Source organism: Engystomops pustulosus, chromosome 4 (assembly GCF_040894005.1).
Source record: "Engystomops pustulosus chromosome 4, aEngPut4.maternal, whole genome shotgun sequence".
Taxonomy (NCBI): domain Eukaryota; kingdom Metazoa; phylum Chordata; class Amphibia; order Anura; family Leptodactylidae; genus Engystomops; species Engystomops pustulosus.
The window spans coordinates 85296506-85440684 of NC_092414.1; the positions used below are offsets into that span (position 1 = coordinate 85296506).

Sequence of the window (144179 nt, forward strand, 5' to 3'; positions counted from 1 at the left end):
CTGAGAAAAAAATGATAAATCTCCATTCTTAATGAATCTTTGCTGTATAAAACAGTAGAGACTAAGTGGTTATGGCTCCCATTCAGTTTCGGAGCAGGGATCATGTTTGATCATATATCATACATGTATGGCAATATGTATGAGACAGCACTCGAATAGATTCAATTTAGTCTTTTTATTCACCCCCAAATAAATACTTCCTACTGGCAGCATTTAATATTCTGTGCCATTTACTGGAAAGCTGGAAAAAAATTCCAAATGTGGTGGAATTTTAAAAAAACTATTTGTAAATGGCTTCTGCTAGGTGGCACAATTGACATTTTCCCCTTTTTTCTTTGGGCCAGTACAATCACATGATCACTGATTCTATATAGTTTGCTTAAGTCTTTTTACTGTTAAAAAATGGTATTTTAGGTAAATGCATTTTAGGGAAAGAGGGATTATTTGAATTCGTACTTGTTTTCATATTGCTTAAACCTTTTTTTAAATTTTCATTTAAATTATATCAGGCCCAAGTATTCTAAGGGTATCACTTGCCTTCTATTACAGTCTGACAATAATATATAGTCGTCAAATGACAGCTCTTAGAGTCTCCCAGGGTTCATGGAAATCAATTGTCTCCCTCTGATGATGTCGTGGGAGGCCAACATGACCATGTGCCTATGCTTTTTAGCTGCTGCAGTTGGGTTTGTCTGAAACACCTAACAGGTTAACTTCAGTGTTCAGTGCCAGCACAATTAACATGTATTTGCTGTAGAATACAGTGGACAACCACCCTGTATGGAGAGGACTTAGTCTGTAAGTCCTCAAACACCCCTTCACCTTTCTTGGTCGTACAGGGTTTGAAGTAAATAAAATAACAATTGCTGAAACATTAATGAAATTTTTTAGTTTTTTTTATATGTTACATACCAGTCATCACCTTCACCCTAAATGAATGCTGTTGCATGTTAATATTATTATTTCACATAATTATGAACTGATGGAAATACCTCAAAGAACTTTTGTACATTATGAAGTCTATCCCAATTACTTCAAAGATAATGGCCTGTGGGAGGGAGCCTGTCTCTCCATACTTTTACTGTCACTGTTTCTGTCAGTTGTGTCAGAAAAGTAGCCTGTAGCCTATGTCTATGTCTGTAAATTTCTGTGTAAATGATCAATATTTGCAAAGATCAGGCGCAATAAGTAGCTGTCACCTTGGGTAGATTCACTTTGCAATAGTCTTCCATAGCAAGCATGATGATGGGCCATAATATTACCAAGGTAAAGAAGAACAAGAAAAGTAAAAGTTGTGCATCACTTATAAGTACAAGCAGCAACTCCACTCATATGACTCCCCTTTATGAACTAAAGTAAAGAAAAGCGTGGAGTGTGATGTTTTAGGAAAACCCCAATATTGGCATTCGTGTAGATGTTACTTTGACACACACTACCTACATTGATGCAGAGCAGACCAGTATTCCATGAGCGGTGGTCTCTTCAAGCGGGACGTTGTGAGCTGCCACAGTGCAAATATTTTCATATTAAACAAATTGTAACTAATATGCATCCTATTCTTTACAACTCAGCAACATGGCAGAAGATAATGACTGTAGGCTACTGAAAATGCTTACCATATGGAAGACTGTGTAGTTTCTACACATTCTATCTGGTGATGGATTACTTCACACTATACACTTTATCAGATTGTATATAAAGAGTTTACTTTTTAAACTATTATGGGCAACATTTATCAAAAGTAGTGCACACTCCACTATGTGCAGTTTGCCTGTGGAGAGTGCAGAGTGTGGCAGATTAATTAAATGTGGTGCCCAGTCCATCTCCACACCGGAACGCTTGAACCTGGATTTGGCCATTCTTCCTCTGCCATTCTTCCTTGCAGATGTCTGCCAGTTCCCTCAGGTTGGATGATGAACATTGGTGGACAGCCATTTTCAGGTCTCTCCAGAGATGTTCAATTGGGCTTAGGTCAGGACTCTGGCTGGACCTGTCAAGAAATCTCACCTAGTTGTTTTGAAGCCACTGCCTTGTTATTTCAGCTGTTTGCTTAGGGTCATTGTCTTGTTGGAAGGTAAACCTTTGGCCCAGACTGAGGTTCGGAGCACTTTGGAAGAGGTTTTCACCCAGGATATCTCTGTACTTGGCCACATTCATCTCTCCTTCAACTGCAACCAGTTGCCCTGTCCCTGCAGCTGAAAAACTCCCCTATAGCATGATGCTGCCACCACCATGTTCCCCTTTTGGAATTGTATTTGGCAGGTGATGAGTAGTACCTGGTTTTCTTCACACATATCGCCTAGAATTAACACCTAAAGTTCTATTGTCATCTTATCAGACCAGAGAATGTTATTTCTCATAGTCTGGGAGTCCTTTTTTTGAAAACTCTATGCGCTTTTCATATGTCTTACACTGTGGAGAGGCTTGCGTCGGCACACTCTGCCATAAAGCCCTGACTGGTGTAAGGCTGCAGTAATAGTTTACTTTGTGGAACTTCTACCATCTTCCTACTGCATCTGTGGAGCTCAGCCACAATGATCTTGGGTTTCATCTCACCAAGGTTATTCTCCCACGATTGCTTAGTTTGGCTCGACGGCCAGGTCACGGAAAGGTTGTAGTTGTCCCAAACTGCTTCCATTTAAGATTTATGGAGGCCACTGTGCTCTGAGGAATATTGAGTCCTGCAGAAATACCTTATTAGCCTTGGCCAGATCTGTGCCTTGCCAGAATTCTATCTCCTTAGACAGTTCCTTAGACCTCATGATTCTCATATGCTGTTACATGCACTGTGAGCTGTGAGGCCTTATATATACAGGTTCCTCAAGGAGGTTCCTCAAGGAAGTGGACAGCATGTGAGTTAAATATGAGTGCAAAGGGTCTGAATACTTATGACTATGTGATATTTCAGTTTTTCTTGTTTATTAATGAGCAAAAATATCTACATTTATGTTTTTCTGTGAAGATGCAGAGTATACATTTAAATCTTTCCAATTGGTTGCAATGAAACAAGGAGTGAAAAATGTAAAGGGGTCTGAATATTTTCAATACCCGCTGCAGATACATGTGCTAGCAGTTTCCATGTTTTTTTTTTCAAGTCAGACAGAAAACTGACGCAAATACTTTAATAAATGTTGGCAATTGTGAATGTTCAAAGTTACCCTACATAACAGGCCCGAGTACCCTACCACAAGAAGACACCATTATTGCTCATGGAACAAAAGGGTAATGTCTGCTTGTAAACTGTTGTGGTTTGATTGGTAAATATATTGTATCAGTGGCGTAACTACCGCCGTAGCAGCCATAGCGGTTGCTGCGGGGCCCATGAGGTTAAGGGGCCCGGCGACGCACGGCTGAGTCATAATTTAAAGATACCGTGCCCCCGGGCACCTCCCTCTGTGTCCCTGCCGAGCTCATAGCCTTATGTGCCTGACCCGCCCATTGCGTCTCATCCGCTGGCCGACACAGAGGACGGACCACCTACCCACCGAGTGACTGACAAGCCTGCCCGTCCGCAAAACGAACCGCCCACCAAACTTCCCTTGCTCCTGCCCGCTCACAGCTTTTCCCGTGCGTGTCGACCGCCCACGGAACTTTCCGCCCGCCCACTGAACTTTCCGCCCGCCCACTGAACTTTCCGCCCGCGCGCGTCGACCGAACTTCCTGCGCACTCGCCCGCCCACTGAACTTGCCACCCAGCAGACCTCCTACCCACCGAATTTACCGTCCGCCCGCCCACCGATCTTACCGACCATCAAACTTACCACCCGTCTGATGGCTCCCCGGAACACCCGCCTTTACATGTTTCTGTGTACATACGTTTATATATATATATATATATATATATATATATATATATATATATATATGTTTGTGTGTATGATGCTGTATGTGTGTTTTTGTATATGGTGCATATGTGTATGTATATGCTGCATTTATTGTGTGTATATGCTATATATCCTGTGTATATGCTGTATATACTGTATGTGTGAATATGCAGCATATACTGTATACATATGTGTATATGCTGCATATACTTTATATACTGTATGTGTGTATATGCTGCCTATACTGTATATGTGTATATGCTGCCTATACTGTATATGTGTATATGCTGCCTATACTGTATATGTGTGTATGCTGCCTATACTGTATATGTGTGTATGCTGCATATACTGTATGTGTGTATGCCGTATATACTGTATGCATGTGTGTATGCTGCATATACTGTATGCATGTGTGTGTGTATGCTGCATATACTGTATGCATGTGTGTGTATATGCTGCATATACTGTATGCATGTGTGTATATGCTGCCTATACTGTATATGTGTGTATGCTGCCTATACTGTATATGTGTGTATGCTGCCTATACTGTATATGTGTGTATGCTGCATATACTGTATGTGTGTATGCCGTATATACTGTATGCATGTGTGTATGCTGCATATACTGTATGCATGTGTGTGTGTATGCTGTATATACTGTATGCATGTGTGTAGGCTGTATATACTGTATGTATGTGTATGTATGCATTTGCTATATGTGTGTTAATGCTGTATGTAAACGCGGGATGTGTGTATATGGTGTGTTTAAACTGTATACATAAGTGTGTGTGATATATATATATATATATATATATATATATACATATACACACACTATATGTATATAATGTGTATGTACTATACAGTATGTGTGCAAATTTGTGGTGTATATACGGTATGAATTTGTATATATTCAATATATTAGAGTATAAATGTACTTAAATGTGTGCGTATAAGTTTGTACATGTATGTATGTGGGTGTGAGTATAGAAAAGTGAATGCATGAGTGTAGAACTTTATATTTGTGTGTATATATGTCTGTACAGATTTGCATATATCTTTTAAAGGGGAAGGGGGGCCCCATGCAGAAATCTGCTATGGGGTTCGACCACTCCTAGTTACGCCTCTGTATTTTATAGTATAATGTACTAAGGGAGCAATGTATTTCATGTAAAGTCATGCACATATCTATACAGGTCTTTAAAAGACATATTCACAGTATGGCTCAAATATCTTTTCCTGCCTGAAGGCAAAGTCAAGATTCAAAGTTTACATGTCCAGGTGTAGTTGTCCTAAAGCTTTGCAGAAGGCATATTTTCTTGGTAATAACGATAAATATGATTTACAGACATCACACATCAATATGCCATAGTATATTACAATAGAAAAGTACACTGGTATGTTTCAACATTTAAACTGCACCGCCAGGTAAACTCTCCAGCCTTATCTTACATCTGGAATGGAGAGATACAAATATATGCTGGGAAGTAAGGAGGTAGAGAACTTTCCCAGAACATACTGTATGAAATGCCTCTGTTTATGCATCCATGGCAGCATAGTCTGTTAGGATTTTGCTGGAAAAGATAGCAGCAGTAACACTCCCTGTAAATCCTAATAACATCTTATATTCTGAGGTTAACAGTGATTGGAGGAAAGGAACATACATTTGCAAAGGATGTGGGTTTATTACAGGGCAATTCCACGATGTATATGTATAGGTTCTTGGCTTTCAAAAAGCAACAAGATGGGTCTAGACCACACATGAGATTGTTGAAAGATTTGAGCTCCCCTTCCCATCATTAAATAATGATGTAATTAGGCCCTCCGTTTATTCATTGAATTATTGTAAATTTTTTTATATAGTTATTTATGTAGGGATATTTAATATACTTAATACAGTATATTAGGTAGAACTGAGTTAAGTATATTAGTCTGGCCACTTAGTCTAATTCCTCTTGTGGCCTCATGGAAAAACTAATTGCCCATCCCTGGTCTAGACTGAGGCATTTCATGATGTTGATCATTCTGCTCGGAACCGTTTATCTTCTCTCTTCCATTTGAAGCCACGCTTCCCTGTTACCCGTGATCTAATTGAATTATATTATTGTTATTGGTTTTATAATATGAATGGGTGTCTGACTAGGGCACATGAATCCCAAAGAGCAATAACAGTAAAAGTGGCCATTTTAGCATCTACCTCAACTATTCATTATCTGGCACTGTTTATTGGATTCAGTGAAGAAAAAATTCAAAATGACTCCATAAAGAGATTGTTACAGATTCTTTCTTAAGAATGTCTTGGTACATTTGCCCATTCATTCTTCCTTTAGTTATATGGAGTTGGTCAGAGTGGCTTTCTGTAAAATAGCCCCACCACAAGATGTTCCCACCTTCAAACTTCACTGTTGGCATTGTGTTTTTGGTGTAATACACAGTATGGGAGATACATTATGCAAATCAATTTGGGCATGTTGGGGCAGAGAGCAAAAAGGGAGTCTGGAGGAAGCATTTACTACAATCTCTGCTGGAAAACTGGCAAAGACTATAGCAAAAAAATCTAGGCAAGTTAAGACTTGGTCTACAGGCTGGAGCTGGCGGATTGTGCGCCTGTATCCACTAAAAAGCAGGATACGCTTAATGGACACCAGTGTCAGACCACCAGCAGTGAAGGGGGGTTAAAGACTGGCATTCAAAGCTTATTTTAAGTTCTGAGAATTGAAACATTTCCAAAAATGGGAAATTTAAAATTTTACAGTTGCAGTTGAAGAGAAATGCAGAACTTATTGAGACACTGGCAAAACCAAGTTGCATGGGATCCATGCCTGGATCATCTTAATGAAAGTTACAATGTCAATATTGGCTGTAGAGATGCAAATCCTCTTGCCAGTGATGACACCACCAACTGTGCTGAATACATGCTCTGACTGCACACTGGCTGCAGGACAGCACTTGTAAAGCATAGAGGGCACGTTGTGGCCACTTTTCCAATTTCCCCACCCAGAAATTGAATAGGGTGGACTCATCCTTCAGTACTAGGAGATGTGTGGACAGATTGGGGCTTATTCACTAAGGGTCCGCGCCCGCACTTTCGTCGGTTTTTCCAACGTTTTCGGGATTTGAGCCGCTGGAAAAGGTATTTAACTGGGGATTGTGTCGCACGCGATGGGATTGTGGCTCAGCTGCGCTGGCTTTCATGTGACAGAAATTGGGGGGTGGGCCGTCAGACGATCCGACTGATTCGGACTGATTGTGTCGCAAGATCAAGCACTTACATGGACCAGAAACAAGAAGGTGAACTCTGTCTGACCTGAGCGGGGAAGCAACACATGCAGGATATCGGGCACACGATCTTAAGCAATCGCGGTACAGTGCATTCTCGTTGGACAATGCACTTTCGTGAATTCCGCAGGACCAAGTAAATTTGCCCCATTATCTACCATTTGAGTCAAATTCTGCTTCCATTTACTACATGCCACATCCTAGTGTAGTTGTCCTAAAGCTGGCGGATTGTGCGCCTGTATCCACTAAAAAGCAGGATACGCTTAATGGACACCAGCGTCAGACCACCAGCAGTGAAGGGGGGTTAAAGACTGGCATTCAAAACTTATTTTAAGTTCTGAGAATTGAAACATTTCCAAAAATGGGAAATTTAAAATTTTACAGTTGAAGTTGAAGAGAAATGCAGAACTTATTGAGATACTGGCAAAACCAAGTTGCATGGGATCCATGCCTGGATCATCTTAATGAAAGTTACAATGTCAATATTGGCTGTAGAGATGCAAATCCTCTTGCCAGTGATGACACCACCAACTGTGCTGAATACGTGCTCTGACTGCACACTGGCTGCAGGACAGCACTTGTAAAGCATGGAGGGCACGTTGTGGCCACTTTTCCAATTTCCCCACCCAGAAATTGAATAGGGTGGACTCATCCTTCAGTACTAGGATATGTGTGGACAGATTGGGGCTTATTCACTAAGGGTCCGCGTCCGCACTTTCGTTGGTTTTTCCAACGTTTTCGGGATTTGAGCCGCTGGAAAAGGTATTTAACTGGGGATTGTGTCGCACGCGATGGGATTGTGGCTCAGCTGCGCTGGCTTTCATGTGACAGAAATTGGGGGGTGGGCCGTCAGACGATCCGACTGATTCGGACTGATTGTGTCGCAAGATCAAGCACTTACATGGACCAGAAACAAGAAGGTGAACTCTGTCTGACCTGAGCGGGGAAGCAACAGTGCATTCTCGTTGGACAATGCACTTTTGTGAATTCCGCAGGACCAAGTAAATTTTCCCCATTATCTACCATTTGAGTCAGATTCTGCTTCCATTTACTACATGCCACATCCTATCGTGGTGGAGGTTGAGCAGGAGCGAACATGGCGTTCCACATTGTGACAATACTCACTCTTCCTTCCACAGCGGTGCTGGTGTTGAAGCTGTGTTGGTGGCTTCCTCCGCCTTCACCTCATGCTACCCCCGGACAGTGCAGTAGCAGACATCCAGTCCAGGAATCCACCCTGCAAGTCTTGTGTGAATCGTGAATTGGCCTGGCACCTGTTCCTCCTCTACTTCCTCGTCTGCCATCATTTCATCCTATGCCTGAAGAACTTTTTCAAGCTGCCGAAATATGGAGATGGTACATCTCACATGTGATATGGTCACATATAGTTTAAAGTGGGCCACACATCCGTAAAATATCACTGATTCAAAAACAAGAAACGGGAAGATGTGGAAATGCTTCAATAATAAGTGCTGGTCTATTGCAAAAATACAAATATAACTTTATTACAGTTTCATTGCAAAGACTAGAATAAAAACAATTAAAAACCCATATGATTGTGACTTCATGTAAAAATAGTATAGTAATGAAAATTAAATGTATACTACCTTAATCCTAAATGCTGATCTAGCCTGTACCTGGCTAGAAAAAGAAAAACTCTCACATACCAAGGCTTCTCTTTAGGTGGAGTCCTATAAGTGAGTGCTGCTCGGCATCTGGCGTGCAATGCAATCCATAAAGGACGTGAAGGAAAGCCGGGGCACATCAAGGTAAAATCCAAAAACTTGTCTTTATTGAAGATTCATGTAAAAATAGCACAAGGCAAGTGTGCCTGTGGTCGGTGTAGGTATAACACACCTATGCGTTTCGGCTTAGCTTGAAGCCATGGTGTAACAAATCTGACCTGGAGAACCATTTTAAAACAAAGCTAAACACCTGACCAATTGCCACCCCTCCCACACAGTCCGTGCCATCCCTTATGGAGAATTCCTCCGTGCCAGACATATTTGTTCTCATGACAATAGCTTCAAGGAACAGTCCAATATGATTTCAAATAAGTTGAAAAAAGAGGATATTCCCAACTGACTCTTGAAAATGCACGAAAAAGAGAGAAAAATTTTGAAAGAAAAAAATTACTCCAAAGAAAACAGACATCAGAAAGCGTAATACCATCTAGTAATGTTCCCACGTTTAGCACCCCCTATAGCCCACAATTCAATTAAATTAAAAACATAATTAAAAAATATATACCAGTCCTAAATCGGGACTCTATTCTATATGAGGTTATGAAAGAGAGTCACAGATACGTTGTCAAATGTGGTAAAACTTTAGGAAACATTTTATCCCCCAGTTTTTGTTTTGTTTTTTGTTTTTTTTATTATCATCAAATATCCCCCAGTTTATTCAATCCAAAGAAAAAAATAAATACTTGGTTATCTGTAAAAGGATTTTTCAATTGTGGGGGCTCTAGGTGCAATGTTTGCATTTTTGCGGATAATAAAACATTGGAGTTTAAAATCAAGGACAACAAGGTCAACACTATTAACACATTCATCAATTACGACACGCATCATGTTGTGTTCATTATTCGCTGCACATGTTGTACTAGCATATATGTTGGCTGTAGAATACAAAAATTAAAAACCCGCATTGCACAACATATTACAGGCATTAAAAATGGTGACGCATCCGGTGCGCATCAAGTTCATCGAACATCGAACCCTCTAAAAAAGATCTCTCATACATCTATTAATGTGTAGTTATTGTAACTTGACTACTCACGGTTATTTACCTCATGTTTGTTTGTCCGATGTATTAGCCATTCTCCTTAGTCACCGGAAGTGATGTATTGTATTGCTAATTGGTCAGGTGTTTAGCTTTGTTTTAAAATGGTTCTCCAGGTCAGATTTGTTACATCATGCCTAAGGCTTCCCTAAGGCTTCATGCTAAACCGAAACGCATAGGTGTGTTATACCTACACAGACCAGGCACACTTGCCTTGTGCTATTTTTAAATGTATCTTCAATAAAGACAAGTTTTTGGATTTTACCTTTATGTTTCCCCAGGCTTTCCTTCACGTCATTTATGGATTAGATTTAATGTCACTAACATTCACGTTCAAACATCACAGTGTAAAAATCAATATGAAAAAGTATAACCAGGTATACAGGAGAAGGGGTTAGCTTCCCCACGCGTTCCACCACATAGCTGCCTAGCTTCTTTAGGGTTACAAGTACAGTCTGTGCCGCAGCCAAGAAATATCTGCAGTGTGATCGCACATCTGTGGTCTACAGCTGTACGCCATGTTGCCTCCTCCATATGTGATTACTGTGAGAGTGCCGCGCATGTGTCCGCAAAGCAAATACAGAGCCAGCCCAAACCTTCAACTCTTGCTTGACTTAGGCACACATCACCAGGTGGACACACCTCTATCCCGCCCAAGGTAATTATTAAGGTGACAACAATAAGGGAAAGACAAAGATAAAAGGGATAAAATTGTCTTTCTACCCAATAATGTCCAAAGAGATTTACTGACCGGACATTCAGTATAATAAAGAATAAATATGGCCCACAATATCAAAGTAAGTCAGGCATGTATTTACCAGGCTGTAGATCTTTCTTCATAATAGTGATAAGGCTGAGATGAACTGTGTTAGATGATGACCATGTGTCATATCTAGAGATGAGCGAACACACTCGTCCGAGCTTGATGCTCGTTCGAGCATTAGCGTACTCGAAACTGCTCGTTGCTCGGACGAATACTTCGCCCGCTCGAGAAAATGGCATCTCCCGCCGTTTTGCTTTTTGGCGGCCAGAAACAGAGCCAATCACAAGCCAGAAGACTCTGCACTCCACCCAGCATGACGTGGTACCCCTACACGTCGATAGCAGTGGTTGGCTGGCCAGATCAGGTGACCCTGGAATAGACTAGCCCCTGCCTGCGCTGCTCACGTCATTCTCTGTCTGGATGCCGCTAGGGAGAGAGCTGCTGCTGGTCAGGGAAAGCATTAGGGTGTTCTATTAGAATAGTGTTAGGCAGGAGTGATTCTACAAGAACCCAACAGTCCTTCTTAGGGCTAGAATAACATTTTATTTTCCTTTTTTTTGGTTTGCTTGTGGCTGGGCTTGCTGCTATTAGTAGTGCAGCTAGTACCATATTGTGAATAATTTGCAGGGAGACTTGTGTTTAGCTCTTAGTGACACACAAATCCACCTCAATACAATACAATAGCGTTATATTTTCCTTTTCTTTTGGTTTGCTTGTGGCTGGGCTTGCAGGCATTAGTAGTGCAGCTAGTACCATATTGTGAGGAATTTGCAGGGAGACTTGTGTTTAGCTCTTAGTGACACACATATCCACCTCAATACAATACAATAGCGTTATATTTTCCTTTTTTTTTTGGTTTGCTTGTGGCTGGGCTTGCTGGCATTAGAAGTGCAGCTAGTACCATATTGTGAGGAATTTGCAGGGGGACTTGCGACCGTTGTGTTTAGCTCTTACTGACACACATTTCCACCTCAAACACCGAAGTGGGACAATTTATTAGGGGTTTGATTTGAATTACGCCGAGTCTGCTGATTTATTTATTTTTACGTTTATTTCTTTTTAGAACTCACATTAATCTGCCAAAGCAGTGTGCTTTGAGTGTGGGCTAGAAAATAGCCATAGCAGAACCCCAACGGCTTACTTAGGCCTACAATAGCGTTATATTTTCCTTTTTTTGGTTTGCTTGTGGCTGGGCTTGCTGGCATTAGTAGTGCAGCTAGTACCATATTGTGAGGAATTTGCAGGGAGACTTGCGACCGTTGTGTTTAGCTCTTAGTGACACACATATCCACCTCAAACACTGAAGTGGGACAATTTATTAGGGGTTTGATTTGAATTACGCCGAGTCTGCTGATATATTTTTTTTTACGTTTATTTCTTTTTAGAACTCACAGTAATCTGCCAAAGCAGTTTGCTTTGAGTGTGGGCTAGAAAATAGCCCCAACGGCTTACTTAGGCCTACAATAGCGTTATATTTTCCTTTTTTTTGGTTTGCTTGTGGCTGGGCTTGATTTAGGAGTCTGCTGATTTATTTATTTTTTTACGTTTATTTCTCTTATAACTCAAAGTCATCTGGCACAGCACAAAATCCAGTTGTGTGCTGTCAGTGTAGGTTAGAAACTAGCCATAGCAATAGGATAGCATCGTTTTGTTTAAAAAAAAACACAAAAAAACACACACAAAAAAAAATTGAAGTTTACACACTCTCCATACCCCAGACGCTGGAGCGCAAAAGGAAGTATAGCGCAACCCACCCACACGCCCAAGCCCTCAACGTCCACATCTCAAAGTTGCTTAGCCTGGAGATGCTGCCCTATAGGCTGGTAGAGACTGAGGCCTTTCGAAACCTCATGGCTGCGGCCGCCCCTCGGTATTCGGTCCCCAGCCGCCACTACTTTTCCCGATGCGCCGTCCCAGCCCTGCACAAGCACGTGTCAGAGAACATCATCCGTGCCCTGACCAACGCCGTTTCTGACAAGGTCCACCTGACCACGGACACGTGGACGAGTGCTGCCGAGCAGGGCCACTATATATCGCTGACGGCACATTGGGTTAACTTGGTGGAGGTTAACCGAGTCTGACCCTGGGGCTGGTCATATACTGCCGACGCCGAGGATTGCGGGGCCTACCTCGGTCCAGGTCTCAAAGGCCTACTATGCCTCCTCCTCCTCCCACCCCTCCTCCACCTCCTCTGAATTACCATCCGTGGGCATGGCGCCAGAAGTCGGTAGCTCTAGCCGAGCCTAGGCGATAAAAGGCACACCGCCCAAGAGCTATTACAGGGCATCACGGCGCAGACTGATCTGTGGCTGGCACCGCTGAACCTGAAGCCAGACATGGTTGTGTGTGACAACGGCCGTAACCTGGTGGCGGCTCTGCAACTCGGCAGACTGACACATGTGCCATGCCTGGTCCATGTGTTAAATCTCATAGTTCAGCGTTTCCTCAAGACATACCCCAATCTGTCTGATTTGCTCACGAAGGTGCGCCGCATCTGTGTGCATTTCAGGAAGTCCAGCACAGATGCTGCCACTCTCAGGGCAGCGCAGCGCCGCCTCCAACTGCCCGCTCATCGACTGTTGTGCGACGTGCCCACGAGGTGGAATTCAACATTAACCATGTTATCCAGAGTTTACCAGCAACGCAGAGCAATTGTAGACTGCCAGATGTCAATTTCACCAGAACTGGTAGTCAGGTCAGTCAGCTTCCTCAAGTCTACAATGAGGAGTGGACGTGAATGTCTGATATCTGTCAGGTGCTGAGTAACTTTGAGGAGTCAACACAGATGGTCAGTGGCGATGCCGCCATCATCAGCCTCACCATCCCGCTGCTTGGCCTGTTGAAAAACTCTCTGGTCAGCATGAAGTCAGAAGCTTTGCGCTCGTCACAAGAGACGGGGGAAGAAGATTCCCTTATTGATAGCCAAAGCACCCTTAGGTCTGTTTCTCAGCGCATATCGGAGGAGGTGGAGGAGGATGAGGAGGAAGAGGAGGAGAATGTTGGTGAGGCAGAAGAGGGGACCATTGTTCAGTCCTTCACTGTTCAGCGTGTATGAACAGAAGAAGAGGAGTTGGAGGAGTTGGAGGAGGAGGAAATGGGCAGTCAGGCCAGTGAGGGGAGTGAATTCTTGCGCGTTGGGACTCTGGCACATATGGCAGATTTCATGCTAGGCTGCCTATCCCGTGACCCTCGCGTTCAAAGAATTTATTCCAGCACCGATTACTGGGTATTCACTGTCCTGGACCCACGGTACAAGCAAAATCTTTCCACTCTCATCCCTGGAGAGGAAAGGAGTGTGAGAATGCATAAATACCAGCAGGCCCTGGTGCAACAAGCTGAAACAGTATTTCCCTTCTGACAGCGCTAGCGGCAGAGGGCGTACTTCTGCGGGACAAGTAGCAAGGGAGAGTAGGCGAGCAGGCAGCTTTTCCAGCACTGGCAGGGGTACGCTTTACAAGGCCTTTGCCAGTTTTATGTCACCCCAGCAAGACACTGTCACCTGTCCCCAGTCTCGGCAGAGTAGGGCTGATCTTTACAGAAAGATGGTTAGGGAGTACGTAGCTGACCATACCATCGTCCTAAATGATCACACAGCTCCCTACAACTAGTGGGTTTCAAAGCTGGACATGTGGCACGAACTGGCGCTGTACGCCTTGGAGGTTCTTGCCTGCCCTGCCGCTAGCGTGTTGTCCGAGCGGGTTTTCAGTGCAGCTGGTGGCATCATCACCGATAAGCGTACACGCCTGTCGACTGACTGCGCTGACAGGCTGACGCTTATAAAGATGAATAAAGCCTGGATTTCTCCGGATTTTCATTCTCCTCCAGGTGAAAGAAGCTCAAACTGAATAATGTATGCACTCCTCCTCCTCATTGTCCTCCTTCTCCTCCTCTTTGTACACTAAAGCATAGGAAACTGGCTATTTTTTGCCAGGGCCAACTGGCTCTAGCTATAGTACTCTATGTATTAATTTTTCTGGAGGGCCACCTACCCGGTCCTCTGTTTTAAGCAATTTTTGGGAGTGCCACATACAGGCACTCAATCTATTTAAGTTTCCGGGGGACCACCTACCTGCTCCTCTGGTTTGAAAACTTTTTTGGACTGCCACATACAGGCACTCAATTTATTTAATTTTTCTGGAGCACCACCTACCTGCTCGTCTGGTTTGAAAACTTTTTTGGACTGCCACATACAGGCACTATCCAAATTAAATTGTCTCCATAGCAGCCTCCACATGTCGTCTTTTTAGCTGGCTCCACACGTTGTCTCCATTGCTACCTCCACACGTCATCGCCATAGCTGCCTCCAAAAGTCGTCCATATAGCTGCCTCCATACATGGTCTCCTTATCAAACGAACTGTGTCAGGCAGAATTTTGGGTTGTTTGCATGGATTCCACATCAAACTTGTTAACTTTGTCGCCACCCTGCTGTGTAATCCACAAAATATACTGGCAAACTTTTATCATTTACCGATATTATTTCAGCGCTTCTTGCGCATCTGTTTACATTCCCCTCACCCGCCATATCCTAAACTTATAAGAACGCTACTACACTTGATCTTATACAAAAGGTTCTTAGAAGTGCTATTTGGGGAGTAGCATAGAGACAGGGGCTTGGATTGGCGAAAGCTCGCCTGGCAGTGGAGCGCCAGCTCCATCTCAAGATCCAGCTAACATAGTTTTAACTGCAGCACCTTTAATCTACTACTAGTTCACTGCCTCCATACATTGTCCCCTTATCAAACGAGCTAAGTCGGGCAGAATTTTGGGTTGTTTTCATGGCTTCCACATCAAACTTGTTAACTTTGTCGCCACCCTGCTGTGTAATCCACAAAATATACTGGCAAACTTTTATCATTTACCGATATTATTTCAGCACTTCTTGCGCATCTGTTTACATTCCCCTCACCCGCCATATCCTAAACTTATAAGAACGCTACTACACTTGATCTTTCACAAAAGGTTCTTAGAAGTGCTGTTTGGGGAGTAGCTGAGAGACAGGGGCTTGGATTGGCGAAAGCTCGCCTGGCAGTGGAGCGCCAGCTCCATCTCAAGATCCAACTAACATAGTTTTAACTGCAGCACCTTTAATCTACTACTAGTTCACTGCCTCCATACATTGTCCCCTTATCAAACGAGCTGTGTCGGGCAGAATTTTGGGTTGTTTTCATGGCTTCCACATCAAACTTGTTAACTTTGTCGCCACCCTGCTGTGTAATCCACAAAATATACTGGCAAACTTTTATCATTTACCGATATTATTTCAGCGCTTCTTGCGCATCTGTTTACATTCCCCTCACCCGCCATATCCTAAACTTATAAGAACGCTACTACACTTGATCTTATACAAAAGGTTCTTAGAAGTGCTGTTTGGGGAGTAGCCTAGAGACAGGGGCATGGATTGGCGAAAGCTCGCCTGGCAGCGGAGCCCCAGCTCCATCTCAAGATCCAACTAACATAGTTTTAACTGCAGCACCTTTAATCTACTACTAGTTCACTGCCTCCATACATCGTCCCCTTATCAAACGAGCTGTGTCAGGCAGAATTTTCAGGTGTTTCACCAGATACATAGTGGAACTCGGCCCATCTGTCGCCCCATGCTGGAGACCTGAAGTTGCAATCATAGCAGCGCAATATGAATGCCCCATACTGTCGCTCTTAATTATGGAAGTCGTCTCCATGGCTGCCTCCACATGTCATCCCCTTATCAAAAGAGCTGTGTCAGGCTCATTTTTCGGGTGTTTCACCAGATACGTTATGGAACTTGGTCACTATGTCGCCACCATGCTGTGTTATCGACTAAATATACCGTCAGCCTTTTGTTCAAATAGGAAATCATTTCAGCGCTTCTTGCTCACCTCCTTTGGTGAAGCCTGAGTCCATTTAGGGTATGTCGCCATGACACTCTCTAGCCTGCCGCTGCTGCCGCTGCCTCTGCATGCCGTCCCCTATAGTGTCAGGGTCAATTATTGCATGTTTTAGATGCCATCTAGCCTTATTCGGTCACTCTGTCATGGCCATGCTGTTGCCCATAATTTTGGCATAATGGTGCAATTAAGCAGCCTCAGAGGCATCCATGCATGCTGCCCCTGCTGTTTCCTGTCCATTTCCGTGGTGTTTCCATCCTTTTCTGAGGTTCCCAGGTGTTTGGCCAAGCTTCCCTGTGCAGAGCCTTGGTCCCCTTGAAAAATGCTCGAGTCTCCCATTGACTTCAATGGGGCTCATTATTTGAGACGAGCACTCGAGCATCGGGAAAAGTTTGTCTCGAATAACGAGTACCCGAGCATTTTAGTGCTCGCTCATCTCTAGTCATATCCTTCTTTAAGCGTCCAATCATACATCGACAAATCCCTATTAGTGACAATGAATACTGATGAAACCTGTGCCAAATTCATCTGTGTGTTTCATGTTCTTGCATGGAAACTCCTGTGAATCTACACCCACCAAGAATACCCAATATCTTCAATCTTTGTGACAATGTGTTGCAGAAACAAAATTGTGACTTATAAAGAAAAGAGAAAATTCATCAATTGATAGTGAGTAAGTATCTTGAAATGTAATGCTGGTAATATATGAAAATAATTTCTCCAGGTTGGCATAAGGAAAGCCACGCCTCTTTTAGCTACCTTGTAAGGCAGCTCCATTGACATCAAGCTTGACCTTAAGGAAACCTAATGACATGATGCAGGATTTAAACTTAACCAGTATATCTATCCCAGAAGGAACAAATTCCCAACTGTAGACAGCATTGTTTAGATGCGGTTGCCTCACTCCAGTACTGGTTTTGCTGAGTAAGCCATTTAAGGCTGCCCTATAGGCGTGTGGAGGTTAATTAATTAGCATGGCATTTGAAATCTTGAAGATTACTGCGATTTCTCTTTAGTCTTTTATCAGTATGGTATATTTTTCTTAAGATCGTAGGGATGAAAACTTTCAAAATGTAGAATGTTGCTGTTGCCGTTTTCTTCTGAAATAGTTATGTCATCATTTTGTTTTGTTTAACATACAGTTGCAAGTTCAAAAATTATACTGATGTGCTTGAAATGTGTGGACCCAGTTACCACCCTGACTAACAATGCCTGCCGGTAAAGGGTTACAGGTCTTTCCCATATTACCTCAAATTAGCTTCCAGTCAGGCACTGTAGTTTAACCCCTTAAGGACGCAGCCATTTTGTAGCTTAAGGCTCAGCCCGATTTTTTGGATTCTGACTTGCGTCTCTTTATACGGTTATAACTTTTGAACACTGTTACTTATCAAAGCGATTCTGAGATTGTTTTTTCCCCACATGTTGTACTTCATTTTAGTGGTAAATTTTGGCAGATAAGTTTTGCATTTATTTACAAAAAAAAAGAAAATATGATAAATTTTTGGAAAAATTTGCCATTTTCGAAATTCAAAATCATTGCGTTTTCAGGCAGATCGATTTACCACCTAAATAAGTTGCTGAATAACATTTCCCATTTGTCTACTTTACATTTTCATAATTTCTGAAATGTCTGGATAATTTATTTTGATGTCACGCGGCTTGCAAATAGAATATCGCTTTTCCGGATTTTCAGAATTGACTATTTTGGGGATAAATACAGTTTGGAATGAAATTTTACATATTTAGCATCAAAACCCCCTATATAACCAACCCATTTTCAAATCTGCACCCCTCAAGCTATCAGAAACAGCTTTTACGAAGATTGTTAACCCCTTGAGATCTTCATAGTAATTGAATCAAAATGGAGGTGAAATTTAGAATGGTCATATTGTTCCCTTATACGTTCATTTAGCCCTAAAATTTACACATTTCCAAAAGATAAAAAGAGAAAACCCACCATACAATTTGTTCTGCAATTTCTCCTGAGTACAAAGACCCCCCACATGTGGCTGTGACTTGTGTTATGGGGGCACAGCGAGGTGCAGAAGGGAAGGAGGGCGCTGCAGCTGCCAGGATTTTAGTTTCCTCATTGGCCCCTTTTGAAGGCTATAAAATTTTCGCTTTTTCGTTATTGGGGCCATGTGATGCCATTTTTTTTGCGGGATGAGATGCTTTTTCCGATGTTACCATTTTGGGGTTTGTATCACCTATTGTTGAAAATTTAGGAACGTTTTTTGAGGACAGGAGTAGAAAAGCATCAATTCTGTACTGGATTTTTTACTTCTTTTTTTTTTGGTGTTCACCGTATAGACTAATAATCATGTTATCTTTATTCTATGGGTTGATACGATTACGGGGATACCAAACATGAATATATTTTCTTACGTTTTACTAAATTTGTCAAACAAAACCCTAATGTGGGGAAAAATCTATCATTTATGTATTGCCATCTTTCAAGTGGCATAACTTTGTTCCTTTTTTGGCTACGGAGCTGGTTGATGGCTTGTTTTTTGCGGGACATGTTGTACATTGCACCAGTATCATGTCGCAGTACATATGGTTTTTTGATCACACTTTATAGCATTTTTTGTGGGATTGAAAAGGTAAAAATCATAATTTTTGGAGGGTTTATAACAGTTTTTTTTTACGGCGTTTATCGTGCGGGTTCAATAATGATTTACTTTTATTCTACGGGTTGTTACGGACGCGGTGATACTATATATGTGGGGTTTGTGTTATGATTTAGACTTTTTTTTGAGTTATATGTCTCTTTATATGTTTTGGGGGTTTGGGGCATTTTTATTGATTTATGACTTTATTTTTTTATTGAATAACTTTTTTTTTTTACTTTTTCACTTTTATACCATGGGACATGAAGAAGCAATCATCTGATTGCTTCTTCATGATAATATTCTGCAATACTCATGTATTGCAGAGTATTATCAGTGTCAGCCTATACACTTGCATAGGCTGGCACTGTGCCAGTAAGATGACGTCACAGACGCCATCTTACTGGCAATTCTTGCAGGTAACTCTGGGGTCCAGATCGGACCCCAGAGTTACTATAGCAACGATCGGCGCACCCCGAAAACGGTTCGGGGGGGCCGATCGTGGGGGAAAGATCCCCCAGATACATGTTAGATGCCGCGGTCGCGCTGACCGCGGCATTTAACGGGTTAAGCACCCGCGATCGGAGACAACTCCGATCGCGGGTGTTACACTGGGGTGCCGGCTATCAGTCACAGCCGGCACCCCGTCTTTCCCGATGCCGGTTCGGCTCAGATCTTGAGCTGAACCGGCATCAGCTCAGCGTCCGATATATCGGACGCTGAGCGCTAAGTCACTGCGCTCAGCGTCCGATATATCGGACGCTGAGCGTTAAGAGGTTAATTACAGTTGTTTTTCTGATTTGCAAATTTCTGACTTTCTGCTTTCTTCTCTTCTTCTCTCCTGGGCTGCCAGTGAACCACATGCCCTTATTTTGACTAACAGCTCTGCCTTGTGTTACATTCATGTCATGTATACCAGAGTAGGACCACCACTGCTATCTCAAAAGTGACATGAGAAGCTAGACATCTTGTTTCCTGCTTTGCATGGTTCTGTTTAAAGCATTCATGGGAGTCTCTGTCAACCATGGCATATTATAGCACTTGGTGAATTTTTCCATTGTCTCTTCACATTTTTTTTTATTATGTACTTTATATATCACTTTATATATTGGGCCATTATGTACTTTATATATCACTTTATATATTGGCCCAACAGTGGTATTTCACTATTTGATTGTTATATGATCAATCTCTCTCGACCTGCCGTTCTTATTATCCACCAACTATTTTTTGACAGTAAGGGCCTTGGGTGTTGTAAGGGGGACCTTTCTGAGGACATTATCTGGTGTTCTAGTTGCTTTTATAGTTGCTTGGGGCATTCATCATCCCTTTTACAATGTTTTTATTTGTCTGGTGTTTATTTTATGAATTGATTAAATAAAGTATTTTCCTTTTGCTACATGACATGTGTTTTTGGAGTGTTTAATACATTCATGTCATATAACCAGAGTGGCATTATCTGAGGTCCTTTAGCATCCTAACATTACTGTACTGTACCCGTACTGTACTGTATGTGTATGATGACATCACAGCAGCCTCCATGGAAGATGGAGAGGAGTAGAAATCCATGGAGTTTGCTGTGATTTTATGTGATCAGATACATGCATGAGGCACATTATGCAAATGTAAAGGGTACAGGACCTTTGAGGACATCACTATAGTCACATGACATGAAATGCTAGTAATGAGGCAAAAGGCATCGAGAGTAGTAGATGGGAGGGGCCGACATCTCTGATTCCAGGTAATATAAGATAAAATAGATTTATGGGGATGTGAAGGAAACAATTTTAGCTAAAAGAAAGGTGTAAGTCAGTTAAAAGGGCTCTATAGGAACCTACCACTAGCTGTATGTGAAAATGTTGGTGACAAGTTCTATTTAAGAGAATTATCTTTTAATTCTGATATATTCTAAATTCTAAACAATCCTGTTTCGTAACCTGCCAAAGAAAATATAATGAATGTATCAAAACCGTTTGATGACATTTAAACAATACCTTGGCAATAGATGCACGTGTGTCTCCTTTCACCAAACTAAAAATAGGTTGGAATAAGATGGGGCACAACGCGCACCCATTACCATTACAGATACTTTGTCAAATAGAAAATAGTTATGGCACAAAACAAATTGTGAGAGTTTCAGAATTGATGAATCATGTTTACAGTTTGAGTTTCCAAACTCCAAAAAATATATCACTCTGTCAGTAGAATGTCATGGGCTATATTAGTGTAGAGTTATTCCACATCTATGATGACTAATAAAGTTCCATTTTCAATCTCCATATCTTTCAATTGCTAAATAAGATGATCAAAGCTCTTACACATAATCCCCCTATGCTGACAATGTTTTTATTGGCACTGACCATATCGAAATGCTGCTGGTACTTTGACTCATCCGGGCGTTCTGGAGATGGAATTCCACAAATGCCTACTACTTTCCAGCATATGTAAAATGGAATTCCACCTATTTGGTACATCACATATGAGGCTGTGGGTGAGCCAACCAAAGTTTCTCTGCAGTGCAGATAGGCAAGCAGCATGGTGTGAAGGTGACAATGCAAACAAATGGCATGCACCAAAATCTGCAGTTCCGGCAGGTCTGTTTAGAGGGGCAGGAACCTTTGCACTACCAAGGACATGAACATGCGTCAATTTAGTTTGTTCCAAAGCTGCTACAAGGTTACTGCTGTTGTTGTACAACATCTTGCTGGGCTTGAGCTGGGCAGCAACCACTCATCTGTCTGCCCCTGAATCCCAGTCCACAGCTTCCGGCCATTTCCCCTTATTTTTGCTAAAAGTGGTGGTGTGGGCACTCCACTGAATGGATGAGTAAGAAGGAGAAGAGGAAGCAGGAGGCAACTGGAGGCAAGGAGTGATCTCTGGCAGTCCTGGATGGAGGCAGAATGTGAGCCAGAGTGAATATTGCTTCAGGACTAGATGCCACTACATTAACCCAGTGGTTAACAGAAAAGTAACATCCCTGCCCGGGCTAACTGGTCCACGCGTCAGTTGTGAGGTGTACCTTGGATTGGCTACTTTGAAAGGGGGTGAGGGGGAGCATTGCGAAATTGATCCTATGAAGGTTGAGGCACTGTCTACCATATAATTGACCAATGCTCAACTTCATGCATCCTATTTGCGCCTATGTGCACTAGAGGAACTTGGACAAGGTAAAAACAGAATATGCCAGCAGCAGCAATACCACAACAACATCCCTGTCCTCTAAATTCCTGTTCTACTCATTTTAAAAGACCTGCAGTACCAAACTACAAAGTGACAGCGTCTTGAAGATATAGGTAGAACTGCAAAGTATTCACTGACAGCGCCTTTGCAGTTCTACCTATATCCTACAGTATTCACTGACAGCACCTTTGATATATACATATTTTTTTGGAACTGTTATATTCCTAATATTCCTAATAAGTCTGGTCTTTCTAAGTATTGCTGTATAATCTTCTAAAAGCAGTAAAAATATTCCTGCACTATAGTACCCTTTCAGTTACTTATTGCAGTTCTCCAGTGTACCCTAAATTGGATTATTTTAGACTTTAGGTAAAAATGACCTAAGCAGTCCAAGTTAAGTAGTGGTGCAAGACAAAAAAAAGTTGAAGTAATAACAGTTTTTGAAAACACAGAAACATCCAATGGCATGATATATAACTTATTCTAAGTAGAAAACTAATATGTGACCAATGGGATTTTTGCAGTGGAGTGATAATGTGTTCTGTTCCTAATCAAAACTTTATCTTTCAGAAATTTGGACTTTAGATCATAGGATCTTTTGTTTTTTGTTTTTTTATTTATTACCAAAAAAGTTTCTAGTTTTCCATCAACAAATACCTTTAAGGTTTATACTTTGGGGACAGGTTGTATCATTGAAAGGCATAATTTTTGTAGCAAACTTGTAACACATTAATTTTACCATTTTCCTTTCTTGTAGTGTTTCTTTCATTTACCTCAATAGCATTCAGCATCTTGTGAGTAAAGTTGAGTGGAGCCATGCTTGTGGAACTCACAAAATTAGTATTGGAAACAACTGTTGGTTATTTTAAGCAAAATGAATGGATTGGTAATTTTCTAAGAAAAAATCTTCAGGCTGAATCTGCACTAAATGTTACTTGAAATCGATGGGAGATCAAAATCTATTTCCAAAAAGTATTTTTTTCTGCCTTTTTGTTTTATTGTGTTCTATAAAATGCTTCTTCTGTGAAAAATAAAAATAAAATATACAAATAACAATAAAATATACAAATAACAAAAAATGTGATAATAAATGTTTTAACTTATATTAAAATCAATATTTGAAATACTAACATAAAAATAGCTTAGCAAAAAAGAAAAAAACTATTTAAAATTGGTTAACCTGTAAGCTTGAGAAGACAGATTTTTATTGTTTATTATCCCCCTTACATATTATACTTTGATATATATTTTTCAGACCAAAGAAAATCTATACATTTTGTGGAAAAAGGACAAAATTGTAACTTTGTTACTTTGTCAAACCTTCAATAATTCTAAAAAAATATGCATTTACATGTTATGAGACTGATTATATTTTTAATGTGCACCTTTTTGGGGTAGTTATAGTTTATAATGTTTTTAAAATAATTTCTCTAGAATTTAATGGACCTTGTTAAAAGTTCATTCAACAGATGCAGCAGAAGATGATACACAGAAGCAACAATACAGATGTGAGCAGAGCCCCAAAGGAAATTGTGGTCAAGCTCAGGGGCTTTTCCTAACATATTGTAGACATTTGTACTTATTAAAATGTTCATTGCTTTGTCTCGACTGAATCTGATTTTGTTCTTTGCTCTAAGTCTGCATCACAGGTAAGGGCTACATTCCCATTTTGCATCCTGATGCCAGTTTTGCAGATTACAAATCCTATTCAGACACACAATCGGTTGTCGAAATTTCAGTTCTCTCTTTTTTTATTCATACCAATTCAGACCCAATGCATAAGTTGTTTTGTGAAAAAAAAACTGTACTCAACAAATATGTATATACTCAACATTATACACAAAAGCTTCTGGCTAGAAATAATAAAGTTACTTTTTGTACTAAACAAACAAAAATCTTTAGTACTTTCCCAGGATATACATAGAAACCTACAAGTGCCATATAGTATACATTTTAATGCTTTTTATTTCGCTATAGAAAACAAGAATTATGAAGCGGCCTAAAACATAAAATGAAGAGGTCCTTTACATGATTAGCAAACAATAAATGTCTATTTACACATTAAGAAAAGATTACTATTGAATCTTGTGTTACATGGTAATACCATTCTTTACTTTTTACAACCTATATTCTAACACCTTTTTTTTATTATAATAAAACCATTATATTTTGCTATTTTTCCGGTGCCCAGATTGAGCAATTAATGTTCTTTATTGAACAATTAAAATTTTCACAACAATTAGCAAAATCACAGTATTGCATTAAAAGATAAATGACTATAAATAGTTGTAAGAGGAGCAGAGCTTACAGGCCCTCCCGGAGCCTAAGAGTTCCCAAACAGTTCCTCTATCACATTTGAGGAGACCAGTACTATAAAAATGGTTGGGCATCCTGTCACAAATTCCACATTGATATCCAGGTGTTTCAAGTAATCTCTCTGCTGTCATATAGTATAAATGAACGGCTTTGTGAAACATAAACATTATAAAAAAGGTTTTATTGCTAACAAATTGAATAGTCCACACCGCAGATTACTTGCCACAATGCACAGTTTCTCTTTAACAGTTATTATAACATCACTTTCTTGGCAAAGAATGAATCAGAAATATATCTAGTCGGTAGGAAAATGACCAGCAACTAATACATGTCATCAATGTTTCTGCACTATATAAAGGGTGGCATTCAAAGTATTAACCTAAAGGACTATGACATCCTTATATGTGAGGAAACGTGCATTGACCTTCTAGCAAAATTATTTAAATTAAAAACTATTTTAAATGGCTAATTTGACATGAATTAATCAATGACGGAGCTTGGTTTGGGGACCGTATCTATATAGTAAGTGCTGAAACATTACACAAACTTTTACTGATGGAAGGCTCTCAATTGCCACACAGCCAGGGCTCATGGCAGACTCCACCCCTGTCTTGAATACATTGGTGTGCTAGAGACATAGTTAGGCTACATTCACACTGACCTGTGCTCGCCGAACCATAGCACGGCGGGCACAAGGCGACGCCAGGGAGCACAGGAGAGGGTGAGCACTGCCCCTCTCCATAGAGAAAAAAGGGAAACGCCGCCGTATTCTGAGAAAAGATAGGACATGTCCTATCTTTTCCTGGGGTACGGAACAGTATGGTGCCGCACTTGTGCTGCACCGCTCGTGTAGAGCGCCGTGCGCCAATTGCCTTCTATGGGGGACGTATATATGCTGTATATATGTCAGCCGTATATATGTTCCCCATACGGCAGCCTGTGAATGCAGCCTTAGAACAATAAAAATCCATTTAGATTTGTAAAAATTTTATAACTACAGCAATACAATTTGTTGTAAATAAGTAGTATCTTTTTGTAAAATGTGCTGCACAACAACATGTTTATCTGCATAGTAATTTTTACAATAATGGTCTAGTGGATCTTGTACCTTTACATTTGGACCTCATGTATAAAATCCAATGTAGATGGTTTCATTCATGAGGACCAGTATAGAATACAATCAATTTGTGAGCAATTGTCTATACTTTAACCTTAAAATATTATCAATATCCTGAATGATCTGTGTTTTCTGCCTTTTTGTGCATTTTATAAGGTGTTCTGATTTTATTACATGTCCGAAGTGTTCACAGATGCTACCTGCGGCATATGTTAGACTACGTTTTGTAACTTGAAAATGTTTTGCGTTTCTTACTAGACCACCATTAATATGCCATATATATATTTACATTAATATTCAGCATTTTCTCCCATCAAGGGTTAGTTTTTAATATTTTTATCTTTTTCCAAGTTTTGCTATACATTTATTAAAATATTGCATTAGCTAAAATTATATTTCTGCCTTATTTCCTAGATCTGTAGACTTGAATCACATGCATTAAACCTGATAAGATTGCTAAGGATTCATCTCTCACTATTTATAGATCTTAATGGATTTCTTTAACCTCAAAAAATTGTAAGAGAGAACGAATCATCAGCTTCGCAACCACCACTTTGACAAATGTTTTCTTCTTATAGCTCAATATCGGAAGCCATACGGAGACAGTTGTGAATTTCCTGAGGGATGTCAGCACGGGTTATATTGTTTCCATCCAAGCGCAGATGTCTAACTCGAGAGTACTCCAGTGGTCCAACAACCTTACAGAAGCTGCTCAGATCGAATTCTGCAACATAAGACATTGCATTAGATTCATAAGGATTCTTATTTAATTCTTAATAGTTGTCTAACAACATTTTAAGAGACTTTAGCTGTTTTGTGCGGTTAATAACTCTTCATAAACATAGACATGTAATGGGCAATGCAAAAAATTGCAAAAAATAACTATACAACTACTTCAGTTTAAAATGTTAATTTTTACATTGTTGTACATTATTGGAAGCATTTACTATGTTATTCCGATCTCCTTGCTAAAATAGTAATATATTATTTGAATAGACTTTTTGGTTATAAGTAGGAATAACCAAAGCAAAAAAAAAAATGTAGGCTTTGTATTGAGGGATCTGAAGAAACCAGAAGAAAACAGAAAGTTGAATCCAAATTTGGTTGCAGCTTCTGTTTCTCATTTCATTAGAGAAGTTGGTAAAAAATTATACATAAGGTAGTAAAAAACGAATATTGCAGAGCAAAAGAAATTATAATTGTATAACAGTATCAAACATCTATTCATGTTTGCTGCATCTTTAGCAATCCTTTCTTGCAACTTTAAGGCTCATCCACACGACTGTTATTTGGGGGGGGGGGCTTTTTCTATAGATAGCAAATGTCTCCATTCACTGTTATGGATTTGTGCACATGGCCGTGGATTCAATGGCCCCATGTATGGGCCAGCTGCATGGGCAGTCTTATTTTATTGTCATCAGCGTGTGAGCAGAGACCACTCACCGATGAAACGAGGGCTGAAAAAAATGGTCCATGGGAAACTACACATCCTATATGCAGGTACCCTAAATCAGTGGTGTAAATGTTACAGGTTTATCCACAGGATAGGGCCTAACCTGCCGATCAGTGGGGGTCTCGGTGCTGAGACCCCGCAGATCGCGAAAAGAGGGGTTCTATCGGGGTACAGGTTTACATATACTTTCATCTGGCTTCTGAACATGGTACTAATATCTGACACATAGAGAGATGAGACAGATCAGACATGAGAGATGATGAGATCCATGAGATGCATATTACACACAATGACATTCTTAGCTCTGCCAAATCTTAGCTACAAACACACACTATCAGTTTTTATGTGCTTCCCTCCCCCTCCCTGGTATAAAGATCTTATGTGTGTAGCTTGTAGCTCTCCTTGCAATGGAATGTGTTGTTTGCCGGCAGGAAGTCAGTGTGTGTGTATTAGTGTAAGCTCGTGCTGGAATGCAGGGGGATGGGCTAGAGGCAGAGAGCAGAGAACACTTTAGCTCCACAGTATCAGACAAGATGTCTGACAACCCTAAAGTCAGAAGATATAAGGTTGGAAACCAGGGGTAACTGAAATTGTGTATACAAGGACTGATTGAGACAGGTTGGAATTATGTCTGTGAAATTCTGTATTTTTGTTAATAACATTGAATTTGAGAATGTTTTATTTTGTTATCCTGAATATATTTAAGAAACTTCTGTTTGTGGAAATACCCCTTCAAGCCATAACCTTTTTTGTGTATACAATACTTTTTCAATACTTTTGCACTCAAATTAGGTAAGCAATGTGCCTAAAAATTGAAATGTTGGCATCCCTTTTTTTACAATGTTTGCTGTGTAGACTACAATTTGTATCTCTTTTATGGCATGGGGACTTTGTGGAAGCGCAGATGCTTTATCTTTTTTATATACATTTTTATAGGGTATGGTATTTTTGGGTGCTGCAGATGAGTAGTAAAAATACATTTTAAAAACTCCATATATTCATGGGGGGGTCACTATTTACTACTGCAATAAGGTTTATTATTGTGACTGTGGGTATCGCAGTACGAGGGCAGTCTTATGTTATAGCTAATGGCATCATTGCAGCTTCTATTTTCATAGCACAATACTATGACACTTCATATGCTATGGAGCCACACAATTTAAATGGATAGTTGTAGAGTCATATTTGTGTTAATGTGGTCATAGAAATTAAGATATTTGGATTTGATACAGGTAGAACACTTTATTTCTACTTGATGGCAATATTGCTAAATTTATGTACCTGAAAAAAAGTTTTATGAACTGGTGCTTGAGGTAAAAGTGTAAAGTTACACATTAATCAACCAAAGAGAAATAAGGACGTGTAGAAATTTACTTTAACTGTTAAAATGTTACGCTTAAGGTCAGAAATGGTTGCCACCTGAAGCAAAGTTTTCACCTTGTCACATAAATAGTTCACCCTTGGGTTAGAAACAGAAAGTAACTGTGTTCACATATTAGTCCTATGATAGAAGCTTGTTGTAACCTGCACAGTCTCTTACCCTAGAAGGAATGCAATATTTAACATTATCTCACTTTTACAATGTAGACAGTATTGTAAATGTCAATTATTTAGAAATAATATATCTTGTGTTCCCATAATAATATATCTTGTGTTTTTTACATACTAACATTGTGGGGATGGGATATTATCTTTTTCTTTTTCATATTGCATTCAAAATAATACCTACCTACACATTATTATCACTACTTACATTAGAAATACAATGGGACCGATGTATCATTTCTTATGAGTAACTTTCCTGGTGCACACCACACAAATTGTGCATTTGGCCCTTTAAACCCACATGTTTATAAAAGTGGGTATGGCAGGACTGGGAATAAGGTTGGACAGGGCAGGGAACTTTTTAGTATTGTCATACAATGGCTGTGCCAATGATTAAGCCTGTCTTACAATGCACCAGTTTTATAACATTGACCCAAATGTATGTTACAATGTTTGAACACTGGCTTTTGTCCATTTTACCATCAAAAAGTACACCAGCAGCAAAACCATTAAGTAACCATGACAATAAACAGGGTAAGAAAAATCTTTTCAGAAGTAAATTGCAAACTGAAATTGTAAATGACAAAGACAATTCTAAATAATAGAAGCAACTTCTTATGCAGTTAAACCTTCACATACATTTGTCTTAATAAGAATTAATAACTCACTTTTGATTTTGTTGACATGCAGGTAGAGGTTTTCCAGGCCTTCATTCACTGCTGGAATCTTTTCAAGTGAATTAAAAGACAGGTCCAGCTCAATAAGGGTTGAAATGTTAAAGGCATTGCCAGGCACCCCAGCATCTTTCAGATCATTGTGGGACAGACGGAGATACTGGAGAGCTTTGAAACCTTGAAAGTATTCGTCTGGAATATTGCCGATCTTATTGTTGTCAAAATAAAGGAAATTGATAGTTGGTGGAAGTCCAATGGGTAGTTTCGTAAGCTGATTATAGCTTAGGTCAAGGTACATGAGGGATTTTAGACCCTTAAATGCACCGGAAATGGAATCTTCTTTCAAAGCATTGTGCTGCAAATGTACAACAGTAAGGTTTTCCAGACCTTCTAAAATGTTGGGAGTAATCTTGGAAATTTTATTGTTGCTTGCATACAAGTCAGTCATTGTCTTTGGCAGTGGTCCCACAAGCTCAGTAAGGTTGTTAAAACTTATATACAATCTCTGCAGCTCTTTCAACTTAGAAAATGCACCTTTCTTTATGTTAGCATTGCTTAAGTGATTATGGTCTAAAATAAGCCATTTCAAATTTGTTACATTTTGGAATGTGTCATCAGCTATACCCTCAATCATGTTGTTCTGAAGATACAAGTACTGAATTCCAGGAGGAATCATTGGGATTTGTTTTAATTTAAGGTTATCGCAATACATAGCAGAAGGATAATTATATGGACAGTTGCATTCTGGTGCACAATTAGGAGAGGAGGGTCCAAACTGTAAGTTGGAGGGGTAGTCATCTGGAACACCATAGTCGTAATCATACTGGGGGTACACACTACCACATATTAGCAATAGAAAGAAAGGAATAATTTGCCGATGCATTGCTGCAATTTATTTTGTACCTGAATAAGGAATAACAAATGGTTAGTTGAATGATTCTATTGAATAAATCATTTTAAGAAAAATGCAATATTTAATACTGTCCTACACACTGGAGCCAATGTATCATTCCTTGTTTTCTGGCAAGCAATACATGAAAAAGTTTCAATTTATGGCATATACCATTGAAATTGGGACATATTGTCCCTTTTTTGTGCTACTGTTTAAAAAAATGGGAACGGTGGAGAACAAGGTGAACAATGGGACGAGGATGCCTTGACCAGACAAATATACTATAACCCGCACTAGAAAATTAGCATTGGCCATGATTGAAATCTATTTCAGCCTGATAGTGCTACATAAGAGGTTGTAACCTCTTAATAATTCTTGCTTTTCATACAATGGCTGTGCTAATTATTAAAGGGAACCTGTTGTCAAAAATTGGCCTAATAAACCACTACTAGAATATTGTCAAGCGGGGTAACACCTTCTAGTTTTTGTTTCTTTCATGGTCTGGTGTGGTGGCATCATCAAGAAAATCAACTTTGAAGTGAGATGTAAATTGGTTGTATAAAACCAAGGAGTAGGAGAGTTTAACACTGAAAGTGGGAAGCCTCCTCCATGACATCATGCATCAGACTTCAAGAGATCTGGTTAGTGATGTCTCTGGATGCAGTACCATCAATTATAGTGAAGGGGATTTTCTGAGGAAAAATTATTTCAGTGTTAAAATCTCCGCCTCCTTGACTTAATACAATTTACATCTCAGTTCAAAGCAGATTTTCTGGATGATGCCACCATACTGGGTCATGAAAGAAACATGATAATGAAGGTTTTCAGCTACTTGACAAAATACTGGTAGTGGTTTATTAGATAAATTTTGCTGACAGGTTCCCTTTAAGACTGGACCCCAAACCATCGGTTCTATAGGTTTGTTCTTATGTTGAACTTGTACAACAGAACAGGTATATTTGGTTAGTGTAAGTCCAAATAAAATTTTGACAACTCGATTTTTAAAATTTTGGGTTGTCCTAGGAACAAATAAATAATGAGTTCAACAGACAAAAGTGTGGAATAGACCTTATTTATATATGAAACGTAACTTTTACTTCCCTACATAACTATTTTTTTTTTTAAATATGAATTATCAACATGTAAATGCTAGACAATCAGCTGAATCACATTCCCAGCTGTAGACCAATCTTTTCTCTGTGGAGACACCTCACAGAAGGATGATGGAAAACATGTTGCACCAACTATAGGCAATAATTAAAACTAGGCCCCATGTGGGAGGTCTTACCGACTCTTGATTCAAAGAATGGTTAGGTGTTGGTCCAATGAGGTCTGCTTGATGCAAATCCGGTCCCCATGTTTTGACCTGGGGTCAGAATCGGTAGCCTTCAAGGTTCACAAGGAGGTGGTGGGGGGAGGGTTGATGGGTACATGTAGGGTGGGTTTAGTAAAGATTAGCGGGTTAAAACACTGTGAAAACCAGCAGAGTATTGTTTATTGAAATCTGTGACTACATTTCAGTGTCCTAATCTGTAAAAATGAACCCTTCATGGTACCAGCTCCCCTGAAGATCCAAACAGTTTCAATGATGTAACATGGGGACTGGATATGGATCAAGCAAACTTCATTAGACAAACACCTAAGCACATCAGGGTTGTGACTGCGTCAAGGCCCTGTAAGCCCCCCCCCCCCCCTTCCTCATGGTGCCTGGTTTTAATTATTGCCTAAAGCTGGGGTAACATGTTTTTCCATCATCCTTCCGTGAGGTGTCTCCACAGAGATGATATTGGTCTGCAGATAGGACTGTGATCCAGCTGGTTGTCTAGCATTTACATTTAGTAAAAGTTATGCTTTATATATAAATTACGTCTATTCCAGACTTTTATTGTTTTTCAGGGGAACAAGTATTAACAATAAAGCTTTATTTACTGCCAGTATACTGCATCACACAGTGAAATACTTCATAGAATTTTTACAAACATTCATGTGGATCTGTTACATTGTAATTGTGTATATAGTTGTGCAATTAATGGGTGCTTACAATGAAGATTATTCAGGTTCCATTAACTCTCATAACATAAATATATAGCCTATTTCATATGCAAGACAAACCTGTTAGAAGTATATAACATTCTCTAATATGCAACAATGCATCTGAAAGATTAAATTTAAAGTGCTCTGTACCCGTAGCAGATTTGAGTAAACATTTGAAGTGATATTTGCTGGTATTTACAGTATAAAAGCTTGCTAAAAATACACTAAGTAAAAGATCATTGTAAAAGTGTCTTCATATTTTTTCTTTTATTCATTTCTTAATGTTGGAGCACTGCAAGAATTCTTAAGTACTTGTTTCCAGATGTGAAAGGCTCAAACTATGAACAGATTAAGGAAATTTAGCCAAACTTCTGCCATAATTAGTATCACAAATCTGGCATGCATGACTTACACCCCATTTGTTAAATGTTCAAGGCATGTTATGCACCTCAGCTGATGGGGGTGGGAAAAAAGGTGGTGTCTTCACTGAAAAGGGGCGTGTTAAAAGTTGGCATTTTTTTGATCCAATAAAAAGGTGGTACAAAGTAGCACAAGGCAGTCTACAGTTTTGGTGGAGTTTTCATACAGCCACTGTTATAGATGTGCAGCATATTAAAGCTGTTTAGTCTAAGAATCTAAATCCCCAATTTGTATGAATCATGATAGATCTAATGACGTTCATTGCAAATAAGATTTAACTGATATATTAATAGTGATATAAAGTAATAAGATAAAAGATGGAGTAGAAGGCTTACTACCTGTAGGTGAGGTATAAACAGATTACAGATGTAGGGAATTATTCTGCAAAAGGAATAATAGAGGTCCTACTATAGTCCTTTTTTCACAAACTCTTTGCATTTATAAGGGTAAACTCTTTCCTTGATGTACTTGATGCTCTAATAAAATAAATCTGCTATAAATGTCAAATAAAGGAAATATTTATTTTGCCAAGTTTTATTTGACTAATTCAAAGCAGAGCACTAAATGTATCACTTTTATCTATCTGTTTTTATTTCTGATTTTATTCAGGTTTTTCATTCCATCATTATGGGGGCTGCCATCTTGCCTGAACTCATGTAACAGCCTTTACTGATAGAAAGGGAATATGCAGCAATAGACTGGAGGCTTCTTGAAAAGCATGGAGAGTTTTCTATGAATGCTCTGCACAGATAGGGGGTGTACATTAACAGTGATACCATCTATTGTCAGTAGAAGAGGCAATAATAGAGTTTTCTATAAAGCTGTTATCTTCTATTGTAATCTTATATGTAATGTAAATGAGGTGACAGAATTAGCAAGTGTCAGTCTATTGTTTAGCCTAGTGACCAGAGTGAAAATTACAGGATATACAGCTTTTTATTAAACATGGAAATGTTTGTCAAAAATCATCTGAAATTCCAGAAAATATATGTAAAAACTTGGTGGAGTAGGTAATTTTCAGGGGACACCTTCACTGTAACTATTATATTTCTGTATGAATTTACTAAATGCACTGCAATATATCATTTATCATAAAGTAATTAGTCTCAGTAATTATCTTGGCAACGAAGGCACTTAATCCTGTAACTTCAGTAGGCATATTTATGGAGAATTTGCACACTCACACATTAAGAGAATTACAGGACTTTCCCTTATACTAATACACCTTTTTACATTCAATAAATTTGATTTTCTAAATAAATCAATAAAATGAAACAAAACAATAAATCATAAATAATAACTAATTCTACACTGCATTTCCTGAACTAAGCCTTAAAATGTAAAATATTTTAATATCTACCATTCAAAAGCCATGGTAGCATGCTAGTAGGTTTACAGCTTTAGTCCATTTAAGTCATTTATTCAATCCTTTCATGTTGTGCAAAAAAAAAAAAAAGCATTACTTGTGTTAAAATAAAATGAATGTTATTCAGAAACACAATGCTATCATTTGACTAATAGCTTTAATCTTTTGCCTATGAAGTGATGGTATAATGCTTTCAATACTTTACTGTTCTTAATCAATGCTTGAGCAAAGTAACAGCAACAATCATTAACTGTAACAAACTATCTCTCAAAGGAAACTTCTAACAATTGGGAAATAATTCATGATGCTTGCTCATTTGAAACATTTAAGATGCATTCCAGAAGAAATACTCTGTAAAATACCTCCTTTTGAACAAAGGAAAGGGAGCACAGAAAAAAGCTACCAAATGGGTATTGCTGTCTTTTTGTATTCAGTGTATATAAAATGTAAAATTAAAATAAAAAAATAATTGAAAAAGAAACAAAATGAGTCCCTAAGTTTAACATAATACTGTAACAAACACATAATTTGTTATATTTATGCCTCTTTAACTTAGATTATAACAAATGAATTGAATATCTAAGGGAAAAAGAAGAAAATGCATTTTCATACAAAATATTAGATGTGCTAAATGCTCTGTACTTTACTGTAAAAGTAGTGCTAAAAGTTAAAAGAAAATAAAGTATTGTTCTTAGGAGTGTTGGCATGACAATGCTATCACAACAATACACTTATTCATGAACATTACCTACCTCTTTCTTTGATGCTGCTCTCTTTAATTCCCCACACAGATTAAAAAAGAGACTGAATCAAGTATCATGTGCTGTAAACAGTGTCAGGAGAGAACTGCCTGCCAGAACCACTGTAATACAGAACTGCAAAAAGAAAAGAGAGGAGAAAAAAAAAACTAGTCACACAGCTCTTATGTCATCATGGTGTGCCTGTGGTGTAGCATGTAATATTATTACTTTCTCAGTAAGTACAGGTGGAAGGCGATCAAAGCACAGCCCATAAGCAAAAACATTGAAAGAAAAGTCAACTCTAAAATCTTTTTTTGATAATTGAATCTGATTAAGCTATAAAATATGAAACCATGAAAGAACATTACCAGAATTTCAACCCCAGAACAGTCAGTTTGTGTTTGATTTGTGTTGACATTTGTGCTTGACTTTACAGTTATATTTTAGATTATTATGACAAGAAATAATCTTTCAACAGTATTATGTGCAATATTACGATCAATCTTGTAGCGTTTGTATAATGACCATTTGCTGTAACAAAGTATTATGAAGCTACATAATAATATGTTATATTCAAAATTATTTGGAATTTATTATTTACCATTTGTATCAATTTCCTACAATATTGTTTGATTACATTTTTCAGGTAGTTTGACAGGTTGTGTTTACTTTGGATTAAGTTATGGCTTACATTACCATTAGAGCCGTGGTACACAACTCGCGGGCTGTAGCCCGCATGAGGACCCCAGAGCCTCAGCTGGCGGCCCCGCCCTGCTGACTGTTTGGCCCGATTTACAGCAAAAATTAAACAAATATGTGTGCAGTAAGCACACAGTGCTTTAGGACCGGTCCCACTTTACAGTGAGGAAGCTCAAGGACATGTCATCATCACATAACCCTCTGGCTTCTCCACTATGCAGCAGCTAGGTAGCAGGACTGATCACAATAAGGGCTGGAAACTCGTCCTGAGGCCAGGGGGAATACTACACTTGGGGGCATAGGGGGGCCAGACCTGAAGTTGTGGGGACTAGACCAGGGGACAGGTGGGGGACAAGACCTGGGAACAGAGGGTGAAACTAGACCTGGGGGCAGTGAAGGGTGGGGGCTAGAGGAATGGAACTAAATCTGGGGCAGGGGGGACACTAGACGTGGGGGCCTAGGTGGAAATAGACCTGGGGCAGGGGGGGAGACTAGCTGGGGACTAGTTATATACTTGTACATAGGGGGCAGTATTATAGTAGTTATATTCTTTAACATAGGAGGAAGTATTATCGTAGTTAAATTCATGTACATAAGGGGCTGTATTTTAGTAGTTAGATTCTTGTACATAGGGGGCAGTATAATAGTAGTTATATTCCTGTACATAGGGGGCAGTATTATAGTAGTTATATTCTTCTACATGGGACAGTATTATGTTAGTTATATTATTGTGCATAGGGGCAGTATTATTGTAGTTACATTATTGTTCAGACAATTTCCATGATCATTATTATGATCTTGTTTGTTCACAGCATTGTAATCTGCTCTGGGGTTATGTTACTTATTGTAAAAATACAGTATTATGCACTAGTGGTTTCCGGGGGGCACTTTGGTTTTTGGCGCATCTAGGGTTTTGGTTAATAGTGCGGCCCCCGAATGGTAGCAGTATGACAATGCAGCCCGAAAAAGGTTGTGCATCTCTACTTAAGAGCTTAACTTTCTACTGGTATTGCAGACTTTCTCGCATTTCCCATTACAAGGATTGTGTACTTGATTTGAGATGGTTATTCTGTTAGATTGTAAAGTCATTAAAGGATGGATAGCTAAAATCCAGTTTATCCAATGAAAATAAATTATATAATCCAGTTAAAAAAATTGCAAATAGCACATATTCTATTTAAAAGCTGTATAATATGGCAAAAGAGGGTGTGCACAAAGGGCATCTGTAGCCCTACAAGAGCCTTAGGGAGAACATACAGTATTTATATTCCATAGAAAGAGACCAGTGACATACATTATAGATGGAGGCCTATTACAGAATCTGTATTAGTGCTTGGCACCTTTAAGTTACACTTTTAGTGTAAAAATAAATAAGTAAATACAATGATAGTTTTCTAATCTGAGTTTTCTAATAACAGCTACAATTCTAAGGAGCTTTAAGTACTCTAGTACTCTAATTTATACAGCTTAGTGGTATGTTGTACATGTGTGCCTCATCTATAAATGTTCTAACTTTTGCCAAAAGTCTGAATTCAATCAGTTCTGTGCTGACTGTAGTGGTTTCCATGGAATCTTTTCAAGAATGTACAACTGTACTTTGATGTGGAGATGATTTCCAGCTCAGATAATGCTTTTGACCCCTTCACTCTTTGTTGGATCCAAGTGCTAAACACCAACAAGTGAAAAATGATCTGTCACATCACCTACTATTTGGGAAGAAGATTTTAGCCCCAAGCAATACCAAGAATTCTAACTGTGCTTTGTAATCAGTAAAGGAGACTGCAAATAGCTGACCAATCAATAGATTATTACAATCATATGCTACATGGTAAAATGGATTGATGCTGTATCTTGTAATGACAAATAGGGTTCTACACATAATACCATCCAACCAAAGGGTGGCCGTCTTTGTAAAAACATGCTATAAAAATCATTGACAAGATTAAAATGTTCTGGGAAAATGTAGAACAGTTTGTGACTTGATCCAGCATTCCACATAATAGAGGCAGCCATTACTTCTACAGCTGCTGTGTGCTATGAGGAATTGGACTGGAGGGTTTCAGGTAGACACTTACAAGCTGATACCTGTTACACTTTCATAGCACATCATATTATTGTTAGACTTTGTAGTAGAAAGCTTTTTAAAATACACAGATGATTAAATATTTTCCAAAGCATTTCATTTTAAGTGGACTTAAGCAAAATCAAATTCCATCCATTGTAGTCATTTGGACATTTAGCTAATGGGCGAACAATTATACCACCAGCAATCTCAAAATCTGCTGTGAACATTTTGAGAATGAACTGTGCGTTGCCACTATAACTATCAGTAAATAATGAGACAACAAGGCAGATTTCCAGAACACTGAATTCTCTTATAGGCTAAGTGATCAAAAGGAAAGAACTACTCACGCAGTTCCAGCTTTTGGTGAAGGATATGTGACTAAGGTCTTGGATATAGTTTTGTTTTCATTTGTTTTTTTTTTTGTGAATGCCAAAATACTATTTCATTATTTTTATTCTGTGTTTCCTTACTATACTTTTACTCTCTGTACTTTCCATACAATAAATATGTTTGTAAAACTCATTTGTAGAAAAACATACAAAATTGATATGCGGAATTTGAGTATGATTTTGAGAGGAGAGAGTAGTAAATCCTGGTGGAATCTATATGTCAGTAAAACCTACCATAAATACTCAAGTATAAGCCAAGTTTTTCAGCATAAAAAATGTGTGAAAAACTCAAACTCGACTTATACTCGAGTAAAAAAAAAAGATTCAAAACTCACCTTACTCCCGGGAGCGGCAGGTCTGTGTGCACGGTTGGTGCACAAGGACCTACCACTCCTGTAAGTAAGAAGGTTGGAAAGGGGAGTTTTGACATTATTTTTTTAAGTGCTAGACATATTGTGGCTCTCAGTATAAGGATGCAGGTGCTGGCTAAATGCAGGCACATGTTCTGTCTATATACAGGGGCAAGTACTGGCTGCAAATGGAGGGTTGGCTGGATGGATATATACTAGGTGTTATATGGATAAATACTCAGGGGGCTGGGGCTGGCTGGCTATATACTGAGGGCTGGTGGGGGCATGGATTGGCTAAACACTGGGGGCATAGGTTGGCTATATACAAGGAGGCATGGGCTGGCAGTTTATATACTGTGGGATGACTGGCTATATACAATGGGGCTGGATGGCTATATGCTAAAGGGCATAGGCTGGCTGACTACATTTTAAGGGACGTGGGCTGGCTATATACTGAGGGTCATGGGCTGACAGGCTATATACTAGGGGCAGGGGGCTTGCTAGCAATATTCTGGGGGCATGGGCTTGCTTATATACTTGGGGGTAGGGGCTGGCTAGCTATATACTTTGGGGCAGGGGACTGGCAGGCTATATACTGCAATGCAGGGGCTGGCTGGCTATATACTGGGGGGTAGGGGATTGCAGGTTATTTACTAGAAAACATGGGCTGGTTATATACTGGGGGAAAGAGGATGACTATATACTGAAAGGCAGTGGCTGGCAGGCTATACAGTGGGTAGGGGGCTGGTAAGCTATATACTAGAGGGCATGGGCTGGCTATATACTAGGGGGCATAGGTTGGCTATATACTATGAGGTTGTCTGGCTGGCTTTATACTGGGATATGGGTTGGCAGGCTACATACTAAGGGGTGTACTTGTTGTATACTGGGGCAGGGGCTGGCTATATACTTTGGGGCAGGGGCCTGGCATACTATATACTGGAGGGCAGGGGATGGCAGGCTATATACTGGAAGGCATCGGCTGGCTATATACTAGGGGCAGGAGGCTTGCTATATATTGGGGCAGGAGCTGACTGGCTTTATACTGGGGGCAGGGGGATGTTAGGCTATTTACTAAAGTGCATGGAATAGCTGGCTATACACTGAGGGGCAGAAGGCTGACTAGCTATATTCTGGGGCAGGAGGCTGACTAGCTATATACTGGGGGAGCATGAACTTGCTATATACTGGGGGACAGGGGCTGGCAGGCTATTTACTCAGGGTCAGCAGGCTGGCTAGCTTTATACTGGGGGCATGGGCTGGCAGGCTACATATTAAAGGGCAGGGGCTGGTTATATACTGAGGCCAGGGGGCTGGCCAGCTATATACTGGGGCACAGGAAGCTAAAAAGCTATATATGGGGGGCATGGGCATGCACCAATGTATTTCCCACCCTAGGCTTATACTTGAGAAAATAGGTTTTCCCAGTTTTATGTGGTAAAATTAGGAACCTCGACTTATATTTGGGTCGGCTTATACTCGAGTATATATGGTAAATTATTTTGAACAAACTCAGGGTAAATACTCATATAAATCTTACATCTCTGTACTGGACTGTAGTAGACAAAAGGGATATTAATCTACTCTGATCCTATATGGCTGATGGTAAGTATCAACAGGTATAATCTTGTCTGAGTAATTGAAAGAGGGAAAAGTCTGAACTAGTAGACTAGCAATACTTTTTAACAGGAGTAAGGCTCATTTCACAAATGGGATTAATTAAAAATCCCATTGACATCAATGTAAATTTTATTTAATTCTTTATGTTTCATTTAGGCAGGTATCCGTTTTAAACTTGCCATAACAGATGACATAAAATTTACATTGATGTCATGATGTTTTTATACATTTTTAAACCTATGTTTAAAGGTAAGCAAAGATAGTAAGGAACAGTAGTGTGAAGTGAAGTGTAATGATTGCACATATTCTGCAAATTGACCCCTTCAGGTCTATTTTGGCCTCAAGGACACCGCCCCTTTTTCAAATCTGCCCTGTGTCACAGTTTTTATAGCTTTGGAACGCTGAAACAAACTAGGGGATTTTGAGATTGTTTTATCGTGACATATTGTGCTTCAAATTAGTTTACAAATTTCGATAGTACCATTTGTGTTTAGTTATGAAAAAATAGGAAATTTGGAAACATTCTCCATTTTTTAAATTATAAATTCTCTACTTTTCATGCAGATAATCATGGCACCTAAATTAATTTATAACTTACATTTCCCAAATGTCTGCTTTACAATGACATATTTTTTAAGCATCAAATCATTTTTCTAGGATGTTATAGGACTTAGAATTTAGGTGGGATTTTTCAAATCCTTTGGAAAATTGCCAAACATGTACTTAGAGGGACCTGTTTAACTTTCAAGTGAGTGTGAGAGGCCTAAATAATAGTAAAAACCCCATAAATTACCACACTATGGAAATTACACCCTCTAACATATGAAAAACCACTTTGAAGAAGTTTGTCAAAATTTTAGGTGTTTATAGAGCTTAAAACAAAATGGAGGTACAATCAAGAAATTTAAATTTTTTGGACAATACATTCATTTTGGCTAAAAAAGTTAAACTTTCAAAATGTATTTAATAACATAAAGCTCCACAAAGTATGATACCCAACTTTTCCTGAGTGTATCGCATATGTGGGGGTAAACTGCTGTATGGGCACACGGCCGGGCATGGAATAGAAAGAATGCCATTCAGAGCAGATTTGCATTGTCACATTCTACAGGCTATAATTTTTTAAAATGTGGATATATTGGGGCTTATTTTTTGCAGGATGAGATGCACTTTTCAGCAATATTGTTTCAGGCATCTCTAGCTAATTGATGAGATTTTATTAACTCTTTCTTTGTGGAGAAAATGGAAATCTTCAATTTTTGTTAGGATTTTTCAACTTTTTCTTATTCTTATGTATTGTAGTACAGTGTAAACTGCATGTATCAAGACCTGAACTCTATTCTGCATTGGTGCGGCATCCTAAAAACGATAAAGGAGAGCTAGGTCACTAACATGCAACAGCTTTGTTATCTCGTCATGAAGGAGTTGAAGCGAGTGAACTCCACATCGAACAGAGTTAAATCAGTCGTGGAAAATAATCGGTGGCTACTAGAGATGAGCCAGCACTAAAATACACAAGTGCTCGTTACTGGAGTCGAACTTTTCCCAATGCTCGAGTGCTCGTTTCGAATAACGAACCCCATATATGGGAGACTCAAGCATTTTTCAAGGGGACCAAGGCTCTGCAATAAAATGTGTCTTTTTACTGAGAAATAAGGAAGTCCTGTTTCTTCGTTTTTTTAATTCAATGGAATATTTGTGGAACTTCAAAAGGAGAATGACCCGTGTTAAATATCTGCAATGTGTTCTTCACACATATTGTTCTTCACATACTATTGTGAAGAACACTTTTCTGCACTAATGTCTTCTCATAAGTTAGCAGATGTATGGAAACATCTGCAACGTGTTCTTCACTGTGTTCACTGTGTTCTTCACTGTGTTCTTTACTGTGTTCTTCACTTAAATGATCCTTAATAATCCTGTGATCACTATGTTCTTCACTGTTCTTCGATGACTGATTTTTTTAACCCCTTACCAACATGTGAAGTAGTATTACAGCACATGCCGCGTACGGGTGCATGGAGAGGGCTCACGGGCTGAGCCCCCTCATTAGCGCATAAGTCTTTGCTGCATATTGCTGTGTTGGGTGTTTTCCCAACAATCGCCGGCAGCGGCTTAAAAAAGATGATGGCGCATTGGCGCCGCCTTCTTGCCAAGGATCGTCGCTCCCTATGATGTCATCACGGAGTGCCGATCTGTCACCTCGTTTTAACCCCTTCATTACAATGTGCTATTCGCACATTGTAATGAATGAGGAGGAAAAACCCAACATATTGCCATACTGTAGTACGCCAGTATATGGTAGGATTGATCAAACAACCTAGGGTTAAAGTACCCTAGGGAGTCTGAAAAATTGTAAAAATAAAAATTAAAAAGGTTAAAAAAAATTTTTAGTAAAAAAAACATAAAAATCTAATCACCCCCCTTTCCCTTGAACTGATATAAATATAAATAAACAGTAAAAATCATAAACACATTAGCTTTTGCCGCGTCCGAAAATGCCTGATCTATCAAAATATAATAACGGTTTTTCATGCATTTAACCTCGTAACAGAAAATAGTGCCCAAAGTAAAAAATGGCACTTTTGTGCCATTTTAAAAAATATAACAAATTCTATAAAAAGTGATCAAAAGGCCGTACTGTCCTAAAAATGATAACATTGAAAACATCATCAAAAGTTGCAAAAAATGACAACACAGTCTGTACACCAAAGTATAAAAAACTTATAAGCGCCAGAAGATGGCAAAATCCCAAAATGTTTTTTGCACAGGAAGTTTTAATTTTTGTAAATGTATGAAAACATTTTAAAACCTATACAAATTTGGTATTCCAGTGATCGTACCGTAAATAATAAAGTAGACATGTCATTTGGGGCGTACAGTGAAATCCGTAAAATCCAAGCCCACAAGAATACAGCATTTTTTTTGCAAAATGTCACTGTATTTGGAATTTCTTTCCTGCTTCCCAGCACACGGCACGGTTATATTACATATATATTACAATATTACATGCCAACATTTTGAAGTGTAATTTGTTACGCAGAAAATAAGCCATAATACAGCTCTGTAAATGGAAATATAAAAAAGCTATAGATATCAATGTGTGGTGCTATCATAACTCCTACCTAGCATGCCTGGTGATATAGGGTTATGTTTGACCTGGATCTTTCTTATCTAGACATAACTTTTGCTAATGATCTTAGACTAAGCTCCTTCAAAGCTGTCATTTCTGTACTACAGTAATTTCTTGCTCTTGCTATTCTGTTGTATTACTATTTAGCATTTTATGCAGAAAGCAAAAACTATCCTCCCTCTAAATGACTTTATGCCTCTCTGCTTCCTATTTTTGTAATCTAACAGAAATAAATCTAATAGCAACACTAACACTAGAGTATGTTGGACCATCTGACACACACATGTTTTAAATCTTCTCCATCGAAAGCCAATTAACCATTACAATAAAAGCTGAGTACTACATCAAAAGGCGGAATTTATTGTCTGTTTAAAAATGTACAGTACTGGCCAGCTAAAATATTTTTATTTCACAGTTCTATGAAAGAGGCTCTGGATTCATAAAATTATGTTAAATACATGTTTTAATATGGAACATTTACTGGTAAAATCAGAGAGGAGATGGAAGTAACTATTTCCTAAAATGTAAAAAGTCATTTGTATTTCTAAGTTTTCATATCATTTATAAATCATGTTGAAGTAAGGGAGGACTGGGGTTGAGATTTCTGACCCTGGGAAGCAGTTCTGCAGGGTCCAAGGCATGAAAAAGTCAGGATTATCAACTTTTTGCCCTTTCGCCCCACATGCACAACTTTCTTTAAACTTACCCTTAAGAAGTGCAAAGGTCAACTTCATTTAGAACATGAGCACAGACAAGATTTCTGTAATAACAGGTAATCCAGAAAACCTACACAGCATTGGAGATGCAACACCCAGACCACCGCTTAGAGTGGTAAAATAAAAGATATCAAATAGGTTACCACCTCTCTAGACCCCATGTCTTGTACATAGGATCAAAGGATAGAAAAGTTTGGTGCATTCATTTCCTGCTAGAAATGAAAACCAGATACAATGGAAACTCATATTTATCAAATAAATTAGATGTACTCTTTAGTTAAGAGATTCAACTAACAGAGTAGAATCATGGAGGCTAGCTCCATTATCCATGCAAATCTTGAGTAGGTCAGTCTCCAGGAACCCCACTAAATCACCTAACACCCCTATTCTTGGGCATAGGTAAAAAGGTGCCCAGTGGTTTGGAGGTAACAATTGTTCCACCATCCTATCTAGAGTTAAGACATTTATTTATAACTCAATTAAAAATGATGTCTCACTAAGGTATTTCATTAGCATGTGAATATCCAATTCTCAGTGATGCCACAAGCTGGGAGGTGGGAGGAAGACACACCATCTTTAAATTATGGAGCCATGCTAAAGTGCATTGTCAATCATCTTGAGAATCCAAGTAACACAGAATGTGTTACTTGGAGTCTCAAGATTAACAATGCACTTTAGCATGGCTCCATAATTTTGAGCCCAATTGAGCCCAATATTGCTCAAAAGAATTCTTAGATGAGCTTCACAGAGCGGATATCTGCTACTAGTCATTAGTAAGGCTATTCGTTTTTTATCCTTTTTATTTTTATTATTGTTTTTGCATGTATCATAAGTATATTGTTTTCTAAACTTTTTATCTGGCAATTGTATGTGTTTTATGTGTGCACGGTACCTTTGTATATTACATTTTTAAAACCTAGGTCTCTGTAGCTTTAAAGAACCTACATAGCTGAAGAGCTATGTAATCGTATAGATAATTGCATGATTGTAAATCAGTAATGGGTTTCTAAATTGTTGAGGTTCTTATATAGTCAGGTGCCAATTTTACTTATTAATATTTTTAATTTAAAGATAAGTGGTAGCAACGAGGAAAGCAAGAAAATTATGTGAGTGCCAGAGCTGGTAAAGTAAAGTTTAGAGTAAAGGCACCATCTTTCTAGGGTGGACGGGGCTTTATTTGTTAAATTTGAGGCTTTTATAGCGTAGGTGCACCCCATGACATCACTGACATCAATAGAGATTGGGAGATCGTCATCAACAGCTATATGTAAAGGTGCAAAAACAAAAACTAATTATTTTACCATAACAAAAGTGCAATCCCATATAACAATTTTGTAAAATTATTCATCTGTTATAAGGATAGAACCTTGCTAATGTTGTAGTTGGCTTTTTACTTAAAAGTAAACCACAAATGAAAAATATCAGTATTTGGCAAAAATGCTGAAACATTCTTAATCCACACTTAGCTAATTTCCATATATCCTTGGGATGGACAGCCAGTTTATTCTAGAAATCTACTGATCACTCTCAGTATATGAGTCACTTCATGGCAGTATATCCCTATTTCTTTTACATTTGTGGTTTACTTTGGAAAATGGAAGTTGCCGTTAGAGCCGCAACTCATTGGATTTCTTGGAACATTTTACTTTATTTTTTTTAAAAAAACCTGTTATCATTATAATATTGGTATTAACCCTGTATTTTATGATGGCTTACAGACCTTTGTATATGTTTGATTAAAAAAATGTTGCAGATCATTAGTAAATCTCTTGTGGTGTAGAAGACAATTACCTTCTTATGGTGTTTCTTATTTTGGTAAATCTTTTGATAAAACCATAATAGCTACAGAGATTGTTCTTGTCCACTTCAACTGAACCCTCTATTACCACATGTGTTTTCCACCTTAGTGGACCTGGACTAGGCTATTTGTCTGTTTTTTTAATCAATGCATTCTACTGACTATACCTTTTTACTTTGTTTTTCTGTTCCTATACAACAAAAGGTATTTTAAGTCCCCACAGACTAGTTTTAAGTCCCCTCCGAGCTGTTTACCTGGTGGACATGTGGTGTACACTGCACCCCTGAAGGAGTTTAGCTACCATTCCTTAGTGCAAATCACATATCACAGGCTAGACTATATATTCCTCTCACACAGACTTATCTGCTTGACAAGTTGCCTAGATGCTCCATTGACACCTTCCTGTGGTCTGATCATGCTTCCATCTTTGGTTTCCTAGAGGGCTTCCCTTTTCAGGGCAGAAGGCCTCTCAGAAATTCAATATTCGCCTGCTAGATGATACTCTGTATAATGCTGACGTAAACTCCACCATAAGTAAATTATCTTTATTGCTCCAAATTGCAGCAAGAGAGGGTATATAAGCTTATATCCTCCCATGCTTAAGATGTAGACAATTACTTGGCTGCAAATCCCTTACCAAGCATCCATGCAGATTATGCCTCCGCTTTGGAGAGAGATTTCTCTGAAAATGAAGTTGCATTTGTTGTTAAGCAACTAAAAAGTTGTAAGAGTCAAGGCAATGATGGCTTTACCTTGATATTTTATAAGGTCTGCAGATCTGGTTTACTCTCCTTATCACCAAAGCATTTAATTCTGTTTCTGGGGACTTTCCTTTGCTGAAAAAAATCTTACAGGCATACATCACTGTAATTTCAAGAAAGGATCAGATGCATTGTGTTAATTTGAGCGATATCCCTTCTAAATATGGACACCAAAATAAATTCCAAATTATTGGCTCAGAGAATCCTACCAGTCATGCCTTCCTTTTAAAACCAGAAACAGGTGGGCTTTGTTTAGGATTGAGAAGTCAGGGACAACATGATAAAGACAATATTTTTATTGTTAGGGCCTCCGGAACCCCCTATGTCTACTTTCTATAGAGACTGAGAAAGTTTTCGATTGTGTGCATTTGGATTTCTGGAGGCCACTTTGCGATCAATTGGTCTTCGTCCCCATATGAGAGAGAAGATAATGGCCCTAAACCACACCCCGATTGCTAGAGACAAGGTCAACATCTCTCTCTACCGTTCTTGTAATCAAATGGGACAAGAAAGGGGTGTCCTCTGTCCCCCTTTCTATATCTTTTTGTAATGGAGTCCCTGGCAGTTGCTCTTCCTACAACAACCATACTGTTCAGGGATTAAGGGTTGGGAGTGTGCATAACAAAAAGTCATTATTTGCAGATGACATTCTCCTCTATGTAACTAATCCTAATCTCCCTTGTCGGGGGAGTGTCGTAAATCCCTCTTGATAGATGTAAATATTGGCCTCTTGTATTCCTTTGGTGGAGAGGAGTGGACTTTGAGCAGCTTCAGTCATAGCCAAACATCCTCTAAGTTTAAGCATTCAGCAAGCATATGAAAAATAAAAACATTTTCATTAAACACATAACAATGCTTCACAATACCCTTGGAGGAAGTGTCTCATCTGTCCTTGGTCTTTCCTTCCCAATGAATTGATACTTCCATTAAAGGGGTTTTCCCACTAACTGAAGTTAGGCGTTGGCCCTATACCTATCTCTGTTAGTGTTGAGACCCCCCACAGATCACAAAAATGAGGGGTCCGACGGACCCCTTGCCGTTCCTCAGACAGGCAATCAATGCGTAGGGTTTTATATAGGGAAAACTATAAGGACGCTGTTTACCCGTTTTAAAGAACATAAAAACTCTATTGTGAATGGAAAAGGGGAACCCCAATTGATTGAACATGTCAACACAATTCATAAAGGAAATTCGGATGTATTATCGTTTGCTTGTTTAGAACAGGTCACAATACCAAGACACATGGTGAATAATAAAGAGGGAGGCACTTGGACCATTAGGATTAAATGAAAAGAACGATTTGGGCTTTTTTTTGTAACTCTTATTATAATAATATGTATGCGATGGGGCTCCGCTTGTTACGTGGGAGTTGTAGACACAAAGGTTATTTCCATCTGAGTTGTCATTGGTCAATGCGGACATTTTGTTCAAGCGTAATCCCTTGCTCTATCGAGGGGCAGGGCTAGGGTTAAGCTCCACCCTTTGCTTTGTTTTTATCCAATAAGATTGTTTTTCAGTTCACAGGTGTATTCATCATGACGTAGTTGGTTGTATGGCGCCTCATTTAAAAACAGGTGAGGACGCCAACAACCTAGGCAAGTTGAAGCGCTAAGAATGGCTCAAAACGACTCATCCCTGTTAATGTGTTCCTTGCTGTATACCCTCTCCCTGTGATTGTCATATGTTTTTTTTTTTTATGAGATGGAATAAAGGAAAAAAAATTGTAAATCTACGGATGGTGAGTGCCAACTTTCTCTTTTACCTCTGCTGAATCGACATTCTTTAAATTCGTTGTGTTTTTTTTCTTTGTATGTTTCATGATATCAGTTTTTCACTTAGGCAAACTGTCTTGTTCGACTCTGATCACTCTAGCCATCGTAGCACAACATCTTGTCTTGCTCCTGTTATAGAGGGCCATGTTTGATGATTTTGCTAATCTCATATTATCATTGAATTGTTTATGATGTTCTTTGTGTTTCTCAATTAATGTGTATTGGCCCTTAAAAAGAGTATTCCTTCCTATATTTCTAAGATGCAATTATTGACTGATTCACTGCTCCTGAGAGTGAAGGCTTCAGTATTCAGTGAATAAAACTGTGATGAAGCTCCCTGCACAGCCAGTGTAATTTCAGAATCAGAAAACATCCAACAGTATTTTAGGAGAAAACATTTCATGTTTCTCCTTCCACTCCTCCCATATGGGTGGTACTTTGGGTGGGAGTTCTCTTCTATTAGGTTTTTTCCATTTGCACTAGAGTGTGCATCAATTACTGCTTGCTTCACATGTTTATCCTAGATCATCAAATATTAGTAAAACAGTGCCTCAAATATCATCTTTTGGAAGAAAATTCTATACGACTTTCTAAAAGCCTTGTTACATGCCCTGGGATAATTGGGAAACCAGCAAATCTGTTCTAGAAGGAAGTGGCACCTATTTTTGGACAGCTGTTTTGAAGCTTTTGCTTCTCATCAATGCAGTGCAGAAAGCGGGTTTGGCCAGATGCCATTAGAGTCACAGATTTCCTTTTTTTAATCCATATATATATATATATATATATATATATATATATATATATGTATATATATATATATATATATATATATATATATATATATATGTTTTTACACAAGTGGGCCATGTATTTCTAGAAATACATTTTTATGGTCATGGTTTTTGAAATAAATATTAAATACGTAAATTAGTTTTATCATTAGTAATGTTATATTTTATACTGAATGAGTGATAGTGCCAGTCATGCATGATATGCTAATCATTCCATTTTCTGGCTATTAAACACCCAGCTATTTGACTTAAGCACATCTCTAATTCTAGATACAGACCAACAAATCAAAGAGTTTTTTAACTAAATAATTGCAAACAATCTCCTTTTCTGATCCATGTATAATAGCTTCTTTAACCCTTTGAGGACCTTTTTTGTTTTTTAATTTCCATTTTTCACTCCCCACAATCAAAAATCTAAAACTTTTTTTTATTTACACGTAAAGAGCTCTGTGACCGCATGTTTTCTGTGTAAAATATGGCACTTCATAGTGATGGTATTTATTATTCCATGCCGTGTACTGGGAAGCGGAAAAAAAATTTGGAAATACAGTGAAATTGGTGTAAAAACGCATTAGCGTTTTCTTGTGGGCTTGGAATTTACAGCTTTCACTGTGTGCCCCAAATTACATGTCTACTTTATTCTTTGGGTCAGTGCGATCACGGGGATAGCAAATTTGTATAGGTTTTATAATGTTTTGATACATTTACAAAAATTTAAAACTCATGTAGAAATTACTGTATGTCAGTATATGGGGATTTTCTTCCTTATTCATTACAATGTGCTGATGTAATGTAATGAAAGGGTTAAAACGAGACAGCCATGGGTCTTCGGAAGACCTAAGGCTGTCATGGTGACGGATTGCCGCTCCCCGATGACGTCATGGGGAGTGGCAATCCTTGGCAAGATGGCGGCTCCCATGCTTTGCTGGTGGCGATGTGCGGGTTAACACCCACAATTGGTGCTAGCACCGATCACGGATGTTACCAGTAAGTCTTTGCTGCGCTATGCAGAAAAGAGGGCCAGGGCATGTGCTCTCTCCTAGCTTCTTGGCCGGGAGCAAGAGGTAGAATTCGTGGGGGGGGGGGGGCGAATGTAATACAGGACATCTACCATCAGTAAAACTGATGGTAGATGTCCTTTAAGTCATGTTCCTTGCAATATGAGCATGCCTAGCGCTTGAATCATACATGTATCATACACTTGTCATATGTTTTGTTGATTGCGTTTCTTTATTCTACTTTGCACCACATTGCCATATAGGTATGTTTGTGTACTGACAATATTTTGTAGCAAAGCTTTTTTTAATCAAAATTGGATTAAAACTGGACACATCTTGCATGCACCAACTTCCTCATTATCATATAAATTAGGTATTTCTCAGATGCGACATAATAAACAGGAATAAGATAGAAATATGATAGAAATCATGGTGCCTATGTCTACAACACGCTGCCAGCAGATTCTTACACTTGAGGTAGAGGGAAGATTCCCTTCACCCCATTGCGAAGAGAGTACTTTGCTGCCCTGATGGCCACATTGTAATATTTTGTTTTAAAATAAAACATTTAAAGGTTTAATTAGTTTTATTTGACACTTTTCATACTTATTATATATATTGAGCTTTTCGTAGTTTATTCCGGTCTCTGTTTTTCTTTCAAGAGGATGTTGTGTGTTTTAAGACATAACTATATAACACCCTTTCTCTCAAGATTAAACAGTACATATAATATTTGCATGGATAATATTGTATTCTGAGCTCTAAAAGCTATATGTATTCCACAAAATACATACATTTTATGCTGTAAGTAACTTAGCAAATAAATTGGATTAAAATAAGACATCACACATACGACTTATAAAATTCAACATAATTCAGCTTTTTGTCAATTTAATGAACTTTACAAATAATTCCATATTTAACATCTTCCAGTCAAAATATTGTATGTACTGTAGCTCAAATGTGTAAAAGATGAGGATATCTACAATTTACTGTAACTTCTTAAAACATTAATAGACTTTTCAAACCGATAAAACAACCGGGAACTCCTTCTAGTGTTTCCTTCTATTGTTTCCAGTCCGAGCATATCATGTGGTGCTGCAAAATAGGCGTCAGGGGTCTAGCACATTTTTTAATTTTACCTACTACTGAATATATACGGACTAGACCAACAAATAGCGCGCTCAATACACTTTTGAAAGTACCTTCAATGTCTGCTTTGGAAAATAAACAAATTGCTTAGTTTTAATATTACAGATACATAATGGATATATGCATGAATAGGATATCAGTGGTTTTGTGTTGCACTTTATATACCAATGTCAAAACTAGGACAATACAACATCAATATGACATAAACGCTAGACAAAAGGCAAATAAATCAGTGGCATGAAGATAATTTATAATGGTTAGGCTATTTTTCATCATTGACCATTGTACCCAGTTGAAGAATACTAGAATATAACAGTCCAGCCATTTCTTATAGGGAACTTGTCACCAGGACAGTTTCTCTGCATTTATAACATTTGGTGGGTGCAATTACATAAACTGAGCAATAGCTCAAAAGCTGTTAACTGGGCATGGCCCCATGTCCCGCTCTAAGGGCTGGGCTCTACTTCTTTACTTCTTGAGCTTAGTTTTAAAAATTATCATAACACTTTTATTTTCAGGAAAGAAATATGAAAAAAATCTATTTAATTTGTTCTTCTTAAACAAAAATGTCATTCTTGATTTACCCACACGTACATGTTCCTCAGCAAAACATACACATTTAGCAAACTGCTAAACACATTACAATAGTACAATTCCCATGTTTCATGGAAAGTAGACTACATTCATGATAATACATGACATACTTCACCAGCAACAATATTTGGATTTAAGAAGCAATATTTTCATAAAATATTGACATGAACTATATTTTGGGACAGGTTCCAATTACTGCATAATTACTAGTTGCTAGGGATTAAAAAAAAAAATTTTATTTGACAATAATAATAACCAGCATTTTTACTTATAGTTTCCAATCTGAATAGCAGAGCGTTCATAAACACATCTGAAAGTGGCTGGTTGGATTTCCCAGTACTGGACAGGATTGCTGAAGAGGCTGATTCCTGTATATGAAGCCTTCTTTGTGTTGTATCCAATAGGACAAAAGTCATTTGTTGAAACAGCAGCAATTTTGTTATTGTGGAGATAGACAACCTGCAAAATTCATTATGTATAATGTGAAAAAGGGTATTTATAGCCAACAATACAAAAGCTTTGTTATTATTATTAAACAAAACATCATACAATATTAATGACTTAATAGCATACTTTATATAAGAGATCTACTTAGATGCCATTAGAGCACTAAAGGCCACCAATAACATCACTCAACCCATATTGTGCATGGGTTATCAAATAATGGTGATTTCCCATGATAAAAACTTATTCCAAATCTTGGGTGAGCTAAGAAAAAAACATAAGCACAGTGTTTAAATATCTTAGAGCTTAAATAAGGTAATAACATGCATGGTCTATCACCATTCCATTGAAATCACAATGAGGGGCCCGATGGAGTCCAATGTATGGAGCTCGGAAATCTCGGTCAGCGCCATAGAGATTTGAGTTTTTTACATCTTGATTTGATGTAATATATTATTAATTTGTTTAGGTTTGATTTTAAGGATTTAGATGGAATTACTTTACCTGGATGTACTTGTGTTCATTGAGTCCAGCAGGCACCAGTGTCAGGCTGTTATGGTCTAAGTGCAGCTCTCTTAAATGAGGAACATTGGAAACAGATCCATTTTCAACACTTATTATGTTGTTATAACTCAACCCCAACCTGCAGATATAATAAAACATTTTTAAGTAGAAAAAAATTAACAAAATATTTGCAACATGTTATAGAGTGACCCAATAAAATAGCCAAAATGTGTCACATAAATTCCAAGAGACGCTATAAAAGCAGCAGTGGAGTTGGATCATAGTGAGGAATCAAAGTAAAAGGGGCTGACTGGATCAAGGAATTGAAGAAACTGTTGTTGGAAGAAGTCTGATGTTATGGGATTGTTTCACAGCCAAAGTGTCCAAGCAGGGCAATGATACAAAGCATACATTGAGATTGGAAAATAAATTGTTTAATGAAAATGAAGTAGCGTTGCTCTCATGTTCTCTGACCTAGGATCAGATTTTGGACAGGTATGAGTAGTGTCTTGGAGTTGGGTCATTAATATAAAATACACTGTATATAGTTTACATTCATGGGGATAGTGACTGATCACCCCATTAGGCTCCAACTCAAGGTAAAGTCAATTATCTAAGGGCATCTTTCACAACTGGGTAGGTTACATACCACTGTACCTACCACCAAGTGGCTGAAATGGGCCATTATCTGTGCAATGTTATTAATGAGTTACTGTTTGCAATGCAGTAATGGCACTCTGTCTGGACGTCTGAGTCATTGTTCTTTAACATAGTCTCACTCTAGCGATCTACAGATTGCTGCCATGCTGCTGTTGCAGCAGAGCTGACCTGAATCCATAGGAGATTCTTCCCACCCAAGTTGACCACTGGTCCTCGTTGATACTCCTGCAATCCACTGGTACTCATTAGCGCTGCAGCCAGACAATCTACAGCTCTGTTAACCTCAAAGAAAGGAATTATTGCCTGCCTAGTGTTTAGCTACTGTTGGAAGCTTCCTTCTCTGTGTGTCCCTGGCCTTTCACTACACTGGGAGTGCCCCAGGGGGACACTTTCTACACACATGCCTCCCTCTCTTTTTGCTTCTGACCTGCTAGCCCAGACGGGTGGGGAAGAGGCCTTCATCAGAACCCCAGGCTTCCATGACACCTGCGGCCTAGCTGCCATCATAACCAGCCATGCTATCTATCAGCCCTGGTGGGAATATTGCACATGAATCAGCTACAAAGCATACCCATAAGGATTTAGGAAGTGTTGAAAGCCAAAGGTAGATTTACAGAATACTAAATAAAATATTAAAATTTTAATCTAGATTTTGAGGAGCAAGACAGTTACATGACAAGAATCTGTATAACTGAACATATGCTAAATAGTTGCAATTCAAATTTATGTATTGGATTGTCAAGATGATGGTAGCCTCACATTATAAGGGATGGTGAGATTTGGAGCCCAAAATCAACAGTTCAAAACATTGTTTTCATTTTGTTTGTCACAGTAAAATAAATCTTCCTTGTTATGTTTATTACATTCTGATTTCCATATTTTTTTTTTACTAGAGCAGGGAAAACGATAACAGCAAAACTTTTATTCCTAAAGACTGAATGGGGAACTTCCTTAAAACTCAACTCAATAACTTGTGGTCTTTTTGAGTGTGGGAGGAAACCGGAGGACCCAGAGGAAACCCACACAAGCGCGGAGAGAACATACAAACTCTTTGCAGATCGTGACCTAGATAAGACTTGAACCCAGCGTTGCAAGGCTGTAATGCTAAGCACTGAGCCACCATGATTTACACTTTTCACTTAAAAGTCCCAAATCCTCTGCGGTCGTAAACATCTCATGTACCAGATGTATAAAGCAATGTAAATAAAAATGACGTATAAGTCAGCAGCTGAACTCTTATACACTCTAAAATCCATTGTAAGGAGTGATACATCCCCCCAGTACCACTTCTACCATTGGGTCCTCCGGTTTCCTCGCCCACTAAAAACATACTGGTAGATTGATTAGATTGTGAGCCCCATGGGGACAGAGACCGACTTGGCAAAACTCTGTCCAGCGCTGCACAATCTGTGTGCGCTATATAAATAAAGAATTATTATTCATTGAGCCAAGCACCCTCACTGGCTGCCATTTTCTTTACAGAATGTACTGACCTGTCAACAACTCTTCTTCCACATGAGGAAGATTTATCAGAAGTGCCTGAGAGCATAATTGTTCTAGTCACCCATGGCAACTAATCAGAGCTCAGCTTTAATTTTTTCACAGCTGCTTACAAAATTAAAGCGGAGTTCTGATTGGTTTTCATGGGCAACCAGAATAATCGACCTATCTTTACCTTTGTTTTGCTGCATTACCTCTCCATGTTCCAATGAAAACTAAAACCAGAGTCTGAATATTGTGACTTCATTATGGCTTTCTCTTTAATATTTTAACCAACTAGATATGCAAAAATGTAACAATTGTTATCTATATGTTTTTAATACCTTAACATTATACATTTTGGGTGGCAAACACTGTTTTTTGATTTTTTACTTCCACTCTGTACTGTATCTTCCCTGAGGAATGCAATATATTTTAAGTGTCTCTTATGCTTCTAGGTAAACCCCAGCACATTTTTGTGCAGGTCTGGAATGTGTTATATGAGAACATATGATATGTTTTGACTGTGCACTGTATGTTAGTGCTTGTCATCCAAGGATTGCTGCCCCTAGGGTTTGCACGTGTTTCAACATAGCTGTCTTAATCTCTAATATCATCTTAAATTGATGTCAAATAGGTTAATCCTCCATCAAGTGCACATCTTATGTTAATCACAATAGATCCAATTCTTAGAAGTGTTTTGGCTTAAGTGTTTTGGAAAAACAGTAGTACATCATTGTAAAGTACAGAGAAGAAAGGCGTGGAAGGGCACTGAGAAATAAAATATTTCAATAATTCAGTATTTTAAATATTCAAATTTAGCCTTACATGACTTAAAATATAATGTTAATTTACTTTACTGTGATGCAGACATGCTGTACTATGTGGGCAATAGGCAACCAACAAGCATTCTTGACTGAGACTTCTGTTAGATTGTAACACAGGACCTATTATGCCGCCTCCTGATCAGCTAGCTTTTACCCACATCTTTCAGACTGTTGTTTTTGAGGATGCGATATGGCCCACATCTGGTGCCCTGCTCTCAGGGACAACGTGAAGATTGATTGTATCTGTGGTTGAGACCTCTTGCAACAGATGCTTTCCCCATGCTTCCGCACATCTTTTTATAAGAAGGTTTTGTGAATCTACAGCTATATGTACCTTCCCCCAGTGTCCCTTCCTCATCCCCTTTATGTTTTATTGTTTTAACATTTTACTGTTAATTATATGTATAATTGTTAAGCATATACTTCTCTTATGTGTCCCCTTGCACATGGTTTCTCTCTAGCCTTGTCTCATAGTATGGCTTTATTTACATTTAAAATAATAAATCTTTTGTTGAAAGTGGAATAACTGTTAGTATATTTTGATAAACCAGCCATTTTGGGACTTGGTGATTGCCACGCATGCTTCTGCGACCCATGTTCCAGGTCTCAGGGGCACCCATGTGCCTCCCCGCGCCCCGGGATCCCTGCAGCAGCACTTACCTTCCCTTATTCCAGCGGTGCTCCCCTTGCTCCAGGCGGGCCAGGTTCTGAGATTTAAAATAATTGGTGCTGGCTGGCCGCTTTCCCTGTTAAATTCCCAGCCCCTTCCTGTGACCCCCTGCTGGATCTTTTTGCCTCGTGCCTTTGAGAAAGCTTCCCTGCGTTCTTTATGTGATTATTGTGTTTTCCCGTTGTGACCTCAATTCATGTTTCTGACTCTGATTATCTGCCACCTGTCTTGACCTTCTGCCTATCCACGTCTCTGCCTCACGATTCTGTACCTCGCCTTGGCCACCACCGCGGACAAAGTCATGCCTGTAGAGCAACCTGGTGGTACCATGCCGCAGCATCTCCAACTTGCTTTGTGGCGGGCTCTGGTGAAAACCGTGTACCACTTAGACTCTACTCCCAGCTGTCGGCTTACATCATTCTTCGCGGTGATACTTAACATATTTATGATTTTACTTGTTTATTTATGTTGATATCAGTTCCATGGAAAGGGGAGCGATTTGAACTTTTAAGTTTTATTAACCTCTTAACGCTCAGCGTCCGATATATAGGACGCTGAGCGCAGTGACTTAGCGCTCAGCGTCCGATATATCGGACGCTGAGCTGATGCCGGTTCAGCTCAAGATCTGAGCCGAACCGGCATCGGGAAAGACGGGGTGCCGGCTGTGACTGATAGCCGGCACCCCAGTGTAACACCCGCGATCGGAGTTGTCTCCGATCGCGGGTGCTTAACCCGTTAAATGCCGCGGTCAGCGCGACCGCGGCATCTAACATGTATCTGGGGGATCTTTCCCCCACGATCGGCCCCCCCGAACCGTTTTCGGGGTGCGCCGATCGTTGCTATAGTAACTCTGGGGTCCGATCTGGACCCCAGAGTTACCTGCAAGAATTGCCAGTAAGATGGCGTCTGTGACGTCATCTTACTGGCACAGTGCCAGCCTATGCAAGTGTATAGGCTGACACTGATAATACTCTGCAATACATGAGTATTGCAGAATATTATCATGAAGAAGCAATCAGATGATTGCTTCTTCATGTCCCATGGTATAAAAGTGAAAAAGTAAAAAAAAAAAGTTATTCAATAAAAAAATAAAGTCATAAATCACTAAAAATGCCCCAAACCCCCAAAACATATAAAGAGACATATAACTCAAAAAAAGGTCTAAATCATAACACAAACCCCACATATATAGTATCACCGCGTCCGTAACAACCCGTAGAATAAAAGTAAATCATTATTGAACCCGCACGATAAACGCCGTAAAAAAAAACTGTTATAAACCCTCCAAAAATTATGATTTTTACCTTTTCAATCCCACAAAAAATGCTATAAAGTGTGATCAAAAAACCATATGTACTGCGACATGATACTGGTGCAATGTACAACATGTCCCGCAAAAAACAAGCCATCAACCAGCTCCGTAGCCAAAAAAGTAACAAAGTTATGCCACTTGGAAGACGGCAATACATAAATGATAGATTTTTCCCCACATTAGGGTTTTGTTTGACAAATTTAGTAAAACGTAAGAAAATATATTCATGTTTGGTATCCCCGTAATCGTATCAACCCATAGAATAAAGATAACATGATTATTAGTCTATACGGTGAACACCAAAAAAAAAAGAAGTAAAAAATCCAGTACAGAATTGATGCTTTTCTACTCCTGTCCTCAAAAAACGTTCCTAAATTTTCAACAATAGGTGATACAAACCCCAAAATGGTAACATTGGAAAAAGCATCTCATCCCGCAAAAAAAATGGCATCACATGGCCCCAATAACGAAAAAGCGAAAATTTTATAGCCTTCAAAAGGGGCCAATGAGGAAACTAAAATCCTGGCAGCTGCAGCGCCCTCCTTCCCTTCTGCACCTCGCTGTGCCCCCATAACACAAGTCACAGCCACATGTGGGGGGTCTTTGTACTCAGGAGAAATTGCAGAACAAATTGTATGGTGGGTTTTCTCTTTTTATCTTTTGGAAATGTGTAAATTTTAGGGCTAAATGAACGTATAAGGGAACAATATGACCATTCTAAATTTCACCTCCATTTTGATTCAATTACTATGAAGATCTCAAGGGGTTAACAATCTTCGTAAAAGCTGTTTCTGATAGCTTGAGGGGTGCAGATTTGAAAATGGGTTGGTTATATAGGGGGTTTTGATGCTAAATATGTAAAATTTCATTCCAAACTGTATTTATCCCCAAAATAGTCAATTCTGAAAATCCGGAAAAGCGATATTCTATTTGCAAGCCGCGTGACATCAAAATAAATTATCCAGACATTTCAGAAATTATGAAAATGTAAAGTAGACAAATGGGAAATGTTATTCAGCAACTTATTTAGGTGGTAAATCGATCTGCCTGAAAACGCAATGATTTTGAATTTCGAAAATGGCAAATTTTTCCAAAAATTTATCATATTTTCTTTTTTTTTGTAAATAAATGCAAAACTTATCTGCCAAAATTTACCACTAAAATGAAGTACAACATGTGGGGAAAAAACAATCTCAGAATCGCTTTGATAAGTAACAGTGTTCAAAAGTTATAACCGTATAAAGAGACGCAAGTCAGAATCCAAAAAATCAGGCTGAGCCTTAAGCTACAAAATGGCTGCGTCCTTAAGGGGTTAATGTATATCTATATATAGATATATATTTATATATTTTTTTTTACTATTTTTCAGACCCCCTATGGTACTCTCTGTTGTCTTATTGATCCTACCATATACTGCAACACAACAGTATGGCAGTAAATGTGGATTTTCCACATCATCTATTACAATGCACAAATTGCACATTGTAATAGAGCTTCTAAAACGTCATCATGGGGAGCGACTGTCAACACAAAGATGGAGGTGCCATCAGCAATCAAAGGGTTAACACTGATCGCGGGTGTTAGTGGAGTTGTTCTTTTCACCATATTTTAACAAAAATATATTGAAAATGTAAATGTCATATGTGAAAACCTTAACAGTGTGTAGAACCTCCCTTAGCATCAAAAACTTGTAGTTACTGCAACAGATTTATCAAGGTAGGTATCTTAATTCAACATTGTAGTTTCTGTGGAGCTCTTTTGGTGAATTTTGCACATCAAATTTTGTAAGTACGAATAATTACTATGGCTGCAATCTCAGCCAAACACAATCTCAAACACTGAGGCCAGTTGCCCACAAGTTAGTTCGGTCTGAGAGAAATGCTCGTTGACTGGATTTCCTGGATTGAACCCTGAATCACTGTAGTGAAACCAGAATCTCACTCATGGGCTAGAGGTCAAAGTAAAACTGGTGAATGAATTTAAAACATAACTGTATGAATTCAATGCAAAATGACATCTATAAAAGAAAGCAATCAAACTGTGAGTTAAACAACAATTAAGCCCTACTGGGGTCTTACCACACCTGGATAATAGTGAATTTTGATGTGTCCTTCAGGTAGTCAATCCTGCCCAGACATCCTGCTAGTTACTCCTGATAAATGGATTGTTGATATGGACATTAGTATCCTCCAAAAAGGAGGTAGACCCCAAGAATGACTTTAGAGGGTACTGCTTTAACTCAATCAAACCTGCCCCTATGTAGCATCACCCCTAATCAGATGTTACCCAGACCAGACCTGGTGTGCTGGATCCAATTAAAAGCCCTGCCTGCCAGTCAGGTCCCTCAATAAAAATGTCACTATTCACCAGAAAAATGGAGATTGACTGCCTGATGGCCACAACCAAATTTCTTATTATCCTAGTGCAGTAAGACTCCCATAGGGGCCTGGTTGTTATTTGTCTTTTTTTGCTTTTTACTATCACAAACTTACTGACACATTTGATTTGCATTGTGGTTTTGGTGAGGTTTTGTATTCCGTTCTTTTTCAAACCAGTTTATTGGGCATATAAGTGTATCCCCCCCCTTTTAGAGTGGTATAATAGGGTCTCTTATACATTGATTTTTTACATCAAAATTAAGCATGATTAACCATGGACACTTACTCATAGATCCAAGCCATGGTAATCTCACATCATGTCATTAGGCTTCTTGAAAGTCATGCTTGATGGTAAGGGGACTGCTTTTTCAAGGTAACAAAGTTTGTTAAGGCATTGTTTTTCTTATCCCATGCTGGAAAACATATTTATATATTTCCCATAATCTTATATATTTCATCCATGGCCTTCTAAAATCAACTTTAAAATTATGCTTATGAACCAGAAGGGCTGTGGGGATGTTACCAGGGCCCCTCCATGCTCTGGCTTCCCTGGCTGTTACATTGTGCAGGAACACGTGCTCCCTTTCCAATGCTCCTTCTGCACTTTTGTCCGCTGTAATTTCTCACATTGGGAGGGAGAAATCTGCATAAGAAACTACATGTGTATTTTCATCAAAATGCATGTGTTTTGTGGGTTGGCACCCGCAGGGGAGGATTAGGACTGCCGTGGACCCTGGGCTGTATGAATATTATGGCCCCAATAAGTCCAAAATTCACTACCTACATATGTTATTAGTATCACGCTTTTCAGGGAATGAAGGATGTTTCCCTTCTGCCTGCTTTCAATCTATGGTTTGAGGACCTTTGAAGGACCTTCAAAGGTCCTCAAATGGCTCTTGTGTACATCTGTATTGAGAGCAGCTTTTCATAGAGACTTTATCATATTAGATCCACTACTAGCTACCCAGGTTTTGCATTGTGACAGCACAAACAAAATTTGCCCAGACCACTAGGCGTGCGGGCCCCTTTAACCCCGAACCAACACCTACCGATAATAAAACACAAAAGGACATGATTTAAAGTTAACTTGTGGGTTGACATGAGGGTCAACAACAGCTCTACACCTATCTCCCGCCAGCTACTAACCCCCCTATGCGCAGTCATTAGCCAAATGGCTAAGCGTCTCTGGGCTTACAATACTCATTATTAATGTTAATAGTCAATATATGAAACTACTTACAAAATACATGCAATTTTATGCATTTTTCCAGATGTGTTTGCAATGAAAAAAGGCGCTGTAAAAAAAGTAATAAACCCCTTGTACTCACCTCTCTCTTCCATCCCATCCAGCCAGAGTGCCATCCATCACTGCCACTCTCTGTTTGTATATGGAAGTTAGTAAGGTGTTGTAAAAGGGAAAACAGCTGCAATTTCTGTGCTTACTCAGGAACTGCGACTATATCAAGGCTTATACGACAGTATAAGTCTTGATAAATCCCTCTCCACAGTCTGCCATACACAGTCTCCCATGCAACAGATTCTTACTCAGCACTCACTTGGTGCCATAAAGCAGAAGATGTGAAGTGGGGACTATAAAATGAGCCGATTCCTCTCATCTATGGAGACCTCTGCACTGCTACTTTACTAAGGGTCCACGGACTGATTTGTCGTCGGGTTTCCCGACTTTTTCTGTTTTGCGCCGCATTTAACTGTGGTTTTTGGTGCACGCAATCGGATTTAGTGCCGACCTTAGTGCGACACAAATCGGAGCGTAGCCATCGGACAACCCGACTGCTTTGGACTAAGCGCAGGATTTAACATTCTAAATTGTGTCGCAAGCCATGCAGTTACATGCACCGGGAAAAAGAAGGGGAACTTCGGCGGACCTCCGTGGGGAAGTGACACATGCAGGAAATTGGATGCACGATCTTAGTGAATCATGGCAGCTCCGAATCCTCGTTGGACAACGCACCTCGCGGATCGCGACGGAACGGGTAAGTAAATGTGTCCCGGTGACTAGGGATTTGGCACTTCACGAGCGTGTCCCTGCTCCACTCCTTCTCCACTGCTGCCAGATAGTATCACAACTATCCAATAGCAGCTATAAGCTTTAATAGACTGTTTTTTAATCCTGTAGATGGGCGGCCTTTCCCCCCCCCCCCCCCCCCACCTAGGCATTTGCCTCATGGGGTCTTAGTAATGCAAACCTGTATTTGCATGATAAAAAACTATTAATACTTACTTAGCCAAATTGTTCAATCCATTTAGACTGTCAGAATCAACTTTGGCAATTTTGTTACCATCCAGGTGAAGCTCAGTCAGAGAAGCTGGCAAACCTAGAAAATAAATTGAAATTTATAAACATGGCTGATCATTTACAGGTTATAGCATACTAGAATATAGTTCCTAAGGTTCCTAAGAGCACAGTGGCTTCCTTAATCTTTAAATAGATGAAGTTTGTGATGAACACAACTTTTCCACGACCTGGCTGTCCGGTCAAACTAAGCAATTGTAGGAGAAGAGGCATGGTGAGTGAGGTAAAGAAGAACCCCTAAATCATATGGCTGAATGTGCCAACGAAAGCCTCTACTCTGTGCAAGAAATATGAAAGCCTGTATACAATTTGTAAAAAAGCACATAAAGGAATCCCAGACTATTAGAAATAAGATTCTCTGGTCTGATGAGAAGAAGATTAAACTTTTTGATGTTAATTCTAAGTGGTATGTATGGAAAAAACCAGGCACTGCTCATCACCTGCCAAATACGGAGATATCCTGGATGAAAGCCTCTTCCACAGTGCTCTGGACTTTAGACTGGGCTGAAGGTTCACCTTCCAACAGTGACCCTAAGCACACAGGTGAAATAAGGAAGCAGTGGCTGCAGAACAGCTCTATGACTATTCTTGATAGGCCCTGCAATCAATCCCAAGAGTGATATAAAATTTGGATTTACTCAATCATGATGACCCAAAGAATAAAGTGGAGGTGTAATTTGGGCTGCACCGTCAATACTATGCCCCTAAGAAAATGGTGCAACTTAGGTTTTTGTTAGTCGTACTACATTTGGGATTTTTTTCCAACTTCCCAGTACATTGCACAGTAAATTAAATTTGGAAGTACAATTTGTTCCACAGATAACAAGTACTCATACATCTTTGTAAACTAAAGGAGTTAGAAGTTATGACTTATGGAAAGTAAGGTAGGGGAAAACAAAAACCTAAAACCAGAAAATAACCAGGTTGTCAAGAGGGTCCCTGGTTATAGAAATTACAAATTACTGAATATTTATTATCATTGTGAAAATGTGAATATGGGTGTCAAAGAGGGTTGTCTCAATAGGTAACAAACTTATCCTCGTCTAAAATAAAAAAAGATAAACTAAGAAGCTCACTTACCGTATATACTCGAGTATAAGCCGACCTGAGTATAAGCCGAGACCCCTAATTTTACCACCAAAAACTGAGAAAACCTATTGACTCGAGGGTGGGAAATGTATTGGTCACAGAAGCAGCCAAGTATATAGCCAGCCAGCCCCCTATAATATACAGCTTGCCCCCAGTAGTATACAGCCTGCCCCCAGTAGTATACAGCCTGCCCCCAGTAGTATACAGCCTGACCCAGCCTGCCCCCAGTAGTATACAGCCTTCCCCCAGTAGTATACAGCCTGCCCCAGTAGTATACAGCCACCCCAGCCTGCCCCCAGTAGTATACAGCCACCCCAGCCTGCCCCCAGTTGTATACAGCCACCCCAGTCTGCCCCCAGTAGTATGCAGCCACCCCAGCCTGCCCCCAGTAGTATGCAGCCACCCCAGCCTGCCCCCAGTAGTATACAGCCACCCCAGCCTGCCCCCAGTAGTATACAGCCACCCCAGCCTGCCCCCAGTAGTATACAGCCACCCCAGCCTGCCCCCAGTAGTATACAGCATGCCCCCAGTAGTATACAGCCACCCCAGCCTGCCCCCAGTAGTATACAGCATGCCCCAGTAGTATAAAGCCACCCCAGCCTGCCCCCCAGTAATATACAGCATGCCCCCAGTAGTATACAGTCAGCCCAGAATAAAAAAAAAAATAAACTATTTACTCACCCTCCAGTGGTCCCGATGCGCAGCGCTGCTCCCCCGATGTCATCGCGGCTCCTCTTCTTGCTTCCCGGCTCCTCTTCTTGCTTGCGCCGTCTTCTGTCTTCTTTAACATCGCGTTGGGCGCCGCAACTGTTCTCTCCCATGAGGCGCCTAGTATGACGCGCCGCTGCTGACGTCATACTAGGCGCCACACGGGAGAAGAACAATGGCGGCGCTCAACGCGATGTTAAAGAAGACAGAAGACGGCGCGGAAGCAAGAAGACGAGCCGCGATGACATCGGGGGAGCAGCGCTGCGCATCGGGGCCACCAGAGGGTGAGTAAATAGTTTATTTTTTTTTAGTCCATTTTTAATTATTTTTTACACGTATTGACTCGTGTACAACCCGACGGGACGTTTTTCAGCACATTTTTTGTGCTGAAAAACTCGGCTTATACACGAGTATATACGGTACATGGATTTTCAATAGATAGAAGGTACCTGTTGTTTATAAAATTAATGATTCTCTTTCAAACTAATCTTTACACCACCAGAAGATCGAGGTTCTAACAACACATTTCTTTTTACCTGTAAGAATTCCATATAAAATATCATTGGAATCCTTTTTCAGCCACAAGACTCTTTATTGTAATTAAATTTGTCTGGTTGGAGCTCTCAAATGATTTAGATTTGTGCTTTGTACCCTGAAGGGAACATAAAGCCGGTAAATTCACTATGGCTAGAAAGGGGCTCATAAGCAGAACTTGTTACAGCTGGGTTTATGAAGCTCTCAAGAGAAATTTAGCAGACATTTAAGTATTATATTTTAACCACCAACTGGTTCCCTATTTTTGACAGCTTCTCTCTTGCACCCTGGATTGTCTTTAGTCACATTTCTTCCATGACTCATATGGTCACAACTCGTCAAAAACTTGTTTAGCTGGTAATTTTACAATGCCAAAACTGTGTTATTTTCCAGTAACTGTTAACATGAAATTTTATTTGCTATGTACATCATGGCACAGTAAAGTGCTATAATGTGCTCTATTTTTTAAACATAACATGCATTTTTGGGGGAAAATAGACCAGACTAAGCACACAAAAAGCTTGGCTAACACCACCCAAGCTGTTTTCATGTTGTAACCTGGCCAAAAATGGAATTACATGTGAAATATTCTAAAACTTTCATATTTAAAAATACCATTTTTCAAGTGATTGGTTGTCTTCACAGAATTTTCTAAAAACCTGTCCATACGAGTGAGTGTAAAATATACTGTATTGCTGTATAGCTTTATAAGTGAGTAGCACATAACATGAGAAGTGAAATGTAATTTATTCCCTAACATATATCTGGAAGGGTTTTAAATACATTATTAGTATGAAAGAGCTTTATAGCTGTAGATATAGTGTAATGATCTTGACCGTGCCCAGGTATGCAGGTGGCTCACAGTCTCCCGGACCATAGACCGCAGGTCCATGAGAGTGGAAAAGAATCAGTTCCTTCTGTATAAGACACACAAGAAATAATTACATGAGTGCTCAGGCGAAGATAAGGATATATATGTATGGCAGGGGTGTTGCTAGGGTGGTAAAAGATCCTGGACACGGGCCCCAATGAATGTGTATCGCACTTTAAATAATGCCCACTCCTGTATAAAATCCCCTCACATGTGGTTGTGTCAATAACAACTTTACTGATGGTATATACAGCTACAGAAACACTGGAGAAATCCCTACTTGTTATATCCAGTGACTGTAGGTAATGTGTCCTCCATCTTTTCCATTAGGCATCACCACATCTTATGTTCCACATTGTTCCTACATCTTGGTTCCCTAACAACCCCCCCCAAATACTGTAAGGCTAAGGTTTCACTGGAAAACATATGAAATAAAACCGAAGCCTGTCCTAGTGTCACGTGTGAATGTGTCCCAAGAAATATGCCCCACACAGTTACCCAAAGTAATGTGCCCACACAAACCCCCATGTTCTCGACCTTCCCTTAGTCCCTATCATGTCTCCCCCTCCACACCTCACAGATGAAGCTCTTCACATTACTTTCCCCTGCTGGCCATTTGATCATGACATCATCACAGGTCCTTCAACACCCGGGAGTATTATTCTCCCGGAGGCTAGGACCTTAGAAGATTGGAAAAACGCCATGTCATAAAGCTGGAATCATCTCAGACTGGTTTCTTGAACATGACAATGAGGTCACTGTACTCAAATGGCCTCCACAGTCACCAGATCTCAATCCAATAGAGCATCTTTGGGATGTGGTGGAACGGGAGATTCACATCATGGATGTGCAGCCGACAAATCTGCGGCAACTGTGTGATGCTATCATGTCAATATGGACCAAAATCTCTGAGGAATGCTTCCAGCACCTTGTTGAATCTATGCCACGAAGAATTGAGGCAGTTCTGAAGGCAAAAGGGGGTCCAACCCGTTACTAGCATGGTGTACCTAATAAAGTGGCCGGTGAGTGTATATATATATATATATATATATATACATATTTTATTATCGAGTTTAATGTGCAGGATGGAGGTGACAGCGAGAGTTTAGTTATATGGGGCCCTGATCCAAAGTTTACAACAGGGCCCACTGAATATAGACCATAGAAATAATTTATTTATTTTGAATGGCTCACATAGAAATAATTTATTTATTTTGAATGGCTCATAGCTTCATGAACCTTATGGCTCAGTTAGCACTTGACTACTTGACATTACTTGATACTAAATGTTACGTTTGAGCTGTAACTTTTTACTGTTGTATACCTGTTAACAGCTAAGATTTCTCTTTAGGAAAGATTGCGAATTTATAAGTAGGAAACATTATAAATAATAATAAGAGAAAATATTATATACCGATAATAGTGTAGTGGAATAATAATCTAATAATATTGGGAATGTGATTTTGAACAAAGGTGACCTTTCTCATTACCCATACATGAATGGTATGCAGAACTGAACAGAGTGATATCATTTAACTTGTTAAAGTAAAGTTTAATTTTAGTAATTTCTCATATTTTTCATAGTAGTTTCCCCCCCCCCCCCCCGTCAACACTCCAGTGCCAATATCTTCCAAGAGGCTCCAACCTCTTAGTAAATATGATAGCAGCCCCCACCAGGTCCCCTGTCCGCCTACCGCCTACCTTGCTCTCCAAAGCCAAGAAACTTGCAGGGAGGGGGAGATTAATGTGGTGGAGAAGGCATAATGAATTCCCCCCACTGTCTTGTATTTAATTGTCCATCTGAAAACATCTTGTGAAGAAATAAGTGAGAGTAATACCTTTTTCTCATTAATTAAATTTATGGAACATAGAATTTCCACAAGTTATATATATATATATTTTTTTTCATTGGTTCTTTTCTACAACTAGGATTGACTTACTGATGGAGCATTCTCAAAGGTTGCTGTATTGATGATGATTTCATTATATAAATTTCAAACCTCAAAAAAACGAAAAAATGTTTGGGCCTGCCAAAAATAAAGTAGAGTAAACTTGTATCACACGTCTGTCTATCACATCTTACTCTACAGCATGCTGTTTCTAGTTGGTAACTCTATGGTAGACAAGAAAGCTTGAACATCAACCCAAATTAGTTGTTCCTTAGCTTAAGGTTTAAACATAAGCATAGTGCTGCAGTCGACATTTTGTATGCTCCGGTGGATTTTGGTTTTATACTTAAATTTCTACAGTAATCAAGTGTGTATGGCAGACAGAGCGCTGTTTGTGATGAGCACAGCATACAATCATACTCCTATGCTCCAACCAGAAGTGCATTTATATTGAACTAGGAGAAGGACATAAGAGTTTGGCAGAAATTTATCTCCAAGAGAACAATGAGATCAGGCAGCTGATCAACATTGAAAGTCCCCATATGCATTTCATATGTTCTGCCAATAAATGTCTAATGTGTATGGCCAGCTGTAATCCGCTGATATCCTGCATTTAACTTAATGGAGTTTACTTACTATAATAAAAATTGCTGTCTCTTAAAGGGAACTTTACAACTTCTTTTGAAAAATTTACCAGTCATGTTAAAAATCCCCCTTTTACCTACCAAAATAAAACTACCTCCCAAGCCACATGCAAATAAGCTAAAATCAGTTACAATTTGTGGGAAATTATTTTGGATAGAGGCTGGAGGGGGAGAGTAACTTCAGAAGCCCTCTATCTTGGACTCAATAGTACCTAGAACCAGAACATCATTGCTTGAAAAACACATAAGGATCATGGTTCTTTGCACCATGAAATTGGACATAGACAGTCAAGAATTGGATTTTTTCAACAACCCATATTCCCAACAGAGAATTTTGCTGGCTATATCTCCAGTCCTACATCACACTGAACTGCAAACCTGCTGTTATTTTAAAAATGTTCTTTAAAATCACACAATCTATCTCCTCAGACAACTGGTAGTGTATGATAAATCTCTAATAATTTACTTATGACAGGAAAGTGATGTTTTTAGAGGTGATTTTAAAAGAAAAGCTGAAAAGATATTAAATATCTTTTTTTGTTTTTGCAGCCCCTGATGCCAATCTTAAAAAATATGAAGCCTTGACAACAACTTAAAGTTTGTTTAAAAAAAACAAAGAAATATCTATTATTAAACATGTTATTAAACATCTACATCAAATGGTCAGATCTTTTAAATGTCTCTCTATCACAAAAGCCCAGACATTTGGGAAGATTTGAGTTGCTCTCAGATCTTTTACAAAGATAAACTGGTACCATCAATGAGAAGTTACTAGTTTTTATGTTGTGCTGCCAGCAGAGGGCAATCTATATGACATCTACAGTACAAAACAAGTTCTAAGTTCATAGGGAACAATGCAGGCTACGGGCACAGCTTTGTGAACACTATGAATGTGTGGGCCCTTTGTGTCACCAAGTGGTACTATGTTAGTTAACGAAAGTGTGACTAAGTGGGGAAAATATGCCACCATAAGGAACACATGGATACAATGGGACACATTTACTAAGGGTCCGAATCCCGTTTTTCCGCCGGGTTTCCCAAATTTTTCCGATTTGCGCTGAATTGCCCCGGGATTTTGGTGCACGCGATCAGATTGTGGTGCATTGGCGCCGGATTTCACGCAATAGAAATCGGGGGCCTGGCCGCTGGAAATCCCGACGGATTTGGAAAAACCACAGAATTTAAAAAAAAATTTGTGTCACAAAAATAGCACTCACATACACCAGGACGGAGGAAGTGAACTCCGGTGGACTTCAGCGCAGCAGCGATACCTAGTGGACATCGGGCGCACGACCTTAGTGAATCCCGGCAGAACCCGAATCAGTGTCTGAGAAAGCGCCGCTGGATCTGGACTGGACCGTGTATAGCAACAGGCATCACTTTATTAATAAGAGGGGAAATAATAAAACTACAGGTAATGTTAGCTATGTTGAACATTTATAGAATTATTTGGCATGATATAGATGCATAGATGATTCTTAGTAATGCCTTGTGCAATTGTAGGTCAAAGAATATAATGTATAATTGATCTAGAATAGAAATATTCTAATTTTTGTGAGCTACAAACTTAACTTGAGGTCATTTGTTCCTAGGTCTCACAACTACAGTACTATACGTCAAACATAGCAACACAAATAGGAAAGAGTATAAATAAATAAAACCATCTACATTTAGTCTTCTTGCCTTTTTTTAACATTATCAAAGATGACAAATTATTAAATGTCCTTTTTAGCTGGTTTCGAGTTCTAACATCCTGTGCTATGCTGATTTTAAAAATACTTTTGTCAGCTTTTTGAATCATTTCAGTAGTTTATAATACTTTATTTCACATTACCTTTGTAATGCCTATGCCTATGGTGAGTCCAGGGGTGTGTGGGATAACTGCTCAGCTCCCTCACCTCAAGTCTCCATCTACCCTCCCACATAAATTGTTAGCCCTCATGGGTATGGTCCTCCTTCCTTTATGTAATATACGTACATAGATAGCAGTACTGTGCATGAAACAATGCTGCAATTCAGAGAAGATGCTAATCAATAACTAGATCACTAATGCGCCACTCCTTGTTTGGTACTAATTTTTCACTAGGAGATACAATAATTGATTTTCTCTGTCTTCTCCTATGTCTTTTTGAGATCAACACTTCCAGGTAACATGATAGGAGGTGGTGCTCCCCAATTTAAAGAAAATATTTTTACAAAATTTTGTGTCAAGTCCGTTGGAGTATTTATCCTTGAACAGATTTACCATGTCATATCTGCCAAATAGCCATCATAAAAACATCTATTATTTTTCAAAGTTTGCAAAGTTTTTTATTGCTTGACTATGGTATGGGACTGAACTAAAGCAACATTTTTGTATTTATATGATTTCATCATTCTCATGTTTTTAAAATATGCTTAATCTATTGTTAAAATGTACCTTTGGTCACAAGGAATAATCCGCACATGAAACAAGACTATCATCAATGAAAAAGAAGCGGAGTTCTATTTCTCCAAGTGTGAACTGTGTCTACACACTGCTTGACTGAGGTTAGACAGAAAGTGATTCATTATTGAAGAAACATGTACATAATCTCAAGAATTGCAAGGAACACCCAGAGTGGTAAATGCATCCTAGCATCTGGGAGACTACCAGCAGTCAACTAAACAAGCAAGACCCTCAGGTCGGAGGAAGTATCCTTTCTAGAATTTCCTCTCTTATGTTACAGTGCACCAGTTTACCCAAAAAAATCATCTCAAAAGTCATATACAAAGAGTCCCAGAGTCACCATCTTTCAGAATCCCATCTTTCTCATCTTTCATATCCCATCAAGCTTGAAGTTCTTTGAGCTACAGAACTGAAGATACAGACAGTTAACAATCAAATTCTCATCTTTTCATTTATCTGTACCTGACATTTTTAACTATGAGGGCAATTTAATATGGCTTTCCAACCGTACTATGACAAAAACACTGACAATCCGGACCTTCTGCCTTATTTATCATCACCATGTGTCAACAGCCAACAGCTAGTCGGAAACACCAGAATTATATCCTACAAAACAGGTAATAAATTCTCTTCTATGTGTAACTGAGGAAGAGCCTTGTTCAGGCTCAAAACGCATCTTACACAGCTTATCAATAAAATAATCGAATTACCAATATCTGAAAGTGGAGTGATTGGCACCAATAATTACCCTGGGAAGCACCACTGCCAAGATTTAACACATAGCCAGAAGAACGAATATGTTTGTCCTAATTAGGACGTGCAAACACATCCTGATGATTGGAGTGTCAGCCTGATCAGCAGCAGGAGACTGATTGTCCCTCCCTCTGCGCCCTGCAATGCAATCCAGGACAGGGTCTATGAGGCAAACTGTTACTGGATTACAGATACAATTCAATATATTGCAGTACAAAAGTATTGCAATGTATTTTATAAAGGATCAAGGTATTCCAAATGTAAGTCCCCTAGTGGAGTAGTTAAAATAAAGTTTTAAAAATAAAAAATAAATACTAAAAACACTCCAAAAATTGTCAATTCCCCATAACTAAATATAAAAGGATATATGTATCTTTAGTCAGGAGATTTGTGCACTTCTTTTATGGTTATTGTGGGTTTTGGACTGATTTAGCCACAAACTCTACTGCAACTCATTCTAGTTTTTCCTAACAGTCGCAAAACAGAAAAATTCTTGCATGGCTAACTTTGCTAGGTGAATGAAAAAAAATTTGCAAATATGAAAGGAAAAAAAAGAGAAAGCTTAAGTTAAATGCTGCACATACTGTCAAGGGTATAAAAATTAAAATAAAAAACATTAAAAATTTTTATTTTAATGCTTCCAACCTACCTAAATGTTCCTGCAAAAAATATCAATCTGTTTTCCACATAAAACATATTTAATATTTCTATTTTCATTGAGGAATAAAATAAGTTACAGCTTTTAGAATATGTTGGCAATAATCAAATGAGTTTTCCTCAAAAAGGTGTTATATTTTAACAGTTAAATTTGTACTTAAAGGGGTATTCCCATCTGGGCATTTACATTTCATTTAATTCATTTGCCAACTGTAAACATTTCTTCAATCGAAAGTTAAAAAAATGTTCCTGTTTGAAGATAATTTCTCATAAATGTAGTCATGTTGTCCATTAGAAATGAGATAGCTTCCTTGGATACGACCACCATGCACCCAGGCAGCAATGGCCAGACATGCGCTATTGAGTCTTGCCTGACTACCTGGCTTCAGTAATCATTACCAGAAGATGGCTGTGTGATGGCTGTTTTGTTTCTTTGTGCAATCACTGCAGCAGAGGTGGACATATACAAGGACACAGTCTTGTTTCTAAGGGACCATATCACTACATTTATGATAAATTATCTTCACAAAGGTAAAATTTTTTTAATAACATCTAATTGAAGAAATGTTTATATATGGCAGATTAATGGAACAGAATGTGAATGCCCAGACAAGAATACCAATTTAACTGTACTAACCAACAGAATAATTTTTCAAGTTTTTAAACTTTATGGTAAACTGTGTAAACAATTTAATTTAAAAACAAGTGGTGGAATAGCCATTTTTTTCTGCTCCTCTACAGGAAAGAGCTAATAAATCTATATCATTATGCTATTTTTATGCTAAAAATGTACCTATAGGAAAATAAACTCTTGATGCAAAAAACAATCCCTCATATGCCAATGTCAGAAAAAAATAGAAAAATGATGTCTGAAGTTGAGCATGGAAAAACAAAAAAGGGCTATGTCTTGAAGGCTAGTTTAAGCCATGTCCTTAAGTTATTAAATGTATGTTTATTCCTTTCTGCAGCGCACAGTCCTGTTGCAATGAGATTCATATCTTCAATACAATGCTAGGAGCTTGGTTCTAGGTACTACAGGACTAAAGATTCCACCTACAGCCTCCGAACTTGAATATTCTGAGGCAAAATATGACTTTTACATGCTCATTTGCATATTAATTTGGAGGTGGTTTTATTTTTTATACATAAACATAGCGATATTTAAAGGGGTTGGACACTTTTCAATAAATCTATTCCATTAGACAGTTCTCGGCATATGTATGTACCTGTGCCTTTTCCTCCTCTGAGAGCTTTCCCTGTTATCCACATGTTGCACTTTGCATCTCTACACAACTTCCTGTTTCTCACTCCTTCAGTCCGACTGTAATGGAAGCCTTCAATGTGTTTTTTTTCTCTCAATCAGTCTCACTGACACACACAGGGAGCGGGGGCAGCAGTATGAGCCATAATCTCCTGCTACAGGTCCCTCCTATTTATCATTGTTCAGACATGTAAACAAACATCCTACGGAGTCTGCACACAGCATTAAGGGAAGCATCAGGGATGATTAATGAATTGGTGAGCATTCAGGGATTATTATCAAGGCAGTAAAAGCACATGGGCAATTTATGTAAAAGAGTGGCCAACTCTTTTAAGAGGGAATTCTAAAATGGATATTTTATACTCTACCTGATGGTGCTGGTAGTTTTGTGGGGTGCAAGCTGCTGACAGGTTCACATTAAGTAAACCTGCTTATGTGTCACGTGTGGTGTTGCAGCTCAATCATTAGACAATTTTAACACTTTAAAGAAGAATGTAGCTTTTGTTTTATTCCCAACCTGACTTACCCTTAGGAACATTTGTGATATTGGTGTCTGCAATTCGGAGGTAGGACAGTTTCTTCATTCCTTGGAAAGCTCCTTTTTCAATCCCAGAACTTTCAATGGGATTTGTGCCCAGTTCTACAAAATGGACATAGAGCAACAATCTCAAAAAGTGGCATACAATGTAAAATTTCTAAATTATATTGTATTATATTGTATATAGTAAATATATTTTAAAATCTTAGACTCACAATTTTAATAACAAATATGGTACATAATGCTGAAAGCAAAATACTGACATATAAATCAATTGTACACAAAATGATTTTTCAGTCCTTTACTCCATCTTCCTCTCTCTGTACTGCATGCAACCCAATTTTTTTTAAAATAAAACTTAGTTTATGGTGGCAGCAATGGGCATGCTTGATTAAAAACAGGTTTAATTATCATTAAGATTTTAGAAAAAATACATGAAAGGTGCAGTACACTGGTCTGTGCAAGTTGACGCAAAATTAATCACAGATATCTAATATGTATTTACTGAATGCAACAGTTCAAGTAGAAAAAAGGAAGAATGGCACTCACCCTTATCAACATACTCACAAAATGTCTTGACTTTAAGGGAGAAGGATCGAGACATCTCCAATTAAAAAATTAAAAATCTAAACTGAAGGTTCAAAACAAGGGTAAGTTCGATTCTTTCTTTATTCTACGTGAACTTTTGCAACAAATTCTGATTTTGGGAACAAAGCACAACCCAGTCGAAGCTTGGCACCATTCTTTCCTGAGAAATTTCAGTCCAGTTGAGTAGAATTTCACCTGATGCCTAGTACCTACAGTGGTGGCCAAAAGTATTGGCACCCCTGCAATTCTTTACTTTGCTTTCAATGAAAAAACACAAAAGAGAATGAAAAAAAGTCAAATCATTGATCATTTTAAACAAAACTCCAAAAATGGGCTGGACAAAAGTGTTGGCACCCTCAGCCTAATACTTGGTAGCACAACCTTTAGACAAAATAACATCAATGAGTTTCTTACAATGCTTTACTGGAATTTAAGACCATTGTTCTTTGGCAAACTGCCAAACTGCAAACTGTTCCCTGAGATTTGAAGGGTATCTTTTACAAACTGCCATTTTGAGATCTCTCCACCGGTGTTCTATGGGATTCATGTCTGGACCCATTGCTGGCCACTTAAGAAGTTTCTCACACTGGGCCCTACATTATGCTGCCAAATTTGTTGGTAGTCTTCATACTTCATAATGCCATGCACACGGGCAAGCAGTTCAGTACCACAGGCACCCAAGCAACCCCAAAACATAAGGGAACCTCCACCATGATTGACTGTAGGGACGGTGTACTTTTCTTTGAAGGCCTCTGTTTTTCCTGTAAACTCTATGTTGATGCCTTTTCCCAAAAAGCTGATCTGACCAGAGAACATTCTCCCAAAAGTTTTAGGCTTACTCAGGTAAGTTTTTGCAAACTCCAGCCTGGCTTTTTTATGTTCCTGGGTATCCTACCATTCAGTCCCTTTTCATTCAGACACCGACTGATAGGATCACCCTGTTGTACCCTTGGACTGCAGGGCAGCTTGAACTTGTTTGGATGTTAGTTGAGATTCTTTATCCACCATCCGCACAATCCTGTGTTGAAATCTATTGTCAATATTTCTTTTCCGTCCACATCTAGGGAGGTGCCACAATGCCATGGCCTTTAAATGTCTTGATGACACTGTGCACGGTAGACACAGGAACATTCAGGTCTTTGAAGATGGACTTGTAGCCTCGAGATTGCTCATGCTTCCTCACAATTTTGATTGTCAAGTTCTCAGACAGTTATTTGGTCTTCTTTGTTTTCTCCATGCTCAATGTGGTACACACAAGGACACAGGACAGAGGTTGAGTCAACTTTAATCCATTTCAAGTGGCTGCAAGTGTGATTTAGTTATTGCCACCACCTGTTTGGTGCCACAGGTAAGTTACAGATGCTGTTAATTACACAAATTAGAGAAGCATCACATGGTTTTTCAAACAGTGCCAAGACTTTTGTCCACCCCCTTTTTTACGCTTGGTGAGGAATTATATCCAATTTGGCTTATTGACAGTTCTTTTTGTAGACAAATTAAATTGAGGACAAAATAAATGCTTTCTTATACCTAAATAACATTGATGGTTATGCTATATAGAAATGTTTCCCCTAAATCCCTTCCTTATCCAATCCCTTCAATTCCTTGGTTGAACTTGATGGACATGTGTCTTTTTTCAAAAGTATAAACTATGATACTATGAAATGAAGATAATACCAAAGAATTTCTGATTGCAATCATTTTATGGAAAAAACTGAGTATTATCTGACGGAATTGCAGGGGTGCCAATACTTTTGGCCACCACTGTACATGTGAGATCGGTTCATGAACTAAAGAAAAAGCAAATATGGCTGTTTATGAGCCCATCAGAGATAGAGCCCATTGGCAGTTGGTGCCAAGTCTATTTTAATACTAATTTTATGTGGTAATATTCTGCTAAGGGATTGCCTCCCCATGTGTTGCACTGTTAGAAATTAACCGGAAAATTAGTTCATGAAAATTGAAAAAGTTAATGTCTTATGGAAAAAATGCTTGTCAACCCACAGGCTCACAGACATATTTTGCACATGTGTGCTAGCCATTGTTTTTGCGGCTAGCTCATGTCCTGATGTGCTTCTCTGGGCTCATACAGACAGCTGTGATTTCCTCAGCCCTGTGTATAATCCCAATGGCCTTAACAAAAAACTCACTGCATGTCTTATTCTTGGCCATGTCTGCCCTCTCAAAGAAGTCCATTGAAATCTGAAAAATACTCATGCAACACAGGTGTCATCTGTGTACCACCCGTATTTGTGAAAAATTTGCTAGATAACAAAATGATATCATACTCCAAGGGTTTGGGACAAGCTGCTAAAATCATTTGCCAGCCTTCAGATTTTATAGGACATCAGCAAAACTGGATGAGATACGGGCTGTTTTTACAGACATACAGTTTAGAAACTTCAAAAAAGACTGAAGACACACTGGGGCAGACTTACTTACCCGGTCCATTCGCGATCCAGCAGCACGTTCTATGCGGAGGATTCGGGTCTTCCGGCGATTCACTAAGGCAGTTCACCCAATGTCCACTAGGTGTCGCTGCTGCACTGAAGTTCGTCGGATTGCACTGAAGTTCACCGTCCTCCGCTGGGTGCAGGTAAGTGCTTGTCAAGCGACACTTTTTTTAAAAAAATGCAGCAGTTTTTTTACGGCCACACCCCCCCCGATTCCCATTGCGTGCATGCCGGCGCCGATGCGCCGCAATCCGATTGCATGCGCCTAAATCCCGGGGCAATTCAGGGAAAAACGGTGCAAACTGGAAATATTTGGATAACCCGTTGGAAAAACGCGAATCAGGCCCTTAGTAAATGACCCCCACTGACTGCAAAAAACTGACAAGAGATCTGAGGTGTGCAGCCATAGGAAAAAGTGAATGCAGGTATCCTAATTCTTACTTTACTGCCAAATAAACACTTTTTTACTATGAGGTTTTTAAAGCATTGACATCTTACTTGGATTGTTAAGATTCTTCTGAATAGGTTTATCTCTGACACAAATAGTAATGCTCCTCTCACTTTTGTTTTAGAGGGACAGTCTACTGTCAGTACTGGCGCAATTCATTACATGCATGTAAATATTATATCATTATTTATAAAAGGTCTCAGATTGGGTTCCATTTCTCTTTGTGTCAAACTAGGTGACAAACTAGTGTGGTGAACCAGAAGCTGACTTAATATTACAGTACAGATTTTTCTTAACTTAAAAGCCACATATAGGGGCTCATTTACTAAGGGCCCGCGGAGTGCATTTTCATCGGGTTTCCCGCCAATTTCCGTTTTGCGGTGCATTTTACAGGGGATTTTGGCGTTCGCGATCAGATTTTGGCATTGGCGCCGGCTTGCACGTGACACAAATTGGGGGGTAGGCTGCCGGACAACCAGATGGATTCGGACTACACTTGGGATTTTACACTTCACGAATTATGTCACAAGAAACGCACTTACAAGCACTGGGAAGAAGCAGGTGAACTCCGGCGGACCTCGGCGGGGAAGCAACGGATGCAGGAACCTGGGCACATGAGCCCCGTGAATAACGCTGGACTTCATCTTCGTCGGACCGTTTGAATTGGGGATCTCGACAGGACCGGGTAAGTAAATTTGCCCCATAATCTTCTATATATATATATATATATATATATATATATATATATATATATATATATATATATATACCTTGATATACCAGTATTATATATGTATATACTCAAGCATAAGCCGACCAGAATATGAGCAGAGGCCCCTAATTTTGCCACAAAAAAGTGGGAAAACCTATTGACTCAGGTAAAAGCCTAGGGTGTTAAATGCATTGGTCACAGCCAGTATATAGCTAGACAGTCCCCTTCCTCTCTAGGATATAGCCATCCAGCCCCTCCCCTCAGTATATAGCCAGCCCCCTGCCCCACTATATAGCCAGACCCCTTCCCCAGTAGTTAGCCAGGCCCCTTCCCCAGTTTATAGCCAGTTCCCTGCTCCAGTAGTTAGCTAGCCCCCTGCCCCAGTAGTTATCCAGCCCCCTGCCCAAGTATAAAGCCAGCCCCTGCCCCAGTATATAGCCATCCCCCTACCCCAGTATATAGCCAGCCCCCTAATGCAGTAGTTAGTCAGCCCCACACCCCAGTAGTTAGCCAGTCTCCTGCCCTTGTAGTTAGCAAGCCCCCTCTGTAGTTAGCCAGACCCTGGCCCTTGTAGTTAGCCAGCCCTATGTCCCTGTAGTTAGCCAGCCCCTTGCCCCTGTAGTCAGCCAGACCCCTGCTCCTTTAGTCAGACAACCCCCTGCTCCAGTGGTCAGCCAGCCCCTGTTTGCCCAATTCCGAAAAAAATGAAGTCAAAACTCACCTTTCTGGCACACACAATATGATGACAATGGCGTCTGACGTCATAGTCTGTGTGGCCAATGAGCACGAACCTGCCGCTGCCTAACGAAGAAGAGAAGACCTGCGGGGGGCGCTGGAAAGGTGAGGTTTGACTTAATTTTTTTTCTTGACTTCACTGAGTTTGAGCTTTTGATCACACCGCACTTGTAAAAGAATAGGGCAATATCCTCATTTTAATAAAACCTGAGATTGTGGCTCATGAACAAAGTTCTAGAAAGTTTAACATTGTAGAAGCTTTGTCAAACATTTTTTTCATTTTCCCATACCAAGTGAAGCAAATCAGAAAATATTCATATTCAATTTGCTGACAGGTCTTATCTGAGAACCAACAAATTCACTCATCTTCACTCATCTCTACTTACAAAACTAGTTTACTACCTCTGATACCAATGGTTATGAGTTCAAATAAAGAACGTAGGGAAAGCATTTCCTGCCCTACTAGAGCAAAAACGAATTGCTAATAAAGGCAAAAAAAAATGTAAGATATAAAAATGCTTAATAATAAAAATTTAAAAATAATTCATAATAAAAAGGTTTTTATTCAGCAGTAAGTTATCATTTGCAAATATGTTTTTCCACAGTCCCTTTAAAGTTGCTTATCACAACTGAGGGTCTCACTGCCCCAGAGTAAAAGTGCCTACAAGTCTCAAGTATATGAACCCTCACTATATCTATATGGAGCACTCAGGAGTACATGTTCTTATGATCTCTGAAGGTTCTCTGATTGGCTCAGGGTTATTGCTAATCCTGGGGATAGGTGGATGAGAGTTCATAGCAGTGAAAACCACTTGAACTCACAATATATATATATAAAAAAAGAGTCCTAATAATCACATCAAACACATACAATATCATATTTAACTGTATAACATTGACACCAGCTGCTATACAAACATATGACTTACCAATAACAATCATGTTGTTCAGTCCATCAAATACAGACTTCTTTACTTTGGTTACCATGTTTTCATGTACACGAAGCTCCTGAAGTGACTTGGGCATATTGGTAGGAAGTTCCTTCAAGTTATTTTTTGATAAGTAGAGTCGTTCCAGCTTTGTGAGAGATGCAAAAGCACCAGGACTGATCGATTTAATTTTATTGTTAACCAGGATTAATGCCTATAAACAAAATGTGATGTTATTAGTAACATGTAAATAGATGTTTAGTTTACAAAAATATTTGGTAAACTACTCTTCTTAAGTATATTGTCTTCTAGTGGATTAACTACTAGATTGAAAAATCTAAATTATTTTCATTTTACGGGGATTAGAATCCAAGAAATCTTTGGAGGAAATGTACTACTACTGTATTTCATAAATCATTATTGCAGGTGATAATAGTAAATTTTGTAATATATTAAATAAACCAATTCCTTATCGACCAACGACTTTATACATTGTGGTGTGATGGTTGTATAGAGAGTGCTCAGGGGCTGAGTCTTCTCTGTATTATGCAGAAAACAAAAATAAGTAAGACAGCAATCCCTGCCCAATAGGGTCTGTATATTTTATTTTGGTGTCTGCAACTGTTGATCCTACAGTAGTTGCCAGAATTCCAATATCCATAGAAATGGAAATCGGCAGCATTCCTTTTGTAATAACATTTAATATTATCAGTTTGTTTCTTTTTATTGCTAATATTTAAAGGAAAAGTAAATATTAACTGCTCAGGAAAATCAAAGGAGTGATATCACTAAAGATTTTCATCTAACCTGAAGTTCATCTGACCTGCCCCATAACTGCCCCACGTAGAACTTCCAGGCTTGATCATCCTGTATGATGTTCCAGAAGCTCCATACTACGCTATATTCACACCTCTCAGAATGTCCAATCCCAGGGGTCTTATTCATTATTAGACAGGTCAAATGTCTTCAATGATAAACACCTCTAAAAGTTTATGCAAGAGCTAAGCCGAATAAAAATCTTGTAGAAGATGTGGCTGCCCAGTTCACTGAAGCTAGAGAATGCCACAATTTTAGACTTTTTATTCTTATTATTTAATGTTAAATCAAGTACAAAGTGGTGATAGACATATCTTAAAACTTAACTTTTAATAAATAAATCATTATAGAAATGTATAAAATATAGAGTGGACTCCAATTAGGAGTACTGAAAACACCAACCAGCAAGAAAAATTACATAGGTGCTCCTAACATAGGCACAATTATACCATGTAATCCTTTACCCAGATATACATAAAAAGCTCACATATGGGTGGTCACATACCTGTATACTATGAGATGTGGGAGCATCTGCTGTATGCCCTGGTGAAATTTGTGGTCTCCAGATGTGATTAGAAAGGTATTGACCTCAGTCTAAACCCATAACGTACAGAGGAGCAGAATGTAGAATGAGTGGGAAAAGGAAGGAGAAAACAATTGTGTGTCTAAAAAAAAGAAACAGGGCATTGGGGGGCACTTTTAGTAGTGTAGAATGCGGGTACCCTAGTAATCCCTACAAACGGGGGGACTGGAGTACCCTGTTCCACCCTAATGACCTCAACACGGGGCTGCAGCCCTAACCAACTGCCACCCCGTCTGGAACCTTACCCTAATATGGACCCACTGTCCCTAATTGTAGGGATGGGGGATCCAGAAAATGGTCTCTTTCAGGCAAATACAGACATAAAATGTCAGAAATATCCTTGTGACCTCTATCTATGTTGAATTGAAAGTTAAAGATAATAGGTAACAGCAATAGGCAAGCAGGTTTAAGGCTTCAGGGTCATACCAGTCAAAAACCCTACAGGGGCATAATAGACCAGTACAACCTGCATCCAGTCTAGCAAAGAAGTATCAGCTGAAGGAGGTAGATGAGATACTATGATATCTAAGAAAGGTTAGTGGCAGTGACAAAGCTAAAGACGTCCATTCTGGAGTGATGGCAAACCAGACCTTGCGCAGGGAAAGACGCCCAGGTCTGGCGCCTTTATCTGGCGTGGTGCCGAGTGTGTCAGTGGATCACATTAGGAGGCACTCCTTCCTTTTCCCACTCATTCTACATTCTGCTCCTCTGTATGTTATGGGTTTAGACTGAGGTCAATACCTTTCTAATCACATCTGGAGACCACACATTTCACCAGAGCATACAGCAGATGCTCTTACATCTCATAGTATACAGGTATGTGACCACCCATATGTGAGCTTTTTATGTATATCTGGGTAAAGGATTACATGGTATAATTGAGCCTATGTTAGGAGCACCTAAGAATTTTTTCTTGCTGGTTGGTATTTTATAGCTTTCTATTAGGTTTATCACCGCTTTGTACTTTCTCTATAAAAATTATGGTTCTAATTCTTTATGTCCAATTGTAACATCAAAATACTGTATGACTGTTGCAATATATTCTCCCTTTGGCTGAGATTTGTCCCATGCTTAATTTTTTTGTTTTTGAAGACGAACAGATGTTTTCTATAACCAGCACTAACAAAGCCAGTCTTGTAATATAATTTTTGGCCAGTATTCTCAACATTACTGGGCTTGGAATCAACTTTTGCAGATGACCTCTAAGAGATATGTCTTAAACATGTTTTAAACTGGATATTAACCAAAGTATGGACTTTAAAACATTTTACAAGCATTAAAGGGAGCATATTATATAATAATAAAAGTAACTATTGCCACTATATATATAATTTAAATTAATCACATTCATAAAAAAGCTCCCCTTAATTATGCACATTTATTTACCTTCTCCATCATCTCTGCTTCATGATCTCCCAATGAACTAATACTAACATCCTCCATTTATTGTGATACACCAGTCACCTGGAATAGGTATCCTAGACAATCAGGTAACTTCCCTACAAGAACAGTTTTACGAGTGGCCTAAAAATAAATCTTTTTAGACACATCTATAAAATGTTAAAATTGACTCTTGTGCTTTTATTGCCTTATCCCAGAATTTCATCCTCCATTTAACTGTACAATACATGATAAAACGCTAGTTTTATGACAAGCTAGTTTTCATACACTATTTAAGACTGCAATAAATATTAGAATAATACAGACTCCACCCACCAGTACCAACTGGATTGGCTGACATTCTTATGAAGGCAGGTTCAAAAATATAAACTAGCAATCAATCTGGAGGCAGGTTGGTGATAACTTCCAAATACCTAGATTATTACTTTTTTATATTATATACTAAATATTATTTAAACATCAGAACTTTTCAGTCTTTCCAATCAAACAACAACAAAGATTAAATAAGGCTTATAAATGATATAATCATAGGTGCATAATCAAGGAGCAACACTAGTAACCAGAACCTTAGATGCATCAAAAAACACAGTATACCAAATATTTAATTGGTAAAATAACTAATACAAACCACAGAGCAGAATTCAAATACAGAGCTTAAAGCAGGCAATAATAATTCCGAAGACCCCCTTGAGGCAGAAGTATAATGCAGGAGAACCCCAGAGCAGACCTATAATGCACAAAACCCTCTGAGCAGACTATAATACTTGAAAACCTCAGAGTAGACCCATAATATTGGAGACTCCTGGAACAGACAGATAGTAGTGGAGACCCCCAGAGCAGATATATATTACTGGAGACCCCCCCCAGTACAGACCTATAATAGTGGACACCCCAGAGCAAGCTATAATACTAGAGAATCCCAGTGCAGACCTATAATATTGGACACCCGAGAGCAGGCTATAATACTGGAGACCCCCAGAGCAGACATATAATAGTACACACCCTCAGAGCAGATGTATAATAATGGTGATCCCCAGAGCAAATAATAACAACAAAGAACTCCAGAGCTAGAAAGTGATATCTCCCCTGCTCAGGGTCCTGATGCTGGATCTATTTGCAGACATTAGGGCAGTTCAAACCCAGGGCAGTTCAAAGCCTGGAGCAGAAGATAACCCACGCCGTGAGAATAGAACAAGTAGTCACCCCTCAGTTCCCCTTTTCCTCTGGGTGCTGCACTGCCCTGGGTCCTGACTTCGACATATATAACCAGCGTCAGAAGCCAGAGTAGATCACAACCTTAATGAATTTGGCGCTCCCTGCATTGCCCCGACAGAGTTCACCAACTTTTTTTGTGGTTCACCATTAACATGGGGCGTGCAACAGAATTGCACAAAAAATTTGGTGCACGGTCCGACTGAGCAATGGAACGCCCCCTCATTTGCATGGTGCCTAGTGCAGCTGAGCCACAAAATGGTTGCATGCGACACAATTGTGGTGCAGACACTACTTATGCAAGCAGTTAAAAGAAAGTCCACCAGAAAACTGGTGCGCAGCCCTTAGTTAATGTGCCCCATAATGTATCTCTACTGGTGGCACTTAGTTTTCTACATTCTACTTTTATTTTATTTTGAAACTTTTTTTGAAATGTATGAATTTCTTACATGAAGATTTTTCAGATTCTTGAAATCATCTTCCTTAATTTCAGTTATCTTGTTGTTCTGTAAGTCAAGTAAAGTTGTGTCTGGAGGAATATTCTTGGGAACTTGTTCTAAACCTGAGGAAACAAATATTGAGTAAGCAACTGAATATGTAAGAAAGCATAATCCTGAGCATGGGTGAGCGTGGGGTTAAAACTTATTACAATTTACTTTCCTGAAGTCCCTTGCGGTGTCACGTGACCACCATGGACCCAGCAATTCATACAGCACTGAACTATATTTAGTCTTTTTAAATTGTATTCAAAAGATGCCAAATTAAAAACTAATGTTTAAAATTTAGAAAATCTTAAAATTTAAAAATCTAGTTTTTAAAATTTGTAAATTACCATTAAAAGAAAGTAAATGACATTTTGAAATACAGAATGTACATTATAGAAGTTGATTACAAGGTAGTGATGGAAATTTACAGTGTTGGTATGGGCAGTGGGATTACTTCTATTCATGTGTATTTTTTTTTTAAAACTGTGATTTTTCTTTAACATAAGAGGTAGAGGTGGGTATACATTGCTACAATTCTATATCTTCTCCGGGACTTCCTTGAACAACTGGGCCCTATACCACAGAAGTGTAATCCTACCTTTTGTGCAACAGTATTGAAGCCTGTGACCAACCATTGTTCATCTTATAACTCTGTCATTAACAAGACTAAAATGTATAAGGTAACTGAAAACATTTATTCCCGAGGTTTTTATGACAACATTATGGTTCCTTGAAAGGATATATACGTAAAGTTCATAACGCCACATAAATGCTGGTAATTCAGGTATGCCTGCAGCTAATGGCCATTAATAGCATATTACCCTAACATTCATACTTTATACTGCTAAGTTGTTTTTTATTATATTCTATTCTATTTCCCTAAAAAGTGCATCACAGTCAGACACAACTCTTTTGTATTCTTAATAGTATTCATTTGCTACTTCATTACTTAAAGGACATCTATCACTAGATCAAAGATTTTAAAATAAGTATACTGACATACTGGTGTGCCCCCTCTGGCAGGATCTGCTGTTCTTTTTGCTTCTTATGCCCTTGATTTTAAGAAAAATGGGCTTTAAAGATTATGCAAATGGGCCTGAGAGGCTCCAGGCTTTATTAACTCCTATCGAGTCCCAGACACAAAATAAGTAATTGGTGTCTTTTAAAGGACACCCCATTTTCATGATGTATGGGGATCTCACCACTATGATCCCACCAATCAACAAGTTAGACTGTGGATAGAGCTCAACTTTTTTGGTGGAAAAACCCCTTTAAAAGAAGTTGTTTCACAAAGAAAGGGACACAGGTCTGGCTTCATAATTAAAGGCACAAGAAGTGCCTGAAAGTTATCAACTTGAGGTTTCATATGTCTTCAAAATTTGCACCAATAAAGAAACAGACTTTTTGGACTACAAGCTGGATCATTTTCTTTTTTTTTCTGGACTCACTAACCCCTGCTTTATAGGGGTTTAATGTGGGGATCTTTACTAGGGGAATGCATATTCTACAACCTATGGAAATGTTAATCCTATCTTAAATCGCAACAAATGCAATGGACTAAATACACTATAGAGTTTTATAGACATTACTTATGGCTTCTTTGGATCTAATGGACTGATGCATGAACTATCAAGATATGGTGATATATTACAATCTCCACAATGCTATGAAATGGAGTATTATGCTACTTATTGTATATACTGATGAATCTGCAAGAAAAGATCAGGAAATTTGGCCTGCACCCTAGTAAGATATTGTTATGATACTGTGTTATCCAGATAACATTTGTGAGTAGGTGCATGCCTCCAACATTTATTAAGTACATTTAACAGTCTATAAGGAGACAAGTGATACTATATTCTATTCTCTATTCAATATGTAGTCTAAAACTGGATTAAAAAAATCTGCAAAAAGAATTGTATTTCTCCGCTTACTTTTTTCACTCCTTTTCAGTGAACTGTACACATCAGCATTTTGGACACAAAATGAATAGAGTGGGAGTTGACCATTTTATGACTCTTGTATGGAAAGTGTTTCCAAATTAAGCTTAAAACTGGTATTTGAATCCAAGTGGTCTGGAGAACAGATTTCTCATTTTCACGCTGAATGCCAAAAGAACATCAGACAATTTAAATTAAAGTTCTCAGTGGGACATTTTATGAAAATCTGATATGTTATACAGATGAAGTCATGGAAAATGAACATCTACAGGCAAAAGTTTAGAAGTTAGCTTCGATCAAACTATAATAAATTTTATTTTGCTAGTATTATAAGTTAGGAGTATGAATAAAACCACCGGTAGACTCATTTTATATACTAGTCAAGATCTAATACTTGAATAATTTAATTGTAGCCAATAACAGCATCGAACTATTTGGGTGTGGTGCTATGAACTCTACAGATGCTTCTTCAATTTTTCTTTTCTATTTTATCAACCATCACAAACAACCATGAGCACTTACTCATAGATCCAGACACTGTAAAGTAGTAATCTTCTTGTATATGTTATATTTGAAGGACTCCTTCCTTCTAAAACCAACTTTTGTAATTATGCTAATAAGAAAGACGTGCTTTGGGGGATATTACCAGATCCCCTTGGTGCTATAGAATACAGGCTGTTACACTGTGCACTGTGCACTTCCACCTGTGTGAGATGACAGCAGGCAGAGGGAATGGGGAAGTGCCAAGGGAAGATGAGACAGTGTTACAGTCTATGAAGCCAGAGCATGGGGGGGGGCTCTGGTAAGCCCCCAGAGCCCTAGTAGCTGATTTGCATAATTCTGAAAGTTGAATTTAGAAGGAAGAAGACCTTGGATAATAAATATAAGAAGGTAACCACAGTCACGGTGCCCGGATCTATGAGTAAGTGCCCATAGTTTATCATGCTTATAATAAACTTATTGTGTACAGTTGAACCTAATTTTCAGAATTGAATGCCTGGAATTGTCTGTCATAGTAAAAGAAATAGCAAATACATTTTGGCAGGATAAACAGACTGGAAACATTTTAGGCAATTCAAGCATGGTATCCCATATTTGGGGTTTGAATTGTGTAAGCGGTATGTTATGCTGGTTAAAGAATCAAATAAACTTTTTAGCTAATGTGGCTTGTCTGAGATTGTAAAACAAAGTTTGCCTTTTTTTTAACTCCCAGATGTTGTTTGCCTGTGAGCTGGGTCTTATATTGTTTCTGAGCTCTATTTAAGTGCACCAATGCGCAGAATGCGGCACCGCCAATTATCTTGGAATTGAAGGAGAATGAGGGGCGGCCATTTGGAGGCAGGGGGCATGAATCATGCTCGAAGTGGGCAGAGCATACAGTGGTCTGGTGGTGGAGCTTTGTTTTACATGAAAATAAATCTTTTCAGGAGTGCTGGCACGTAGCAATATATCTGAAGTACCTCTGGAGGACATGCATAATGCTTAATACAAAACAAGGTACTGTTGGTGGACTTAGCGAGGATAAGGTGATAGGTTCACTTTAATAAAGTAGTCTAGAAACAGTAAACACTAAAAAAGAATAAATGTGATTATTTCATGAAACCTGCTTTTATGAAATCAAAATTATAAAAAATATACTAATTATAATTTACACATATTATGCATCCCCTTTTCTCTACATTCAGTATTCAGAATTAATAACTATTGGTAGTACTACAGGATGACAGGATCTGAGACCTGTCTAAACTCTGAGTAATCCAAGCCTTAATATGACAGTTAGGCCCCTTTCACGCTTGCGTTATTCACTCACGAGTTCTGCGTGTGCTGTTCACGTTCCAAACTTGCATTGCACACTGTCTCATTGTTTTCAATGGGCTTGTTCTTATTTGCATTTTTCTTCATGTGTGTCAAAATCGCAACATCCTCTACTTTTGAATTTCACATGCGTTTTTCACGCCATATTCAAGCCTATAGAGACGCATAAAAAATGCATTGCACTTGCGAGCATTATAAGTGCAATGCGAGTGCAATGCAATTCAAATGAATGAGTTTCTAGATGATGTGAAAAAGGCAGTAAGTGGCATGTGGGTACCAATTAAAGAATCATGGGATTTGAAAGGTGAATGAAAACGCACCGAAAATGCTGTAAAAATGCCAATAAAAACGACAATTTGTTCTTCAGTGAAGAACACATTGCAGATGTTTCCATGCATCTGCTAACTTATCAGAAGACATGAGTACAGAAAGGTGTTCTTCACAATAGTATGTGAAGAACAATATGTGTGAAGAACACATTGCAGATGTTTAACACGGGTCATTCTCCTTTTTGAAGTTCTACGAATATTTCATTGAATTAAAAAAAACAAAGAAACAGGACTGACTTCCTTATTTCTCAATAAAATTACACATTTTATTGCAGAGCCTTGATCCCCTTGAAAAATGCTCGAGTATCCCATTGACTTCAATGGGGTTCGTTATTCGATACAAGCACTCGAGCATCGGGAAAAGTTCGACTTGAGTAACAAGCACTCGTGCATTTTAGTGCTCGCTCATCTCTAGTACCAATTTGTCCCACAAATAAAAAGCCCCCACACCTCTCTGTGAACTGAAAAATAATAAAGTTATAGTTTTTGAAATCAGGGGAGTGTAAAACTAAAATGCTAAAGCATCCTGAAAGGGTTAAACACTCCACAGTGTACACATTAGCTTTGAAATCTAATTTTTCCTGTAAAATTCATGGATATTTGATTATTACTTGTTCAGAAAAATCCTCTGTCTATAGGCGACTGAGAGCTAGGGGCTTTATACAAGTTACAGAAACCTTTGGGCCAGGTTCAGACAAGGTAAAACTTTCCTTTGCTGAAATCTTATTTATGCAATGCAACTGTTTGATGACAGCTAGATCAGTATAGCCATCTATCTTCTGATACATTGGAACTTATACAGTATGTACAATAGAAACATATTACATATACTAGAGCACAAACAAGTTTTACCACTAAGACTAAATTTAAAGGAAATCTACCAGTAACTGTAAGCCAAATTACATTTAAAATACTCACCTATAATCTTGACATGCCCAGATTGCCTGAAAAAATAAAAATAAAAAAGAGGACCAGGGTGTAGGGGTCCTATGTCCCATTCTCCGGGCTGCTGATTATTCATGCCTCCTCGTTGATATCACCTCCCTCTCCAACATTGGAAATGGAGGTATATATCATGCAGGAGGAATGAATTCATGCCTCTCGTGAATTCTAGAGGTGTGAATAATTAGCAACCCAGAGTGCCGGACATCGCGTCCTGAAGCTCCAGTCTGCTTTTTATAATAGTTTTTTTCATACAATCCCGATTTATGAAACTTAAAGAAGACAAGCACCGAGATCAAGATGAAGAGGAGTGTAGGTGAATAAATGTAAAAGCATGATACATACAAATTCAGTAGAAAAAAATTTGAAAATAAATAAGCTGACTCTACATTTCATATTTGGAATTGGAATATTACCCATATAGTGATTGCAACGGGGAATAGCATTATAATAATGAAGCTTAAAATAAAAAAATATTGGGAATTGTTGAATTTATGTATCGTCAAGCTTATTTTTCAATTCTGCTTAGTAAATAGCATGAATAACAAGAATTTTGGAAACCAAATGGGGGGTGTGTGCTGCTTATAGAAGAAGAGCAGAATATTCATAATATACTGCAAGAAACTTATCCAGGAGCCTGAAAAATTAGTTTAAAAAACTTATAAAGCTTATAAATTTTAATAAAATAATTAAAATCAGACATTTTACCTCAAAATAGTATCATTTACAGCATCAGCTCATCCTGCAAAAAAAATTACTCCTAACCAGCTTTAGGTATAAAAAAAAGTAATGTATGTAGGAACATGCTTATGCAAAAAAAAATGTTCTCAAGTGAAATGCACTGGATGTTAAATGGGGCCGCTAGGAAGTACAATTTGTCCCACAGATAACAAGCTCTCATATCGCTCTGTTTATTGAAAAATTAGATATAAAAAGTTATGGTTTTTGAAAAGCAAGACAGGAATAACAGAAACACAAAAACTGAAAAGGGCCCTTCGAGGAAGCATTTTTTATGACATATTGCAGAACTTACCAATATCAGAACACTGTACAACACGAAGGTGACATTGGCAGCGGAATGGACATGTAGGTCCAACTGGTACATCTACTGGGACTATGTCTGTTCCAGACCCATCATCCTCTAACATAAAATCAAAGAGACCTTTTTGATAGAAGGGTTTAGAGTAGCAGACTGTGGCAAATAAAGTGAGGATGATCACTGCCTTCATGGTGTCAGATCATCTATACTTGTACAAACCAATAAAACCTAGAAACAGAAAAGTTACAAATGAATATAATAACATTACAATATTTGATAATCAATCTATATTACTCGCCAATAACAGCCATGGGGTACTATAGAATCACAAGCACTTACTATGAAAGTGACATCAATGGTTGAACGTTTATTAATTTATTAATTGGAGGAGTGTTTTTTTTCATTAAAATAGTCAAAAACTTCTGTAACTGTTGATGCTGTTGTCTTGAAATCTTTACTAAATATGCCCTAATGTATGGACAGGCAACAAGTGGTAGGCAGATTTTAATGGTATGGAATTTGAAGCTCAAATATGTAAGAATAAATATATATAAATCTTAAAACGGTTGTAGTAGATAAAGCTAAATATCACAGGCAAATGAAAAACATCTGCAATCTGTCAGACAGCATGGATGACTTTCTAATCTTACATAAACAGGAAGTACAATTACAACTTCCTTTCCTTGGGGCAGTTAGTCATCAAGCAGCATCCATTTGCCTATGGCCATATAAGGAACGGAATTACAATAATTTTTATGTCATGGAGAGTAAATCCCAAAAATATGCTTATTCCAAGCATTAATAATAGCTGCTAGATTACATTCAATCAAATGGTTGTAAAAGAAAACCCATAAATCTACTGAATACAGGCGGTCCCCTACTTAAGGACACCCGACTTACAGACAACCCATAGTTACAGACGGACCCCTCTGCCCACTGTGACCTCTGGTGAAGCTCTCTGGATGCTTTACTATAGTCCCAGACTGCAATGATCAGCTGTAAGGTGTCTGTAATGAAGCTTTATTGATAATTCTTGGTCCAATTACACCAAAAATTTTTAAACTCCAATTGTCACTGGGGCAAAAGAAAAAAAATTGTCTAGAACTTCCATTATAAAATATACAGTTTCGACTTACATACAAATTCAACTTAAGAACAAACCTCCAGACCCTATCTTGTATGTAACCCGGGGACTGCCTGTACTGTCTTCATACTAATATGTAGCAATTTTTCTCAGCATATTTTTTTTATTTCTCAAATTAGAAACGCATGAAAAATCTAACCCCTGCCTTTCATAAGACAAGCCATTAAATGCATATGTTTTAAGGGTATGGTTATGCTTCGGAATATATTAGAATAAAAGCACCAAATGGGATTTGCTTGCCAAATCTGTGGAGAAATGACTTTGGAATTTCCACTCTGAAATGTGTTTTCTCTATCCCTGGCTTTTAAATTGGAAAATCGTTGAAATAAAATATTAATAGTAATTTCAATGCTTACAGAAATTGCATTTATATTACTGTATATAATTGCTGCATGACATAGATAGATATAGTTCTATGTGTATCTGTGACCTATTGATAGATTCATTGTTTTATATATGCTGTGTATAGGGGGAGGGAGGAGCTTTGGGATAGGGCTATCTTTTAAAATGTCTTCCTATTGACTATAATTATGCTACAGTAATAAACATATATATATATGTATATATATATATATATATATATATATATATATATATATATATATATATAATATAATAATTTATGAATTTAAAAAAGTGTATATTTTTCATTGCTTCATATGTATGCAGCACACCGCTGTTTTACACTGCAAATACCAGTATGCCATAACATTTTTAAGAGTTATATGTACATGTTGAAATTTATATAAACTTTAAGCTAAGTATTAACTGTTTGTTGTATATTATACATGTAGTCTCCATTCATTCAGTTACATACAAAGTAAGTTTTTTTGATAAAGATCTCAGTGACTGTCTGTATACTCCTCAGATATTCAGAACATTACAATAATTCCACAATAAGGGAAAAAAACATCAACTCATGCAGAATAATAGCATTTAGCCAAGGCTTCTTATATCATACTTAAACAATTAAGTAAGTTGGAACCTATCATTACATTTAAGCAAACCACTTAGCTTCCAATGCAATGACTGCAGTATGTAATATTCCACAGTTACAAGATCTGCAGGATATTACACAGCAACACATGTAAGTATTCTACAACACATGATCCTTAGCAAGTATAGCTCAATTCTGGCTGCAATAAATCAATGTAATCTCTACACTCGGTTACCGTTCATATACTGTACAGCTGCACAGGAGTGTACTCAGGACTCACTTGTTCTAAATATAGGATAAAACAAAATGTAATATAGCAGCACTTCAATAGGCTCAGTAAAATCTATGAGCAACAAGCCTAAAGTGAGGGATGCATGCAGACTAATAGGGATTGTCAGGAGTTCATTGCTTCAGATAATGTTTTTATAGTTAAAGAATATAAAATAAAGAAATAATTTTCCTTTTTGATCTCCAATGTTAATATAAACCATACCTGGTAGTCCTGGGATTTGGAAGAGGAACGTTCAAAGTAGAGATGTAATTTAAATATTCAGTCCAGACAAAAGGAGCCTACAGGTGTGTAGAGGAGGAGGGGGTAGACCCAGTGCTCTGAGACTGTCACTCAGTGAAAACCCTCCTGCTCCTATTCCCAAGCACTGTTAGAGAATACAGTTCCCTTCAATGAACACAATCCAGGCTGACACCCACATTAGATCATATGGTAATGATATGTCTCCAACTTCTTTAGCCAGAACTTTATCAGCCTTTTCTTTCACATTTCATAGTAATCTGCAGACAGTATTGTAGTTTTTATAGTATTGTTGTGGGACTTCAATCATTAAACTGACACTTTTAGAAGGGAAGGGCCAGGGAGAATTTACAACAGTCTGGTACAAAAGATTGAGGTGTAATAGAACCTCTGACTGTTGGTTTCTACAGCGTTGGTTTTACTATTCCCAAAATTTAGGCACATCAGACATTTTAACATGTCACCAGCACATCAAAGCTTAAGTAATTCACGTACCGCTTTTTTGCTTTTCCACATCCTATTTCTGTAGACATCACATTGGACACATTTTATCTGGTGTAAGCATAGAATTTAGGATGAGAAATTCATAACTACAAAATACTTTGGAAAGAGGAGTGTATATGTCCTTTTACAAGGAGACTAACCGCATAGCCATCTACTGTACAAGACAGAGAGGAAGATATGTATGTATATCCTGCTTCATTGTACATTCATTTGAAGTTCCTCGCAAGAAACATATATACCTGTAAGGCAGAACTATGCATACAGTTCAGAAACCTAACGTGTACCACCATGCCTGCCTCCGGGCTATCACCAGGTGTGCAATCATGTCTTTATAAAGTGGAAAATTTTGGCTCTGCCATTCACAATTCTAATAATCTGCTATCTGCTATCTAGTGATCTATCTTACTCTCTCTAGTAATGAAAAAGAACAAATTTAGCTAGCAATTAGGCTTTATGCACAGAGTGGAGCCTGAATGGAGGTGCACAGAGTGTATTAGGCTCTAAACTGCAGAATTATAGGTGCCATGTTGGAAGCAGTTTGGTGTCTCTTTACAGTAACATCTCTTATAGATTATTAACATATCACCAATCATATATAAAATAAAAGATATTTTATGGGTTTTTAGTACATATACCTTTCTTAAGCTGCTTGGAGCCATGATACCAGTTCATCTCTGATGGCTTAGTGATTTAATTCACTAATATAATATGTACTGGCTATAACAACCGGAGTTGCCCGGGATAGTAAATAACTGCTCAACTGCTCTTAGCTATAACAGAATAGAATGGGTTAACAAAAAATATTTTACATGTAAATCTCTCTCTTTCTGTCTGTCTCTGAACTGTCTGTGTGTCTCTGGACTGTCTCTCCGTGTGTCTCTGGACTGTCTGTCTGTATTTGGACTGTCTCTCTGTCTGTTGCTCTGTGTATGACTGTCTCTCTATCTGTTTCTCTATGTATAAATGTCTCTGACTGTATGTGTCTGACTGGCTCTCTATCCATCTCTTGACTGTCTCTCTATCTGTCTTTGTATGTACTGTCTCTGACTGTCTCTCTGTCTGTCTCTGGACGGTCTCTATGTCTGTCTGTTTCCCTGTACGTGACTTTCTCTCTGTTTGTTTCTAACTGTCTCTCTGTCTGTCTCTCTATATGTGACTGTCTCTGACTATCTCTGACTGTCTCTCTGTCTGTCTGTTTCGTAGACAGACAGACAATTCCTGGAACACTAGCCCAATTCAGTGAGGGACACTACCCCCATACAGTGAGCAATACTACTGTCATAAAGTGAGGAACACTACCCCCATACAATGAGGGGCACTACCTCAATACAGTGAGGAACACTACCCCCATACAGTGAGGAACCCTACTCCCACACAGTGAGGAACACTACCCCCATACAGTGAGGAACACTACCCCCATACAGTGAGGAACTCTACTGCCATACAGTGAGGAACACTACCGCCATGCAGTGGGGAACACTACCCCCATACAGTGGGGAACACTACCCCCATACAGATGTAAACTGGAAAATTAAAGCTCCTAGCTACAAGCCATGGTTGTGATTGGCCAAGGGGTCACTGATGGTCAATCATAGCCATGGCTAGTTGCTAGTGGTGTTACTTTTCCATTTTGCATGCTTACATTTTTTGGGATGCCACCACACTGGGTCATGGAATAAACATGATTTGGCAGCCAAGGCGGTAATATATCCGGGTCATGTTAGGTACACCCAAACCCCATGGGGAGGTAAATCCCCATATACAGCCATACAGTGAGGAATACTACCCCCAACAGTGAGGAATACTTCCGCCATACAGTGAGGAACACTACCTCCATACAGTGAAGATTACAGCCATACAGTGAGAAACACTACCGCCATACAGTGAGGAACACTACCGCCATACAGTGAGGAACAATACCGCCATATAGTGAGGAACACTACCGCCATACAGTGAGGAACACTACCGCCATACAGTGAGGAATACTACCGCCATACAGAATACAGCCATACAGGGGGTGCACTACCGCCATACACTGAGGAACATTACCGCCTTACAGTGAGGGACACTACCACCATACAGTGAGGAACACTACCCCCATATAGTGAGGGACACTACCTCCATATAGTGAGGGACACTACCGCCATACAGTCAGGGACACTACTGCCATACAGTGAGAGACACTATGGCCACACAGTGAGGAATACAGCCATACAGTGGGGAACACTATCCCCATACAGTGAGGAACACTACCCCTTTACAGTGAGGAACACTACCTTCATACAGTGAGGAACACTAGCCCCATTCAGTGAGGGACACTACCCCCATACAGTGAGCAATGCTACCGCCATAAAGTCAGGAACACTACCCCCATACAGTGAGGAACACTACCTCCATACAGTGAGGGACACTACCGCCATACAGTGAGGAACACTACCCCCATACAGTGAGGAACCCTACCCCCACACAGTGAGGAACACTACCCCCATACAGTGGGGAACACTACCCCCATACAGTGAGGAACACTACCCCCATACAGTGAGGAAAACTACCCCCATACAGTGAGAAACACAACTGCCATACAGTGAGGAACACTACCTCTATACGGTGAGGGATGCTACCCCCATACAGTGGGGAACACTACCCCCATACAGTGGGGAACACTACCATCATATAGTGAGGAATACTTCCCCCATACAGTGAGGAACACTACTGCCATATAGTGAGGAACACTACCGCCGTACAGTGAGGAACACTACCGCCATACAGTGAGGGACACTACCCCCATACAGTGAGGAACACTACGGCCATACAGTGAGAAACACTACCGCCATACAGTGAGGAACACTACCGTCATACAGTGAGGAACACTACCGTCATACAGTGAGGAACACTACCGCCATACAGTGAGGGACACTACCGCCATACAGTGAGGGACACTACCCCATACAGCGAGGAACACTGCCTCCATGTTCCCAGAGTTCTCTGCCCCATGTAACAAGTTGTGCTTGCGGCCATTTTCCTAATAAAGGGGGGAAAATAAATAAATACATTTGTAATTTGTTTCCACGAATCACCGTGAACTTCAGATTCATGACGCCTCGAAGTATTCCTGAAATTAGAAAATTAGAAATTAGAATAGATTCGCCCATCTCTAATTATTATACTTCAGTCTGACAATGAGCCATGAACCATATTTGTAATAATATTGTTTATTACTTTAATATAATATCAATCAAACCAGAAACTCTTACAAAAGTAAAATTAACCTACCCTTGATATGTCTAAGGAACTTTTTGATATTTTCAATTACATTTAAACCCACTTCTAGGATTGCATTTAAAAACAAAATTAAAAAAAAAAACAAGCCTGGAAAGTGTACAGAAAATATTTTAAAAAATATTATATGTTTTCATTTTACAAATAATATAATTTTTTTTTATAAATGTGGACAGCCCTTTAATGAATCCCTAGGAGAAGCGTAACTTGGCTTTTCCATATTGTATCACAGTTGAAGACTAGATCCCAGATTGTAGATTAAAACATTTCTAGTAGGTCAGTGCTATATTTTAATATAAATTCAAATGTTACATCACATTTGTTTGTATACTCAATAACTTTTTTACTAATCGTAACTAAGATAAATCCTTGTAGCCTTTATATAGTAAGGTTATTTAAGTCTAAAGACCCATAATTACAACTGATTCATGTGGTATTGCTTTGTTAAAGACACTTTCATTTTTTTTCCTGGAATACTTCTAGGCGCATGCCACGTTTCACAAAAGATTCCTATTTCTGAATCATCTCAGGAGATTTTCCACTTTCATATAGTGCTGAAATTTTTATAGGAAGAAAGTTTGTGGAAACATTATAAAAGCAGGTAGAAAACACATACATGTAGTTTGCATTGCATACAATATAATAATAATAATTCTTTATTTATATAGCGCCTACACATTAGTGCCTACAGATTACGCAGTGCTGCACAAAGCATGACAAATTGGTCCCTGTCCCCAAGGGGCTCACAATCTAAACAACAAGGAAAGAATGTACATGCTGGTTATACTTTGAACCAGAATGACATTACTACAAAAAAGTAATTTACACAGACCCTAGCATCAATTTACTATTTAAAAAGAATACTTCATAGTAAACCACAATGGGGTATCATGAAATCATTACTGGGCTTTCCTAACTTGCACAATTAATATTCTGATTGTAAAAAACCCTTTTGCTATTAAGTGGCGTACAGTCTGTAGTGACTGGAAGGTATGTTGTAGGCTATTTTTATAGCATTTTTGATGGTAAAATAATTTCAATTTCCTGGAGTCCAAATGAATTCCAATTCCAATTGAATTTCTTGGTGTCCTAGATATGTGTATAGACCACAAACAACAGGAGTTAAAAATAAAAAGTCTTGTGGATGTTGAGCATGGATAAATGATAAAAGTGCTTTGTCTTGAAAACCCAAACAAGTTCTCTACTCAAGATGTTAAGTGCCCCACATATTAGGTCCAATTTATCATCAAGGGAATTTTTAAGCCACTTTTCTGTTGGTGAGTCTTAGAGCAACGCACTTATAAAAACTATAAGGTAAAAGGACAAGTCATGTGTGATGCCACGGAACATTAAATTACAAGGTGTAAGTCTTTATTGGTGAAATACGAAGGACAAAGACATACATACTGTATATACTCGAGTATAAGCCGACCCAAGTATAAGCTGGGGCCCCAAGTTTCACCACAAAACCTGGTAAACCCTATATTTTTTTACTCGAGTATAAGTCAAGTTTGGGTTTTCAGCACATTTTTTTGTGCTGATAAACTAGGCTTATACTTGAGTATATATGGTAACATGTTATGTGTTAGGGGCAGACTGGGAACAGAAAGACAGAAACAGACAGTGAGCCCTGAAATGGAACCCACTTAATGATTCCTACCAACTTAACAAAATCCACCATAGATAGTGACTAGTCCCTGCTCAATTATAAGTGATAACAACAGAAAAGGACAAGACAAACAAACAAATTAGAAAAGTCACCAGAGCAGAGTCAAAAACCTAGAGGACAACAAAATACCATTGAGACACAAAGGGATCATCAGAAGACAAGCCAAGGGGTCAGAAGATATCAGCAGACAGAACATTTATTAACATAGTGGTATTTCACAGGTCATTATATAATGAGCTACTCCAAATTACCTGGTCAACAGCAGTTAAAAACATTGCATCCAACATAAAATTGAGATTTCTCCTCTTCAACTGTGAATCCCAGCTGTAAATCCCAATAAAATTGAATGTACATGTAACAAAATATGTATGTCATTAATCCTTCATCTTTAGATTCTGCAATAGATGCAGAGAATGCATGTACTCTGCAAACTATAAGCTCCCTGCAGGCACCTCAGACAGATATAACTTACATATAAAAACAGTTCTGATGTCACTTCAAACAGGAAAATCCCAATTTAAAATTGCATGAGGATTGTTTTTCTAGGTATAACAGACATGGAGATATTTACAGTTACATTTACTGCCAGGAGTGGGAGCAATATAAGAAAATTGTATTACCAACTGTAAATTTAAGAGTGGATATCTCTGGCACCCAGAAATGCAACCATTTAAAAGGGGGAATTCTCTTTAAAATAAAGCATGCACTGTTTTTCTAGGTGCTACCATTCAGATGACAAAGTTGTTTGAAAGGTGCCCCTTTTTTGCTAAAAAAAAAGTTGCATGAAAAATTTGCATAAGAAAAGTATCTGTTGTTTCTGGTGGTGCACTTCTGGGACTATTTTGTTACTCTTTAACCCCTTTATCCCTTAATGACCAAACCCTTTTTACTTTTTGAGTTTTCATTTTTCACTCCCCACCTTCAAAAATCTTTAACTTTTTATTTTTCCACTTGAAGAGCTGTGTGAGGTCTTGCAGAAGAAAAGCCCATGTATACATAGCTGCAGATCTTTGGTATATTATGAGGAAATGCACAAACAATAACCATCTTAAAGAGAACCCGTCAGGCAAAATAACCCACCTAACTAAATATATTTTCATAAACCGCCATTAGAGAGCATTGCCTTTGTCCCTTCATTGTCCCTCTACATGCCTGTAAACCTAAGCAATGAGGTCCTAAAGCTGTATGTGAAATGTCCAATGAGTCATTATCATATTCAAGCTGTCCAGCTTATTCATGAGTGGGAGGTACAGCTACACCCCCAGTGCTTGACTGACAGCCTGTGTAATGGTGTGATGTATAATGGTGTGATGGCTCCTCCATGTGCTTCCTGGTGCTGGCGGCCCCTGCAGCCTTTGTGTATGAGTTACTCCTATACACATGACTGACAGCCTGTATAATGGTGTGAGGTATAATGGTGTAATGGCTCCTCAATGTGCTTCCTGGTGCTGGCGGCTACACCCCCTGCAGCCTGTGTTTATGAGTTACTCCTATACACATGACTGACAGCCTGTATAATGGTGTGATGTATAAGGTGTAATGGCTCATCCATGTGCTTCCTGGTGCTGGCGCCCCCTGCAGCCTGTGTGTGTATAGGAGAGATACAACAGCTCCAGGCAGCCATGTTATAGCAGAACATGTCATGTACTTGTGTAGCTGATGTCTGTGTCTCTGTGAATTAGGAGGATACAGCATGTCAGCAGATCCAACACACACACTAGCAATGCTTTACTATACATTACAAACAGAGCAGGGGGAGGAGAGGGGAGGGGTAACAGGGGTGACATCACTGCCTCTGACCATGTGACCAGCATCATTTACATAATAAAGAAAAGAGGATTTTAGAATGATTAATTTATGAATTGACTACAAAAAGGCTAGGACGGAATCCTTGTGAGCTGCTCCAACAGGTAGTGGTGACAGGACTAGTGACACAGACCTGATGACAGGTGTCCTTTAAATCTACAACAATAACACAATTAAATGTGAATGTGCACATGACCTGCATAGTTTTAGGGTGGGATCCTGAACACTCTACTGTGGCGCGCCGAAGAGGTTCATTTCTCAGATTTAGCAAGGAGCAATACATTTAAATTCCTTTACAATTAATAAAGATTCATAGACAGTAATAAACCCCATCTCTGAAAAACTTCCCTGTATAAAAGAAAGTTGGATTTTGATAAATTCTATGGGAAGATCAATCTAAAGTGTGCAGAGTTATTTCAGACAGTCTTATGCTGCACCAGGTTTATCAAATTTCCTGATGCTGGATGATAAGTCTGATGTAGTTTAATACTATAAACCACTCCTCGTAATTGGCTTAGGTTACACCACAAAACTGGGACATAATTTTGGTGTATTAGAATGATGTTTTACACACTGACTTTTCCCCGTGAAGCCACACCACCTTTCCAGAGGCCTATGGGCTGTAAAAGTGTCTGAAAAACTTGTTGCAGACAGTTGTTTGGAGCAATTGGACAATTGGAGCAATTTTTACATATAAAAAGAAAAATGCTTCCAATGTCAAATGAAAATGTGATGAGTCACTTTTGGAGGTGCATGAGGGAGCATGATTTCAGACACCCCAAATTTATATTCAACATCAGTCCTATTAAAAATAAGAATATCATCTTTTAGATCACAGTGTCATTCTGTGAGCTAAAGATGCAAACAGTTAAAGAAAATAAAAAAAAAATAAGGGAACCTATCAGCAGAGATTGACCCAATGAAACACCAACAGTATGTTGTGCTTTAGATTTTCCAGATCATGTCTCTTTCATGACCCAGTGAGGTGACATCATCCAAGAGATGAGATGTAACTTGGTTTTATAAAGTCACTGAGGTAGAGAGTTTAACACTGAAGTCAAGCTCTCAAAATTCCCCTTCTGTTGTGTTATTCAGTCAGATTTTAGGAGATATGGTTGATATGGATGAAAAACTGTCATTTACAGAAAAAGGAACATTCTTATCAGTGGAACACTTTGACTTAAGTGTTAAACTCTCTGTTTTTGGGACTTTCTTTAACCAATTTACATCTCACTCCAAAGTTAATTTTCTGGATGATGCCACCAGACTGGACCATGAAAGAGACATGATCTAGAAGGGGTTAACCTGTTTGTCAGCATGCTGGTAATGGTTTATTAGGTCAATTTCTGATGGCAGTTTCCCTTTAAACGATAAGATTCTTATCTTTGATATGGCATCAAAACATGGTTCTTGGTACTACAGTACTTAGGATAGAGGCAAATGAGGCAACATTCCCTCTGCTGCCTCTAAACTTGATTCATCACAGGCATTTTGTTTTATGTTTTATAGGTAAACTGGCGAAATTTCATAATACTAGGGTATTGTAGTTCAGCCAGGAACATGGCACCTCTGATACCCGCTGAGTGACTGCACCTGGAGGCCTCTAAAATACAAGACCTCCAAATAAAATAGATATACAAGACCCTACAGGGCAGTAACTGATCCATGCATCACATTGGTAATGTCGGTGATAAATGTTTGATTTTAGTTTCGCCTTGATAAAATTGTAGAATATATACATATAAAGACAGACGGCAGGCAGACTGTCAGATTTGGAAGTGCTGTCAAAAAATGATATCTTGAGGCAAAACTCTTTGAAACTTGCACTTACATTTTTAAAGATGAAAGATTACTGGTGTTTTTCACTTTAGTAGGTTCTCAAGAGGGCAAGATGAAGTCACTGACCTGTGGAAGACCTTGCTATTATGAAGTTTCAGATCTTATTTTTCTGGCACATGGACTTGATATAAGCTGCAAAACAGACTAAACTACTCCTCTCTGCTTCTTTACTTTATTGGATTATTTGTTCACATTAAAACTATAAACTTTTAATGTTTATTTACTATTTACAGTATATAAATAATACTGTTCATAACTAAACGTTTGAAGCTATTAATTTTATATACAACCTGTTATATAATTCACTCTTTTTCCTGTAGTAAGCAGTGTATCTTGAAGCCTTCTGAGGTATCACCACCTTAGACATACATGGAGGGTAATGATTAACTCTTTCCATATATAGAGGACGCTGAACTGATCATATAACACAGATTGGTTACAGCTGACACCCCAGTGTGACACCCCAATGTGACACCTGCAGTCGAAGTGAGCTCCAATTGCGGGTTTTCAACCTTTTAAATTGCCTGCTGAGGGTGTCTTCCCCACTCTGATCGTTTCTATGGCAGTACTAAAGTCTGGTCAGGACCCCAGGGCTGTCTGCAGTCAGTGCCTGTAAGAGTTTGTCTGTATTGCAGAGTATTATCACGAACAAGCAATCAGATGATTGCTTGGTCATGTCCTATGGTGCAAGTAATAAAAAGGTTAAAAAAAAGTTATTCAATAAAAAATAAATTAATAAAAATGGCCAAAATCCCCATTACCACATAAAATGACATCTAATGTAAAAAGGCAAAATCATAACACAATCCCCACACATATAGTTTTATCATGTCCGCAACCACCTGTAAAAGCAAAATAAATCATAACTGAATTGGCTCGATAAACTCTGTTAAAAAACTGTTAAAAACCTACCAAAAATTACAATTTTTCAATCACTATGCTGCACACAAAGTGTTGAAAATCTTCCTAAAAGCTGTTTTTAAAAGTTTGAAGGGTGTATAGGACAAAACTGGCAGATGCAGGGCGCTCCCTTCTGCGCCTCGCTGGGCGCCAATACATCAAGCAACATCCAGATGTGGGGGGGTCTCTGTACTCGGGAGAAATTGCATAGCCAATTTCAAGATGGGTTTTCTCTTTTTATATTTTGAAAATGTATAAATTTTGGGGCTAAATGAATGTATTACAGACAAAATTACACCTTTCTCAATTTCATTTCCATTTTGTTTTAATTACTATGCAGCACTCAAAGGGTTAAAAATCTGCATAACAGCAATTTTTAAGTTTGACGGGTGTACTTATGAAAATGTGGGGTCATAGGGGGATTCGAATAATTTTATATTCCAAACTCATTTAAAACAATAATAATTTTTGTTCTATTTGTAAGCTGTCTAACATCAAATAGGAATAAAAGGGTTTTTTAAGAAATTATCAAAACATAAAGTTGAGATATTGTAAATGTTAGTAACTAATTTTGGGTTGTAAAAAATCCGTCCCAAATTAAAAATTTCACATTTTTAAAGATAACAAATTTCTCACAAAATTTAGCAATTTTTTTTCATAAATAAACACAAAACATATCAACCAAAACTTATTACTAACATGAACTACAATGTGTCACAAAAAACAATCTCAAAATCCTGCTGGTAAGTTAAAATGTTCAAAATTTATAACGATATAAAGTGACACGTGCCAGATTACAAGAAAAGAGCCCTAGCGTACAAACTGGCTAGGTTTTGAAGGGGTTAATAGAATAACACAGTTCCCATGTACAGTTTAAGCCATTTAAATGTTTCAGAATTTCAGATACCAGTGGATGTGACTGGATCAGGGCCAGGGAATAATTAGAAACTTAGATCCATTCAGCTGATAGCTGATACATTAAGTATTTAAGATTATTAAACTTTTCGTAGGTGGACCACCTCCTTCCTCATTTCTAAAATTACCCTCGGATGTCAGACACTGCAGATTCGTGTGGATAGTCGCACGTGTGGAGCTAAGTACTATTTCCAATTATCCCCTGGAGCCGACCCAGCCCAATCCACTTGTATCTGAATAAAGTAGACTGTGCAGCTGGACTCATTACAATATTAGGCCCTTGCTGGTTACAGTCACAAATAGTCACTGGGCATGGAAGATAAAAATCTCAAGTGCAGTGCAGGCAGCTGCATGGTTACAGTTCTCTGGGGGCACCGAGTGTAGTGGTGATAACACATCTCAATGGTTTCAGTCTCTAGTGGGCACAAAGCTTAGTAGTTACACTCTCTGGTTGGCATTAGTCATTACAGATCCAAAGTCCGACAATGGGTTTGTAGCAGACCTGTCATAAAGTTAATGCAGGGTACTTTGTATGCAAGATGTTATAGAGTAGGAGAAGCTGAGTAGCATAACAAGATCCTGTGTAGCTAAAGTGTGTACACGGCCTAAATATTTTAATATATCTTTTGATGGGACAACACTGAAGATATTTTTAACACCAATAGTCGCACGGCTTGCGACCAAAAATACCCTTTACAAAAACCACCATGGTTATTATTAAAATATAACTTTTATTACTTTGATTATAAGAAACAACCACAATAGAACAAATTCAATTAAAAGTATGCAAACAGACGGTGTACGGGAGTAAATTGGTTGGAGCTAGGAAGTTTAAAGATATTGCTATTGCTATTTAAAACACACACATGCTGCTCAACCAAGCCCACCCGACATGTTTCGCCAGTCACGTCGTCATTGGGGGTTTAGGGCTGACTGCATCGTGGTGAGCATGGTCACCACACTGCAGTCAGCACTAAACCCCTGATGACGCTGTGACTATTGGTGTTAAAAATATTGCAAATGTGATTCCCATCCACCATGGTTAAGAATTACACTTGGGTCTATCTGTATGTCTCCACCTCTTTTGAAGGGGATTTGTTTTGTGATATTTCAACACTGAAGATATGACACTAAATGACACTTCTAAATAAAGTAGCCAGTGTATAACAGTTTCATTTGTGTGAGGTAAAAGACAGGAGGTTTTACTTTATAATACAAGTTTTTCTTTTAGAGGCTTCATGGGTTCCTTTTTCTTTCACTGCTCTTCCTCACAATTACAAGAAACAGGCATTATGGGGAGATTTTTCACTAGAGATGAGCGAACATACTCGTCCGAGCTTGATGCTCGTTCGAAACAAAAAAAAAAACCTGTGGCGAGGGCTAGATTTTCTCAAGTCTGGAGGTTCTTTAAAGAAACAGCAGATGACCGACAGACTGTGGTGTGCAACCTGTGCCACACCAGGATCAGCAGGGGTTCCACCACTACTAGCTTAACCACCACCAGTATGCGCAGGCATATGAGTGCTAAACACCCCACTCAATGGAACCAAGGCCGTTCACCTCTGTCTTGGCCCACCACTGCTCCTTCAACTATGTCATTTGCTGTCTCTGCTAGTCAGCCCCCTGCCCAGGACCCCGGAACACCTCCTGCTCAAAAACCACACATTCGCCTCCACGATCCTCCGCGGTCCTCAGTATTGCAAATGTTTTGAGAGTGCCACATACAGGTACTCTATGTATTTAATTTTTCTGGAGGGCCACCTACCCGGTTCTCTGTTTTAAAACATTTTTGGGAGTTCCACATACAGGTACTCTATCTATTTAATTTTTCTGGTGGGCCACCTACTCGGTCCTCTGTTTTGAAAACTTTTTTGTACTGCCACATACAGACACTATCCAAATTTAATTGTCTCCATAGCAGCCTCCACACGTTGTCTTTATAGCAGCTTCCACATTTCGTCTTTATAGCTGCCTCCACACGTCGTCTTTATAGCTGCCTCCACACGTTGTCTCAATTGCTGCCTCCACCCGTTGTCTCCATTGCTGTCTCCACATGTCGTCTCCATAGCTGCCTCCAAAAGTCGTCTCCATAGCTGCCTCCACACATTTCTGGGTGTTTTACCGGCTGTGATTTTCTGGCGTTTTATATGGGTCACTCATTTTCACAATGCATGCAAAGCTGGATGACTGAGTGCGCGTCTGCCCCCCACATGCCTCCACACATCATCACCATAGCTGCTTCCACACGTCGTCCCCTTAGCAAACAAACTGTGTCCGGCAAAATTTTGGGTTATTTTAATTGCTTCCACATCAAACTTGTTAACTTTGTCGCCACCCTGCTGTGTTATCCAAAAACTATACTTTTATCTATGAAGGATATTATTTCAGCGCTACTTGCGCAAGTCTTTACGTTCCCCTCCCCCGCCATAACCAGGCCAAATACTTGTAGCCGGAGTACACTCTGGTTATGTCGCTTGGACAATCGCCAGCCTGAGGCTGCAGCCACTGCCTCCACACGTCCTCCACATAGCTGCCTCCATACATCATCCCCTTAGCAATCTAGCTGTGTCAGGCAGAATTTTCGGGTGTTTCACCAGATACGTAATGGAACTCGGCCCATCTGTCGCTGCCATGCTGGAGATGGATGCCCCATACCGTCGCTCTTAATCATGGAAGCATTTCCGAAAACAAAAAAAATAGAACCGCTATGCTATTCCATTATTCGTAGATGAAGTATTCAAATGACCCCACCTGCTTTGAAAATGAGAATTTTTTCAAAGTAAACGCTTAAGGCCCCCAGGTCCATTTTGGGTGGGGAGGAGCCGAGAGGCAGGGGCTTGGACGGGCGAAAGCTCGCCTGGCAGCGGACCGCCAGCTTCATCCCAAGATCCAACTAACATGGTTTTAACTGCAGCAAATTTAATTTACTACTATAACCTTTTACCTCTAAAATCTTTTCACTCCTCTCCTTACGTTCACCTAGGGTGCCATAACCATCCCCACCACTGCTTCTACACGTCGTTTCTGTAGCAGCCTCCACACGTCGCCTCAAAAGCTGCCTCCACACGTTGTTCCCTTAGCAACGAGCTGTGTCAGGCTACATTGTTGGGTGTTTTACCGGCTGTGATTTTCTGGTGTTATATATGGGTCACTAATTTTGACAATGGATGCAAAGCTGTATGACTGAGTGTGGGCCCCCCCCACATGCCTCCACACGTCGTCTCCATAGCAGCCTCCACACGTCGTCTCCATAGATGCCTCCACACGTCGTCTCCATAGCTGCCTCCAGACGCCGTCTCCATAACAGCCTCCACACACCGTCTCCATAGCTGCCTCCACACGTTGTCTCCATAACAGCCTCCATATGTCGTCTCCATAGCTGCCTCCACACGTTGTCTCCATAGCTGCCTCCACACGTTGTCTTCATAGCTGCCTCCACACGTTGTCTCCATAGCTGCCTCCAAAAGTCGTCTCCATAGCTGCCTCCACACGTTGTCTCCATAGCTGCCTCCAAAAGTCGTCTCCATAGCTGCCTCCACATGTTGTCCCCTTAGCAAACGAGCTGTGTCAGGCTCATTTTTCGGGTGTTTCACCAAATACGTTATGGAACTTGGTCACTCTGTCGCCGCCATGCTGTGTTATCGACTAAATATACCGTCAACCTTTTGTTCACATAGGAAATCATTTCAGAGCTTCTTGATAACCTCCTTTGGTTCTTCTCTGCCGCCATAATCAAGCCAAATACTGATACATACAGTGCTACACGTTATCCTCGCCAAAAAGAATTTTTTAAATTGGTTTGAAGCCTGAGTCCATTTGGGGTATGTCGCCATGCCACTCTCTAGCCTGCCGCTGCTGCCGCTGCCTCCGCATGCCATTTCCTATAGTGTCAGGGTCAATTATTGGGTGTTTTAGATGCTATCTCGCCTCTCTCGGTCACTCTGTCATCGACATGCTGTTGCCCATAATTTTGGCATAATGGTGCAATTAAGCAGCCTCAGAGGCATCCATGCATGCTGCCCCTGCTGCTTCTGTCCATTTCCTTGGTATTTCCATCATTTTCTGAGGATTCCAGGTTTTTGGCCAAGCTTCCCTGTGCAGAGCCTTGGTCCGCTTGAAGCATCGGAAAAAGTTTGACTCGAATAACGAGCACTCGAGCATTTTAGTGCTCGCTCATCTCTATTTATCGCCACATGTCGCCACATGTGTGTGGTGAATGTTTGGCGATTCACCAGGCAGGAAAACCCCCTACTGGCTCACTCCATCATACCCCATCCATGCCTACATGACTTGAAGTGGCGTAGTTGGTAGAACAATCGCAATTTCTTGCAGTGCGCAAGAAATTGTGATTATTTTCATGCTTCTACACTAGAAATCTGCAGTAGAAGAGCCGATAAATCTCCCCTTATGTTTTACAGGAGCCACATTATAGGAAGAACAAATGTAATTAAAATGAAATAGCAAGTAATAATGAATAGTGAATAATACTACAAAGTAAAATGTTTTTATACATTAGAGAGACATTACTGGAGACAGCCCCTTTTAAAGCTGGATTTTGCTGGCTTATTCTGGCAGAGCTGTTATTACACAGCATCATTCTTTTCTGGCTTATAAGGGGGGGGGGGAGCAAATGTTTTGTCTAGGTTTTGCAAGGGAAAGTTTGTACTCAAACAGTCTTGTATTCTACACTTTCAGACAATATATACTTCATCAGTTAAATGCTATGTAGCAGATTTTCAACAAAGTAACCCGTTTTGTGTACAAACAAGGTAAATGGATGATTTGGGTGCATTTCCTTTATACTCTATGAGAGGAGAATCAAATAACACAAATCTCAACTGAAAGATAATGATACGCTTACTATGTGGTTTTGTAGATCCATATGTTAATTATACTCAATTTTAGTCATCCTACTGTAGATTTTTCTTATTGTGGTTCACTATGTCTTGTTGGCTGCTTAGTTTGTAAAGTACTACAGTAAAACAGATGTGTGCTATCAATGTGTGCTTTGTTTAATTGTGTCTATGAGAAATAAGTGATGAGTTATGCTACCCTATGACACTATGTTTATTTATCACCACATTTTGCCAAAGTTTTTTCTGTGGATCTGCCATGTAAATGATACTGTGTTTTATACATATTTGTAACCATGACACAAAAATGGATGATGATGGATGACAAAACAATATTAGGATGAAAAACCAATCATAATTTATTAAGAATGGCAAATTGAACGTCATTCTTAACCCCCCCCCCCCCCTCCACATCTGCTTTGGACTACAAAGACTGCAGATCCGTTTTTATATACCATAAAATACAACTTTATTGATCCCCTTGGGGAAATTACTTTGTATATAGTGTGCTGGCGATTGTTACAGAGTTAGAGACAGGTTTAATGGTACAAATACATAAATACTTTGCCATTCTTACATGTTGCTAGTTCCTTGGTTGCATACAAACATAGTTATAGGACATTACAATTCAGCACAATACAGGTCACATGAATACATTATATTACAATAGGAAAAGCAATTACAGTATGAAAATATACCAGTCACAATAACACATAGACACGGACTAGACAGACATTTGTAGGGGTTAGTACAGTAGGGGTGCCGGTGCAGCGCTAACAGTTACAGATAATTTTTAACATTGTGCAGGTGGGAAGTGCTGTGCTCTTTTTCTAATATGTCATATTAAGAAATTCTGCTTAGTTTTTAGAATGGCTTCATGAAACATTATTTTTCTGTTGATAAGAAGATCCTGTATTCCAGCCTGTGTAGTTTAATGAGACCGAATATGGCTTAGAGTACCTCTTCCTGTAGTTGTTCATACATCTGTGCAACTCTGACCAGTGAAGTGTATCTTGCTTTCTGAGGTAAGGTAGCAGTGCAGTTAATGTGCGCTGTAAGCAAACCTGAACAGGTAGGTTTTCAGATAACGTTTGAAGGTTTGGAAAGTGGGGGACAGTCTGACACATTTGAGTAGAGAGTTCCAGAGTATGGGAGATGCATAGGAGAAGTCTTGAATACGGTTGTGAGTAGAGCGGATGGTAATAGAGTGAAGCTGAAGGTCCCGTGAGAAACAGAGATTACGTGTGATATACGGAGGGGACAGGTTGTGGATGGCTTTGTAGGTCATGGTTAGTATTTTAATTTGAATTTGCTGTTGCAATGAGTAACCAGTGGAGAGACTGGCAGAGAGGAGAGGCAGGGGAAAAACAAAGAGACAGATGGATTAGCCAGGCAGCAGAGTGTAGGATGGATTGAAGAGGTTTTAGAGAGTCAGGTGGGAAGGATGTTGCAGTAGTCCAAGCAAGAGATGATGATGGCATGGACTAGTAATTTGGTAGATCTGTGTGACATCTGCATAGGAACGATATTGGAAGCCATGGGACTTAATTAGGATTCCCAGGCGAGAGGTGTAGAGGGTGAAGAGCAGGGGTCCCAGTTCATAGCGATAAGGGACGCCTACAGAGAGGGTTGAGGTGAAGAAGTGGTGTGATAATGATTGACACTGAACGTCTGGTTGGAAAGGTATGAGGAGATCCAGGAGTGGGCACTGTCAGTGATACCAAGAGAAAAAAGGGTCTACAGCAGTAGAGAATGAGATGGTAAGCCAGAGGAGTTTATTGGTAGCATAATGAACTATATCAATGGGAATATTACAATCCCCTCATGATGATAAAAGGGATGTCAAAGAAGAGAAGTGAAGAAGCCAGGTATTACAGTGATCGATAAAAGAAATGGAAGTATAGTATTCTATAGGCACTATTTTCTAACAGTTATTGTTCCACAAGTCTTTATTTATCTAGGTAAAAGTAACAGTAAAAGACTTGCAGGATAATATTCTAGACAGGCAGAGAGCAGGAATAGATAAAACTCACTGGTCAGGGTTGTATGAACAAACACATGGAAATTAGCTGTAAGCCATTTCAGTCCACCATACACATACACTACATAGGCTTGAATGCAGGATCCCCTTATCAACCTAGAGATGATGTGTAACTAAGAGTAGGAATTTCAGTCTTTTCGGTGAGCTTTTCAGCCTTTTTATTTAATTTTTTTTCACATAAAGCAGAATTTCTTTTTGTATAGTAGAAAGAGGTTCACAACATTTATATTGACATTTACCCTACATACTCCCTTATTTCTCATTGCTGCTTTGCTTTTCTTTACCTACATATGACATAACATTTTGATGTAAGATCTCTGGGACTCCAGCCAAACCTAAGAAGAAAGAAGATAAATTAGTTTTGACTCTTCTTTTCTTCTTAGCATTCTCCAACCACTTGCAGTTGAACAAGATCTTTTGCTGTTCCCTCTACAACATGTGGCACAAAGCACTGTGAGTAATTACTGGGAGGCTTACCCTCAAAATTCATGAAATATTGCATATCCCAGCAATATGTCACCATTTCCTATAACCCTTGTTTTGCCCATAGTAGTGTCAGCCACAGACAGTAGGATACATATGTGATGGAGCAGTATACGTTCCCCATACCTGCATATCTGCTGCATCACAGGCTGACACTGTGTACTGAAACTTCCTCTGCTACAGATAAATTTGGGTGGGTTAATTTAAATGGCAGGTTCTCTTTAAGTTTTCTTATAGACAGATAGACTTCACTTACTTAATAGAGTCATATCTTTGGCCCTATCCAATTAGCACCACAGTTTCATGTTTCTAATTTGTGTGGCAGTTCAGAATAAGGGAGATAAGGATAAAGGATTTTCTTTAAAGAGGTTCCCATGATTGATATGTATCCTTTATTCTGTGTGTAGTGATTAAATTTCTGATTACATCTTATCAGCTACCTGGAAGCCCCCAATATCAGTAAAACAGGAAACATCCCCCTACACTACTAAGTACTTCTGGGATTGGCTCATCCTGAAAGCCAACCTGGATGTCCTAGACAAGTTGGGCACAAGATAGGTTTTTCACTTCTGTGATGACTTAAAGGACAAGCTGATCCCCACAGTCATTTCATGCCGATAAGGGGGAAATAACAGTCCCTGGTTCTGCCAATCACAGGGGTCCTAACCCTAAACCCCAGAATTCAGACATATGGATAGGTGATAATTAGAGATGAGCGAACATACTCGTCCGAGCTTGATGCTCGATCGAGCATTAGTGTACTCGTAACTGCTCGTTGCTCGGACGAGTATTTCGCCCGCTCGAGAAAATGGCAGCTCCCGCCGTTTTGCTTTTTGGCGGCCAGAAACAGAGCCAATCACAAGCCAGGAGACTCTGCACTCCACCCAGCATGACGTGGTACCCTTACACGTAGATAGCAGTGGTTGGCTGGCCAGATCAGGTGACCCTGGGATAGACTAGCCGCTGCCCGCGCTGCTCGGATCATTCTGTGTCTGGATGCCGCTAGGGAGAGAGCTTCTGCTGGTCAGGGAAAGCGTTAGGCTGTTCTATTAGCTTACTGTGAGGCAGGAGTGATTCTCCAACAAGAACCCAACAGCCCTTCTTAGGGCTACAATAACGTTATACATTTTTTTTTTTTTATTTGCAGCTAGTACCATATTGTGAGGAATTAGCAGGGGGACTTGCTACCGTTGTGTTTAGCTCTTAGTGACACACATATCCACCTCAAACACCAAAGTGGGAAAATTTATTAGGGGTTTGATTTCAATTAGGCACAGTCTGCCAGTTTCTTTTTATTTTAGGTTTATTTTTTTAATAACTCAGTGTCATCTCATCTTGCATAGTAGTGTGCTTTCATACTTGGCTAGAAAATAGCCATAGGAGAATCCAAACGTCTTACTTACGCCTACAGTAGCGTTATATATATTTGATTTCTGGTTGATCTGCTGGTGGCTGTAGTTGCTGCAGTGCATCTACTAGCAAATTGTGAGCAATTTGTAGTGAGACTTGCGACCACTGTGTTTTGCGCTTAGTGACGCACATATCCATCGCAAAGACCGAAGTGGGAAAATTTATTAGGGCCCGGGGTTGTATTTCAATTAGGCACAGTCTGCCATTTCCTTTTTTATTTTACCTTTATTTTTTTCATTACTCAGCGTCATCTCATCTGGCATAGTAGTGTGCTTTAATACTTGGCTAGAAAATAGCCATAGGAGAATCCAAACGTCTTACTTACGCCTACAGTAGCGTTATATATATTTGATTTCTGGTTGATCTGCTGGTGGCTGTAGTTGCTGCAGTGCATCTACTAGCAAATTGTGAGCAATTTGTAGTGAGACTTGCGACCACTGTGTTTTGCGCTTAGTGACGCACATATCCATCGCAAAGACCGAAGTGGGAAAATTTATTAGGGCCCGGGGTTGTATTTCAATTAGGCACAGTCTGCCATTTCCTTTTTTATTTTACCTTTATTTTTTTCATTACTCAGCGTCATCTCATCTGGCATAGTAGTGTGCTTTAATACTTGGCTAGAAAATAGCCATAGGAGAATCCAAACGTCTTACTTAAGCCTACAGTAGCGTTATATATATTTGATTTCTGGTTGATCTGCTGGTGGCTGTAGTTGCTGCAGTGCATCTACTAGCAAATTGTGAGCAATTTGTAGTGAGACTTGCGACCACTGTGTTTTGCGCTTAGTGACGCACATATCCATCGCAAAGACCGAAGTGGGAAAATTTATTAGGGCCCGGGGTTGTATTTCAATTAAGCACAGTCTGCCATTTCCTTTTTTATTTTACCTTTATTTTTTTCATTACTCAGCGTCATCTCATCTGGCATAGCAGTGTGCTTTCATACTTGGCTAGAAAATAGCCATAGCAATAGGATAGCATCGTTTGGTTTTAAAAACTAAAAAATACAAAAAAACAAAAAAAAACAAAAAAAAGTTTAAAAAAAAAAAAAAAGTTATAACTCTTATTTTCAAAATGTTTAACCCGAGGGCTAGGGGTAGAGGACGAGGGCGGGGACGTGGGCGTCCAACTACTGCAGGGGTCAGAGGCCGTGGTCCTGGGCGGGGTGAGACACCACCTGCTTATGAGGGAGCAGGGGAACGCCGCAGAGCTACACTCCCTAGGTTCATGTCTGAAGTTACTGGGACTCGTGGTAGAGCACTGTTGAGGCCAGAACAGTGCGAACAGGTGATGTCGTGGATTGCCGACAATGCTTCGAGCAATTTGTCCACCAGTCAGTCTTCCACGCAGTCCACCCATGTCACCGAAATCGGCACTCCTCCAGCTCCTGCACCTCAGCCTCCTCCCCCCCAGTCTGCCCCCTCCCAGCAAAATTTGCCATTTGAACCGGCATACTCTGAGGAACTGTTTTCTGGACCCTTCCCACAGTCACAAACCACTTGTCCGGTTGCTGATGAGCAATTTTCCGATGCCCAGGTTTTCCACCAGTCGCAGTCTGTGGGTGATGATGACCTTGTTGACGTACTGGAAGAAGTGTGTAAAGAGGTGTCCGACGATGAGGAGACACGGTTGTCAGACAGTGGGGAAGTTGTTGTCAGGGCAGGAAGTCCGAGGGGGGAGCAGACTGAGGGATCGGAGGATGATGAGGTGACAGACCCAAGCTGGGTTGAGAGGCCGGGTGAACACAGTGCTTCTGAGACGGAGGAGAGTCCTCGACCAGAACAGGTTGGAAGAGGCAGTGGTGGGGCCAGACGGAGAGGCAGGGCCAGAGCTGGTGCATCAGCGCCAAATGTGTCAACTAGTGAAGCTCCCGTGGCGAGGGCTCCTGCGGCGAGGGCTAGATTTTCAGAAGTCTGGAGGTTCTTTAAGGAAACACCGGATGACCGACGGACTGTGGTGTGCCACATTTGCCAAACCAGGATCAGCAGGGGTTCCACCACTAATAGCTTAACTACCACCAGTATGCGCAGGCATATGAATGCTAAACACCCCACTCAGTGGCAACAAGCGCGTTCACCTCCGGCCGTGCACACCACTGCTCCTTCCCCTGTGTCAGCTGATAGTCAGCCCCCTGCCCAGGACCCTGCCACAAAAACCCCATCGTCGCCTCCACGATCCTCCACAGCATCCACCAGCGTTCAGCTCTCCATACCCCAGACGCTGGAGCGGAAACGCAAATATAGTGCAACCCACCCGCACGCCCAAGCCCTTAATGTGCACATCTCCAGATTGCTAAGCCTGGAGATGCTGCCCTATAGGCTAGTAGAGACCGAGGCCTTTCGCAGCCTCATGGCGGCGGCCGCCCCTCGGTATTCGGTCCCCAGCCGCCACTACTTTTCCCGATGTGCCGTCCCAGCCCTGCACCAGCACGTGTCAGACAACATAATCCGTGCCCTGACCAACGCCGTTTCTGACAAGGTCCACCTGACCACGGACACGTGGACGAGTGCTGCCGGGCAGGGCCACTATATATCGCTGCCGGCACATTGGGTTAACTTGGTGGAGGCTGGGACCGAGTCTGACCCTGCGGCTGGTCATATACTGCCGACGCCGAGGATTGCGGGGCCTACCTCGGTCCAGGTGTTTCAGGCCTACTATGCCTCCTCCTCCTCCCACCCCTCCTCCGAACGACCATCCGTGGGCATGGCGCCATCAGTCGGTAGCTCTAGGCACAGCAGCAGTGCCGTCGCTAAGCGACAGCAGGCGGTGTTCAAACTGCTGAGCCTAGGCGATAAAAGGCACACCGCCCAAGAACTATTACAGGGCATCACGGCGCAGACTGATCTGTGGCTGGCACCGCTGAACCTGAAGCCAGGCATGGTTGTGTGTGACAACGGCCGTAACCTGGTGGCGGCTCTGCAACTCGGCAGACTGACACATGTGCCATGCCTGGCCCATGTGTTAAATCTGATAGTTCAGCGTTTCCTCAAGACATACCCCAATCTGTCTGATTTGCTCACGAAGGTGCGCCGCATCTGTGCGCATTTCAGGAAGTCCAGCACAGATGCTGCCACTCTCAGGGCAGCGCAGCGCCGCCTCCAACTGCCCGCTCACCGACTGTTGTGCGAAGTGCCCACGAGGTGGAATTCAACACTGACCATGTTATCCAGAGTTTACCAGCAGCGCCGAGCGATTGTAGACTGCCAGATGTCAACTTCCACCAGAACTGGTAGTCAGGTCAGTCAGCTTCCTCAAGTCTACAATGAGGAGTGGACGTGGATGTCTGATATCTGTCAGGTGCTGAGTAACTTTGAGGAGTCAACACAGATGGTCAGTGGCGATGCCGCCATCATCAGCCTCACCATCCCGCTGCTTGGCCTGTTGAAAAACTCTCTGGTCAGCATGAAGTCGGAAGCTTTGCGCTCCTCACAAGAGACGGGGGAAGAAGATTCCCTTGTTGATAGCCAAAGCACCCTTAGGTCTGTTTCTCAGCGCATATCGGAGGAGGTGGAGGTGGAGGAGGATGAGGAGGAAGAGGAGGAGAATGTTGGCGAGACACAAGAGGGGACCATTGTTGAGTCCTTCACTGTTGAGCGTGTATGGGCAGAAGAAGAGGAATTGGAGGAGTTGGAGGAGGAGGAAATGGACAGTCAGGCCAGTGAGGGGAGCGAATTCTTACGCGTTGGTACTGTGGCGCATATGGCAGATTTCATGCTAGGCTGCCTATCCCGTGACCCTCGCGTTCAAAGAATTTATTCCAGCACCGATTACTGGGTGTTCACTCTCCTGGACCCACGGTACAAGCAAAATCTTTCCACTCTCATCCCTGGAGAGGAAAGGAGTGTGAGAATGCATGAATACCAGCAGGCCCTGGTGCACAAGCTGAAACAGTATTTCCCTTCTGACAGCGCTAGCGGCAGAGTGCGTAGTTCTGCGGGACAAGTAGCGAGGGAGAGTAGGCGAGCAGGCAGCTTGTCCAGCACTGGCAAGGGTACGCTTTACAAGGCTTTTGCCAGCTTTATGTCACCCCAGCAAGACACTGTCACCTGTCCCCAGTCTCGGCAGAGTAGGGCTGATCTTTACAGAAAGATGGTGAGGGAGTACGTAGCTGACCATACCATCGTCCTAAATGATCACACAGCTCCCTACAACTACTGGGTTTCAAAGCTGGACATGTGCCACGAACTGGCGCTGTACGCCTTGGAGGTTCTTGCCTGCCCTGCCGCTAGCGTCTTGTCCGAGCGGGTTTTCAGTGCAGCTGGTGGCATCATCACCGATAAGCGTACACGCCTGTCGACTGACAGCGCTGACAGGCTGACGCTTATCAAGATGAATAAAGCATGGATTTCTCCTAATTTCCAATCTCCAGCAGGTGAAGGAAGCTCAACCTGAATAATTTATCCACTCCTCCTCCTCATTTTCCTCCTTCTCCTGCTCTTTGTACAGTAAAGCAGAGGAAACTGGCTATTTTTTGACAGGGCCCACTGGCTCTAGCTATAGTACTTTATGCATTTAATTTTTCTGGAGGGCCACCGACCCGGTCCTCTGTTTTAAACAATTTTTGGGAGTGCCACATACAGGCACTCAATCTATTCAATTTTTCTGGAGCTCCACCTACCTGCTCCTCTGGTTTGAAAAATTTTTTGGACTGCCACATACAGGCACTCAATCTATTCCATTTTTCTGGAGGGCCACCTACCTGCTCCTCTGGTTTGAAAACTTTTTTGGACTGCCACATACAGGCACTCAATCTATTCAATTTTTCTGGAGGGCCACCTACCTGCTCCTCTGGTTTAAAAACTTTTTTGGACTGACACATACAGGCACTCAATCTATTCCATTTTTATGGAGGGCCACCTACCTGCTCCTCTGGTTTGAAAACTTTTTTGGACTGCCACATACAGGCACTCAATCTATTCAATTTTTCTGGAGGGCCACCTACCTGCTCCTCTGGTTTAAAAACTTTTTTGGACTGACACATACAGGCACTCAATCTATTCCATTTTTCTGGAGGGCCACCTACCTGCTCCTCTGGTTTGAAACATTTTTTGGACTGCCACATACAGGCACTATCCAAATTGAATTGTCTCCATAGCAGCCTCCACACGTTGTCTCCATTGCTACCTCCAAAAGTCGTCCATATAGCTGCCTCCATACATCGTCCCTTTATCAAACGAGGTTTGTCAGGCCGAAATTTGGGTTGTTTTCATGGATTCCACATCAAAGTTGTTAACTTTGTCGCCACCCTGCTGTGTTATCCACAAAATACACTGGCAAACTTTTACCATTTACGGATATTATTTCAGCGCTTCTTGCGCATCTGTTTACATTCCCCTCACCCGCCATATCCCAAACTTATAAGAACGCTACTACACTTGATCTTATACAAAAGGTTCTTAGAAGTGCTGTTTGGGGAGTAGCCTAGAGACAGGGGCTTGGATTGGCGAAAGCTCGCCTGGCAGCGGAGCGCCAGCTCCATGCCAAGAACCAACTAACATAGTTTTAACTGCAGCACCTTTAATCTACTACTAGTTCACTGCCTCCATACATGCCCGCCTTATCAAACGTGCTGTGTCAGGCAGAATTTTGCGTTGTTTTCATGGCTTCCACAACAAACTTGTTAACTTTGTCGCCACCCTGCTGTGTAATCCACAAAATATACTGGCAAACTTTTACCATTTACGGATATTATCTCAGCGCTTCTTGCGCATCTGTTTACATTCCCCTCACCTGCCATATCCCAAACTTATAAGAACGCTACTACACTTAACTTGGTGCAGGCTGGGACCGAGTCTGACCCTGGGGCTGGTCATATACTGCCGACGCAGAGGATTGCGGGGCCTACCTCGGTCCAGGTCTCAAAGGCCTACTATACCTCCAAATCCTCCCACCCCTCCTCCACCTCCTCCTCCTCCGAATTACCATCCGTGGGCATGGCGCCATCAGTCGGTAGCTCTAGGCACAGCAGCAGTGCCGTCGCTAAGCGACAGCAGGCGGTGCTCAAACTGCTGAGCCTAGGTGAGAAAAGGCACACCGCCCAAGAGCTATTGCAGGGCATTCCACATCAAACTTGTTAACTTTGTCGCCACCCTGCTGTGTAAGCCACAAAATATACTGGAAAACTTTTTTCATTTACGGATATTATTTCAGCGCTTCTTGCGCAGATGTTTACATTCCCCTCACCCGCCATATCCCAAACTTATAAGAACGCTACTACACTTGATCTTATCCGAAAGTTTCTTAGAAGTGCTGTTTGGGGAGTAGCCTAGAGACAGGGGCTTGGATTGGCGAAAGCTCGCCTGGCAGCGGAGCGCCAGCTCCATGCCAAGAAACAACTAACATAGTTTTAACTGCAGCACCTTTAATCTACTACTAGTTCACTGCCTCCATACATCGTCCCCTTATCAAACGAGCTGTGTCAGGCAGAATTTTGGATTGTTTTCATGGCTTCCATGTTAACTTTGTCGCCACCCTGCTGTGTAATCCACAAAATATACTGGCAAACTTTTATCATGTACCGATATTATTTGAGCGCTTCTTGCTCACCTCCTTTGGTTCCTCTCTGCTACCCATTGGTTTGAAGCCTGAGTCCATTTAGGGTATGTCGCCATGCCACTCTCTAGCCTTCCGCTGCTGCCGCTGCCTCTGCATGCCGTCCCCTATAGTGTCAGGGTCAATTATTGGATGTTTTAGATGCTATCTAGCTTCATTCTGTCACTCTGTCATGGCCATGCTGTTGCCCATAATTTTGGCATAATGGTGCATTTAAGCAGCCTCAGAGGCATCCATGCATGCTGCCCCTGCTGTTTCCTGTCCATTTCCGTGGTGTTTCCATCCTTTTCTGAGGTTCCCAGGTGTTTGGCCAAGCTTCCCTGTGCAGAGCCTTGGTCCCCTTGAAAAATGCTCGAGTCTCCCATTGACTTCAATGGGGCTCGTTACTCGAAACGAGCACTCGAGCATCGGGAAAATAACGAGTACCCGAGCATTTTAGTGCTCGCTCATCTCTAATAGTAACCTGTTTTTCGAAAATTCTTAAATTTTTGCATTGAAATTTTTTTTTCAATTTATTGGTTACTCCTAAGGGAGAGGTCACGTGTAGCGTTTTGGTTGCGTTTTGAAATACATTACAACAGCTGAGGAAAGGTGATTTGCCTAATTACATTACTGTTAACATTTGTGTTTGCAAAACGCAATGTAAATGTGAAGTTAATGCAAACGATAACATCACGTTTACTATGTATTTTGTCACCGCAAATGTTAACAGTAATGTAATTAGGCAAAACACCTCTCCTCAGCTGTTGTAATGTCTTATAAACATATTCATAAGAGAATTGAATAAAAGTTATTTTTTGATAGTGACACAACTTTTACCCATTCCGAACCTTTACCTATGTACATTATTGGAAATAGGATAATATTGTCTATATTTGGGCATTGTTACTATTTTGGCTACTAAATATAAGGTTGTCTGCCACACTCAACTTGGTTTTGATCCTATGTAAGATTGTATCTTGGAAGTACGCTTTGTATGAGTGCTGTCTGCTGTCTTTGGATCATAGTTTGACATTCTTGTGGCTTCTGTGCATCCTTATGGGAATACTGTAGTTCACTCATCCAGGAGGAGTTCACCTGACACTTTAATGTTCCTTCAAAAATACATGGAAAAACTTGAATCATTGAAAGATGATGTCCAAAACCTGAAATTGCATGGCATTATAGAATATTTTTTTACTGTTTGCACAATGAAAATTTCCAGACAGACATGGAAATACATAAGGCAGAACTTATTGAGGGCGATCAAAAATCGTTGTGTTATTTTCTGCATATAGTGGGCATTTAGGTGTCCATGTAGGACATGAGTCACCAGTCTGGACATTACACGCTTCCTAAATAATGTGCAATGTCTTTGTAATTTCTGGAAACTGCACAGCCATATGCAGGCCCCCGCAGCATCCCTGGGCCCCGATGCCTAGTGCTGGCGCCGGCTCTGCTCCTCTATTTGATGCATAGCGTCACATTTTTTCATAATACAACCTGCTCACCACATCGTCTTTCTTCCCTACAGTCATGTGCTATTCACTCAGGGTGAACTTAGGGGGGGATTGCATTGGTTTCAACCATTATTGGGTCTGGAGAAAAGCCTCTCTACATCCTTTCGCTAAAGATCACAGGTATCAGTCCCCATCTTAATTTATAGATGAAAGGAAAATGTGGCATACTCCATATTTCAGCTTCACAAATGTCCCTAATATATACAAGCAGGCTTCTACAGTAATTATGTCCACAGCTAAGAGGTGGCTTCACTACAACAGGAAGCAATTATATAATTCCTAAATTACTACAACTAAAATCATCATGCATACTATGTAAGTGTTCTGAACGTTATGATGGAAACACTTGAAATAGAACCAAGTTTCTAGGAAGCCCACAGGGAAATATATCAGCAGTGGGGGGGGGGGGGGGGTCAGTGAATCTTAAATCTATTTAGATGAAAGTCTCCAGCTAAAAATTGGCATTCTTTGGGGGTCCCAGGTGGACAGTTTGATCAGGCCTTTTTGCTTCCCCAGGCACCAGACTTTCAATATAATGTCACATAATGTCACATAATGTATTAAGTTCTGTTTCTGTTTATCTTTATCCCTTTTTATTTTACCAAACTTTTACCAAAGACCAGATTGTAACTATAAAATACATTGAGGGATATGTATCAAGGTGTCACAGGGTTTGCCAGTGCATAGTGAGACAACACAATTTTTTAGCTGCGCCAGATGTTGTGCACTGTGATGTTAAATTCTGGCTCAGTTTATAACGGGTGTACGTTACACCTCCTTTGAGCTAATGTAAACCACAATGTGGCGCACAGTCTTAATTTTATGGCACATGGCCTATTTCCCACCAACTACGCTCCTTTCCTGAATATCGTGCCCATTTACCCAGGCGACGCCCCATAGTTGGACAAGTCAGTAAAGAGGTGGCAGAAAGCATTTTTTGGTGCAAATAATACCAGAATTATGGAAAAAGTGGCTTAAAGGGGTATTCCCTTTACAGCAAATTAATGTTATTGTTTTTATAATAAAAAGTTAAAAACATTTCAATATACTTTCTGTTACAATTCCTCACAGTTTTCTAGATCTCTGCTTGCTGTCCTGCTATAGGAAGCTCCTATGTTTACTTCCAGTGGATAGAAATCTGACCATGGTCACACAGATGCACGTCTCGTTGTATCACACAGCTCTGATTACTCTCTCTGATATAACTAGCGGACAGCAAGCAGAGATTCAGAAAACCGTGAGGAATTGAAATAGAAAGTATATTGGAAAATTGTATAACGTGTTATTATAAAACCAATGAGATTAATTTGCTGAAATGGGAATACCCCTTTAATACATTCCCCCTTATGTGATACCTAATAAATATATTTTTTCACTTGGGCTGCTAAAAGCAGTTGTGTGACTAAATACACATGTTCTCTGTCCCCAGGGAATGCTATTAGCTCTCCTTTTACTTCCTTAGTGCTTGCTGAAGGTAACTGAATTGGAAATGAAAAATAGGAGTGACTAGTATACTTAAAGAGACAGTCCATTTAATGGAGTTTAAGAATGAAATGGATTTGCTCTGGACTGGTATACAACACATACAATGTTTTAGCTGTTTAGACTTCTACATTAAAGTTGACGGGGTTGTAGCTCATCTTCTGCCTTTGGTAAAATTAATCTTAATCTTAATCTGACAGTGAATTCCTTCTTTACCACTTTACTGGATGATACAATATTAACAGAACCAATACTTGTATGAACTACATCCTTCCCTGTTTGGAAGGGATTTTAACAGTGTATATATTTCAAAAAGTTTTTAGTGCTTTGCCTTTGTATGGTCTACAATACTAAAATACCAAACTAAATGTTACTAAAACCTGCAGTAGCAATAGAACGATATCCCATTACAGGGAAAATAATCATAGAAAATCCATAGCATGGATAATTTACATGGTCAAATGACAATAAAGAAAGTACATTGTAATAATACAAATATGACAGTATTATAGTAGTAAGTATTATATCTGTAGTAATATCACAGAAGGTAAAGAGTGTTATTAGACATATGGTGATGTCTAATATAAGGGGAAGATTAGTAATAATTAGTAGTGGTAAGACAATGTACATCAAGTCTTTGCAAAGAGGTAATTAATACAAGCCAGTATAAGGATAACTAATGCAGTTAATAAAGCTTATATATATTGTACACTGTTATACCAGACAAGAGGAATATACACTGGTATTATCACATGGGGGCAGATTTACTTACCCGGTCCAGCGCGTTCTGTGTGGAGGATTCGGTTCTTCCGGCGATTCACTAAGGCAGTTCCTCCAACGTCCACCAGGTGTCGCTGCTGCGCTGAATTTCATCGGAATGCACTGAAGTACACCAAGCCAGGCTGGGTGCAGGTAAGCGTGTGTCCAGCGACACTTTTTTTTAAAAAATGCGGCGGTTTTTACGAATCCGTCGGGTTTTCGTTCGGCCACGCCACTTGATTTCCGTCGCCGATGCGCCACAATCCGATCGCGTGCGCTAAATCCCGGGGCAATTCAGGGAAAATCGGCGCAAAACGGAAAAATTTGGGTAACTCGCCACAAAAACGCGATGCGGGTTCCTAGTAAATGACCCCCAAGGAGTTCAATATGAGCCACTACAGACCATTCAATCCAGGTGCTACTGAAATCTCTGCATTTGGAATCTACCTTACAAGGTATCAAGTGTCTGCACTAGTGGCTGCACTAATACACTTCTGCAAAATAAATTAATAAACCATTAACCTTATTGACATTGGAGGTTTGACAGAAAAGTAGCACTACTCATCCTGTAGTTTTATATATTAAGCATTGTCTCCAACTAAAAACTACAATACTTATTTAATGTAAAAATATTTTTTCAATCAAACACATTATATTACACACACATGTGTTTGTGCTCCAATTTGACCTATTGGTCCAGGAGACCAAAAGAAGTACAGTATTTTTTGGACTATAAGGCGCACCGGAGTATAAGACACACCATCAATAAAATGCCTGCTAAAACGTCTAGGTTCATATATAAGGCGCACCGGAGTATAAGGCGCTCCTGATTATAAGGATGAATGACCAGCAGGTGGCAGACCTGTGCACAGTTCAAGGCAGCTGTCTTCTGTAAGTATGGTTCATATATAAGGCGCACCGGAGTATAAGGCGCACCTTATTATAAGGATGAATGACCAGCAGGTGGCAGAGCTGTGCACAGTTCAAGGCAGCTGTTGTCTGTAAGTACGGTTCATATATAAGGCGCACTAGATTATAAGGCGCACCTTTGATTTCTGAGAAAAGGATATTTAGTGCGCCTTATAGTCCGAAAAATATGGTACCTTAATCCTGTAATTTTCCCCTCCTGCTCCTGTTTTTACTACTCATTCAGGAACATACACATCATACTGCATCCTTTCTCTGTGCTTCTTGTAAATAATGGGCTAATACATTTTTGCAAATTGACTGTTGTTAGTATACATACCAGAAGCTTATTTTTTTCAATGTAATTCCACACTTAAGGTTTCTGATATTTCACAACGTGCCTTCATCCATGTCTTGACTCTGTCTCTCCATTCCTAAACAATAATTGGGCAATGTCTTTCCATTTGGCTTATGAACACTTCAGAGTATCCACGAAATCTGTTCTATAGTTCTATAACCAGGTACCAACTTTTGGCAGAAACTTAAGGTAGTAGCATATCTGTCTCATATGTTTATAGCATAGTGGCATTCACATTATATCATATGTATTAAATCTCTGAAGATGCAGAAAACAGATGTCATTTTATTGCATTCCCTAGTATGTACGCCTCATGTGGTGGTCTGCAGAGGAAAGCTCCCAGGGTAGAAAGAAAAGAGAGACCAAGTCAGACCTGAAAATGAAACTAGAGATCCATAGATGCATTTTAATTTTAACTTTGAGAAGAAGGATAATCTAAATGTGATCCTAGGAAAACATCAATTGAGATTTTTTGTGATTTTTTTTTCAAAAAGGGCTATGCCCAGGAAACATAACATGACGAAATAACAATTATCCACCAATTACATATGCCACTGGTCCTGCAGTGATGACATCATATGCACAATATTTTTCTTATTGTATGCTACAAATTACAACCTTTTCATTCTGTAATAGTTCAGTGCATTATAATGTTGATTCTCAAGAGAAAGCTTAATGGTTTAAATCAAGGAGCAATCATGAAGAATTTTTCCCAAAAAAAGAGAAACTGCATCATCCAGCTCATCCATAGGGGTCACTCAGACAGAAGAAGTGCCAAACTGCACCATATGTTTTCCATGACAGTTGGAATAATACAAAAAGAAGTCCTTCCTTCATTCCTAAAGTGAGCTTATCACAAGGTCTATAATTTCAGATGTGACCTACAGCACAGCAACATAGTTTAAACGCAGGCTTCCATGGAAACACGGTGCGACCGGCATTACAAAAGTCTAGAATGGTGAAGAAGGCCTGCCTTCAATATTGTTGGCTTCACTTGGACTGTAGAATACTGGAAATGGGTGATCTGAACTGTAAATAGACTAAACTCTGATGGGTGTGAATGGATCTGGAAGAATCAAGGGAAAAAGGCCTAATGTGTCTAATAATTAAGGGACAGGCAAAATGCAGTTGAAGTAACCTTGGGTTGTATCCCAGCCAAAATCTTTGATATCTTACAAGGATTGATGGAGGTCTCAGTGGTGAGTTATATGTGAGTATCTTACAATGAGCTTCTTTGTACATTTGAATACTCCAGGTGTGAAATAGACAATGCAGTGTTCCAGGAGGACAACCTGATGCATGCGTTGGAATTGGTGAAGAAATTGTTCAATGACAATAAAGAAGAATTGCTAGACTGGCCCCCACAGTCCCCAGATCAATATGAACATGTGCAAGTAGAGCTGAAGAAAAAACTGTATTCATACCCACATAAGTCAACCAGTATGCATTAATATTGAGAACATGCAGAAGAGACTTGAGATTGAATTTTTGTAGAGATATGCTTGAATCTGATTGGTAGCAAGCCCAGTAAGACTTGGGTAGTGTTAAAAGGTGGATTTGAACAAGAGAATATTTCCCTCCGGCCCTTTGGTATATTGGGCACACATATGGATGCTGGCAAAAACTATAGCAAATGCCCCAAGCGAGGCCTTAATAAATTCTCCCCTTTGTATCCATCTTAAGCAGTTTCCCCCTGTGTGGGCTTCATCTTTTATTCTCAGATGTCCCTGGGCTGGGGGATGTGGATCTATCTGTAGTTCAACCATTATAACTTGTAGGCCTAAATAAGCCACACCAAGTTGAGGCAATGGTCAGTTCCATCAGATTATATTCATCACATTGAACCTCTGTTGAAAGTACAGGGCCCTCAACTTCATCCCCCTTTAAAATGTCAAAGCCGTCTCAGCCACAAGTCATGAAGCATATGCCGAAAGATTGGGATTCTGTGGCTCATCCACCTGCCCCTATCTCATTTGCAGACTGAAAGTCCTACGCAAAACAATGGGTTAACTTAAATCAGGATTTTTTTGCCTGCTTAAATTTAAATTAAGAAGTGGCAAGAATGTCAAAATTAAAGGCATAACACAAAAGTTCTTTTTTCATGTTTTAGAATAAGCTGCTGTATAAAAAAAAAGCTTTATTAACTATGCAAATGAGGCTGATGGCCGCTGCCGATAATTCATTTCAACCAACACAATGCTCTCCCTCTGCTATTCTTGCTCTATGCACAATCATAGCATTATCACAGTACACTGCGAGTCAATCAGCTGGGTGGGCATGCATTTATTAATTATTAGCGGAGCCAATAAAGCGCTTGGCAGAGCACCACAGGCTCATGTGCATATTTAATAAAGCTATTTATTACAGGGAAACTGGGTCATTCTAAAACATGAAAAAAGAAGGTGATTGGAATGGGGCAGCTAGGTGAGTATAAACATCTTCCATCAGGTTATATGATGGTAGATGTCCTTTAAAATTACAGGCACCAACAGAGCCAAAATACCATTGAACATAAGAGGATTTACTTGTTCAGTTGACGAACCTCTGATTAAATGCTGTATAAAGCCAGATTTATGACTTTCAACTTTTTTAGAAATTTCATGGTCACTCCACTCCCCTTTTGGTATATGTGATGCTGTGATTTTTCTATTCTTTTGTCTATTATTTTTAAAAAATCACAGAAAACCCTGAGAAATAATTGGTGTGTTCGCCAAAGCCAACGTTGATTGCTTCAAGGAAAAAGCTAATTAAAATGTAAAATGTTGGTTATTTACTAATTAAAATTAGAAGTTGGAGATAGCACTGATGAACCATAAGAGTGCTGGGGGGGCATAGAACAATTGGATGGGGACAGAGGTTAGAGTAAAAGGTTTATACTGTTCCTAGTCTATTCCTCCTCTAACCTCTGTCCAAAGGTTTAGGTCAAGTGCAGGATATGTTATCAGGGAAATGAGGGGTACAGTAAAATGGGACTGGCCACATGGCTACCACAGAGTTTGGCTCAGGAAATGGGACCATTTTGTTACCTGGGTTCAGGTGTGTGTGTGTTGGTTTTAGAACTGCAAAACACCAGTTATGCAATAGACAAAGGTGTTTGTAAGGTGCAACTATGGAGAAGTGAGGTAGTTCACTTGAAACTCAGCCAAAATCTTCCCTAATCTTTTACAAGCCATGTATATTGTTTAATATGCAATGTTGAATTATGGAACACCACTCTTAGTGAACAATGATTTGCGGTAGACCGCAGTAAGGATGCTATGAGCTTCAAGTGAGTGTGAGCTTGCAGAGGGTCACTGGTTTCACATCCGCCTGTGCCAGTTACAAAGGCCAGTAGGCCAGCTATAACAGTCCTGGTCAAGAAATAAAGTTACTAAACAAAGGTTTTCTCTATCAACTTCAACTTCTCTAATTGAAAAAACAAAAATGTTTCTTTACCAGAAACCCCATGGACAGCTCATTTTCTGAAGTAATTGGCGTTTAGCAATGGACATCTGTTTGCAGGATGATGATTCACAAAGAGTCATAACACTAAGAGATGTCCAAGATGTGTCACCAGGGTCTGCTTGCATGTGGATTTTAAATCTTTCTTTTTTCATTGTGTTTTTGTGTATTGTTTGGCTTTACTTTGTTTTAGATACACATTGTTTATGTTATTGTGTTTTATATACACATTTGTTTTTGCTTTTTGTTTTGTATATTCAATGCTCATGTTTTAACATAATAATTAGTGTTTCGATGTGTTGCTGGACTATCAATAGCTAGGGCTACCATCTAGTGGAAGGGGTTGGAGTGTGAATGTCATGTTCTCCGCACAGCATACAGTACACAAGTGCTCATAAATTCTGTTTTATTACACAGCTAAATCTCAAGGTGACTGTTCAGAGTCAAAAGGTTCATGTATCACAAGCACCAATCTTCTGTGTTCTTATTCCCCAAATTATAACTACATATTCATAATCTTGTAAAAAAAAAAAAGCTACTGCAGGAGAAATTAAAATTATTACTCTTAAGTTAACAGAATCCTAAATGTTTACAGTCATATATTCTGATAATTAATGTATTTACCATGTCCTCATCAGAGATGTATTTACCATCTACCATCTCTAATATAAAACTATCATGTATAAGTTACAGGGTAATGGCCCATTCCCCACATAAGGTAATTATTTTAGCTATATTGTATCTAAATGTAGAGTTATTTCTTTAATAAATGAATACATCTCTCATTATTTAAAAAATAAATACTACAAATTCATGCTTGAATTGTAAGTATGACCAATACAATCTCAGGAAAAAGAAAAGTTAGCTCCAAAAGTTATAACTCTATACTGTAATATTACTGCCACATCATGTTGAATTTCTATTCCACCTTCCTAATAAGCTAAAGCCAAGTTCCAGCTTGTCAGCGTCTGTAAAATGTGATTATGGGTCCGTCTGGCTCCCCTGGCTTAGAGACAGACACACTGTAGTAGAGATGAGAAAGCCAGACTACACAAGCGCCACCTCACTGTTATGTGAGGTAATTGCAGCTAAATAATTTTCCAAAGTTAATATTTGTACAGACTGTCTAACATTATTAGCTAACACCTATGTGAGTATATTTTCAAAAACTTGCTGAAAGTAAAACATACTTTCAAGTTTAAAATCCATTGGTATCGAAAAGTTTTACAGGTAAAACAATCATAAATTTAAAGATATCCCATACAAGTGGTAACATAGATGTGACAAATATATTTAGAAATATGTAGATGCATTTAAGACACATATATGCTCAGTCATAAAAGATTAAACAGAAAAACAGAAACACAATAGAAATAAAATTAGTTATCCCCACTTTGTTACTGCTGAACTAGGTAATAATGCATTTTTAAAAACAAATTCAATCTTAGATGTATAAAATATGTATTTGGCAATGCCAAGAAACTTTTCCCATTCAAATAACATAATGGGGCACATTTACTTACCTGGCCGACGGAGTTCATCCAAAGTGCATTGTCCGACGACAATGCACTCTGCCGCGATTCGCAAAGGTCATGCACCCGATTTCCTTCATCTGTCGCTTCCCCGCTTTCCCAATATATGTGCATTGGTTGCAACACAATTTGAATATTAACCCCCGATTTCTGTCGCATGAAAGCCGGGGCCGATGCGCCAAAATCCGATCGTGTGCAACACAATCCCCTTCTAAATCTCTGTTACTGCCATGCTATAACAGCTGCTAGCTACCCAGTATCAACAACAGGTTCCTGAGGCTGCTCTTGCGACTCCTGCTACCCCGGCTTGTCTTCCTGCTGCTGAACTCAGGCTAAATCTCTCAATGCCCGGCAAGTATGATGGAGATCCCAAGCTGTGCAGGGGCTTTATAACCCAGTGCTCCCTGCACATAGAATTCATGCCTACTCAATCCAAAGTGGCATTCATCGTCAGCCTCCTCTCCGGGAAAGCCCTGGCCTGGGCTACTCCTCTTTGGGACAGAGATGACCCAGTCGTGGTTACTCTCACGGCATTTCTGGTGGAGTTCCGGTTCTTCTTTGAATAACCTGCATGGGCCTCTTCTATTGAGACTGCACTGTTGAATCTGTCCAGGGGAACTCTTCTGTGGGAGAATATGCAGTCCATTTCCATACCCAGGGCGTGGAACTCTTCAGGAACGATGCAGCCCTGTCTGCAGCTCTCAAAAAGGGACTCTCCTCTCATGTTAAGGATGCTTTGGCAGTTCGGGATCTACCATCTACCCTGAGTTGCCTCATAACCTCAGCCACCCGGGTTGACGTGCGGTTTAGGGAGCGTGCCAAACAACCCCAAGTCCGCCCACAAGACCTTCTTCACCTGGCTCCTGCTTTCCAAAGGCCAGAACCTAGGGTTCTTGGGAGAAGCCCACGCCTGATGATTCCAGTGCTTCTCAGCATTGGCACCGGCTCCCAGATCCAGGTCTCTGCTTTCTTGGACTCCGATTCTGCAGGGAACTTCATGGATGCTGCTCTGGTCTCCTGGCATCACATCCCTGTGGTTCGCCTGGAGAAGCCTTTTGGCCATCTCCTCTGTAAGTGGCCAAATACTCTGACCCGGCCAGTACTGCATCAAGATGCTGTCCTTGCAATTCGGTGAGCTGCACAAGGAAAGACTGTCTTTTTATGTACTACCATGTTCCACGTCCTCCATTCTGTTGGGTTTACCATGGTTGCAACTCCACGCACCCTTTTCTTAACTGGAAGATGGGGGAGATCCATCGGTGGGGACCTGATTGCGTGGAGTTGCCTCATCCAGTGCCAATCCTGGTTTCTTCTGTTGCTCCCAAGGCCCTGGAGGGCCTTCCCACTTACAAAAAGGACTTTCTTGACGTCTTCTCGAAGAAGCAAGCCGAGACATTGCCGTCACCGTCACCTCACCATCCCTACAACTGTCTTGTGGATCTGCTTCCAGTTGTGTCCCCTCAAAGGGGTTGTGTATACCCACTCTCAGTACCAGAAACCGCAGACATGTCACACTATATCAAAGAAAACCTGCAGAGGTGATTCATACGTAATTCTTCTTCTCCGGTTGGTGCAGTTTTTTTCTTTGTGACCAAGAAGGACAGGTCACTCCCTCCATGCATTGACTACTGTGGTCTTAACAAGGTCACAGTTAAGAACCGCTATCCGTTGACGTTGATCACAGAGCTGTTTGACCGTCTTCGTGGAGCCAAGATCTTCACCAAATTGGATCTTTGAGGAGCTTACAACCTCATTCGTATTCGCCAGGGAGATGAGTGGAAGACCGCTTTCAATACCTGTGATGGACACATCGAGTACCTGGTGATGCTGTTTGGTCTCTGTAACGCACCAGCGGTGTTCCAGGAATTCGTTAATGACATCTTTAGAGACTTGCTTTATGTCTGTGTTGTGGTCTATTTGGACAATATTCTGGTATTCTCTCCAGACCTTGAGACTCACCAAGTCCACTTACGGCAAGTTCTCAGTTGTTTAAGGGCCAATTTCCCTTATCCCTCACCTGTGTTTTTTTTTTCCAAGACCTTCGCCTCTGCAAAGAGGAATTATTCCACAGGAGATCAAGAACTGCTGGCGATTAAATTCGCCTTAGAAGAGGGGCATTACCTCCTTGAGGGAGCTCGGTTTCCGCTCAGCATTTACAAGGACCACAAGAACCTCCTCTATCTCCAGACTGCTCAGCGACTTAATCCACATCAAGCTTGCTGGTCACTCTTCTCCCAGTTTGATTTCCTCATTCATTTCCGTCCAGCTTAGAAGAACATCAAGGCTGACGCCCTCTCTCGTGCCTCAGATGTCATTGGGGAGGAACCAGTTCCTCAGCATGTCATCCCTCCTGAACGACTGGTACAGGCAGAATTTTCGTCAAGATTCTGATTTGGGGACATTGCTCGCATGTGGCTGGGCATCCTGGGGTGCAGCGCTCTGTCGCTCTTATTTCCCGATTCTACTGGTGGCCAGATGTGGCCAAAGATTTTTGGGATTTTGTGGCTTCCTGTGCTACCTGTGCCCAGAATAAGCCGTCACGTCTCAAGCCTGCTGGTCTTCTTCTGCCATTGCCGATACTCAGCTGTCCGTGGACTCATCTGGCCATGGATTTCATCAAGGATCTGCTGCCTTCATCAGGCAATACCGTCATCCGGGTGGTGACAGACCATTTTTCAAAGATGTCCCATTTTGTTCCTCTGCCAGGTCTGCCGTCTTCTCCACGTCTTGCCAGCCAGTTCTTTTGTCATATCTTCCGACTCCATGGACTTACCCAGCACATTGTCTCTGACCATGGGGTTCCCTTTATCTCTAAATTGTGGCGTTCTCTCTGCAACCAACTTCAGGTGAAATTGGACTTTTCTTCCGTCTATCACCCCCAGTCTAATGGGCAGGTGGAAAGAGTAAATAAGACCCTGGGCTGCTATCTACGCCATTTTGTTTCAGCTGCCCGTTAGGATGATTGGTCCACTCTCTTGCCATGGGCAGAGTTCTATTATAACTCCTTGGATTCTGCATCCGCGGGCTCTGCTCCATTTTTTGTCAATTATGGACTGCATCCTCGCCCTCCTCTTCCTCTGCCTGTGTCATCAGATATTCCTGCCATTGAGGAATTGGTACGTGACCTGAAGACCATCTGGGAGCAGACTCGCCTTTTCTTATTACAGGCTTCGGCTCAAACCAAGCTCCAAGCCGATAAGAGACGCAGGCCTCCTCCTGTCTTCGCTCCTGGTGACAAGGTCTGGTTGTCCTCCAAGTATGTCCAGCTGAAAATCCTTCGCTACAAATTGGGACCCCGGTTCTTGGGTCCATTTGAAGTCCTCAGTCTCATCAACCCGGTGGCCTACAAATTGCGACTGCCCCCTAGCATGTGCTTTCCCAGCTCCTTCCACATTTCTCTCTTCAAACCGGTCATCCTTAACCACTTCGCCCGGCAAGTTCCTCTGGTGCTTCAGGCGGATTCCACAGATGTCTTCGAGGTGAAGGAGATCCTAGACATGAACACGGCGAGGGGTACGCAGTTCTTTCTTGTGGACTGGAAGGGTTTGGGTCCTGAAGAGAGATCATGGGAGCCAGAGGATAACGTTTTGGACAAGAGCCTGCTTCAGCAATTTCTCAGGCCCAAGAAGAGGGGGAGGCCGAAGAAGGGGTACTGTCGCGGCTGCTCCCGTGATCCCTGTCTCAGATTGCGGGTGCACCTGGTCCCTCTGTATAACCCTGCTCCCCCGGACTCACCCGTACCAGCTCCTGCTCTCCAACAGACTGCCTTGCACACGTGTCCCCGCCTCCAAGGGCGTGCACGCCAGCTGTCGAAAGTTTAGAGGGCCAGCGCACCGCGGATTGGTGCACTGGTTAAACACCTCCACCTTATAATCCAGCACTTCCTTTCCTGCCTCCCCAGATCTTTGTGTGCCAATACCATTGAGAAAGCTTTCCTGCGACTTTCCTGACCTCGGCTGCCACCATGGGCTAGTTGCATCTGTGGACCGACCTGGTGGTACCCTGCCGCAGCGTGTCCATCCCGCTTTGCGGTGGCCTCTGGTGAAGACCAGGTGCCACTTAGTCTCTGGTCCCACGTGTCGTCTAGTACCACCTCTCACGGTGGTCCAAAGGATCCATCAATAGCAATGTAGTGTGTGGGATATATCACCATTCCATACACACATTGCAGAATAAATCTATTTCAGCATTGTCACATTTTTCATCTGTACCAAAAAAGTGACATATCACTTATTCCTGCAGATGCCAGCATGGAAATCAACCTTTACAAAAAAATTGGGAAAGACAGGAAACAAATTTTGCCAGCCTGGGTACACAAAATTCTCTGTCTGGAATTCTCTATCTTTATACTGATCTTACATCTTTGTGAACAATTGGTACAATTGGTTTCTAGCTGTTTAGAATCTCATTATTTCATACCTTTCTAACTTTCTATGACTCATTTATCGTGATATAAGGAATTGAAATTATTTCTGGGCTTGTATGTGAGAAAACTGGCATAAAAGTCCTAATAAATCTCCTCCACTGCGTGTGGTTTACATGTTCATGGCCGATTCAAGAAAATCAGGTCATACGACTAAAACACAGATGAAAAATGCTTTACAGATTTCACAGTTTTCTTTGCAATGGTGAAATCTGCAATGAAACTTCATATTATAAGATGACATAATGCAATTTAAAAATCCACGCAATAGGTCAACTTCTGCAGCAGATTCTTTCTTCATCATATGGATAAAGTTTAAAATAACCTCTTTCTTCATGCTTCAGTAAGCTGCCTATTTTCTGCATTCAGTACTGTAAATTAACTTTTTCAGTGTCTCTGTAACTATAATACTTTTAGTCATCCAATAATTGTGACATCCCTCCTTCCAGCTCTAGGGGTATGTATATATAAATAGTGCCGTGTACCTATAATTTCTTTTGATTTTGTATTTCCCTTCTATTTTTCCCTCATTAGGCATATAGTGTGCCTTCTCTTACAAATTAAAATTACATAAAAAAAGGAATACAGAGTACTGGAAACTGAGCATGGACGGTAGAACTAGCAAAAAAACGTTCCAACTTAAATCTAAACGACACTGGATTAAACATTTTAGTTACAACACATACCAAGGGTAATTTTTCCAGACTGAACTTGAAGTTCTTAGCCGATAACCACTCATGTTCTCCCAACACATATTGAGAACCCGAAGACTGCCTTTAGTTGTTCCAGATTTTGATTTAGCCTCTCCGTCTGTCAATTCATCTCTGGATGAAAAGCAGAGGAGAAGGACAGAGAGATTCCAAGGCAACCACAAAACCCCATCCAGATCCTAGACACAAATTGCACAATGCAGTCAGAAACAATATATTTCTGGAATTCGATATAGACATAGAATAAGATTAATAAACAAGGATGCTAAAACCTTAGCACTGGGGAGCGTCTTCCATCAACGTCCAGATGTCCTGTTAAAACATGGAAATGTATTTCTTCAAATACACAAAGACAAAGATTATGGAGAACAAACAACCTTGATTCATAATCATTATCAGGAACTGAACCCTGAACATTTGAGATAGATGTGGCCAAATCCTGATCTATGACAGCAACAACAAGTCAGGATTATTTAAGAAACAACCTCTGAAGCATTTCTGGAAAAGCTTCAAGATAGGCCCTTAACATGTTTAGTGCCCAGTTATATCATCACAAAATCAAAATGATGCCGAACGAGCCTGCCTGGGAGATAATCTCTTTGCATTATCCATATACAGTAAATTCTTTTGATTAGTAGTCACCATTATTAGGTGTTTGGCCCCTTTAAATTATCTCCATTCCTCAAACACCCACTTTATGCCCACATCATAATTGTGTTCTGAGAAGAAGAACTTCCTTGAGAAAAAGGGCACAGGCTGTAGGTTGGTCAGGGAGTCAGGACTCTTGAACAAAATTCCTCCCATCCCAATCTCTGAAGCGTTTGCCTCTACAATGATAGGTTGATTCAAATCAGGTAAAATCAAGACAGGCAGATTCATAAAGCGCTTCTTTAACTGTGCAAATGCACATGGAGACCATTTGGTTATATCAGCACCTTCCTAGTAAGATCTGTCAATTGCTTAGTTGGAACAGAAACATTTTTAACACATTGTTTATAATAATTTGACAAAACAAAAAACGTTTTAGGTCTTTCAGATTAGTAGGATGGTCCCAGTTATCAATACCCGTGACCGTGATGTGACTCATTTAAAAACACCCAGGAGTGAAGGAATTTTTTTGAACTCTAGATACTTAGACAGTTTAGCAAATAACGGATTCAGACGGAGCCTACATAGTACATTTCTGACATGTTGTATATGGGTGGGTGCTCACTATCTAATTGAACAAGCTGGAGGGTAATTTGAAAAAAAAAACATTGGCTGCCCTTAAATGGGAAGAGTCAGCTCCTGTTACCAGGAATGGAACATCAAGTTTGACTAAATCTACACCTAGAGCCAAAAAAAATTCATATTGCTAAAATTGGCTGGAGCCTCTGTATCTACAAAGACCTTGCCAGAAATAGATCTAGTGACTAAAAAGGATACTGGCAATACAATTTTAAAGACTGGTTCAGGAAATACTTGCCTGTCCATGGTGTCTGACACTGGTTTCGGGGTATAAGACTTTATCAGATTACTTGATTTTTCACAGTAGAAGCAAAGTAAATTCTTATCTATTCTCTTAGGTAAACCTATACTCCTTTTTTTCAGAGTGGATATGGCTCCAATTTTTATAGGTTCTTCAATTTTCATAGTATCTTTAGATGGGATAGAGGGAAAAGAAGACAGTGGAGCAGACTGAGGAGTACTAACAGGTAAAGCAGACATACGTTCACACATGCGTTGCCTAAAACGTCTGTATAACCTGAGTGCCAATGACATAGATTCCTCCAAGGTAATGGGCTCCGGATGTTACCATAAAGAAGAAGAGAATCAGCCATGTATGACATAGTATTTAATTTATTTGTAAGTCTATTGCCTACTACTCCCCAGAGATCAGCTGATATCCACAGTTTCTCCCAATTCATTAAAGGGCACCTGTGATTTCAGACAAAAAAACACACCCTATAGTTAAGTCCCTCTTTGCTTGCTATAAAAAAAATGTTTACTTACCACATTCCGGAGCTCCCAGCGCATGCACCATAGATGGACTGCTCATGTAGCTGGGTGTACTGCTCTGGTTTTATTGAATCACTGTACAGGCATAAACAGTGATTCAGGTACTAACAGGTAAAACAGACATACATTCACACTTGCGTTGCCTAAAACGTCTGTATAACCTGAGTGCCAATGACATAGATTCCTGCAAGGTAATAGGCTCCGGATGTTCTTCCCATTTAGGCTCAGGGTGATCTTAAATCACATCAGAAAAATCCCAGTCTAAACTGTCACCTAAGAGCACAGTTATTCTAACTTGAAGGAACACACCATCTCCTGAATTCAGTATAGTATTCATTCATGAATATGTAAGTAATCTACATTTTATATCTCTTGATTTAAATATTCTTCACAGTTTTGTAACTAGGATATGGTCAGCAAGATTGGTGGTATGCTCCAGTGTTTACATTGCTGAAGCAGGACTTCCAGGGTGAATACTGCTGTAACATATGTGCCAATATTTTTTATCTGGAGCAATTGACAATCTTGAGAGGAGTATTTTGCTCACTGAGAAAGCAATAAGCTGGATATAAGTGGAGGGTGGAGAAGAAAGCCAGGAGGACCGGGTAGGTAGCAGGGTTACTGTAGATAGAGAGGGTTGAAAGGGGTCTAAGAATAACTTGCACCTAAATGGAAGGGGACTGCTGTGCTTGGGGAGAAGATCCTAGCAGGGGTTGCAGAGTACTTAAACTAGGATTGGGGAGGAGGAAAATGAAGAATCTAAAGGGGTAGACAGGTCAGAGAGGTGGCATCCTATGTTGGTGGGTGGCAAAGTGGGCGATGAATTGAGGAGTATGGCAGTGGATAGGAAGATCCACAAGTTACAAAACAATTGTGTCATTTATGTACGCAGATACAGTTATGTTATTTGTAAAATTGTTAAAAAACTGAAAAATATTGAAACACATGAAACACAAAACAATAGTGAGGAAATATGTACCAGTCAATCAAATAAATAACTGTGAAAAAGTGTATGTTCACAAATGCCAGAAGTGTCGCAAGCAAAATGTGTGAGCTTGAGCCTCTGGTATTACAGGAACAGTTAGATGTAGTTGGTGTAGTGGAGACATGGCTCAATGCATCACATGATTGGGGTGTAAATATTCAAGGTTTTACACTCTTTCGGAAAGACAGGGTAAATAGGAGGGGAGGTGGTGTATGTCTGTATGTCAGAAGAGACTTAAAAGCGATTGTGAATGAGACAGTAGTCAATAAAGAGTGTGAGGAGGCTAGAACTTTGTGGGTTGAAATTCATAGCCAGGAGAGTTTTGAGAAAATTATTTTTGTGTGTAATTTGTAGATCCCCAATATCTCTGAAGAAACAGCGTCACCTGTATGAACAGAGGGAGTGAGATGCACAGAAGGGGACGGTAGTGATAATGGGAGCCTTTAACTTTCCAAACATAAATTGGGGTCAGGGTTCTTCTTAATCTGTGAAGAGGAGACATTTTATCAACTTTCTGCAGTATAATTTTATGGTGCAGCTTGTAGAAGATCCCACAAGAGGTGACGCATTGTTGAACCTTGCGATTTCTAACAATGAGGAAACTGTGCAAAATATCACTGTGCGGGAAACCCTTGGAAACAGCAATAATAATTATTTTCCTCTTACACTGCAAAAAGCAAAAACATGTGGGAAAATCAAAAACACTAAACTTTAAGAAGACTAATTTCCCAAAATGCAGGGCTGCACTACAGGATATAGACTGGGATCAGAAACTGTCACATGATGATACTAATGTTAAATGGGAGAAATTCAAATCTATCCTGGGTCATTACACTTCTAAATTTATTTTAATAGGTAACAAGTATAGACAGGCTAGCTTACAGCTACAGTTAAAAGGGCAATTAATGATAAAAAAGGGGAATTCAAAGAATATAAATCTGACGGATAACCTGAAGCATTCAACAATTACAAGATGCTTCCTAAGTTCTGTAAGAAGGAAATAAAATCTGAAAAATGACAAAATGAAAGACAGGTGGCCAAAGAAAGCAAAACAAATCCTAAGAAATTTTTTAAGAATATCAATGCAAAAAAATGTGTCACAGCAGCTTAGACTCCTGTATTCTGAAAATAGGGCTTTAGCGACTGGAGACCAAGAGAAGGTTGAGATACTAAATGGGTTTTTTAGCTAAGTTTAGAAGAAAGACAATCTGGCATGGGGGCGGGGGGGGGGGGGGGGTGCCAGTGTGGGTAATGCAGATGGGTTACACCCCAAAGTTCTTAAATAACTCTGTTCTGTTATTGATGTGCCACTATCTAAAATCTTAAGAGATTCCCTAATGACTGATAAGTTGCCAAGTGACTGGCACAAGGTGAATATGGTGCCAATATTTAAAAAAGGCTCTAGAACCTTGCCTGGCAATAATTGTGGGTAAGTTATAGGAAGGGTTACCATAGATTATAAACAGGAGAATATGACATCACATAATATAGTAAGTGACAGACAGCACTTTACTAAAGATTGAGGTTGTCAGACTAACCTGTTCTGCTTCTGTGAAGCAGATGCCTGGACAGAGGAGCTGCTGTGTATATTGTATTCTTGTTTCAATAAATAGTATAAACTCAGCACTCAGTAGAAGTTCAATTGCAAATACAGTATTCTTTATTAAAGCATCAACGATTGTCAATCCACATCTATTTTTTAACTTCTTCTTCAGAGACAAGATTGCTGGTGGGTAGAGATGAAGAAAGGAAAGTCAGCCCAATTGGGATCGATAAGCGTCTTGTGTATTGTGGCACAGTGACTGCATAGCAAGCAGAGCAGTGAGGACATCATTGGAGACTTTAGTAAGAGCAGTTTCAGTGGAGTGCATAGTACTCCACTGTAGGGGGTCAAGGAGGGAGTTAGCTGAGAAATAGAAGGTTAGTCGAGAATAGACCAGGCGTTCCAGGAGTTTGGATATGAAAGGGAGATTAAAAACTGGTCGGTAGTTAGTAGCACTCAATGGGTCCAGGGAAAGCTTCTTTAGTAATGGGTTAACAACCGCATGACTGAAAGAAGAGGGAACGACACTAGAAGAGAGAGAGAGGTTGAAGATTTTAGTGAGATGAGAAGTGACTGCTGGAGAGAGACTTTATGAGATGTGAGGGGATGGGGTCACTGATAAAGGTAGAGCGTCGAGCAAAGAAAAAAGTTTGGACACTTCTTCCTCGTGTGACCGGCTCAAATAAGACAGTGAACAGGGATCTTACCGGACCAAAGGGAGTGAGTGGATTGAGAAATTATGTAATGGCGAATGAAATCAATTTTATGAAAAGCTGTTAACTGACCTTAAGCATTCCCAGTTTTGTCAGGTTCCTCATATATTAGGACAACTCCAAAGCATCTGTGGATATTGAAAATACCCATTGTAGAGGACTTCCATGTAAAAGAGATATAATTGTGCCTAGTTTCTTGGTGTCATTACCTGAGGATTGAGGCCAGAGGTAGAAATATAAGTAAAGAAATATAGATTCCAGCTCACCTCGATCCTTCTTGTACATGGAACCGGCACGGCACCCACCTTATTTGAAAGGGCACTGGTAGCAATGAATAATTCAATGGTCCAGTCAGATTCCAAATAATTTCAATCTTTATTCTGATAAAATTCTTACATCCACAGTGTAATTCCTGTTTCCACCAACAATGGATGTAGGAATTTTATCAGAATAAAGATTGAAGTTATTTGGAATCTGTCTGGACCATCAAATTATTTGTAGAAATATAAGTACCTGAAGGATAAAAGAGGTGCTGTTCCTGCTTTTGAACCCGTTCTGCAAGGTTCTGCACCATGTGAACAAGGCTGGTTAAAAATGTAATGGGGACTCTGGACACAGAGACAACAGATACGACAGTGAACTTAAACCCCACAACAGCTCTTCCTGCTTGCCTCAGTCTATCCCAGGCAATATGGGACAACCATTAAGACGATCCCTCCGTGCACCAAACTGTGGACACATGACAAGACAGACAAACAAATAACACAAAGGGGAGGTTGACAACCCGGGTCACAACAAAGTTAGCTAGTCAGGCTCAAAATCACAAATACAAAGGACATAAGTACATAAGCCAAGTGTCAGAATCCCGATATACAGAAAAAGCCAAACTGAGCACGAATGATAGAGATTGCAAAACACTTTTAACCAGAAATAGAGGATAGCATACATAGGTTTTTTATCAGAGTATAATGTATGCTCCAAGTTTGCAGATAGCCAAAGAAGGTAGTTTCAATCAGCTCTCAGCCACTAGAGCACCGTTCAGACTGTGAGAAGATCCTGAAACAGATGTAACAATTAAATAATTGGTACTGTTTGTGGGCTAATTACAGATAAATAAGTGTTACTATTTTTCTTGTCAGAAGGGTCGGTCTCCATACACTCCATACACATACACACCCAACTGGTTATACCCAATTTATTCATACATTTCTAGCAGGAATAAAAGAAATATAGCTCAACATATAATCATTAGCAAGTCATGAGAGGTAAATAATCATCTTTAGCCATATTTACTTTGTTTTATTTGTTGCATGTTTAATTTGCACAAATTTTAAGCTCAAAAATAGAAAAAGATCCTAAAGAGTGCAAATGTGGAGGGTAATGGAAAGTATTTACTTCAGTTTTTTCTAGGGGAATCTAGCATGAAAATCATTTTTCCTTTTGTGACATGAGATAACTGTGAACTAAAATATGTTGGCCAACAGTTATCTCTATACAATGTTAAAATACCTCTGGCACTTCTTTTCCTGGTAAAACAATAAGATTTAATATCTAGTCCAAATTACCCTCCCTCTTTCCTTCCCTCATAGTAGTATGCTGCACACCACAAACATGCCAATATTATCAGATCATGTATAATTCCAGTTTACATTTCCTTAAAAATTGCCCTCTAAATTTCAGAATAGACCAAGGTCATCAAGTCAAAACAAAGTTTTAATACAAATGTTTTTTCCTAAAATTTGTTGATTCTGTATTCTTAAAAGCACTCTGTCACAAGCTTTTATCCCACTAAACAACTAGGCCCATCAGGTAGGGTATAAAGAAATCACCTCCATATGAAATGAGCTTAGAAAAGTTATGTATTGCCTGAAATAGATGTCCCTTTTAGAGGTTAATATTGGGTGAGGAGGGGGAATCATAATTTCAAATACCCATATATTCAGTTCTATAGAATCTAGAACCATAGTTTTGGTATCAAATTAAAGATAACAACCCGATCTTGGGGTTCTGTGAGCTAGAGATCCTAAGATACATACAGCAGCTTGTGTTTCCAACTATATCTTTAACTGTCCTTATTTCCTGTTGTGAATGATCTCATGCAAACTGAAAAGTGAAATTCTTATCTTTAATATTATACAAACATGGCTCTAGGTACTAAAGAACAGAAGACCAGGGTATCTGAAGTAATACCTCTAAGAGTTACATATCTCAGGAAGTAAATTACTCAATATATTTGCATATGACTTTGGAGGTGATTTTTTTTCAGGTAAGCAGGAAAGATTTAACACAGAGGGAATTCTAGAAAAGATATTATAACATCCTTTAACATTTTTACACTTTGGTGTATTGAGCTGTGTAAGATGTCATTCTTTCCTGGACTAGGTGGTCTTCTCAATGAGATCATTTTGGTGAAATCGCTCATTATTAAATATTTTATGCATGATTGAAAAGTAGTGTTTTGGATTTTTTTTAGTTATATAATTTACCCAATGGGATAACTATTTTTATATTTTGATTGAAATAGCATTTGGGGTTGCAGGGTTACCTAACAAGTTTATGATGTTTTGGAAACAAATTGTCACCTCCTAATGACCTCACGGGGATGACCATGTCATCCAAGGTAGCAATTCGCCATTTAAGAACCTTCACTGATCATGGGTGTCAGCAATGATTGTCTGCTGTAGAGATGGGCAAATCGATTCTAATGAATCGGAATTCTGTTAAAATTTCAGGAAACCTTCGATTCGTCATGAATCCGAAGTTTACGGTGATTTGTGGGAACAAAGGGTTTTTTTCCTCCTTTATTACCAAACTGGCCGCGAGAACAACGTGTTACATGGGGCAGAGAACTCTGGGAAGAAGAAAGGAACACCCTCAATCACATGTGCAGACCTGTAAGCCAATTAGCGAGTGGCAGGCTTATGTGATGTCACACAGCCCTATAAAAACAGGCAGCTATTTCCAATCATGGCATTTCACATTGCATGTGCTGTCTCCACCGTCTAGCGGTTTGTACTGTACTGTGCTTTAGTGATTTCTGCTTCAATCCCAGGGTGTCAATTTTGGGGGATCTGTATACCCCAAGTAGCAGTTCTATTTTGTTGCTGAAGTGAATAGGAAGAATTCTGTGTTAAATCCACATACTTTCTGTAGTGATATTTGCTTCAATACCTGGGTGTCCGTTTTGGGGCATCTCTACACCCCAAATAGCCATTCTATTTGGTTGCTGAAGTGAATAGGAAGAATTCTGTGTAAAAGCCACATATTTTTTGTAGTGATTTCTGCTCCTATTCCAGGATGTCAGTTCTTGTGCTTCTGTATACCCAAAATTTCAAGGTTTTTTGGTAGATAAAGTAGATCCATGTCAAATCAACATAGTTGATTAACCAATATGTTAGACAGAGAGGTGGCAGGTGGAGCAGCCACAGGTCGCAGCACAGTAAGGGGATGTCATGGCAGGGGTGACTCTGTGAGGCCAGAACTGCCATTGTCATCTAGGGGAGTGCGTTGATGAACAACCCAAAGGTTGTCGATTGGTTGACTAGGTCATCAACTTCCTCCCAAATGACATCTGACAATCCGAGCCAAGAGTCCGTGGGTTCATCAGATACAACCCTTAGTTTTTAGCATGGCCCAGGAACAGGTCACCTGTCCTCAACCAGCCTCTGTCCTGTTCATTTCACTCAGCCAAAGATCTACTTGGTAGTCTGGGCTCAGCACCATTATACAGCAAGGACAAACTCCTTGAAGACAGTCAGCAGCTGCTTGGCAGTGAAGAGGTGAGGCAGACATCCACTGCTTTGTGTAGTAGGCGGGAAAGTAGAGATGTGGAGAGTACCACGGGAGGTTATGTTGCACTTGCAAGTAGTCAGGCTGTACATACTGAGACCGTTGAGGAGAATAGCAATGACAGGGAAACACAAATCGATGATGATGTAGCCAATCACACTTGGGAGCTGGGTGAAGCCAGGGATTCATCATCATCATCAGGAGAAAAGGCTGTCATCTTGCGTGTCAGGCAGCAATTCGCTACTTTGGCTGTGAGTCAGCAGGGTTGGCAGCAGTGCGAGGACAGGAGCCAAACGGTTGCGGGGTACAAACCCTGCTTCACAGGTCCAAGTAAGCAATGGCACAGGGGCTCAGCAAGGCAGTAGTCACTCAGCAGTAAAATCACCACCTCGGTGGTTTGGCAGTTTTTTGTTAAGACACCAGAGGAGCCAAGCGTGTGTATAAGTAGAATCTGCGGGCAGAACGTGAAGTGTGGCCAGGTAGCTAACGTTTACAAGAAGTAGGCTCTGTACTATGTTGCTCCTAGTGTGTACACCGGTCTAGTTATAAGGGCTCTCATTCCCCATTCCCCATCCGGTCATCTGTTCAAAGATGTGGGTAGCTAACGTTGGCACCACGGCCCTGCCTCAACACATGCTGCGTCACCATACAATGGCCTGGGAGAAACGTGGAACACATGTGGAGGTCCATCCAGCCGCCGCAGCAACAGCAGCAGCACCTAATGGCACATATGCCATTTCAGCCAGTCAAGGCTCCAACACCTCTGCCGAAGGGAGCTGTTTGTCTTTGACATTATCTCCCGGTCCAGGTGCTCCTGCTCCTTACTACGCATGGCGGCAGAAATCGTTGCAAGGTGATTACAAAGAGATAACTGAGAAAAGCCGTCAATGATTTTTTGATGATCCAAGCGGACCGGAGTACTCTCCTGTGTAACTTTGATGTCAGCCACTGGCAGCTCATGCGTGACACTTGCCGTTTGCTCAGGACCTTTGAAGAGGCCACATTATTTGTCAGTCACCAGGACTGCGGGATGAATAACATCATTTCACTGCTTCATGTCCTGGAACTGATGCTGCAAAATCTGTCTGTTCAGTGC

General features: G+C 39.9%; 2 protein-coding genes across 2 annotated transcripts; both read right to left on the minus strand.

Moving 5' to 3' along the window:
* Positions 1 to 24781: 24781 nt before the first annotated feature.
* LUM (lumican) lies at positions 24782 to 35024 on the minus strand. The gene is made up of 3 exons (XM_072146550.1): positions 34873 to 35024; positions 29403 to 30311; positions 24782 to 26460 (listed from the first exon to the last, which is right to left on the minus strand). The coding sequence occupies exons 2-3, from the start codon at positions 30289 to 30291 to the stop codon at positions 26309 to 26311; spliced, it is 1041 nt and encodes a 346-aa protein (XP_072002651.1). The 5' UTR covers positions 30292 to 30311; positions 34873 to 35024; the 3' UTR covers positions 24782 to 26308.
* A 15799-nt stretch (positions 35025 to 50823) lies between these two features.
* DCN (decorin) lies at positions 50824 to 92931 on the minus strand. The gene is made up of 8 exons (XM_072146551.1): positions 92660 to 92931; positions 90080 to 90313; positions 83985 to 84097; positions 79524 to 79737; positions 73647 to 73760; positions 62215 to 62308; positions 52647 to 52785; positions 50824 to 52157 (listed from the first exon to the last, which is right to left on the minus strand). The coding sequence occupies exons 2-8, from the start codon at positions 90273 to 90275 to the stop codon at positions 51963 to 51965; spliced, it is 1065 nt and encodes a 354-aa protein (XP_072002652.1). The 5' UTR covers positions 90276 to 90313; positions 92660 to 92931; the 3' UTR covers positions 50824 to 51962.
* Between the last annotated feature and the right edge of the window lie 51248 nt (positions 92932 to 144179).

Bases quoted from the DNA above. Each gene is read 5' to 3' on its own strand.
- LUM (XM_072146550.1), bottom strand. From the start codon at position 30,291: ATGCATCGGCAAATTATTCCTTTCTTTCTATTGCTAATATGTGGTAGT. The intron at 26,461-29,402 runs GTGAGTTATTAA...CTTATGTTGCAG, and splicing joins GCATGTCAACAAAATCAAAA to AATTCGATCTGAGCAGCTTC.
- DCN (XM_072146551.1), bottom strand. From the start codon at position 90,275: ATGAAGGCAGTGATCATCCTCACTTTATTTGCCACAGTCTGCTACTCT. The intron at 84,098-90,079 runs GTAAGTTCTGCA...TTGTTTCCTCAG, and splicing joins TGTACAGTGTTCTGATATTG to GTTTAGAACAAGTTCCCAAG. The intron at 52,158-52,646 runs GTAAAGTAATTC...TGAATTTTGCAG, and splicing joins ATGAACACAAGTACATCCAG to GTTGTCTATCTCCACAATAA.